Here is a 144,179-nt window from a genome sequence, read left to right as displayed (position 1 = left end):
ATTTGGTTTAAATTAGTACTATATTACAAATATCTGTTTAATGCCAATAAATGTGATTTTACTGCTTCTTTTTACTTTATGACTGCATAGAATTCTATTACTTTAGTAAATTAGGTACACCTGGCTGGCTCATTCAGTTGAATGTCTGCCTTTGGCTCAGGTCATGATATCTAGGTCCCCAGATCGAGTCTCATATAGGGCTCCATGCTCAGCAGGGAGCCTGGTTCTCCCTCTGTGCCTCTCCCCTTGCTCGTTCTCTCTCTCTCGGTCACTGTGTCTTTCTCACACTCTATCTTTCTCTCTCAAATAAATAGCTCTAAAAAAAAAGAATTCTCTTACTTTAGTAAATTATTATTCAGCTTTTTATTTTTGACTATTCAGATTGGTTCTAATTTATTTCATTATAACACATATATGCTATGCTGTTATGAAAACTCTTATAGTTGAATATTCTCACCCCTCATTAATTATGGTCTTCAAATGCATTTTCAGCACTTCAAAATGTATATGTAAAAATATACATTATTAAATATACATTATATTTTTATATATATTTTGAAGCTTTTCTTTTTAAAATTTTACTTATTTTTTTGAGAGAGTGAGAGAACAAGCACAGAGGGAGAGGAAGAAGCAGACTCCATGCTGAGCAGGCATCCCAATGTGGGGCTCTAACCCAGGACCTGGAGATCATGACCTGAGCCAAAGGCAGACACTTAAAGGACTGAGCCACCCAGGTGTCCCCATTTTGAAGCTTAAAATACATAATACAAATTGGAAGATTTTACAAAATTGGACTCAAATGAATGATGAGTATATGAGTGGCCTTTTGAAATATATCTATAAAGTGTTCACTGATTTTTAAAATACCTTTGAATTTGATAGGTGAAATACTACATATTGTTGTAATTTTTTTTTTTTTTAATGACAAGTGAGGTTGTCCATATATTCATGGGTGCCTTTGTTTGGGAAAGTACAGCAGAGATTTCCTCACTCGTATATATGTATCTTGGTGATAATAATGACAGCTGTTTTTTACTGAGCACATACTGTGTTTTAGGTACTATGCTAAGTAGTTTATAGGCACTATCTGATTTTTTGTTTCTTTTCAAATTTTTATTTAAGTTCTAATTAGTTAACATATAGTGTAATATTGGTTTCAGGAGAATTGAGTGACTCATCACTTATATATAACACCCAGGGCTTATCCTAACAAATGCTCTCCTTAATACCCATCACCCATATAGCCCTTCCCTCACCCACCTCCCTCTATCAATCCTTAGTTTGTTCTCTATGATTGAGTCTCTTATGGTTTGCTTCTCTCTTTCTCTCTTTTCCCCCGTTCCAATATATTCATCTGCTTTGTTTCTTAAATTCTACCTATAAATGAACTCATATGGTATTTGTCTTTCTCTGACTGACTTATTTCACTTAGCATAATACACTCTAGCTGCATACATGTTGTTGCAAATGGCAAGATTTCATACTTTTTGATGGCTGAGTAATATTCCATTGTATATCTACACCACATCTTCTTTATCAATTCATCAGTCAATGGGCACTCTGTCTCTTTCCATAGTTTGGTTATTGTTGATAATGATGCTATAAACATTGGGGCCATGTACCTCTTTGAAGCCTTTGAAGCTCTATTTTTGTATCCTTTATGTAAATACCTAGTAATGAAATTGCTAGGTTATAGGGTAGTTCTATTTTTAATAGATACTATCTTATTTAATTTCAACAACAAGCCTACTAGTTACCTTCTGTTATTATTGCCAATTACAGACAAGAATACTAAAGTTTGGAGAGGTGAAGTCCATTGGCCAATATCACAAAGCCATTGAAGTGCTGAATAATTGTGGATTATGTACCTTACTTAATAAGGATCATAATATTCAATCCACCTCAATTGTCTGAAATAAATATATGGAGCATGCACTATGGAACCAGTGTTTCTAGGTAATTATTAAGACTGTGACAAGGAGGGGCACCTGGGAGGCTCAGTTGTTGGGTGTCTATCTTCAGCTCAGGTCATGATCCCAGGGACCTGGGATCGAGCCCCACCCACATCGGGCTCCCTGCTCCACCGGAAGCCTGCTTCTCCCTCTCCTACTCCCCTGCTTGTGTTCTCTCTCTCTCTATCTCTTTCTCTGTCAAATAAATAAATAAAAATCTTTAAAGAAAAAAAAAAAGACTGCAGCAAGGAGTTTGAATTCAAATTTCAGGTCCCCATCATATTCATAGAGACACAACCTCAGAAAAATATCAAGCAATGACTACTACCATATTTCTTCTGTCATAAGCTATATATAATTTTCAGTTTAGAGTAATGTTAATCAATCAATCAATCTATCTATCTATCTATCATCTATCTATTTTTTTAAGTAAGCTCTAGACCCAACATGGGGCTTTCTTTCATGACTCCAAAATCAAGAGTCACATGCTCCACCGAATGAGCCAGCCAGGTGCCCCTCAAAATATATTTTTTAAGATTTTATTTATTTATTTGATAGAGAGAGTGAGCACAAGCAGGGGGGGTGGCAGGCAGGAGAGGGAGAAGCAGGCTCCCCACATAGCAAGGGAAACCAGATGTGGAACTCGATCCCAGGACTCCGGGATCATGACCTGAGTAATGAAGGCAGTGGCTTAACGCACTGAGCCACCTAGGCGCCCCTCAAAATATTTTTTAAATACAATCAATCAAGGGCGCCTGGGTGGCTCAGTTGGTTAAGCGACTGCCTTCGGCTCAGGTCATGATCCTGGAGTCCCGGGAACGAGTCCCGTATCAGGCTCCCAGCTCCATGGGGAGTCTGCTTCTCCCTCTGACCTTCTCCTCGCTCATGCTCTCTCTCACTGTCTCTCTCTCAAATAAATAAATAAAATGTTTTTAAAAAAATAAAAAAATAAATACAATCAATCAAATATTCCTGATTTGGGGGAGCGCCTGGGTGGCTCAGTGGGTTAAGCCTCTGCCTTCAGCTCAGGTCATGATATCAGGGTCCTGGGATGAGCCCTGCATGGGGCTCCCTGCTCAGCGGGAAGCCTAGCTTCCTCCTCTCCCTCTGCCTGCCTTTCTGCCTTCTTGTGATCTTTCTCTCTCTGTCAATAAATAAATAAAATCCTAAAAAAATATATTCCTGATTTGGTATACAAAGTACATCAGAGTACCTATATACCAGATGTCTAGTAGCTCTCATTGTACAGCTCTGCTTAGCATATCTTATAGCACTGGGACATTTTGGAACTTTTCAGCTTTCAAAACTGAAATTAAAGAAGAAATGAACTTAAGGTACCCTTATTACTAATCTTTGAGATAATGCTGAGGGAAGAACTCACCATTAATCTTTTGATGATTAGTACTTGTTTTTTAATTGTCAAAAAATTAATTATTTGGGCTCCTGGGTAGCTCAGTAGGTTGGGCATCTGCCCTTGGCTCAGGTCACAACCCCAGAGTCCTAAGGTCCTAGGCTCCAGTCCCGAGTTGGGATCCCTGCTCAGTGAGGAGTCTGCTACTCCCTCTGCCCCTCCCTCCCATGCTCTCTCTCACTCTCTCTCTCAAAGAAATAAAATCTTTAAACAAAAATTAATTTTGTATATAGCAGGGAAAAAAACAAAAAAATCCCGTGCTTTAATGGAGTTAACATTCTTACTAGGGAGATGGAACGGGAGAAAGATGTTGCAAATAGAAATTATTTCAGGTTAAAGGGGTTGTGAAGAAGAAAGGAGGGCAAAGTCACAGAAAATGCCAGAAGACTAATGGATGGGAATAGTGCTATTTTTAATACAAGGATCTGGGAAGTCCCCTCTGACATGCTGACATTTGTACAGGACTTAAATGAAGTGATGGAACAAGACTTGCAGTTATTTTGGGAAAGAGCATTTCAGGCAGAGAGAAAAGCAGGTGCAAAGGACCTTGGGCAGAAGGAAAATAGCTAATGTAGCCAGAATGGAGTGAAAAGAGGTAGAAGATGAGTTTAGAGGGAAGTAGGGTGGGGCTGAGTACAAGGGGCCCGGTGTAAAGGGCCAGATTGGCCCCTTTTGATTATTTTGATTGACATTGACTATCCCTGGGGGTTTAGAGCCCAGGAGTTATGCATTCTGAGCCATAATCTTACTGCTCTATAAGGAACAGACTGTAGGCAACAAGAACGGAGGTAGGGAGGCCAGCTCAGAGGTGGTTGTACTTGCCCAGCTATGCAAGTATGGTAGTTTAGACTAGAATGGTATAAGCATAGGTGACAAAAAAGGTCAGATTTGGGTTGTTTATAGAGGTAAGGCTGCCAAAATCTGAGAATGATTTGCATGTGAAATGTGGAGACAAGATAGCAGTTAAAGTGGCCTAAATATACAGGGCCTTGTCTTGTTGCATTTATTCATGTTTATTCTTTTATAGATTTATTTATCCAGTATGTCTGCAGGCTGACAGAATGCAAATAAATATGCTGGATGCTGGAAAGGCTAAGGCAAGAAAACCTTTCCATCTAGCATATTATTTTATTTTTAAAAGTATTTTATTTATTTATTTGACAGAGAGAGAGGTGGCAAGAGAGGGAATACAAGCACAGGGAGTGGGAGAGGGAGGAAGCAGGCTTTCCCCTCAACAAGGAGTCCGATACAGGGCTTGATCCCAGGACCCTGGGATCATGACCTGAGCTGAAGGCAGACGCTTAACTATTGAGCCACCCAGGCACCCCTTTACTGTTATTTCATATCAAAAGTAGTACAGTTATTTTAAAAATTTTAGAACTACAGAGAGAAAGAGGTAGGAAAAACAGCTTACTCATTGTCCCACTATCCAATCCTCGCTATGGATAGACGGTAGATTTCCTTCCAGTTACTTTTTTTTTTAAGAATTTATTTACTGGGGTGCCTGGGTGGCTCAGTGGGTTAAAGCCTCTGCCTTGGGCTCAGGTCATGATCCCAGGATCCTGGGATCGAGCCCTACATCGGGTTCTCTGCTTGGTGGGGAGCCTGCTTCCCCACGTGCCTCTCTGCCTCCTTGTGATCTCTGTCTGTCAGATAAATAAATAAATAAATCTCTTTAAAAAAAGGAATTTATTTATTTGACAGAGAGAGAGAGAGCACAAGCAGTGGGAGTAGCAGAGGGAGAGGAGAAGCAGGGCTCCCTGCTAAGCAGAGAGCCTGATGTGGGGCTTGATTCCAGGACCCTGAGATCATAACCTGAGCCTAAGGCAGAGGCTTAACCCACTGAGCCACCCAGGCATGCCTCCAGTTACTTTTTTAATGCTTAGATTACTTTTATTTAAAAAAAAAAACACAAAAAACTTCTTTGTACTACTATAAATACATTTTTATATCCTGTCTTATTCATTTGACATTTTTCCAACCAGTTTTCACAAAAAATACTTCTTTTAAAAAAAAGATTTTAACTTATTTGACAGAGAGAAACACAGCAAGACAGGGAACACAGGCAGGGGGAGTGGGAAATGGAGAAGCAGGCTTCCCGCTGAGCAGGACCCTGGGATCATGACCTGAGCGGAAGACAGATACTGAACAAGTGAGCCACCCTGGCCCCCTCAAAATACTTTTTTTTTTAAATAAAAATAATGTTCTGTGGAACTTATTTGGGTATCAATATGGTTTATATTTGACTATTGTTAACCATCAGGATTTAACTAGGTTAATTTAGCAAGTGAAGTTATTGTTTTCATCCTCCCTTAGCACCCACATTCACTGAGCACACTTTCCCAAAGAGTGGACGTGTGTTTGCAGAAGTCTCCATGCTAGATTTTCCTTAACTATTCACCCATTATTTTAAGTTTCCTCAATTCTATCTTGGTGCAGCATTTGTTCCCACCAAGGCTTTCCAATTTCTTAGTTTTTCACTTTTAGTATGTTGGTAAGTCATCATACATGCATATGAACTGTAATCTTCATCTTCATCTCCTTTATTAAAAAGGCAATACCTAATTGCTTTTAAAAAAGAATCTTATAAAATAGACAAGGAAAAGGAGATACAAATATTGTAGTCCAAGGAACAACGGTAACTCCTGGAATATACCATTCTGTATCTTTTTTTAAATGTATATGTATGTGTATACGCCCCTTGCATTCCATCTGCACTTATCTGTATTGTCATTAGCAGTGAGGAAAAGCCAATTTTTCATCTTGGGAAAAAAATAAAAGCTGCCTCCTTGGACTGAAGTTTCATATCCTTATGGTGTTTTTCTCAAAGGGATTTCAGAAGCCTTATCTATTCTGTTCAGGGAACAAAAAATACAAAGTGAGGGAAGGTTGATCCTGGATGTAAAAGAAAATGGAAAAAATAAGTCAAGGTCGAAGAAGAACAGGTTCAGAGGCCCTGGATCCTCAGCTGCTGTTGCTTCTCATTTTGCACCTGGCCTCACGCCGAACCCAAGTGCTTGCCCTTGACTTCCCTCCTCCACCCTGCCCTTGAGGAGACACGCATTAAGATATAAGCTTAAACTTCCGCTCTCTTGTGCTAACCCTACGATGCACATGATCATGACATTCCAGCTGGTACCAAGTGATTTCTTAGGAGTTCCAGTGATTGGCACTGCCTTACGGGACTTCCTTGTTTGGTAACATTGGTGCCTCAGTAAAAGATAGAAGAAATCTCTTGCCATAGGGATACACAATTGAAACAGTTTAATGATGTTTAATGTTCCACAGAGTAATGAATATATGTGTGGCCTGTATGCTTGATATTTATTTATTCTATTTTATAAAATAGATATCCTATTTTTAACAGTCCCACTTGTGCTGATAAAACATGAACTTTGGGGCGCCTGGGTGGCTCAGTTGTTAAGTGTCTGCCGGGGGTCTTGGGATCAAGCTCTGCATATGGCTCCCCACTCGGCAGGAAGCCTGCTTCTCCCTCTCCTACCCACCCTGCTTGTGTTCCCTCTCCAGCTATCTCTCTCTCTCTGTCAAATAAATAAATAAAAGCTTAAAAAACAAGAACAGGGGCACCTGGGTGGCTCGATGGGTTAGGCCTCTGCCTTCAGCTTGGGTTGTGATCCCCGAACCCCGCATCTGGCTCTCAGCTCAGCAGGGAGCCTGCTTCTCTTCCCCCCACCCCACCCCTGCTTCTGCCTGCCTCTCTGCCTACTTATGATCTCTGTCTGTCAAATAAATAAATAAAATCTTTAAAAACAAAAACAAAAACAAACAAAAAAACCCATGAACTTTAACAGCAGATAAACTTGAATTTCCTGACTTTGCCACTTACTAGTTGTAAGAACTTCACCAAGGATTTTAATTCTCCAAGCTTCAATTTCCTTAGACAAAATGAGCTGATAATATCTAACTAAAAAGTTAAGTCTTGGGGCACCTGGGTGGCTCAGTGGGTTAAGCCTCTGCCTTCAGCTTAGGTCATGATCCCAGGGTCCTGGGATAGAGCCCTGCATCAGGCTCTCTGCTCAGCGGGGAGCCTGCTCCACTCTCTCTCTCTGCCTGCCTCTCTGCCTACTTGTGATCTCTGTCAAATAAATAAATAAAATCTTAAAAAAAAGAAAAGTCTTAAATGCAAAAATATATTCAAAAAGAGGAATATATGGCCAGGCAGATAGTTTCTTAAACCTGTATTTCTTATCATAGCCAGAATGGTGTCTCATGTGTTTGCTGCAACTGAAGAAAATCGATGAGCACGTGTAAACATGTGTTCAATTCCTTGCCAGCATAGGCATCTGAGAATTTTTGCAAGGGAGAGAGAAAGCTCCTTGGTCTTTTAATGTTGCAAAATGGTGTCCAACACTGCCATTTATTTATCCCATGTTAAGGAGTCTACTTGGGTGGATGTCAAAGAGAAGAAAGGGATTAAGAATTTGAAAGAGTGGCCAGTAGGAATTTTCCAGCATGCTGCTATAGGGCCTGCCCTACTGAATCGACAGCAAAGATAATGGAACTTCACATTAGCCATCAACTTTAGAGAATCTTGATATAAATCTGAATTAAGCAGAGAATTTAGAAAGAAAAGAGAAGAGTAATAATTGCTCTGCCAGGTCCTAGAAAGAATTTAGGACTCAAAAGGAGAGTCATGCATATAGCATTGAATGAATATGAAGATCTAAGTGTTGGTCAGCATTTTTTTTTTATGATGAGTTAACAATGATGGGTTTTCCTTAATGATGGGTTTACAGTAAGAATAATATTTCTGGAACAAGGTAATCTGAAAGTTTTCTCTTTATTTCCTATTTTACCTCTTCTCACTGAAAGAGTAGTTTCATTCTCACACCACCAGCAAAATTCAGGGCACTGGATGGCTTGTCTTTTCTGTAGATAGGAAAGAGAAAAAATGAAGTGTTTTTATAAAGAAGACCATCCCCCTGCCTAAAAATATCTATTTCTGAAATTCTTTCAGAATCTCCTTATTAAATACTTATCAGGGCACCTGGGTGGCTCAGTCACTGAGTGTGTGCCTTCGGCTCAGGTCATGATCCCTGGGTCCTGGAATCAAGCCCCACATCAGGTTCCCTGCTCAGCCGGAGGTCTGCTTCTCCCTCTTCCACTCCCCCTCTCTCACTGTGTCTCTCTCTGTCAAATGATTAAATAAAAATCTTTAAAAAAAATAAACACTTATTATAGTGCCTGTACATATTAATTGTTCAATATATGTTGGCTATTTCTAATATCATTATAATACACATTACATATTGTTATTACTTTATCTCTACAATTTTGTAGTCCTGAAAGGGATAGTACTTTAAGATATTTTAGACATTATTCTGCTCAAAACCCTCCAGTGGCTTCTCATCTCCCTCAGAATAAAAAGAAATGTTTTTTGCTGTGATTGCCAAGGTTCTATAACATCTGATCTGCAGCCTGATGCTGGGTCTCATCTCTGCCCCTCTTTCCCTTATTCATTCCACACTAGCCAGGCTGGCCTGCTTGTCAGACCTTATATCAGAGGTACACTCCCACCTCAGGGCCTTTGCATTTGCTCTTCCTGAGCCTGAAAGCTGATTTCTCCCTACCTCACACTTTTTATGTCTCTGCGCAGATGTCATTTTTTCGGTGAGACCAATCTTGAGTGCCCTATTTAAAATTGCAATGTCTGCATATACACCAGCCACTTGAATTCCCTATCTCCTTTCCTGGCTTTATTCTTCATAGTGTGTATCATAATCCAACATAGTGTGTGTGTGTGTGTGTGTGTACATTTATATGTAAATCAATTTATTGATCTATCTATTTCTTGCTATTTCCCTCCACTAGAATATAAGCTCAATAAGGGCAGATATATTATTTTATTGCTGATGCTTTAGCCCATAATAGCTGTACAATAAATATTTGCTAAATGAATAAATGAATCATATACATTGCCATTTGTCATGGAAGATCTAAGAAAATATTTTAACAAACGTACAGTCGTGAATGGAAGCATGAGAATCAGACGGACCATACTCAAGGAGGTGAAGGACATGGAATGGACAGCCCTTCTTTTTTTTTTTTTTTTAAGATTTTGTTTTTAAGTAATCTCTATACCCAGTGTGGGGCTCAAACCCACAACCCTGAGATCAAGAGTTGCTTGCTCCACTGACTGAGCCTGCCACAAGGCCTGAGAATGGGCAGTCTTGGAATCAGAAGATAAACCTGTCTATGTGATCATTTTGCAGAATGCTAAACCTCTTTAGTGGGCCAGAAATAAGGCGGCGTTAATCCAGGCAACTGAGGAAAACCCAACCCTCATTTCAGAAATTCCACTGCTGTATGGAAACCTTTTTGTGGCCATTTCTCAATTACATTAATAGAGCTCTCCTTTTCCTCTAAGGGTACTAAAACCAAAAAAAAGAAAAAAAAAGTACTTCAAGGGCCTAGAAGGGAATGACTGACTAAATATAGCCACATTGTACTGTAAAAAATAAAGACGGCCAAAAGAAGTCTGCCAAAATAAAAAGCCTGTCAAGAAGGCACACATTATGTTCCTGGTTTCAACTTCGAGATAGGAAAGTTTAAGAAATTGTTTAAGGTTAACAATTGCTTCTTTTACATATAATAATCAGGAATTTTCAATGATCTGGTATTTGGCTCATCCTTTCAAAGCGTAACCTGGATATTTAAAGGCAGGGACTACGTGACTCAAGGCAAAAATATATTGTATCACACTGGAAGCTCTGTACGCCTTCCCAGCTGCCACGAGAACATTTGTCATGTAGTGACAGCATTCTCACTTCTGAGAGCACGAACAGCCTCCAACCAGTACTGTGGCCTCTGCTACAGTTTCTGGGTCTTCGAGAAATCAATTTTCAATAACCTTTTCAGAGCAGAACCACATAAGGAAGGTCTTGAGTCCCCTCCTACCTTTTCACACCATGCCAAAGAGAAGTATATAACCAGAAGAGATGACATTTCAGTGATAGGCAGTTTGGGGCCAGAGGTGTGGTGAAACCCAACACTTGTTCAGGCCTGGACAGTCTCACAAGTCTGGGATTAAACATCAGCTTTGGATGCCAACTAAAGCAGAGTCATCAAAAACGTGTTCTAGAAACTTTTGATTATAGCTCTCTCTTTCTTGGCATGGGGAAGTTGGACAGGAAGCAGTGATGGAGGGCAATTCTATTATAGAGGATGGTGGTCTTTTTTTCAGAGAGGCTTTGGGGAAGGAAAATTAAATATAAACAAAAAGGGGGTATGAAGGAGGGAAGCAGACACTAGGTTCACTCATAAGGGAATACAATGTGGGCTTAAGCAAGCAGAAGCCAAATGATATGCGAAATTTTGGTGTATGAGGTAATAATACCCTTCCACGTGGTTAGCGTCAGATAATCATGGAAACAGTGGTCCTCAAAGTGTTCCTGGACAAGCAGCATCAGTGAAACTGGTTTCAGATGTAAATTCTCAGACCTTTCCCAGACTTACTGGATCAGAAGCTCTGCTGGTGGAGAGTTTAACAAGCCCTCCAGGTGATGCCAATGGCACCCTGAAGTTTGAGCACCACGGGGTCTCGTGCCCTCGGGCACTCATTCTCCAACATTTAATGGGCGTCAGGAACCTGCTGGCAGGTCATAACTGCCAGTGTCCTGCAAAGAATCGGTTCTTCATCTATTATGGTGGACTCGTGGAGGACAGGAAGGGAGGGAAGGGGGAGCATCGTCACGTAAATGGAAGTAGCAGAACTACTCAACTTCCATCACTCTCTCTTACTTTTTTAATTGTTTTATTATACTCAAATTTACAGAACAAAAACTAATCTCTAGGGATGCCGGGGTGGCTCAGTTGGTTAGGCGGCTGCCTTCGGCTCAGGTCATGATCCCAGGGTCCTGGGATCAAGCAAGTTCCGTGTCGGGCTCCTTGCTCAGCTGGGAGACTGCTTCTCTCTCTTCCTCTGCCTGCTGCTCCCCTGCTTGTGCTCTCTGTCAAATAAGTAAATAAAATCTTAAAAAAAAAACCCAAACCCTAATCTCTAATACCCTTCACATTGTAAGAAATAAATATACATAACATTTTACTGAGTCGAAGTCAGTATATACATACTAGGTTGTGATACAATCTTTATTTTTATTTTATTTTTTGTATATTTATGCTTTAGCTTTATTAAATTGTTCGAGGCTTTTTTTTTTTTAAAGATTTTATTTATTTGTCAGAGAGAGAGAGCACAAGCAGGTGGAGTGGGAGGCAGAGCAGGCAGAGGGAGAAGCAGGCTCCTAGCTGAGCAAGGACCCCAAGCAAGTCTTATCCCAGGGCCCTGGGATCATGACCTGAGCCGAAGGCAGATGCTTAACCGACTGAGCCACCCAGGTGTCCCAAATTATTTGAGGCTGTTGGGTTTTTTTCTCTCTTTTTTTTCCCACTTGGTTTATGTGCCCAATTCCATGTATCAGTTTAACCCATATGCTTGCTATATTTATGCCTTGCAATCTTTCTTTGAGCACAAAGCCTTTACAGTGGCTTACAAATATTAAACAATTAACTCTGACATTTATGACAAGTAGTGGCAATAGCATTTGAACCTCCCACAGAAGACAGCAGTTAGTGCTACAGAGGGCTAAATTCAGCTCAAATAACAAAGAAACAAAGAATCAGCCCCAGTTCTGTAAAGTCAACAATCACATGAAGTAATTTAAGGAAATTAACAAGGACCACAGTGAGAAGCACCTCAGAGCTTAAGTGATTGGGAATATGCAGTAAATAAGTGATCAGAATGGGAAAGCTCCCTGGAGAAAACTAAGTTTTGGATGGGCTCTGAGAGGAAGTGATGGATACAGATTGGCAGAGACTGGGAAAGCTATTCCAGGTTTAAAGAATGGCCTTTCCAGGGGCCCACAGAGAGGAACTAGCAAGTCATGTGCTGGGTGCTATCTGCCAATTAACTTGGCTCAAGAAGAAGGTCATGTTAGGGAATAACAAAAGATGAGGTTGGGGAGTTGACAGTGAGCCCAGAATGCTAAGCTAAGAGATATGGTAACCAGTAAACAGGGACTCGATAGATTCACAAATGAGGCAGAGATGTGATAAAAGCAATTTTGACAAAAGTTGACATCTAAAATGAGCATCAATATAGAAGTAAAATCCATGAGTTATACTGTTGGCAATATAAGCCATTTAAAGCAAGAATCACTGTGCATAAGATAATATAATAATAATTTGCACTATTAGCCTTTCTCCTGTTGTTTGTATACTTAATGTGCTTTCACAGCTCCCTGTCCTATTTCCTCCAGCATCACCGCGTAAAATAGTTCTATTGTAAATGTGTGCCAGAAAGAATAGCCTTGGACTGATACCCTGAACTCGATCATGCAAAAGTAGTTCAAGTTTTCCCAAACCAATCTCAATACTGTATATCTGAAATACATTTCTGAAGCCGCTCCACCTGCCCTGAGCTGCAAAACCTTTGATGTTCAGCCTCAGTCAAACCAGGGCAGCCCTTGCTCCCCAGAACCTTTGTGTACGCTGTCAGCTTCATTGAACGCAATTGCATCTCTACTCAACATTTCACGGCCTTCAATTGGAGTAGAAACAAAGCTGAAAATAGCTCTTAAAAATCTTAATCTTTTAGATATGCCAAGTGTATTCAAGAAAAGCGAAAATGTGATGTTACACTGTCTGGTTCTAGCATGAACTTCTATTTTTAAAAATTTTAATATTCTACATATATAAGAAGCAATCTGTAATTGAGCTGTAATTGTTCACTCGGGGGTCCACATAACTCCAGGATACTCTGGTGAATTTCAATCAAAAGCAGAGCGGATGGATAACAAATCGGTGTGGGAATTTTGCCAAGGCTTGATAGCCTCGGGAGGAATGATTTCCAAGTGATACTTTTTCAAACCCATTAAGGAGCTAGGCAGAGCAAAGTACTGAAAAGTGGAACCCATAGATTCAGTTCCAAGTGTTTAAATAGCAGGACTAACTTTTTGGCCAAAATTATATTAAGTATTGAGAAATGAGGTCTGGGGTTTGAGAGAGCAAGTTATTGGAATGGTGAGAAAAAAAAGGGTAATACTTCCTACCTGATGTAAACCGAAGAAAATCACCAGGCAGATTCTTTGATAGCAGATGCTTATCATTCTTACACTTCCTTCTCTGTTCCCATTGTTCCAGTACCTGTAGTATTCCTAAGGGCCTATCAGCCTTGGTGGGGTCAAGAAATATATGCATTTGCCTTAAATAACAAACCCTCCAAACTGAGGAAGGAGAGAGGGAGAAAAAGGAGTGAAGCAAAGAAAAGGAAGAAGAGGAGAGGAAGGGCAGTGTAATAATTTAATTGTATGAAGAAGTCTTTTTTTAAATTTTATTTATTTATTTGACAGAGAGAGAGATCACAAGTAGGCAGAGAGGCAGGCAGAGAGAGGGGGAAGCGGGCTCCCCACTGAGCAGAGAGCCCGTCTCAGGGCTCGATCCCAGGACCCTGGGATCATGACCTGAGCCCAAGGCAGAGGCTTAATCCACTGAGCCACCCAGGCATGCCTATGAAGAAGTCTTAATTGGGAAATAGGAATAAACTCTTCCCAGGCTTCATTTTCTAAATTCTTTTCAGAGTGTGAACATTGAACTACACTTGTGTGTGATTCAGCATTTAAAGATTCACTTGGGGGGGTGCCTGGGTGGCTTAGTGGGTTAAAGCCTCTGCCTTCTGCTCAGGTTGTCGTCCCATGAGCCTTCAGCTCAGCCCGCAACGGTCTCTCTGCTCGATGGGGACCCTGCTTCCTCCTCTCTCTCTCTCTCTGCCTGCCTCTCTGCCTGCTTGTGATCTCTGTCTGTCAAATAAATTAAAAATAAATAAATAAATATAGATTCACTTGATCTCAGGGTTGTGAGTTCGAGCCCCACAACTGGGTGTAGACATAACTTAAAAAAAAAAAAGATTCACTTGTCATAGGACACGACCTTCTCATACAACACTGTCCACCAGAAAGAATAGGGACTGCTTCTAGTAATGGGAAAATTGGCTCTGTTGAACTTAAAAAATTAATTTTTCTAATGAGGCTTATTCCTGGGGGATTCTTTTTTCCCTGGATAAATTTGACAATTAGCGGTGTTTTCCTAGTGTTGGCTTTAGCACCTAACTGCAGCATCTGGGACAATTCCATTAGGCCTGTGACTTTGGGTAAGTGATTGAGTAACTCAGGGCTTCTGCTTCTCGTCTGTAACATAAGGAATATTTACCTGATGATGCTTGGAATGATTATTCCAAATGCAGCCCTCCTTTCTCAGACCTACCTATCCCTGCTTCAGAAAGAATCTGAACTTTTAGAACCATCAATAAACGTTTAACCTGTTGAAACTATTCTACATTCAAGGGATTTTTAGTTCTTATATTACAGAAATTAAAGAAGTTTCTAAATTAATTACTTATATAGATTTAAGACTGTGAGTTTTTCTTTTTCTTTTTTTTTTTTAAAGATTTTATTTATTTGAGAGACAGAGAGAGAGAGAATGAGTGGGGAGAGAGCACCCCTCCTTTACTGATTCTTAATGGAAACTGTGTTTTGGGGTGCCTGGGTGGCTTAGTAGGTTAAGCATCTGCCTTCTGCTCCAGGCATGGTCCTAGGGTCCTGAGATCAAACCCAGCTGGCTCTCCCTGCTCAGTGAGGAGTCTGCTTCCCTTCCCCTCTGCCGCTCCTCCTGCTTATGCTCCCGCTTCCTACCTCCTTCAAATAAACAAATAACATTAAAAAAAAAAAAAAACGGAACCTGTTTTATAAGGGAAAATAAAATAAAATAAAGTAACAAAAATGAGGAATTTATACAAAGAACTAGAAAAGAAACTGAAGACTGAAAATATAAGAATGAGAAAAGAAGAATGAATAGAAAAAATTAGGTCAAAGAAATGTGCAAAATTTGTCAAAAAAAGGAAGATTACTTATGTTTGCTTATAGGTCAGTCAATAAGCATTTTTTGTTGTTCTTTCACTGTGCACTCCAAAATGATATTTATTACCTTGAGACCTGAAAATTCTTTAAAAATTAAGAAATAGGGGCATCTGGGTAACTCAAGCAGTTGTGTCTGATCCCTAATTTCAATTTAGGTCATGATCTGAGGGTCATGAGAGGGAGCCTTGCATAAGTTTCTGTACTGGGTGTGGAGCCTGCTTAAGATTCTCTCTCGGGGCGCCCGGGTGGCTCAGTGGGTTAAGCCTCTGTTTTTGGCTCAGGTCATGATCTCAGGGTCCTAGGATCAGGCCTGCTGTGGGCTCTCTGCTCAGCGGGGAGCTCGCTTCCCCCTCTCTCTCTGCCTGCCTCTCTGCCTACTTGTGATCTCTCTCTGTCAAATAAATATTTTTTTTTAAAGATTTTATCCGTTCACTTGACAGAGAGAGAAACAGCAAGAGAGGAAACGAAACACAAGCAGGGAGAGTGGGAAAGTGAGAAGCAGGCTTCTGGCTGAGCAGGAAGCCCAATGTAGGGTTGGATCCCAGGATCCTGGGATCATCATCCAAGCCAAAGGCAGTCACCCAAGGACTGAGCCACCCAGGAGCCCCATAAATAAAAATCTAAAAAAAAAAAAAAAAAAGATTCTCTCTCTCCCTCGCCCATCACCCCTCCCCCACCTAAAATAATTCAAAAGTAAATTTCACAAGTACCATGGCATAGAAAGCTCACTTTTCTTGGGTACCTAGGTGGCTCGGTTTGTTAAGCATCTGACTTTAGCTCCGGTCATGATCCCAGACTCCAGGGATGGAGGCCCGAGTCAGGCTCCTTACCCTGCAGAGGGGTCTGTTTCTCCCTCTGCCCCTCCCCCCACTTGTCCTCTCAATCTCTTGTGCTCTCTCTCAAATAAATAAAATCTTTTTTTAAAAAAGCTTATTTTTATCATATTCCTTCTTCAAAGATTATTCTATCATTTATATAAACAACAGTTAATATCTATTAAGTTATTGGTAATTGCAATATAAAGTAATATCTTTAATATAGATAAAATGTCTTTGAAAAGAATTGGGATTCAATTTTGATTCTTATAGTAATGACCAAGTGTAAAGCCCTTGCTACATGCCAGAGTGCTCCATGCTAAGGCACAAAAAGGTAAAATAACTTACCAAAAGTAGTTAGCTAGTAAGTGGTAGGATAGGGTTTTGAGTCCAGAATCAGAAACATTATGAAATACTCCCTATATATCCTACCAAGGTTGCTGTCTATGATGGGCAATATTCAGTAGAACCCAGGTCTACAGTTAATATGCTTCCATATGATTTCATAGATGTTGGCCTCACAAATTAAACCAATGGAGAAAGATGTCTAAATTGGTTAAAATCTGATTTAAAGGGCGCCTGGGTGGCTCAGTGGTTTAAGCCGCTGCCTTCGGCTCAGGTCGTGATCTCGGGGTCCTGGGATCGAGTCCCACATCGGGCTCTCTGCTCAGCGGGGAGCCTGCTTCCCTCCGTCTCTCTGCCTGCCTCTCTGTCTACTTGTGATCTCTCTCTGTCAAATAAATAAATAAAATCTTTTAAAAAAAATCTGATTTAAAGAATAAATGAAAAGAATTACATTCTTGGGGCACCTGGGTGGCTCAGTGGGTTAAGGCCTCTGCCTTTGGCTCAGGTCATGATCCCAGGGTCCTAGAATAGAGTCCCGCATCGGGCTCTCTGCTCAGCAGGGAGCCTGCTTCCTCTCCTCTCTCTGCCTGCCTCTCTGCCTACTTGTGAACTTTGTCAAATAAATAAATAAAAAATCTAAAAGAAAAAAAAAAAGGATTACATTCTCTATTTTGGCATATATTTCTTGGCAGTACTTCAAGATGGACTGGGTGCAAGAAAATGTCACTAAATAGGAATAATTTGAAGTTAATATTATATGTAAATGAATATTTCTTCAGCAATAAAAATAGTTTATTCTTTTATAATTAAAATAAACTTAATCTATAATCTTTTATCTTTTTTAAGGGTGGACAACACAATGATTTATTTAATATATATATTGTGAAATGAGAGCCAAATCAAGTTTTTGTGTTTTTTTTTAAGATTTTATTTATTTATTTGAGAGCGAAAGAGCAGAGAGCATAAGCGAGGAGGGGGGAGGGGGAGGGGAGCAAAGGGAGTGGGAGAAGTAGACCTCCTACTGAGCAGGGAGCCTGATACAGGATTGGATCCCGGATGCCAAGAGATCATGACCCCAGCCGAAGGCAGATGCTTCCGACTGAGCCACCCAGGCGCCCCAACCACACTCAAGTTAGTTAACACATCCATCACCTCACAACAGTTACCAGTTTTTAATTTTTCTTCCCTTTTTTGTGGTGAGAACACTGAGGATTTACTTTTATGCCACATTTCAAGTACACAATATAGTATTATTTTTTTAAAGATTTATTTATTTTAGAGAGAGAGAGAAAATGCATGAGTGGGATGAAGGGGGAGGGGCAGAGGGAGGGGAATCTCAAGCAGACTCTGCGCTGAGTATATAGTGTAAGGGTCTGATTTCATTCTTTTGTGTGTATCTGTCCAGTTTTCCCAACACCATTTATTGAAATGATTATACTTTACCCATTATGTATTATTGGTGCCCTTGTAAAAAATTAGTTGACTATGTGCATGGGTTTATTTCTGGACTGTCTATTCTGTTCCATTGGTCTGTGTGTTTGTTATTATGCCAGTAACATGTTTGCTTTTTTTTTTTTTTAATACTATAGCTTTGTAATATAGTTTGACAAATCAGGGAGTATAATGCCTCTAGCTTTGTTCTTTTTTTTTTTTTCTTTTTCTCTTAGCTTTGTTCTTTCTTAGGATTGCTCTGGCTTTGTGTTCCCATACAAATTTTATGCTTTTTTTTTTTCCTATTTCTGTGAAAAATGCCATTGGAATTTTGATAGGGACTGCAATGAATCTATAGATTGGTTTGGGTAGTAAGGACATTTTAACAATTTTAATTCTTCCAATTCATAAATATAAGGCATCTTTCCATTTATTTGTGTCTTCTTTGTTTTCTTTCATCAATGTGTTATAATTTCCAGTATATAAATCTTTCAGCAACTTGGTTAAATATCTTCTGAAATATTTAATTTACTTTTTTAAAAATAAATTCTACTGCCAATGGGGGATTTGAACTCACAAACTTGAGATCAAGATTTGCATGCTCTACTGACTGAGCCAGCCAGGAACCCCATGTTTTATTCTTTTTGATGCTATTGTAAATGAAAGTTATGAATAGTTCATTGTTACTGAACAGAAATGCAATTGACTTTTGTGTGTTGATTTTTTTATCCTTCAACTTTACTGAATTCATTTAAGAGTTTTAACAGTTTTCGGAGGAGTGTGGAGTGCTTTTTATATATAAGAGCATGGCACCTTCAAACAGATAATTTTTAAGATTTATTTATGTATTCGACAGAGAGGGAGGACAAGCAGGGGGAGCAGCAGGCAGAGGGAGAGGGAGAAGCAGACTCCCCACTAAGCACATAGCCTGATGTGGGTAACGTGGGGCTTGATCCTAAGACCCTGGGACCCTGAACATGAGCTGAAGATGGATACTTGACTGAGCCACCCAGGTGCCTTGATAATTTTATTTCTTTCTTTTCTATTTGGATGCATTTTAGTTCTTTTTGTTGCCTGATTGCTTTAACTAGGACTCCCAGTATATATAGAAGTGGTAAGGGTAGATACCTTTTTCTTGTTCCTCATCTTAAAGGAAAAACTTTTAGCTTTTCACTGAGTATGTTGTTAGCAATGGGCTTGTCATACAAAGTGTTTATTATGTCGATATATATTTCTTCTGTACCTAATTTGTTGAGAGTGTTATCATTAAAGATGTTGAATTGCCAAACACTTCTGCATTTATTGAGATGACCAACATATTCTTTTTCTTTTTTTTTTTTAAGATTTTTAATTTTATTTATTTGACAGAGAGAGAGAGAGATCACAAGTAGGCAGAGAGGCAGGCAGAGGGGGAGGGGGAAGCAGGCTCCCTGCTGAGCAGAGAGCCCGATTTGGGGCTTGATCCCAGGACCCTGAAATCATGACATGAGCAGAAGGCAGAGGCTTAATCCACTGAACCACCGAAACGCCCCAAACATATTCTTTTTTGATGGTTTCTATGCACCAGGCACTTATCGAGGCACTGCTGAGACCTGGTTTGAAATCCCAGTTCTGTGGCATCTGGAGGGCTCAGTTGGTTGACCATCTGCCTTTGGCTCAGGGCATGATCTTGGGGTCCTGGGATGGAGCCCTGAGTTGGGTTTCCTGTTCAGTGGAGAGTCTGCTTCTCTCTCTTTATCTCCTCCCTCTGCCCCTCACCCACCCCAATTCATATACTCTCGCTCTCTCAAATAAGATCTTAAAAAAAAAAAAAAAGAAATTCCAGTTTTGCCATTTACTAGCTGTGTGGTCTTGGACAAGTTTCTTAATCTCTCTGATCCTCAGTTTCTTCATCTATAAAATGTATCTATCTCATAGGATTGTTATAAGAAAGTATGACTTAGGGGCACCTGGGTGGCTCAGTCAGTTGAGTGACTGCTTTTGGCTCAGGTCATGATCCTGGAGTCCTGGGATTGAGTCCCACTTTGGGCTCCCTGCTCAGTGGGGAGTCTACTTCTTCCTTTGACTCTCCACCCTCTCGTGCTCTCTCGCATTCTCTCTCTCTCTAATAACTAAATAAAATCTTAAAAAAAAAAAAAGGAAGTATGACTTGAGAAATTTATAGTGCTTGCTATAGTGCTTGGCACAGTAAACACCTGTATTAGTTTTTAGTATTAATTAATACAGAGACATATAAATTAAATGTGAAAATCTACACCCCAGCCCACTCTGCAGATATAACTAGTTAATATTTTGGTTTACATTTGTCCATATTTTTTGTATACATATACAAATTTTATATCTGTATGTATGTATACACTTGTTTTATATAAGTGAAATCATTCTACTCTTCAACTTGCTTTTTCACCTAACTATACTTGTTTTACAGTCAGAAAGAAATGGTACCCACTATGTATTACATAGGATTAAATACACTATGGGGGGTGCCTGGCTGGCTCAGTCAATGGAACATGCAACTCTTGATCTCAGGGTTGTGAGTTCAAGCCCCATACTGGTTGTAGAGATTCCTTAAAAGTAAAATCTTTAAAAATATACACTTGGGGTGCCTGGGTGGCTCAGTTGGTTAAGTGTCTGTCTTCAGCTCAGGTCATGATCTTAGGGTTTTGGGTTTGAGGTCTGTGTCCAGATTCCTGCTCAGCGGAAACCTACTTCTCCCTCTCCATCTGCTCTACCCCCACCCCCTGCTCACATTCTCTTTCTTTCTCAAATAAAATAAATAAGATCTTTAAAGAATAAAATAAAATAAAATAAAATAAAATACACTATAGGTTAGGTCTCTCCTCCCACACACTCAAAATCAAATATGGATAGGGAGATGAACTTCAGGCCACCTAGAAAATCAAAGTGGATAGTTTTTGGTTAGAGAGGGTAAATATGTAATAGAGAATATGGTCCATTGTTAAACTGAAAAATCTATTTATTCATTGACACTGAGGTCAGCTTTTCTCCTTTAAAAGTAATCTAAGAGAATTTGAAATATGATATATTAAAGCTGAGACCAATGCCAGCATCATCCAAACCAAAATATGTCCATAGAAGCAGAGAACAGTCTTGAGAATTTGAATCTTGAGTAGGATCAATGGGGAATTCAAGTCCATACTATGATATGATCAGACGTTTGCAGACAGCTTATTCTTAGAAAGTCAGTTTTTAAAAAAAAAAATTTTTTTTAAGATTTTATTTTTACTTATTTGACACAGAGAGAGAGAGATCACAAGTAGGCAGAGAGGCAGGCAGAGAGAGGGGAAGCAGGCTCCCTGCCAAGCAGAGAGCCCGATGTGGGGCTCGATCCCAGGACTCTGAGATCACAACCTGAGCTGAAGGCAGAGCTTAACCCACTGAGCCACCGAGGCGCCCCTTAAATTATTTTTTACTATTTTTTAAAAAGTAAGCTCTGGGGCACCTGGGTGGCTCAGTGCGTTAAAGCCTCTGCCTTTGGCTCGGGTCGTGATCCCGGGGTCCTGGGATTGGGCCCCACATCGGGCTCTCTGCTTGTGGGGGAGCCTGCTTCCCCCTCTCTCTCTGCCTGCCTTTCTGCCTACTTGTGATCTCTCTCTGTCAAATAAATAAATAAAAATCTTAAAAAAATAAAATAAAAAGTAAGCTCTATGCCCAATGTGGAATTTGAACTCACAACCCTGAGAGCAAGAGGCACATGCTCCACTGACTGAGCCAGCCAGGCGCTCCAGGAGGCAGTGTTTTTTATCAGCCCACCAAAACACTAAACCCACAATTGGAAAGAAACAGCACGTATGAGTATTTATTATGCTGGCATGGATAGAGAGCAACAGCTCAGGTGGTGCTCAGAGGCATGACAGGTGTATTCAGAACATGAAAAATTTATACTGCCTTAAAAATGTCTAATGTTTTCCTACCTTCCAGATTCTCCTATTTCATTCTGAAGATGGAAGATAAGGTTCTATAAAGTGGTAGGAGAGGGACATGCCCATATTACTTCAGTGTAAGACACATATGTCAACCCCTCAGCTCTTCAGACATCCTTGTGATGAAAGCAATCCTCTTGGAGTACCACCACACGACTTCAGCTTGCTCCTGAGAGACCTACCACCTGAGAGAGAAGATGATCCGGCGTCCAGTGGCAAACCAACTGAATGGGATTTGATTAGTCTCCCTAGAGACTCTTGACCTCTCTGAGGTCCAGCCCACATATTTGCCTTTGGCTCTGGTCTAGTCAGTCATGGTCGTGGTAGCAAGGTAGTTTCTTGTCATGCAGGCCAAAAACCATATCAACTTTACAGGAGAGGAAAAAAAAAGTGCTTTCAGAATGATTTAGCAGGCTCTCAGGACACGTAGGTGACGCAGCTGGTTAAGCCTACAATTCCCGGTTTCAGGTCAGGTCGTGATCTAGGGTCCTGAGATGGAGCCCCACCTCAGGCTGTCCACTCAGCAGGGAGTCTGCTTGAGATTCTCTCCATCTACCCCTGCCCCTCTCCTCATTCCTGTTCTCTCTCAAATAAACAAACAAATCTTTAAAAAAAAAAAAAAGAGAACAGTATTTAGCAGGTTTTTAGGAATTCATGGACCCCCTCTTTTGTATCCACCCCTTATCTGTCATGAACACTTCTAGGAATTTTTTTTTAAAGATTTATTTATTTATTTTAGAGAGAGATTGAGAGCATGAGTGGGAGGGGCAGAGGGAGAAGAGGGAGCACCGATCCTGATGTAGGCCCGCGCCCAGGACTCTGAGATGGTGACCTGAGCTGAATTCAAGAGTTGGTTGCTCAATCGACTGTGCCACCCTGGTGCCTCAACACTTCTAGGAATTTGGCCTAAATACACACATAAAATAATAATAAATTAGAAAACCAAATGTCAAGCAATAATGAGTTGACTAATAGGTTATAGCAGGGAGCTAACCTGGCTGGCTCAAGTCAGTAAAATATGTGACTCTTGATCTCAGGACTGTAAGTTTGAGCCCCATGTTGTGGGTAGAGATTATTTAAAAATAAAATAAAATAAATCTTAAGCTATAGTAGATAATATAATGGTGTACCGAGTAGCTATTCAAAATAATGATGCTATTATTGAAAGATTCACAACTGACCGACTACCATATACCAAGAATGTGCTAGATGGTACATACTACTACTATCTATATATTCAGATTAAAAACCTGCCTTGGATGGGCATCTGGCTGGCTCAGTCGGAAGAACATGCAACTCTTTTTTTTTTTTTTAAAGATTTTATTTTTTTTTTATTTATTATCTTGACAGAGAGAGAGAGAGAGATCACAAGTAGGCAGAGAGGCAGGCAGAGAGAGAGAGGAGGAAGCAGGCTTCATGCTGAGCAGAGAGCCCGATGCAGGGCTCGATCCCAGGACCCTGGGATCATGACCTGAGCCGAAGGCAGCGGCTTAACCCACTGAGCCACCCAGGCGCCCCAAGAACATGCAACTCTTGATCTTGGGGTTGTAAGTCTGAGCCTCTTGTTGGGTGTAGACATTACTTAAAAATAAAACTCTTAGAAAAAAAATAAAAATTAAAAAAATCAGACAAGATAGTATCTATTGACAGAAAAATCTTTACAGTATATTCTTCAGTAAACATGGGAAGTTATGAAACAATGTAATAATATGTAAAAAATTTTGGTCACGACTGGGCTCAGTCGGTTATGTGTCTGCCTTTGGCTCAGGTCATGGTCTCAGGGTCTTGGGATGGAGCCCCATATCGGGCACCCCGCTCAGCTTCTCCCTTTCCCCACCCACCTCTCCCCTGTCCCCCACTTGTTCTCTCTCAAATAAGTAAATAAAACTTAAAAAAAAATCGATGACTTCTTTTTCCTTTTTGTTCTCATATATCTTTCTGTTTTTTTCCTTAGTGAATTTGTGTTATTTATGTAACTCAAATATAAAAATAGGGGAAGAATTTTTTTTCTTAGAAAATTTTTCTTTAAATTTTGTTAATTAGGCCCAACACGGGGCTCAAACCCATGACCCTGAGATTAAGACCCAAGCCAAGACCAAAAGTCATATGCCCAACTGAGACATTCAGATGTCCCTCCATTTTTAAGTAGGCTCCATACCCAACCTGGAGGCTTTAACTCATAACCTCAACGTAAGGCCTGGCTGGCTTTCGGTAGAGCATTTGACTGTTGATCTCAAGGTTGTGAGTTCAAACCCCATGTAGGGTATAGAGATTACTTAAATAAATTTCAATTTTAAAAATATAAAAATTTAAAGTTTTGGGGTTTCTGGCTGCCTTTATGGCTTTTTATTTTCTTTTCTTTTAAAATCTAGTGACAGGGCAAATAGAGTTGGTTTCCTTAGTAATAGCTGCTAAAGCTCCCAAACATTCTTTTCTTTTTGTTTTTTCCATTACTTTCTTTTAAAACTGTTTGGATTTCCTGAGTAATAGATATGCATACTAATTACAGTCTGATTTTATTCTAGGGAGCTTGAAAATCATGACTGTGAAAATGGCCTGATTCACAGTTTAAACCAACAATTTTAATAGTTTAAATCAACAATTTTAAGTGGGTTACCACTCACTCCTAGAATTTTCAGACCATTTTCAACACTGTAATTTAATTTCAAGGGCCAATGTCTTATTGCACAGTTGTCAACAAGGGTTCTCAAATTAAATGTGAGGATTGTATTTGAAGGATTCTTCAATTTCTCTTCATATTTTTAAAATTGAATAAAATTCATGTTTATTAAAATATGCAAACAGGGGTGCCCGGGTGGCTCAGTTAGTTAACAAGGCTAACTCTTTGTTTCCGCTGGGGTCATGATCTCAGGGTCCCAGGATGGGACCCCCAGAGTCGGGGCTTCATGCTTAGTACAAAGTCTGTTGGCCCTCTCCCTCTGCTGTGCCCAACCCCCTCCTTCCCTCACTGATCACAGGCACTGTCTCTCAAATAAACAAAATCTTAAAAAAAAAAATGCAAACAGGACACAAAGACATAAAATAAAAAAGGCTGTCTTCACTTCAATTCTTCACCAAAGGGATCAGTTATCAATTTTCTGTGTATTATTTAAAATGTGTTTAGGGGCACCTGTGTGGCTCAGTCGGTTAAGCAGCCACCTTTGCCTTGGGTCATGATTCCAGAGCCCTGGGACTGAGGCCTGCGTTTGGCTCCATGCTCAGCAGAGAGCCGGCTTCTCCCTCTCTCTCTGCCTGTCTCTCTGCCTACTTGTGCTATCTCTCTGTCAAAGAAATAAAAACCTTAAAAACAAAGTGTGTTTAATGTATGTAACAGCACACATATGATACATGCTTCTGTAAAGTGGACACATTAATGTATTTACCAGATGGGCTCATAATTTATTAGTGACTTGTAACATCTTTCATCCACTTCAATCTTAAGCTTTGCAGAGCACTCAATTGCATAAATGTATGCCAATGTAAAGAACTAGTTTCTTTCTGATGATTTAGAATTTTTCCTGGAATGAGCAAACCAATGACACAAAAGAACATCTAAACATTTGATTCTATTTATGTAAAATACAGTATCAGGTGAAACTAATCTATGCCTCCTCCCTTTCCAGAAGGAGTAAGAGTGACTGGAAGAGGGCTCCTAGGGTGCTTATGTTTCTTGATTTGGGTGCTGTTTATCTACGAGTTCCTTTTGTAAAATTTCATTGCTCTTTACTAAACTTCAAAGTACAGTTTGTTTTTTTTAAGAAATCTTCACCATTCCATTTTTTTTTTTAATTTTAAAGATTATTGGCTTTTTTTAGAGAGAGACAGATGGAGAGACAGAGCATGAAAGTGAGAGCAAAGGGAGGGACAGAGGGAGAGGGATAAGCAGACTCCTTGCTGAGTGGGGAGCCTGACATGGGGCTCAATCTCAGGACCCTGAGATCATGACCAGAGTTGAAGGCAGTCCCTTAATTGAATCACCTAGGCGCCCCCAAAGTTCAGTTTTCTATTCATGCTATACTATTTAAGAAGTTGACAAGGTAGTTGTTCGTGCAATTGCTATTTATAGGACATAAACACTGGTGCTTTATGCAACATCAAGTGATTAGTTAGGTTACTTTAACTGAATTTTAGCTGTGCTTTTGCATATTTAAATGACTAAATATAGAACTGTTGCAAATATATGACTAAGAAATATAACCTTATACTCCCAGAGTATTGCTCCGGCATCACAGCTTCGACAGCACAGCTACGGGGGGAAACCCAAGTCCGTCCTTGTATTTGGCCTCTTGCTAGTATCTGATTATAGTTTCTGTTTGTCCGACAATTTGTTGGACACATTCACGAAGAACCCCACCACCATATACATACTAAAAAGTTTACAATTACCATCCTCACCCTAGCAGCCCACCTCCTGAAAATTCCACTCTCATCCTTTTTTTTTTTTTTTTTTTTTTAATTAACTGCTGTGTTTGGTCACCTAGCCTAAAATATTGTAAATAGATTTCACTCTTCCATTTCCTCCAACATTTTTATCTGATCAGTCACCAGGGATTGTCAGCTCTTCCTCTGACCCTGGCCTTGCATTCACAGCATCTTTTTTAATTTCACTGAATTCTGTTTCTTCATGACTGAAGTATTCTAGTCGCTTTTAACCTTGATTCACTGATACCTGTGTCTTCTTTTTTCCTTCCAATAGCTGACATATTGATGCTTTTATTTTTTTTTTCAATATTTATTTATTTGACAGACAGAGGTCACAAGTAGGCAGAGAGGCAGGCAGAGAGACAGAGAAGGAAGCAGGCTCCCTGCTGAGCAGAGAGCCCGATGTGGGGCTCAATCCCAGCACCCTGGGATCATGACCTGAGCTGAAGGCAGAGGCTTAACCCACTGAGCCACCCAGGCGCCCCCTGATGCTTTTTTTAAATTGTTTTTGTTTGTTTGTTTTTTAGATTGATATTTTCTGTTATCTTTCCCTTATTTAAAATCTACAGTTGCTATAGGGCAATCTGACACTCAAAAAATTTCTACAGATGGAATCTTATCAACCTATCCCATTCTTTACGTTCTCCCATTTTCTTTTTACCAATTTTCTTCAGCTGCTGAGATTTTTTTGCTGTGTCCCAAACACACCAGCAAGTTCCTCCTTTAGTATTTTTACACCTGCTGTCTTCTTAACTCTACTGATATAAAAGAATTAGTAGGTTAGATGGTAACAAAGGTCAGCTAACGACCTATGCCCTTTTTATTTTATTTTATTTTATTTATTTATTTTTTAAAAAGATTTTATTTATTTATTTGACAGAGAGAAATCACAAGCAGGCAGAGAGGCAGGCAGAGAGAGAGGAGGAAGCAGGCTCCCTGTTGAGCAGAGAGCCCGATGTGAGGCTCGATCCCAGGACCCTGAGATCACGACCCGAGCCGAAGGCAGCGGCCTAACCCACTGAGCCACCCAGGCGCCCCTTATTTTTTTTTTTTTAAAGATTTTATTTATTTATTTGACAGAGAGAGATCACAAGTAGGCAGAGAGGCAGGCAGAGAGAGAGGAGGAAGCAGGCTCCCTGCTGAGCAGAGAGCCTGATGCGGGGGCTCCATCCCAGGACCCCAGGATCATGACCTGAGCCGAAAGCAGAGGCTTTAACCCACTGAACCACCCAGGTGCCCCTGACCTTTGCCCTTTTTAAGAATGAATCCCAAACCTGTAGTCCTAGTGAGTATAATTGGTTGATGCAAGAATGCACTTGATTTAAGCTTTGTGATCAGAGTCTGTCTCCTCAGGAAAATGGGAATTTTAAACTGAGAGTCCATGAGCCTGAGGAACACAGTTGGGGAATCAACAGGAAACTGAAGTAGCCTCTCTAAAAAGTCCTGTCAGGAAACCCATAGTTGCCTGGGCTCCTGGACTTCATGAGGCTTATTATTCATACACTTCCTAAGATTTCACAAGTCTCTCACATATTTACAATAATTTTTTCCTTTGCTTAATCTAGTGGAGTTAGTTTCTATTTCTTTCAACCAAAGAATGGTAAATAAAAGGGGCAAGGGTGCCTGACTGGCTCAGTTAGTAGATAGAGCATGCGACTCTGGATCTTGGGGTCATGAGTTCAAGCACCATATTGGGCACAGAGTCTCCTTAAAAAGAAACAAAAAAGTAAATAATACAATTTCTCACTTGGTCTTGAACACTCATTCTTTTTTCTGTTACTTTTTCCTGTCTTGCATACTTCTTCTGTAAACATGTTGCTGGATCCCACACGGACCTATCCTTACCCGGATAGGTGAAGAACTGAACTGGCCTGAACTGGGCAAGTTATAGCACAGCACAAAAGCTCTGTCGTTTTGAGTCCTGCGCATGCCTGAGAAGTAGCATGAGAACTGTTGAGCTAAGTATGCAGGACCAGGGATACCTATAAATGAATGATTTGGAACTAACTGGGATAGTGGCCTTCTCAGATAATATGACTGGAGACAAATGGGTGCCCCTCTCATCTGGTATTAAGTAAGCACCTAGAACGCTGATTCAACTCTAAGAAAAAGGGAGAGAACTCTAAATTGACATGTTAAAAATCTTGTGGGATGTGGGGGCACCTGCGTGGCTCAGTCATTAAATGGCTGCCTTTGGCCCGGGTTGTGATCCCGGGGTTCTGGAATCGAGCCCCGCATCAGGTTCCGTGCTCAGCAGGAAGCCTGTTTCTCCCTCTCATACTCCCCCTGCTTGTGTTCCCTCTCTCATTGTGTCTCTGTCAAATAAATAAATAAAAATCTTATAAAAAAAAAAAAAGAACTTTGTGGGATGTGAGGCTTGAAATAGAGATTAAGTTGAATTTTAAGAAAATAAAGTTGTATTTCTTGCACACCTTAGTTTGTGGACTATACTGTAACACAAATAATGGGTTTTGTAATAATTAAGTACTATAAGATATTCATTATTATTACTTTGGGTTATACATCATTTGACCACATCCATTGGCAACATCTAATTTATCAACCATATAATGAATTTGCTAGTTAACCCATAGCATATCAATTTTTTTTTAAAAGATTTTATTTATTTATTTGACAGACGGAGATTACAAGTAGGCAGAGAAGCAGTCAGAGAGTGAGGAGGAAGCCGGCTCCTTGCTGAGCAAAGAGCCAGATGCAGGGCTCGATTCCAGGACCCTGGGATCATGACCTGAGCCGAAGGCAGAGGCTTTAACTCACTGAGCCACCCAGGCGCCCCTAGAATATCAATTTTAATATATCCATCCAATTTTTGTATATATCACTTAATTTGAAATGAGGATTAGGCAGGTGTGTGTCTGAATGGTTATTTTGTAAGTAATTCCATGAAAAGTTCTTCAAAAATAGGGGGAAAAACCCCCTTAAATTCTGACATTTTTAAAGCTGTATGCCCAATTGGGGCATAAACTCACAATCCTGAGATGTAGAGTCACATGTTCTATGAGGCACCCCTGACAATTTTTCTTTTAAAGATTTGAGAGAGATAGAGACAGAGCACAAGTGGGAGTGGCAAGGGAAACTCGAGCAGTCTTGACACCAACGTGGGGCTTGAATTCATGACCCTGGGATCCGGACCTGAGGCAAAATCAAGACTCAGGGCGCCTGTGTGGCTCAGTTGGTTGGGCAACTGCCTTTGGCTCAGGTCATGATCCTGGAGTCCTGGATCGAGTCCCCAGTTGGGCTCCCTGCTCAGCAGGGAGTCTGCTTCTCTGCCTGACCCTCCCCCTTCTCATGGTCTCTTGCTCCTTCTCTCTCAAATAAATACAATCTTTAAAAAAAAACAAAACAAAAACTCAAGAGTCAGCTGCTTAACTGAGTCACCCAAGTGCCCCTCCCCCACCCGCTGACATTATTTATTTATTCAAAAGATTTTATTTACTTGAGAGAGAGAGAGAGACATGGAGCGCATAAGCAAGGAAGAGGGGCATAGGGAGAGGGAGAAGTAGGTACCCAGGAACCCCTGACAATTTTTATTGAGTTACATCACTAGAGACTTAAGGAAATATAAATTTAGATCTATTCCAATCAAAAGATAACAAAGCTGGGGCGCCTGGGTGGCTCAGTGGGTTGGGCCGCTGCCTTCGGCTCAGGTCATGATCCCAGGTCCTGGGTTCGAGCCCCACGTTGGGCTTTCTGCTCGGCGGGGAGCCTGCTTCCTCCTCTCTCTCTGCCTGCCTCTCTGCCTACTTGTGATTTCTCTCTGTCAAATAAATAAATAAAATCTTTAAAAAAAAAAAAAAAGATAACAAAGCTTATAAAATGCATTCAAGAAATAAAACAGCTCTTGCTTTCCTGCTATCAGCTATGTATTTTTGTAGAGCTATAAAAGTTTTGATATGGGGTGCCTGGGTGGCTCAGTCATTAAGCGTCTGCCTTCCGCACCCCGCATTGGGCTCCCTGCTCCTCGGAAGCCTGATTCTCCCTCTCCCACTGCCGGCCCCCGCGCTCATACCCCCGGCCTTTGGTCCCTCTCTCGCTCTTTGTCAAATAAATAAATAAAACCTTTAAAAAATAATAAAATAAAAGTTTTGATATTCTCAGTTGAGGGGGACCTGGATGGCTCAGTCGGTTAAGCATCTGCCTTTGGCTCAGGTCATGATACCAAGGTCCCAGGATGGATCTAAGCCCTGCACTGGGCTCCCTGCTCAGCGGGGAGCCTGCTGCTTCCCCCACTTGTGCTATCTTGTGTGCTCAAACAAATAAAATCTTAAAAAAAAAATATTCTCGGGGCGCCTGGGTGGCTCAGTGGGTTAAGCCGCTGCCTTCGGCTCGGGTCATGATCTCGGGGTCCTGGGATTGAGTCCCGCATCGGGCTCTCTGCTCAGCAGGAAGCCTGCTTCCCTCTCTCTCTCTGCCTGCCTCTCTACTTGTGATCTCTGTCAAATAAATAAATAAAATCTTTAAAAAAAAATATTCTCAATTGATTCTTTCAGTAACAGTGAGTATTAGTTATTACTGTAAATACCATCATTGATTTCAGTTGCACTGTGGTTCCTCCAAGTCAGTGCTATCCAACTGACTATGTGAGCCACGCAATTTCAATTTTTCTAGTAGCCACATTAAAGGTAAAACAAAAAAACGCAAGTGAAATTAATTTTAATACTATATTTTAACCTAATAAATAAAAAATATTATTTCAACATGCTATTCAGTATGAAAGCATTATCATTATTTTTCAGTAAGCTCTATGCCTGCGGCACCTGGCTGGCTCAGTGGTAGCACATGAGACTCTTGATTCTCATGAGTTCAAGCCCCATGTTATATGGAGAGCTTTTTTTTAAAAGTAAACTCTATGCCCAACGTGGGGCTTCAGCTCATGACGCCAAGATCAAGAGTCACATGTTCTACAGACAAAGCCAGCCAGGAGCTCCCCAAACACAATTTTTTAAAGAAAAGATATATTTATTTTAGAGACAGTGTGTGCATGCACATATGGGGAGCAGGGGCTGAGGGAGAGAAGAGAGAGAATCTCAAGCAGGCTGTCTGCTGAGCATGGAGCCAAACGCAGGGTTCGATCTCATGACCCTGATCATGACCTGAGCTGAAATCAAGAGCCAGATGCTCAACCAACTGAGCCACCCAGGTGCCCAAGACACTTTTAAGACCAAGCCCTGGTTAGGCAAGATAAAGCAATTCTAAAACCTTTCAGTAGTTAGAATATAGTTATGATATAGCTTCAAGCACTGTTACAGAAGTGTTTCCTATAATGGTTGCAAAATCACGGGGTGACAGACAACATTTAGAAATCCCTGTTCTAATTCTTGTCCTTGAAGTACTTATTTCAATGACGATCTAGTCTGTAAATACAAATCATGACTCCAGGTTTTGAATGATCTCAGACCTGGACTTCTGTGGTAACCTATATGAATGTTAGCTTTTTGTTTTGTTTTGTCATGTATGGTGTGCAGACTGTATGAATGACAACCTTGATTGTGATATCTTTAAATAAGTCAACAGACACATGGGGAATAAGTAAAAATGATAATGTGGACTCTTTCCTAGTGTAACTCCTTCCTATTTTTTATCCTAACTGCTCGTTATATTGTAAACTTCCCAAGGTATTTAAAAAATAAAATGTGTGATTTATTTTTTAAAGAAAGTATTACTTTAGTTGAGGTTGTATTTGGCTGCAAACAAATTCACTTGTGCTAATTCAAGATTGATTCCTATTAATATGTCAATCTTCTGGGCATCAGAGAATAAGAAATGAAGACAGGACTCACAGGCCCCAGACTGGGAAGTAATTTTCTGTTAAAAGCAAATTAAAAGGGGCTGCCTGGGTGGCTCAGTGGGTTAAGCCTCTACCGTCGGCTCAGGTCCTGATCTCAGGGTTCTGGGATCAAGTCCCACATCGGGCTCTCTGCTAGGCAGGGAGCCTGCCTCCTCCTCTCTTTCTCTACTTGTGATCTCTCTCTTTGTCAAATAAATAAAATCTTTAAAAAAAAAAAAGCAAATTAAAAGATACAGCTCTGTAAAAATAGAAAATATTTACATAACGACTGTATTATAAACCAAGTTGAAAGGTAAGTGTTTGAATGGAAGAAAATATTTACAAGCATATGTTAACTTAAAAAGTTTGGCAGATAAGTTATTAAGAAAAAACTATCCATCCTATAAAATCTATGAGAAGCAATTTGCTAAGTATATATATATATATATATTTATAGTTAACACACGTGAAAAGTATTCAGTCTCAGAGTGATCAGGGAAATGAATATGAAGGTAGCAATGAGATACATTTTCACCTCTCAGAACAGCAAAAATGAAAGACTTAAAAAAAAGACAGATTAGAACCTGTATTTTTCTCTTAAAGTAAACTCTACGCCCAACATGGGACTCCAACTCACGACCCTGAAGTCACGAGTTGCATGCCCTACTGATTGAGTCAGCCTGGCACCCCACATTCTGTATTAATGAGTCTAGGGGCGCCTGGGTGGCTCAGACAGCTGAGTGTCTGCCTTAGGCTCAGGTCATGATCTCAGAGTCCTGGGATCAAGTCCCACACATCGGGCTTCCTGCTTAGTGGGGAGTCTGCTCCTCCCTTTCCCCTTGCTACTCTCTGTTTCTCATGCTTTCTCTGTCAAATAAGAAAAAATAATAATAAAAAAGGCTTTGGTACAAAAAAAGGAAAATGTAATTATTGGTGATGAAAATTTATATACCATTTTGGACTATTTCAGACCTACTATATAAAAGATAACTTTTGGAGTACCTGGGTGGCTCGATTGGTTAAGTGTCTGCCTTCAGCTGGCATAGTGATCCCAGAGTTCTGGGATCAAGTCCCACATCAGGTAACTTTTTTTTTTTTTTTTTAATTTTAAGTAGGCTCCATGCCCAATGTGGGACTTGAACTTATGACTATGAAATTAAGAGTCATATGCTCTATGAACTGAGCCAGCCAGGTGTCCTTAAGAGATATCTGCCCCAGCAATTCCTATTCCAGAAATCTATCCTGCGGATACACTCACACACATTAACAAAGGAGAACATGATATTCACTGCAGCATTGCTCTTAGTAGTAAAAAACGGGAGACAACTATAAATTCACAGAAATCATGGCTATGTAAACTAGTCTATCACTACCATAAGATACAAAACATTGGCTGGAATGAATAAAATAAGGAATAAAGGAAGGAAGGCAGGAGGGCCGCGAAGAGAGGAGGTATAGTAGTTAAATGTGTGGTCTTTAGAGTAAGAGAAACTGAGCTTAAATCTCAGACTAGCTAGGTATTACAACCTTTGATAAGTGCTTTAGGTTCAACAACTAGTAACAACAGACAATGGCCAACAAGCTAGCGGTATTGATTTAATGCAAGGTGATTAAATAAAATTAAGTTTTGCAGTTAAAAAGCAAATCCTACTGAAATGCACAAAGACAGGGACCTAAGCAGGCACTTAAAAAAAAGGAATGTGAGTAGAATCATCATCAAGTATAGAAAGAAAAGCATTCCTCATGCAAGGAAATCATAACATCCGCCCTTGGGGAACACCTGAAACATACATTCAGTTCAACTCAACTAAACAGTATCTATTAAGCAATTAATATGTGCTATGTGTTAGATAAAAAGGAAATTCACTTACCCAAAAGACCAAAGGTTCACAAAAACCTTGGAAGGTCATTCAAAATTGTGACTTCCCTTTCAAGAACTATCCCAGGTCATCTGGCGCTACTTGTCACATCATTTACATTGTATCATAATTACGTTGGCTTGTCTGTCTTCCCCAACGCTGTATACTCCTCAAGGGCAGAGCACCTTACCTTTTCATTTTATCTCTAAAGTCTACAGTGTCAGTGTCTAATATGTACTAGGGGCTACATAAATATTCCTTTAATTAAATGAATTAAAGAATAAACAAAGATAAACAAACAAATGGGAGTGTCTCCTCCTTCCCCTTTTCTGTTTGTCCTAAGGAGTTACCTAACAAAGTATGTAACTTTACTTATTTTTGTTTACTGTCTCTATCTACTGTTGGATTATAAGGCCCATGCATGAAAATTTATCTGATTTGCTTCACTAGTATCTCCCAAGTGCTAAAACTGGCCAAAGATAGTTGCTGAATGAGCACTTATATTGTTTTAAAAACTGCCATGGGGAAAATTTCTGAAATTTTGATAACCTTTCCAAAGTCATCTAAAGAGAGTCCTCACTGCTATCAACTGAATCCTTGAAACAGACATCTAACTTCTAATTATTCTGAAACATCTGAAGCATATTTGGTCATAATCCTCATAATAAACTTTAGCAACTATTTACAGATCTTTCTTTTCCTCCATTAGACTGTGTCTGTTAGATTTCTTTTATGAAGAAAAAAAGGAGTCAGTGGCAACTTGCTAGAATTTTTACTCGTGAGGCGAACGTGATAACCACTACACTAGGGAAACGAAACTAGCTAGAATTTTTACTCGTGATAAGCTATTGTCACCCCTACTTTTGAGGCAGCCAATCTCCTCAAATCCTTGGCCCATAGAAGTAGTTTCCTGACTTCTGGTCTTCCACAATGCATAGAAAGGGCACCAAAATTAAGCCTACTTCTGGACAAAGCTGATGGAACTACAAATGGTTTATAGCCCAAGGAAATACACACCTTGGCTGTCTAGAGTATGTTTTTGATATTCTGATAAGGGATTAAGATGCCAGTCATGAAAGACCCTGTAGGTTCAGTTCTAAGAAGGCCTTAAATATGCTAGGTCTGAGATTTTTCTGAATAAAATGATAGAGAGTTCCGTTACGCCTAAGGTGATTCTTAGAAGATTTCTTCCTCGCCGTGTTCACAGTATCTGGTATTTTGGTTAGAGAAAATCAAATGTTTAACTTCATTTATGAGAAACAAACTCAATACTTTTAAAGTTTAACATTTTAATTGGAAACAGTTGATATGGCCCATTCAGTGGAAGCTCAGATAAGGAAAGTACAATAAACAGAATGAAATATCACACAGAAGTCTGTATAAATCAACATGAAAAAATACTTGAAAAGGAAAAAGCAAATTACAAAATAAGAAGTACAGTGTGTACACTGTCAAATATTTTTTTTCTAAACTATGTAGTAATATTTTTGCAAATATTATTGTTTTTGTAATATAAAAACAAAATTAATACTAATGTTAAAAACATATTTACTGAATCACTTTGAGGTTGATTTGTATAAATAATTTCAGCAAATAAAATGTTTAATGAAAAACTGTGGTATACAATGTACTTGTCCAAAGAAAAAGTCTTACAAGTTAAAGAACAAAGGTGTTTCTTCTAATTAACATAGGATTCAGAAAAACACTATTTATTACTACCAAAATAAAATGGATTTACTACGAAAAGTTCAAGTATCCAATGAAATCTTAAGAGTTGACTCAAAACTGTTTCTCAGTCATATTCAGAAAACCTTATATGTTTACTTGCTTGTTGAGTCTTTGCAAGTCTAATCTTTTCAGCTTTGGTGATTAACTGTGGAGAAAGAAATTAGAAATTATAAGGTATTGGATACACAAAACAAAAAGATAATTATGAGTAAAAGATTTCACAACTATCAGTTTGAATAAAATTGTTTTAAAAGAGGGAAAGTAGACAAATGAGATAAATTAAGCTTAGCCCAAATCAATCACAGAGAGAAATGTTTAGGATTGTGGTTTATTAAGTATAATAGATTCTATTTTTATTTTTTTATTTTTTATTTTTTATTTTTTTAAAGATTTTTATTTATTTATTTGACAGAGAGAGATCACAAGAGACGGAGAGGCAGGCAGAGAGAGAGAGAGAGAGAGAGGGAAGCAGGCTCCCTGCTGAGCAGAGAGCCCGATGCGGGACTCGATCCCAGGACCCTGAGATCATGACCTGAGCCGAAGGCAGCGGCTTTAACCCACTGAGCCACCCAGGCACCCCAAGTATAATAGATTTTAAATCTTAGAATTACTAAAACATTCCCACTTTCCTTCCATATCACTGAGAATTAAAGCCTCTGCCTTCAGCTCAGGTCATGATCCCAGGGTTCTGGGATCGAGCCCCGCATCGGGCTCTCTGCTCGGCATGGAGCCTGCTTCCTCCTCTCTCTGCCTGCCTCTCTGCCAACTTGTGATCTGGGTCTGTCAAATAAATAAATAAAATCTTAAAAACAAACAAAAAAAAACCCCCAAACAAAACAAACAAACAAAATAACCCAGCCACTCCATGCTGGCAAATTTTAAGCTTTTAGGCCTGGAGGAAAAGGCAGCTCAGAGAAGCCTGTCTAAAGTTTGGTCAGAAAGAGTGTCTTTGGAGCACCTGGCTGGCTCAGTGGGTTAAAGCCTCTGCCTTCAGCTCAGGTCATGATCCCAGGGTCCTGGGATAGAGCTCCACATCTGGCTCTCTGCTCAGCAGGGAGCCTGCTCCCCACCCCCCTGCACTGCCCCCCCTACCCCGCCTGCCTCTCTGCCTGTGATCTCTGTTTGTCAAATAAATAAAAATCTTAAAAAAAGTACTTATTATTATACCCTTACATAAATACTTTAATATTTTATTTTCATTAAAAAAATTTTTTTTTTAATATTTTACTTATTTATTTGACAGACAGAGATCACCAGTAGGCAGACAGAGGGGAGGCTTCCCGCTGAGCAGAGAGAAGGATGCGGGGCTGGATCCCAGGACCCTGAGATCATGACCTGAGCTGAAGGCAGAGGCTTTAACCCACTGAGCCACCCAGGTGCCCCTCATTTTTAAAATTTTTAAAGGTTTTATTATTTATTTATTTATTTGAGAGAGAGAGAGAGAGAGAGCGAGCGCACATGAGACAGAACAAGAGAGAGGGGAGGTTCAGAGGGAGAAGCAGACTCCCTGCTGGGCAGGGAGCCCATGCGGGACTTGATCAGGGACTCCAGGATCATGACCTGAGCTAAAGGCAATCCCTTAACCAATTGAGTCACCGAGGCACCCAAAAAAAGATTTTATTTTTAAGCAATTTCTCCAATCTTAAAATAAAAATATAGATTCTAGTTAAGTACTCACTAGAGTTTCATTCAAGTGTTTGGTGACTGTGGTCACTGATAGGAAGTCACTTTAATTTATTGAATTTTTTAGCTGATTAAACTAAGAGCCTATTCATCTGAGAAGTGAGTCAAAATGTAAGTTATTTATAACTCTGTTCACAGATTTAGTGAATTCTGTCTTTACCTGCTGAATATCTGACCACTGAGAATTTGTATAGAAAAGACCTTGGTGATAAAAACATTTCAAATATGCTTTACAAGATAAAGACAAATGAGAAAAGATTCACTCTGTCTCTGGTAGCTGTTATCTAATTTTACTAATGTGCTCAGAGTGATAGGAAAGACTACAAAGGCTTGGTTTAGAGAATGAGTGAGACCCTATCTGGCACATATTTCCGTCATCTTAGTGATCTTTTGTGAGAACCCACATTTGATTTTTACATGAAAAATACCATATGTAAAAACTAACTTCTTCCTTCACCTACTCCTGTTTTTGTCTTTTAATTTTGTATAAACTGATTGGGGCTTAGGAAACTTTCCCCAGTCTCCCCTGCATCATAGGCTGAAAATTAAGAAGCAGAATTTGTTACCATTGCTTTTCTTTAATTCAATTTTGGACCAAGTAATGCAACATTACTGTGGAAATGTAAAGCTGTCATATGAGAAAAGTACTAATGTCATACTTTTGGCTGCTAAATTTTTTAAAAAATATTTAACTTCCTTTAATAAGGTGCTTACTCGCAGTATTCTTCCTTCTCTTCAAGGCTTCCGCAGTTTCTGCTGCCTGTGCCTGGAAAGCTGTGCCTTTGAAGTCTCCTGCTTGATTGTTCCACTTTCCTAAGGTTTGTGTTAATGTCACTTTCAGAGAACTTCCCAGACAACCTCACCTGATGGAAAGCTATCTCATGATAACCATTTAATCTGATTATTCTACACAGCACCTGTCATCACCTGACCTAAACTGGTCATATGTAAAGTTCACGAAACCAGGGCATTTTGCTACTGTTGGCTCTATCTCCAGTTCCTAGAACAGTGGGCAACAAAAATGAGCAACCAAAAAATATTAATTAAATGAATTATCAAAAAAGTCAATTGACATACTAATTGTTTTCTCTGAAAGTCCTGTACAATACTCACTTTGTGTAGTACCTTATTTTCAAGTTGTGATAGAAGCCAACTAGCTACTTTCATAGTTTCAACTAGGATCCTGTACTATTTATGAAACAAATCATGCTAAGAAAAAGTTTGGTGGTACAACAGATAAATGAGATCAGAAAACAACTTTCCAACAGAGTAACAGAGCTACACATTATGTTCCAACCCAATTTATAAAACTCCCTGGTCAGTGTTTATTTCCTCGCCTTGAATTTAGTTTATGGAGGTCAGGCTTCTCAAGGAAACAAAATGACTAATTATTACTTTTAAAAACATATACAACTTAAATGAAACTTCACACCAATTAGAAGGATAACTATTATTTAACAAACTGATTTCATTTTAGTGAGCTCTGGATCAATGATTTTAACATTTAAATAATCTCAAGCAGGCTTTGAAATTAACACCTCATAGACCTGAAAGAGTCTCAGGGACTGGGTGTGGGGGGGTGGGAGAGAGACAAGGCCTTCCCACCTCTCAGCAAATTCAGTCTGTATTCATGTAAACAGAATTAACAAAGACCATTAGGATACCTCCTCCCTAATAATCTTATCTTCCAGTGAATCCTAGGCATGCAAGGCTGATGAAAAAGCACTAGATTTTTATTTAATAAAACAAAGAGAATTAGAATCCTAAATCAACAAACCTAAAATACAGGAAGTATGATGTTAAGTGCTAATGATTCATAGAAGAATGCATAACTTTTCATATTTTTATCTCATAATAGGCATTTTAAAATTTTGGTAATAGTTATTAGTTTTTATGTGTCCTAATTTGTCCTAAGTACTTACAGATGTACTAATCTTTACACATATAATAATTTCTTTTATTTATTGGTTTTAAAAAAGATTTTATTGATTTATTTGTCAGATAGAGAGAGAGTCAGATAGAGAGCATGCATGCACAAGCAGGCAGAGGCAGAGAGAGAATCAGGCTCCCCACTGAGCAAGGAGCCTTATGTGGGACTTGATCCCAGGACCCTGGGATCATGACCTGAGCTAAAGGCAGCAGCTTAACGGACTGAGCCACCCAGACATCCCCTAATAATTTGTTTTAAAAGAATAAACCTGATAGCTCACAAGCAACAGTAGTATGATAAATTACTGTTATTTAAAACAAAATTACCGAGAGTTTTGCTTCAAATTATTTAATGTATTTAAGTTTGCTTCACTTCTTGAGTATTTTAGAGAAAAATGAATAAAGCTTATCATTGCTATAGCAAACCCTATGCATAAAGTTTCCCAATATTATTTGTGGAGGATCATAACTTTAAAAACTACACTCCCGCGCCTCCTGGGCGTCTCACTGGGTTAAAGCCTCTGCCTTCAGCTCAGGTCATGATTCCAGGGTCCTGGGATGGAGCCCCACATCAGGATCTCTGCTCGGCAGGGAGCCTGCTTCCCCCTCCCTCTCTCTGCCTGAGTCTCTGCCTACCTGTGATTTCTGTCAAATATATAAATAAAATCTTTAAAAAAAAAAACACCAAAAAAACCCCCAAAACCCTACACTCTCAAATACATTGTGTTTTACCATCAAGACAATCTTTAAATAATAATTTACAACTAAACTACAACACAGCAGCTAGAAATATTGTTTAAATTAAATTGCCACCACTGTTACAATAAAGAAAGGAAAACAAGAAGACTCTAAATTATGTACCCTTATGGGTAAAATAACTTAAATTTCATGTATTTCAAAGTCCAGAAAAACAAGTATTCTCTCACAATCTAAAATGCTGTAAATATCATATAAATCATTATTGTGTCTAGCAAAACCAAAGTTATTTTAAGGCTACACTTTCAGAGAACATTCAACTGAATGTTGAACTTAGGCTACCGAAAAATGACAATGACAACAAAAACCAAAAAAATGAATTACCTTTTCAGTGCCTCTTTTCTTTTCACGAGGCTGATTAAGTTTTGCCTGTCTATCTACCAAAATCTTCTGCCAATACCTCTGCTCATGGTCACCTTAAAAACAAACAAAAACAATCATCACTGATATATATGAAGAAACATATTCAAGGCATTAATCACATTTCGGTAAAAAAACTGTAGTTGTCTGATTATATTTAATACCACTTTATGCAAATTAGAGTATGAAAATTAAACCAATTTTCCTAGGAAACTAAGAAAATATAATACAATCACCCTTCAATAAGAATTACTTAAAAAGAAGGTTCTATGAGTTTTTACCAGAAAGGATCTCGAGGTTCCAGCAGTGTTTCTTTTTAATTTCTGTATATGCGTTTATTACAGCTTGAGCATCCTGAGGAGTTTTAAATCTAGCATGGCACTCTGTATCCCCTTCTAGCAAATCAACATAAACAACTTCTGAGATTGCTGCCAATGTATCCTGCATTAGAATTTAGAAAGACTTTAAATAAATAATAAAAATGTTTCACAATAACCCTAAAATTATTCCCATGGTTGTGCCAGAATGTAGTATATAAGTCAGCCATATACAATTTAAAATGAGTAACTATCCTACATTAAACATTTCTTCTAAAATATATACAAATATTTTCTTTTAATGATTTTTTATTTTTAACTAATCTCTACTCGCATGGGGCTTGAACTCAAATCCCTAAGATCAACAGTCGTACACTCCACTGACTGAGCCAGCCAGGCACCGGTAAAACACACATAGATACTCTTAAAAAGTGATTTGAACAAAATTGGGAACTCTAATCATAACTTTCTTTTAACTAAGCACAATCCTAAAATATTACTAGAATGGAAACACTGCATAAGGACAACATATTTGTAGAGAAGAGTATCAGGTAATTTCTGCCAATCCCCAAACAAAAAGAGGTTCCAAGTCTTGGTGTAGTTACAATAATGAATAGAATCAAAAAACAAAAAATCCACAATGGATTGGTGGACAAGGTGTTTACATTCATCTGTACAAAATCACTCATGACCTAAAATGTATGAAATAAACATTCAACTTTTTTGAATTCACGAAAAAAAACTTTCCTGGGAACCCACAAAAATCCTAGGTTCTGGAGCAGATCTATGGTAATATAGCTCAAAAGCTCATACTTTCTGATAAAATACCCACCAGGTCTCCTCTGAACTAGTAGTCAGGCAGCAAGGAATAGTTCTATCTATAATGCCTGCTGTGAGGGCAAATTAACAAGATTCCTGCATTTCTAATCATTTTTTCCCCCAGCATGTTCTGAGGTGTAAACAATGCAATTATGCAGGAATGTTACATAAGTCTTCATTCATCAACTTCCATTCAGAAAGCTAAAGAAATTACTGGAGGTTCCCAGCTTAAAAAGAAGTGTTTTACCCATCTGGCTTCCTTTCCTTTTGACACAAATTTCAAGCCACAAGGAATTTAGATTATTTTCATATATTCGCTTTTAAAGTCTGAATTACAGAAAAACCAGAGCAGTATGTGAAAATATTATTTGATCATAAAATTAGAAAAGTTTATTAGTTAATAATAAAGAATAAGCAGTAAAAACCTAAAAAAAGCCAGGGACTAAGTCTTAACTCATCCCTACTATTAGCATACTGCCCAACAAAATAGGCACATAATAAATGATTGCTAATTTAATGAAAAAATAAGATAACTGGAGAGAAAAATACTTGCCAATTCTTCCAATTTCCCTATATACTTTAGTACTCAATTTAAACAGAACACAAGACAAATAACTGGTATCAAGTTGATGAAATCTGAATGTGTTAAGTGGTAATAATAAGTTCTGTAACTGATTTATCAGATAGATTACTATAATTACTATACTTCAATTACTATAATTCAAAAGGTATTTAGGATATATACATTATAACTTTGGCTAATCTCTGGACTAAAAACCCTTCTTTAAAAGACAAATTAGCCTGGTAATCACAAGGGCAAGTCAAACAGCAGTAACCACCATGTAACTCAGTTTTTGTTCCAGGAAAATATCAGCAACTGCTAACCTGTTTTTATGATTTTGATGATAATAAATGAAGAATGTTTGATATACTTACTATTTAGATAATAGAAAGGTCTTCGATGAATATAAAGTCTATTACAATTATTCCAAATAGCAAACTTTGCCTAATTTTACTTTTAAATTTTTTCAACTTGACTAGCCACAGCATCATTTACATCCTCAATTTTTAACCCTTCTGACCTGAAATTCTATATTGCTACCATACTCTGAATTCAAGTTGGTAATACCAACTTGGGATTTGCCAAATCCCTCATCAATATGGTAAACAGAAACTAAATTTATGTGTTAGTGATAAGGATGTTACAGGATAGAAACAGGATTCCAGATAAAAGAGTGTTCACAAGATAATTACAGTGAGCAACCTCATTTATGCAAGTTAAAAACTCTGACTGGTAAGAATCTATGTAAAATGTAAACATACTACAGGATGATGCATGTCAGTGTAACAATTTCAAATATATCTGCTATGCCAAAGGATATTTTACACAGAATTTGTCAATAAGAAAAAAATATTGTGTTGGTACAGAAAGGTTTTCAAAAATAAAATACAGAAATAAAAAAAGACTGCAGAGCAGTAGATATAATAATTTGTAAATTACATAAAACTTTGCATATGTATGCAAAATTTTTGTAGCTTTTCAATATATTTTCACTCTCCTGTAACTGTTTCACATTTTAAAACAGCACAGACTGAAAATAATAACAACATTAAAAAAAATAAAATTAACAAACATTCTTTCTCCAGAAAAATCCTGCATTTCTCCCAGGAAAAAATTTCAATTTCCAAGAAGACTAATAGACAAAAAGAGTTTATGTTACGTTAAAAATAAGCATGTTAACTCTTTTATATGAAAATAGTTCTGACTTTTTTTAGATCACAAAATTGTTCAGAACCTACTGAAAGCTAAGAGCTCTAATGAAAATAAATTACAAACTCTTTAGTTTGCTGCAAAAATCAAATAATAGCAGATGATTAGAAGTTCAAAATAATTTCAGATGAACTGTAATGTTGAACAAATCTTTAAAAGGTTTGGCAGGAAGTATTTTCTAAAACCCTTTTTCTCTGAAAACAGACAATGTCCCCTAAAGAAATAATATTATGACAGCATCTTACTATTTTTATTCTTTTAAGTTATAATGTCCACAGTAAGGATTGCTCATTCAACTACACAATAGTCAACCATTAAGGGCATCAAGAAAAATAAGCACAAAGTGCAGTTCCATAGAAAGATGTTTCAACTGTACTCATTGCAAATCTAATCCACTGAAGAGTTTCAATTTCAGACTTCAGATTTTGCCTCAACTCAAACACAAGAGTTACTGTGGAATCAAATCCTACAAGTATTATTTTGCATAGGAATAAATTCTATTTTGATTTGCTTTGTTTTCTATAATGCAAAACATTTTCACACGGGTAAATTTTAAAGAGGAAAGAACAGCAACTACCCTTGACACACAAAAGCATTACCCTGACTTGTTTCCTGCCAGGTAGAGGCTCAGTGCTAATGATCTTCACAATCACGCCACTCACAAACTGTGGTCCTGCTGCATTAACCTTTTCCTGAGGACAACCCTCTTCACTGTTTGCTGTTGATTTGAAAAGGAAAGACCAGAAATAAGTCTCTTACACTTAACTGAATACTTAGTATGCCCACCTGAAAACAACGATTTCTTAGGCTGATTTAAATAATTTAAATTTACCTAATTTAAATTTAACTGTGAAGTAATTAGGGTAATTGCCATACTGCTTATTGCAGATTACCATGAAATAAAATACCAAAACTTTTATCACTCTAATTGCAAAGTATTTTAGAGAAACACTTGTAAAACCTTAAACAAACAAACAAAAAACCCGCCCCCTTTCCCTTACCTGAATAAAGTACTTTACTTAATAAAGAAATAAAAAGAGAACATGTAAAATAATCTATAAACATTAGGATTAAAATGTGAAAATTTGTATTTTCAACTTACCAGAATTCAAAATATACCTTAATATATTAGGATAAAATTGCAGATGAGAAATTACAATTTTTGTTGCTACAAACTAGCTCCATTCATAAACTAGGTACACATTACTAAATCTGATTAAGAATGCAAATTTAAATCATTAAGAAAGGTTTTTAGTCATCTCTACACCCAATGTAGGTCTCAAACACATGACCCTGAGATCAAGAGTGGCATGCTCTTGTGGGCCAGCCAGGGGCCCCGAAAAAACAGATTTTATAACAACCACTTCAAATATTCTTATGAAAAGCTTAAACAGCACATTTGGACACGACAAATCAGTAATTGTTTTTAATAATTACCATTGTATATTTAAGTTTTAAAAAATTAAGATTTAGCCTATAATAAATCAGAATTAGTATGTTAGTATATAAATACAATATAATGCTACAAAAACTATCATAGCGCTGGTTTACTTTTTTCATTTTTTATCTCAGATGTAGTAGGTACTCCGTTTGTTTCCATTTTTGACTCCAACTTTATCTGGGATATCGTTTTTTTTAAGGAAGCCATGCTGGCCTTTTGCAGTGCTAAATACTCTTTTTTCAAATCCATCCATTCGCTCCTGTAATGAAAAGAATGGACTTCTGAAGTAGTGAACAGACATGAGCAAGTAAAAATACCTAAATATATATTCACAGTGTCTTTTAACCACTCCTAACTTTTCCTTCTTTAAACATACATTCAAATTACTTCTTGAGTTCCAAGTGATCTAGGAAATATGAAAAGGGGAGTTTCCCCTGATCCAACATTCAGATTAAATGTTTTAAATTTGGCGATTTTAATTCTTGAATATGCTTTAAGTGTTTTTATGAAAATAAAAGCTTTGAATTAATTAAATAGCAACAATTTGTCATCTCTGAGGGAATAATGGCTGATTATAATTTAAAGATTATTTGTTAAATTGGTTCTTATGTGAGAGATAACATTCCTTAGTATTTACTTGAATCAAAAGGAATTTCTAAGAAGAAAAAAACACCCCATGGAAGCATTTTATTTATTTACATACATTTAACATGTAGATGTTTCTTCAAACAGCTAGAGCTCCTCCAGATAGAAACACAATGCCTCTCCAGGCTCCACAGGAGCACTCATTGTTACTCTAATCTATGCCATCAAACAAGTAGATAGGGGATTTTTTTTTTTTTAAAGAGGAGGATATCTCGTGGTAATGGTCTTAGCAGTTATTATTGACATCTGTATACTTCAAAAAAAAAAAAAAAAGTATCCAGACCCACCCAGGATCATACATTCCCTGAGAGCTGATACATTAGAATAACAAAAACCTCTTGTAATGATTCTCTGAGATAAAAAGGCAAAAGGAATTCAGCAGTTAAGAATAGTATAAATACAAGTGCCTGAAGTCCTTGCCTTTTAACCTTCAAGAGGATAGGTACGGTCGGAGTACAAGCCTGGAAAATTACGAAAAACTTTTTTCTCAAAAGGTATAGTATTTTTACATTTTTTTTTTTTTACCTTAGCTTTTATTCCTTCATTGAATTGGACTCCCTTTAACTTTAACATGGAAATACTTTCTTTTGTTTTTAAAATAGTAAGTGCTTCCATGTTTTAGTAGAAGTGAACCCAAATTATTCCTCCGAGTGTAAAAACGGCAAGTTGGTTACTTTATAGAGCCCAAGGGGATTCCCCTCTGCTTTAACATGGGGGTACCTGCTGTGTAAAACAAAAAGTAAGTGCTTCCATGTTTCAGTGGAGGTGTCTCTAAATGGACACAATTTTATTTTAAAACTTACTTTACAGGTTCAGGATTCAATTTTTTTCAAGACTGGGCTCCCCACCACTTAAACGTGGATGTACTTGCTTTGAGACTCAAAAAGTAAGTGCTTCCATGTTTTAGTGATGGTAAGTCTTACTTTTGCATTTTTAGAAGTATTTAGGGGAAACCTCATGGACTTGACTATATCTGTGGGTATATTTAAACTGTTTAAGCCTGTTAAGGAACACCCTCTACTTTAACATGGAGGCACTTGCTGTGACATGGTAAAAATAAGTGCTTCCATGTTTTAGTGTGGTGGTTCCTTTTTAATCCTCAATTAAGTTGAATCTAATCTGCAGATCTTGGCTACGTGCCATGACTGTTGCTAATATGCAACTCTGTTCAATATAAATTGGAATTGCACTTTAGCAATGGTGATGGAGAGGGTCAATTTTCAACAGAAATGTAATCTCCTTACTTTGAAAGGACTCTTAATGGTATAACCTCTTCTCCCATTTTGTGCCTCTCTTTATGTTTCTTCTTATGCTTCCTTTTTGCTTTTAAAAGGGATCCATCTTTTACATCTCCAGTATCCTTTTCCTCTTCAGTAGAGACTTCCATGTCTTAAAATACCAAAAAAAAACAGACATAAGTTGTAAGTTTAAGAAAACAACTTTTCTGTCATTTACACCTTATGGTTTCTGGTACCTTTGTTCTCTTTGGAAATTTCTGTATCTTTTTTAATGTTGTCTTTCTGATTTGTTTTCTTTACTTTTGGCTTGGGAGTTGGGTATTCTGTTTCAGAGATACTTCTCTTCCTCTTCCCTGTTCTGACTACAGGTAAGCCGGAAACTTCCTGTCTTTCCCGTTTTTTCTTTTTTTTTGAGGGCGGCTTTTGAGGTTCAGTTGTTTCTACTTCTGATCCCTCAGACGTTGTCCTAGATCTTTTCGTTTTACTGTCGCTCTCCTTAGTTGTGTCCGTATTTGACTCTTTGGTCTGCATATTGTCTTCCTTCTTCATTCGGCCTTTCTTCTTCTTCTTCTTTTTCTTTTCTTCTGTAATAATAAAATCATTACTTTTCATTTTTCTACAAGTACATTTACTTAAATATTTTAAATTTAATTACCTGATACACTAAGCCCAGGAATTGGCTTGTTTTTTACTGTCTTAGGAAATACACCCGGTTTTCTTGGTGCTTCTTCTGGTGGGTTGTTAAGAAACTGAAAAATCAATACATTAAAACCATTTTAATTTTGGTACTATTAGAAAACTATTTAAAACAACTGCTAATTTTTTTTGCCTTTCTTTTTTAGGTTCTGGACCTACCTCAATAGCTTTTGCTGCTTGTTCTTTTGTTTCAAATTCCACAAAGGCAAATCCCTTTGGATCTCCAGTAGATTTGTAATGTGGTATGCTTATATAAACAACATTGCCACATTTCCCAAATACTCTTTCAATCCAACTGTGATTAACATTTTTGGGAAGTAATTCCTGTAGTAAATTAGGAGCAATATTAAATACAAATACTGTCTTGAGGTAAATAAATTTTTTTACTCATAATTTAAAAATGTTTTTGTTTGTCATTTGTGATCGCTAGCTTTGAGCTTTTTTTAAAATGGCTTACTTACCACATACACAGTCCGTTCATCCTCATCCTTTGGTCGTTCACCCAGTGGCTTTTTTCTCCTTATTCTGGTGCCTTCTAAGTCCAACTTTGAAAGGAGGTTAATAATAAACTAATTTATTGATAAAGTAAGTAACAATTTTTAACTTACCTCTACAACAGATGAACTATTCTTACCTCTACAACAGATGAACTTTTTAGTGCTCTGGCTATTAACTTTCCATCTGTCGTCAATTTTTTCATTTTGTTGAAAGACACGAGGAGTGATATGTCAACATCTAACAAAAGTTAACAATGTAAATATAAATAAAAGCTAAACTGCGGGTCAAATGCATTTATATAATTAAAACTGCCTCTCTGTGTATAATGCTTTTTGGATTTGGACTCAAAATGCCTTGTTTGAATTAAACTTTTTGACCTAGCAGTGTCAGGCGCTATACACCTGGGCTTGCCAGGAGCTCCACAAAAATTTAGAAGAAATTACTGTTTACCGGTAAACTGACTTTATTTTCACGTGGAAATATAAAATATAAAATGATGGGACTATGTCAGTACCACACTGTATTACAATATCATTTTAGGTAACTGTATACAGTGAAGGCAAGTAAACTTACAACCATCTCTGGACTTTTCTATTTGCTCTCGAAGAAATCTATCCTTGTGAAGATTTGCATCTCCAAACCAGAAGTCCACTTGCTTAGCAATATCTGCAAGCACTTGCTTAACTCGTGACCGTTTCTTTTTTTCTACTTCTTTTTTCTTTTCAGTACTTTCTTCCATTGATTTCTCTTGATTTCCACTTTCGGTTTCCATTCCTGTTAATTGAAAGAAGAAAAGGCAAATATTTTAAGTCCCAAGTGATAATTCATATTAGCATTTAATTTGAGGTCTCAACAAAGTTGGCTGACTGAGGACAAAGTCTGGGGTAACACTTCCAATTACCTGTGGAAATTTTCATGGCCTTGTGTTTTCTAAATTTTTTGATCTTTAGTCTCTTACCTATTTGCTTTTCATTGGCCTTTGTTTTTACTTTTGAAATAATTTTTAACCTCGTACATCATAAATCATAGCTTTATTGTTTAATGCACTTTATACTGCAGGACCAGATTATCTTCACTGGGTATAAAATCTACTCCTTTCTCACCAAATTAGTTTTTTTTAAGTCAGTAAGTCAAAGTATAAGATTAAGAGATCAGACATTCTCCATCTCTGCAAACTAAAAAAGGTGTTGTATTTTAAAATACACAATCTCCAGGGTCCCCGGTGGCTCTAAGCGCACGAGCAGGGGGGAGGGGCAGAGGGAGAAGATGGCTCTCCATTTAGCAGGAAGCCTGATGTATCAAGACCTGAGTAGAAGACAGATGCTTAAAGGAGCCCCCAAGTCCCAAAGTTTTATTTTCAAGTAAACTGTACTCAAAGTGCGCCTTGTATTTACAACAACCCCAAGATCAAGTCCCACACTCTACTGAGGCAGCCAGGTGCTCCTTAATTTAATTTCTGTTTACTAGAAGCAGAATGCAACTGGTAAGCTACAGGGTTGGCTTTTTCTTCCCTTTCTAATGTTTTATTTCCTGGACCGCAATTCCCAAGCCCTTCCTTCCTTGAGTCACTTTGCACGCCTCTTTGTTCCCTCAGCTCCTGCCATACTGGTCTCTGCCTTTTTCTAAAATTTGGCTCGCCTATCTTCAACTGAGGGCTTCTGGATTTGCTGTTTTCACTTTCGCCTAAATAACATGGCTCACTCCTTCACTTGCTGACATCTTATTCAGGTGTGTCACCTCAATGAAGTCTCCTACCATAGCCATATTTAAAACTGCAAATTTTCAGACAAATTTGCCTTATTTTTTTCCCATTGCACTTACCTTTTAACATTATTATACAATTTTATTCTTTTTCCTTCCTAGAATTTAGTATTAATGAAATCAGGTTTCTGTTTTGTTTACTGATGCATTCCCATTCCCTGGCACAGAAGTCACTCAAAAATTTATTGAATAATTGTGTCATCTTCATTGCATTGCTAGAGGTACATACACAAAAATAAGCAAATGAGTAAGGCTTAACATAGGGCGTGGGATGGTGCAGGCCTGTCTACGAAAAACACCTAAACATGGTTTTCCTATACCGTATTTCCCAGGCTCCCATGATATGGTATTCTTGGACACAGGAGGGTTAAGATGTACAGGGATTGTTTTTTCCGACTCTTTTGTTGCACCCAGGTGGGAGCCACTCTTAGTTGGTATGCAGGCCTTGGGCCTATGCCACAAGAATGACACTGGAGATAGGTGGGAAACAGGGGCTAAGGCTTTTACATATCAAGGTGACCTAAAACACTTGGGCCCTTATCACACATGCTGTTATAGGTAAAGGGGGAAAAAGTAGATGTAGATTAATTGCGAAGTTTGGGTAAGTGCTGGGTCTGGGACTCCAGATGAGATGAAGATACCGTCCCTATTATCTCTTCTGTCTTGTATCCTCCTTCTTCTGCCTGTTTTTTTTTTTTCTTTTTAAAGATTTTATTTATTTGTCATATTCATCAGAGAGAGAGAGTGCGCGCACATACATGCAGGGAGAACGGGCAGGCAGAAGTAGAAGCAGCCTCTCAGCTGAGCAAGGAGCCTGATGTGGAACTTGATTCCAGGACTCTGGGATCATGACCAGAGCAGAAGGCTGTCCCTGCACCCACTGAACCACCCAGGGGTCCCTGCCTTGTATCTTTCTTTAACATTCAATATACATAATATCAAAGCCTATTTGTATCTGTTACCCTGTCAGTCAGAATCAGTTACTCCAGCAGCAACCCTGCAGAGATTAACAGAAATAGAAAATGTTTCAAAGCGACATCCAGTTAAGAGAGTACAAAGCCATTAATGCATTTTACTTCAAATTTTCAACTAAACATGCATTGTCACCAAAATCAACCAAGGAGTATTTTGGCACTTTTAAAACAGGCTGCAGTAGATTAAACCAAGTGCCATTTTTGAAAATATGCAAATAAAGACGTATTTATTGAGATGCATATAAAATGGAGCTACTCGTCTGAATTAATCACTCAAAAAAACAATTAGGTGTCATTTAGTGCTGAATAACCACATTCCTCACCCCATAATCTCCCTTTAACCCATCCTGTCAGGCTTCCCTTTCTAACATTCTAGGGAAACTGAAAACAGTGATCTCCACTGACTACTGGACCTCTCAGCAGCAACTGCAGTTAAACTCTCTCCTTGAAAACATTTTCATTTGGCTTCCAGGAGAGTTCCTCTCCTTCTCAATTTCCTTTTCTGGACCATTCTACTTTGCTCTACCCTAATAAGCTCCCCACAATTGCATTCAGTCCTGGGCTCCCTTCTTATCACCACAAATATCTTTTCTGAGAGTCTCCGGCTTTAAGCTCCTCAGCTACATGCTGATGTTTCATGAATCTGTATTTCCCAGTGCTGACTTCTCCCATTAGCTAGAAGTGGAATTCCATTCCAATACTCAATTGTCCATTTGACATCTCCACTTATTTACCTTAAATATTTCTTTTATAAGAAAATGACAAAATTGAACTCTCAAATTTTAACAAACCTATTTTTGCCTTGTTGTCCCCATCTTAGAACACACCAATCACAATATTGCTGAGCCAAAAATTCTGAAATCCTTTTCCTCATATGCCACAACAAATCCAGGAGCACTTTTGTTAGCTCTACCTTTATAAAATATATTCTGAATAAGAATATTTTTTATTTCTTTTATTACAACCTCTTGGTCCACACTATTATTGTGTCTTGCCTGAACTACTGCAAGAACAGTGTAACTTGTGCTTGTGTCTACTCTTCTTCCATTATCATCAATTCTCCAGATAGTAGTCAGAATAATCATTAAATATGTAAATCAGGGCATGTCAATCTCTGGGACAAAATCCTTCAAAGGTTTCTTATCATACTCAAAATCCAAGTCCTTACTCTGGCCTATTCGGCACTATTCGATCTGGCCTTACAATTCTTCCCAACAGGCTCACTCTAACTATGATATACCATTCCTTAAACATGCTAAGGCCATTCCCATTTGAAGGCCTTCGCTCTCGCTGTTCTCTTTACCCTCTCGACTACATCTGTAGGGATTACTTCTCTGTTCATTCAGGTCTCTATAAATGTCATTTTCTCAAAGAGGCCTTTCTTTCACTCAATCTAAAACATTTCTGCCCTGACAATTTTAACTCTACCCATTCCTATCACCACTTTGTATCCTTGTATCCTACCTGTAATTACAATTTTACTGTCTAACACACTAGAATGCAAAAACCATGAAGGGAAGTACTTTAGCTTGATCACAACCAAAACATTTGTTAAATAATGTATTTAAAAGGATCTCATACTGCAAAGTGTTATGCATTTCAAGTTTTTTTTTTTGAGATTTTATATTTTAATTTGAGAGAGAGAAAGAGTGCACAATTAGGGGGGAGGGGCAGAGAGAGAAGCAGACTCCCTGCTGAGCCCTTGGCCCCACATGGGGCTTGTTCCCAGATGGAGGTTCACGACCTGAGCAGAAGGCTGACCATCTGAGCCACCTAGACACCCTAGCATTTCAAGTTCTTTCGAAAGACGTAGATTTATAAATAAAATAAAATGGAAGCTACAAGTTATCAATACAGCAAGATCCAGTGCTAACTTTTCCTTTTGCAAAAACTCCAAATCGTAAAGGACAGAATACCAGCTTTCCAATTCCTTTCCTTGTTAGAACCACCATCTAAGGAAATAGAGGCTGGAACTGCAAAAGTGCAGAAAGTAAAAATTTTCCTCAAATCAGATTTTTTCATCATTCTCATCTCAGAGACTTTCCTTCATACCCTCACCTAAGGATTATTTTTGTGACTTGGAAAATTAAGTTCTAAAACTCCTGCCTAGTGTACCTAACAAGTTTGCAATTGGTGATTTTAAGAAATATATTCTGTAGCTAATCAAATATACCTTCATACATATACAAGAGGAAGATACTGATTAACACAAAGCAACAAGATATGGCACAATTTAACTTTCCAATGCAAAGGCTGTGGGGGGTGGGGGGGGTCAGGAAGTTACTTTTGTTAGTCAAGATCCTCTAAGTCTACTTTCTCACACTCTTGACAAAATGTAACATTATTACCATTTTATCATTTATCAATCTGTCACTAAGTCCTACCAATTCAACTTCTGGAATGGCTTTTATCTCCTTCCAATATTTTCCACGACTGTCACTATAATATGGGAATAGTTTATAAACACTTCTAGAGGTCGTTTATCCTTCTCATAAGCTGTGTAACTTGTCTAAAACACAGATCTAATTTTATGATTTTAATGTTAAAACTTCAAGATTAAAAATTCCTCAGCGCCTATTTATAACATAATCTGTAAGTCTAAAAAACAGAATAAGGACATCTAACTGGCTTTTAAGCAGGGGCCTTATTTTTTATTTATTTATTTTCTAAAGATCTTATTTATTTATTTGACAGCTCACAAGTGGAAGAGCAGCAGGGGGTGGGGAGAAGCAGGCTCCCGGGCTCTCCGCTGAGCAGAGAGCCCAAAGCCAGCCCTATCCTAGGACCTGAGCTGAAGGCACAGAGTCAACCCACTGAGCCACCCAGGCGTCCCTAAACAGAGGCTTTAAAGAAACAATAAAAGTACTGTGTAAAAATGCCAGTTACTTTACATGTATTGTTTTAAATCCTCACAATTACAATTAGGTTTGTCTTCCAACTTTTTTTTTTTTTTTTTTTTTACAGAGACTTAAAGATTAAGTGAACTGGACAAAACTAGCTGGGTTAAAAACAAGCTCAGGTAAGCAAACAAACTCTGGTAAGTTTGACTCCCTCATATTTGCCTACCTTTTAGTAGAACCTTTTACAGCCTGTCATGATGCATTCTATGTTCTGACTCAGATATTCTTAACCTAAAGTCCATGGAATTTTGGGTGAGTTTCAAACATTCCTGTGAATTCTGTAAAACTATTAAAAGATAATTTTAAACAAAGGCATTTAAATATAAATTGATTTAAAATGAATACATGTCAGATATTTTATTTAAGTAATCAGGGAACTAGTTTAAGTGTTGCAAACTGGTTTGGGGATGGGGTGCTTAGCTTGCTCAGTCAGTAGAACATGAGACTCAGTCCCAGGGCGGTGAGTTCAAGACCCAAAATGGGTGTGAGGCCTAGTTAAAATAAATAATTAATAATTAAAAAAAAATTCCATTAAAAAACTATCAACAACACTGGAAGAAATTCGTTAATAGGTGCAAAACTGGTTAGAGCAATAACTGCAAAATTAATTAATTAATTAATTAATTAATTGCAAGACTACTTTCCATTATAATCATTTCCCACAATTTACACAAATGTAAAGTAACTCAAAGACAATGAAAGAGATAACCTGGAAGAGTGAGCTATACAAGATATCCAGTATTTCCTTTTTTGGCCGTTTCAAGGTGTTTCACAATTTCCCAACGAAATTACATGTAAAATGTCTTGACATGTGTATGCACTTTCCTGGGAAGCTCATCTACAGCCTTCATCATTTTTAGAGGAAATGATGTGTCAAAAACGTTAAGTCATTGTTCTAGTCATGGCTGACCATTCAACGGTACCAGAACACCCTTGCCTGTGTGCCTTTGCTTTTTTGAATTAGTCTTGTCTTTCTTGCCTTAAAAACCCCTATTCAATTTTCAAGGCCCACGTGAAATAGCATCTTACATGGAGCTTTCCATGTCTCCCCTAACTTGTCTCCTTATCCATTTTCGCTCAGGCACGTTTTTGGGGGCGCTCAGTACCCTCCACTTGACACTTAAAATTTGTTAGCTCCCTTCCGTACCTGGATTTTCGATTCTCTGATGACAAAAACTAGAATCCTGAAAAAGACAATGACTAACTGTAAAACAAGTCCTCACATTCGCTATCTTTTGGCCGCCAAGGCTCAGATCAACGAAGGCAATTTCACCCTGGCCTGTGGCCGACCTGGGCACCCATCCTTTCCCAAAGGGGCCGCCAAAAGCCGGGCGGGCCCCCAATCTCCCATCGCCGGACAATACGCGCCCCCAACCTCTGAAAACTGGAATTACAAGGGCTGCCAAAGGACTTCTGCGCGTGCGCAAAAAGAACTAGGCTAAGCAAATTGAGGGTTTGTGGGAGGGGACGAAGTAAAAAGGGACGAAAGATGACAGAATGAACTGGGTTAAAAAGGGCTCAGAGGAACTGAAACCTCAGTCAACCTTTGGGACACTATCTACGGTCTACTTGAAACTTACTCGGTTCAATTCCCAAAATACGGGGCCGGTGATTCCGTCCTTCACCTTTGTCGCCTCCAGATCCTTATAGTCCTGATTTCCGCGTCATAGGGTGAGCGACACCGTTCTCCGGTACGCCTTGGAAAAGACGAGCGCGGAGACTGTGCGTCCGTCGTTGACGTCACAGGCGTGAGCTGGCGCAGAGGGCGGTGCGTCGGATTACCCGACTGGCCAAAGAGGCTGGCAGACAATGAAAAGTTTGATTGGCGGTTTGAAAACGCCAGTTCTGGTGGGCGGGCTGAGAGGTGGGTCCTGATCTGGTGTAGTCCCGGTTTAATGACGTCAGAGACTTTCGCCGGGGAAATTCGAAAGTGGATTTTATGGACAGGTGAAGTTAGTTGTTTCCCTCGGGTGAAGGTGGTTAGGGAAAGGGATTTGAGCTAGAGGCGGCGTCGCAATTTAGGGCAAACGGTTGAAAGAATCTATTCCGGCGGAAGCGGACCGTTGCTGGTGCTTATGGAACCAGGTTTGGATAGTGACAGTCACAGCCTGCTCGGAATCTCTGTTAAATTGTGCTCTCGTCTTTACCGCTTTTCCCAGCCTCTGCGTTGTAGTTCCAGCGTAAGTGTAAAGACCAGAGAGGGTTTTCGTTTTTGTATTTAGGACTGACAGAGGGTTAAGTCTCTGTGCCATTTGGTTACATATTATCATCGTAATTATTTCGGCAAATGAAATGTGGGCTTGTCTTATTTTGGATGAATGGCTTCTTAACGGGATCTTGGGTTGGAGAATCTGGAACTTTTAAATCTATGAACCGTTTAGAGATTCTAAAGGTCCTCCTGCTTGTTCCCAAACAAAAAGAGCAAAAACATCTCGTAGTTAAAAGGAAGAATGGCTCATATATTATTGAGAACACCGAATTTTATATATGAATGTATAAAGCAACGTAAGGACGTATGGGAATATATATGTTGGGGGGGTATGTGTGCATATTTGTGGTTATATAATTACCAGATCATCTGAGGTCTCCATACTGCCTTAAAAACTTTGTACATTAAACTTTCACATGTTGGAGGTGGGTCAGCAACACTTGATGTGGCTAGATGAAGACTTTCAGAAATTTTTTAAATATTTGCACTTTACTTAAATATGTCATTTGTTAGCTAATGCCGTTTTTCCTATTTAATGTAAAAAAAAAAGGGGGCTGTTGACTCTACTTCGAATGTAGGAAATTAGGCCTCTTCTAAATATTTAAAAATGAAGTTAGCCTTTTTTTAAAAGCCAGTCTTTGTTTTGTTATAATCTAATTTACCACTTATGAGGGTATGGATCTTCACAGTTCCTTTTAAATTGTTAAGTTCTGAAGTATTATCTCTAGTTTAGGAAAACAATGGGGAATTTATCTTGCAGTTCCTAAATAGATTATAAGTAAACTTAAATTAGTAAACACTGGATTACTCATCTGTATTTTGTGGTGATAATATTTACTCTTCAGGATTCTGAGATTGACAAATATGTATATAATATAGTCCAATTTTTCCCTGACATACTAGGTACTCAATAAATAGTCATGTCATATTTGTGAGTAGGAGCACCAGAATTTAGACTACTTAGTTTTAAAAAGTTCTCATTCATCTTCTTTTTTTTTTAAAAAAAGAAAACTCTATGCCCTTCATGGAGCTTGAACTCATGGCGTGGAAATCAAGAGTTGCATGCTCTGCAGACTGAGCCAGCCAGGGGCCTCTAGGCTACTTAGTTTGAATTCTGAATCTGCCATTTACTTATTTTGTGTTCTTGAGCAAATTACTTACTATTATGTACCTTAGTTTCCTTTCTTGTAAAATAAATGTAAAAAATAGTATCTATACCATAAAATTGTGAGCATTTAAAGCATGTTAAGTGTCCAACATAAAGTTACACTGAATAAATGATAACTCTTATTAAAGAGATCTCCTATCAATAACTGCCCCATGCCAAGCACTGTGCTTACACTATGTAATCTCATATAGATGTAAAATGTCCAACACATTCAGTGTTGGGAGCAAGTTGCTCTAAAAGCAGTAGTGAATGATGTATTTCTCTGGACCTTTGTTATTTTCTTGGCATTCATTAGGCATTTAGTAATTCCTTTGGGCTTGAGTAGAGGGATATGGGAGTTTTATCTCTGGAAGGCAGTGCCTCTCTCTTTAGGCCTGTGTCCTGTCCTGTGAACTATGTTATGGGTCAAGTATTCATATCTCATTTGCCTAATCTTTTATCTCTCCTATCTCAGCAACCAGTGCAATCTTTGTAAAACACAAGTCAGGTTATGTAATCTTATTCTTAAAACTGTACCCTTCGCACTTTTATAGAATAAAGTTCATACAGCTCAGCATAGCATAGAAGATCCTCTGACTCTAAAATTAATACTCATTTTTTTCAGTCTTCTCTCTCACTGTTCACTGTCTTTTTTTTTTTTTAAGATTTATTTATTTATTTGACAGAGATCACAAGTAGACAGAGAGGCAGGCAGAGAGAGAGAGAGAGCGAGAAAGAGAGAGGGAAGCAGGCTCCCTGCTGAGCCTGATGTGGGACTCGATCCCAGAACTCTGGGATCATGACCTGAGCCGAAGGCAGTGGCTTAACCCACTGAGCCACCCAGGCACCCCTCACTGTTCACTGTCTTAAATAGACCCCTTAATTGTACTGAGTTCCTTGGTCATGCCTTGCTCTGTCTTTTACAGGCGCTTGTATATATTGATTCTTGTTTGGAAATACATTCCTGGCATCTTCTTTCAGTTATGGTTATTTCAGCTTATAGCTTAAATATTTATGTTCTCCGGAAACCTTATTTGATGCCATAGACCCAGTTGGGTGCCCCTGCTGTGCTTATTTCTGACATGTTTTATTGCAATTACTGTTTATCAACCTGCTGTCCTGGAAATTCCTTGGTTAGAAATAGTATTTGTTCATTTTAATACCTCAACCCAATAATGTCTGGCAAATACTAAAGCAAGTACTAAATAAATACATGTAATTTATAAATAATATGTATGTGGTTTATCTTATATGTATGAAGAGGGAATTGAATCCAGAATTGCAAATAATAGTTTTATTTAATCATCCTAGGTCTTTAGCCCTGTGTTCTCAGACTTGAGCATGTATCCCTATCACCTGCAGGGCATGTTAAAACAAAGCACTGGGTCCAACCTCAGACCTTCTGATTTAAAAGGTCAAGGGTAGGACCCACAAGCTTGAATTTCTAACTACTTACCAGGTGATGCTGATGCTGTTGGTCCAGGGATCATACCTTTGGAACCACTCCTTTAGAAAAAAAGATTTTTCTTTGGCATCTCTATTTACTTCTTCAATTTGCCATCAGTAATTTTAGATTTCCAAATTTGCCCACAGTAACAGTTTTATCCAGTAGCATAGGATAAATACAGTCCTTATTGTAGTGATAGTGAAAAGATTATTCCTTACAGAAGAAATTTGTGTATTAGATCCTGGATACTGTGATTTTCTTGACTTTAAGATATAAAAGGGAACATTAAGAACATAAGGGGGCCATCTTGTGGTGGCCATAGCAATTCAGAAAATGGAAAGTTGAAGCTCTGTATAAGAAACTCAAATGTTGGGGGAAGAGGGATCATTTTCTGATCCATGTTATGGCACTTGGAAAAAAACTTAGCATACTATGAATTATTTTATACATTTTACTTGGCTTTCTTTTTACTTGGAAAATTCTTTTTCCACCAGGTGGGATCACTCTTTTATTTTGTAATTAGTATCAGATGATTTGGTAATCACATAGCCTTAGAACTCTTAGATTTCTGTGTCAAGAGTTTGTGAGAAACAGTCATATTTGATACTCTTTTCATCAGGGTTGAATATTCTTTGTCTATTTTCATTTTAGGTTTATAAATAATTGAATAAGCACCATTATTTTTTGGACCTGACTGGTGTATAATTTCAGAAGAAATAATGGAAAACCAGGAATTTGTTGTGAGTCTTACAGTTTTCACTATTTCCTTTTTTCTTTTTTTTTTAAGTCTCCTATTTTTAAATTTTTTTAAGATTTTATTTTCAAGTAATCTCTATACCCACTGTGGGGCTTGAACTCACAACCCTGAGATAAAGAGTTGCATACTCCACTGACTGAGCCCCCCAGGCAGGCTCCCCACTATTTCCTTTTTTCTTTCTTCCTTCCACATTTCACAAATGTCTTGCTGGGGTTGACAGATTTAACAAAAAACAAAAAACCCCCAAACCTAAAAGCAGGACACTTAGGTAAATTTGAATATCAGAAAAACAGTGAATAATTTTTTTTGGTATAAATATGTATGTCTCAAATATAGCCCTCTATTTTTCTGGCAATTTTATCTCTTGTCTACTACTCACGGTAGTTATATAAAAATCCTTGTAAGCTCTTTGTTGTGATCAGGAAATAATTTCTTCTGAAGAAGTGCCATGCCTCTTCTATCTAGATCAGTGATTCTTTTTTTTTTTAGAGATTTTTATTTATTTATGTGACAGACAGAGATCACAAGTAGGCAGAAAGGCAGGCAGAGAGAGAGGAAGAAGCAGGCTCCCTGCCAAGCAGAGAGCCCGATGGAATCATGACCCGAGCCGAAGGCAGATGCTTTAACCCACTAAGCCACCCAGGCACCCTAGATCAGTGATTCTTAAACTGTTTGGTCTTAGGATGCTATTATACCTCTTAACAATTATTGAGGAGGGGCGCCTGGGTGGCTCAGTGGGTTAAAGCCTCTGCCTTCGGCTCAGGTCATGATCCCAGGGTCCTGGGATTGAGCCGCACATTGGACTCTGCTCAGGCAGGTGCCTGCTTCCTCCTCTCTCTGCCTACTTGTGATCTCTGTCAAATAAATAAATAAAATCTTTAAAAAAAAAATTATTGAGGCGCCCAGAGAATTTCTGATTATGGGGCTTATACCTCTTGCTATCTTTCATATGGGAAGTTGTAACAGAAATTTTAAAAATATTTATTAATTCATTAAAAAAACCCATTACATTTAACATAAATTACTTTTTAAAAATGGAAATAGGTATATTTTCCAAAACAACAACAGAAAAAAACACATTGAAAAGAGTAGCATTGCTATACATTTTTTTTGCAAGTCCCCTTAGCATTTGATTTAATAGACCACTAGATTCTCAGATCTGCCTCTGCACTTAGTCTGAAATTGAATTTCGCAACATTACACATACATAACCCTGGGAGACCACTATGCATGTCTGAAGAAATAAGAGTGAAAAGGCAAATAACATCATGGAAGCAGTTTTGATTTCAAGAACCCTGAAAAAGTCTTGGGAACCTCTAAGAATCACTGGACTACATTTTGAGCACAGATCATGACTTCTGTGTAACCCAACAAATTTTTTCCTTGCCACTGACGACTGAAAAGCTCAAAATGATTTCTGTTGTTCAGTTAACTTTTCAGTTTTCTCCTTAGATTTTACTTCTTTCTCCCGTGCCTTGCCTTTTACTACCGAGTTTCTTTTTTTAAAATTGATTTTTTTTTTTTGAATTTAAAATAACCATAAACTCTATGCCCACTATGGAGCTTGAACTCAAAACCCTGAGATCAGAGTCACATGCTTTACCAACTGAGTGGGGCAGGATCCTTAATGTTTTGTTTTTATCGTTATGGTATCTTTTACTTCAATAAAGGATGTCTAAATATTTTTTATATGTAGGAAGGGTATAAGAATATGCAACATTTAATACATGTAAGTAGAAACCATTTCTTTTGTCCTTTTGGAAATAAGGTACTGTATACTCATCAAAAGATGAAGAAGTCAAAAGTATGGCAAGATGGAATTCTGAAGATCACTCACTTAGGAAACAAAGTAAGTACAAAGCAGTTGACTCAAAAGCTAGATTCTTGCCTTTTGATTGAATATTAAGAAGACTCTGTAGATGGTAAAATGTTGGCTATGTCCATAAGCTGATATAATATGAAAACAGAAGTTGTCAAATAATTGCCACATTACGGTGATTAATTTGTACATTTTAAAAGTTCAGTAAATAGTATGTACTTTGTTTTGATTTTTAAAATTTGAAATGGATTTTCTGTAAAACTTTTTAGGCATTTTGAAACATTTTTATCTTTGTAGGAAATAAGAGTTTAATGGTACAAAAAACCTTTTAAAATATATTTCAAACACTGTAATGCTCAGAGTGAGATGGTACATATAGAGTTTGACACACCGTTTTAGGAAAGCTGTCAATTTCCAAAAATTTTGTAGAGTTCTTCTATTTTCACATTTTCTTTGAATCTTACTTTGGTTATGATATGATCCTATCAGTCTTGGAGAATTATTTACCTGGGTGATCTTTCACTTTACTAGATATGGCGATCCTTCTTTATGTGCTTTTTTTCTCATCTCAAGTATGTCCATCTGCCGAATTGTAATTTTCTCTTACTAGTTCTTATGACCTTATGCAACACGCTTGGCTGCTCCATTCTTCATAACAATTCTTTGTTTGACTTCTGTGACACCACATTTTTCTGAGGTTGCTTACTGATATCTCAGTATTTTCTGTGGGCTCATTCTCTTCTCCAACCTTGAAGTTTTCTTTAGAACTCAGCCATATATGTACTTACACAGAAATATATAAAGAAATGTAAATCTTTCTTTTTTAATCTTTTCTTTTTAAAGATTTTATTTATTTTTTTTTTTTGAGAGAGAGTGAGAGACAGCACGAGGTTGGGGAGTAGACAGAGAGGGAGAAGCAGACCCCCAACTGAGCAGGAGCCTGGTCTATCCCAGGACCTCGGATCATGATCTGAGCCAAACACAAATGCTTAACTCACTGAGCCACTCAGATCCCCAAATCTCTCTTTCTATGTGTGTGTGTGTGTGTGTGTGTGTTTGTGAAGAGAGAGGGGAAAAAAGAAATTCTAGGGAATTGGGTCATGTGATTGTGGAGGCTAACAAGTGCCAAGATCTGTGGTTGGTAAGATGGAGACCCAACAAAGCCAATTGTGTAGTTTCAGTATAAATGATGGGAGGTTTGAGACTCAGGAAGAGGCACTGTTTCTGATTGAATCAAAAGGCAGGAGAATACTTATGTCCCAGCTTAGGGACAGTCAGGCAGGAGGAGTTTTCTCTTACTCAGTCCTTAGACTGATTGGATAAGGCCCACCCACTTAGGGAGAGCAATCTGCTCCATTTGCTTATTATTTTTATTGAGGTATAATTGACATTTAATATAATATTAGTTTCAAGTATACAACATAATGACTTGATATTTGTATACATTGCAAAATGATCCCAGTAGGTGTAGTCACCATCTGTCACCATACATAGTTAATAATATTTTTTTCTTTTATTTTTTGTAATAAGGACTTTTAAGATTTACTCTTTTTTTTTTTTTTTAAAGATTTTATTTATTTATTTGACAGACAGAGATCACAAGTAGGCAGAGAGGCAGGCAGAGAGAGAGAGAGAAGATGAAGCAGGCTCTCTGCGGAGCAGACAGCCCGATGCGGGGCTCGATCCCAGGACCCTGGGATCATGACCTGGGCCAAAGGCAGAGGCCTTAACCCACTGAGCCACCGAGGCGCCCCTTAAGATTTACTCTTAGCAGCTTTTAAATATGCAACGCAGTGGGGCGCTTGGATTGCTCAGTCAGTTGAACAGCTGCCTTTGGCTTGGGTCATGATCCCAGGGTCCTGGGATCGAGTCCTGCGTCGGGCTCCCTGCTCAGTAGGGAGCCCACTTCTCCATCTTCCTCTGCCTGCTGCTCCCCCTACTTGTGCATGCTCTCTCTCTGTCAAATAAATAAGTAAAGTCTTTAAGAAAATATGCAATACAGTATTATTAATTATGGTCATCATGCTATACATTGTTTTATAACTAGAGTTTTGTATCTTTTGACTTCCTTCATCTATTTAGGACCCCCCCCCCCAGTGCCACTCTCCCCCAGATCAATTTTTTTATAAAGCTTAAATTGGGGGCGCCTGGGTGGCTCAGTGGTTAAAGCCTCTGCCTTTGGCTCAGGTCATGATCTCAGGGTCCTGGGATCGAGTCCCGCATCGGGCTCTCTGCTCAGCAGGGAGCCTGCCTCCTCCTCCTGTCTCTCTCTGCCTGCCTCTCTGCCTACTTGTGATCTGTCTGTCAAATAAATTAAAAAAAAAAAAATCTTTAAAAAAAAAAAGCTTAAATTGTCATCTGCCAGGCATGCTATAAATGTGTCAACTTAGTCTACATAACTCCACTTTTAGAGTACTATTTTTGTATATATTTTACTGAGGTTGAAACTGAGACACAGAAAGATAAAGTAGCTTGTCCACAGATCTCACAGCTAGAGAGTGGAGGAGTCATATGTGACCCTAGCCTTTTTGGTTCCAGAGCCCCTATCCTAACCAGTCTAATATAGTTTCTCTTAATACTACAGAATTGAAAGAACAACTTTATTAGCCCTACTCCTCAGCAGTTATAGATCTCCATATATATATATTTTTAAATTTTATTTTATTTAGGGATTCCTGGGTGGCTCAGTAGCTTAAGTGTTTGCCTTCAGCTTAGGTCATGATCCCAGTGTCCTGGTATCAAGCCTGGTGTTGGGCTCCTTGCCCATCAGGAAGCCTGCTTCTCCCTTTGCCTCTGCCCTTACCCCTGCTCATGCTTGCACTCTATCTCGGACAAATAAGTAAATAAGATTTTTTTTAAATTAAATTTTATTTAAATTCAATTAATTAACATAGTGTATTATTAGTTTCAGAGATAGAGTTCAGTGATTCATCAGTTACATATAACACCCAGTGCTCATTACATCACATGCCATCCTTAATGCCCATCACCCAGTTACCCCATCCCCCCACCTGCCTCCCCTCCAGCAGCCCTCAGTTTTTGTTTCCTATAGTCAGGAGTCTTTTGGGGCACCTGGGTGGCTTAGTTGGTTAAACATCTGCCTTCAGCTCAGGTCATGATCCCAGAACCCTGGGATCAATCCCCATGTCGGGTTCTCCGCTCAGCATAAAGTCTGCTTCTCCCTCTCCCTCTGCTGCTCCCCCTGCTTGTGCTCTCATTCTCTCTGTCAAATAAATAAATAAAATCTTTTTTTTTTTTTAAAGATTTTATTTATTTATTTGACACAGAGAGAGAGATCACAAGTAGGCAGAGAGGCAGGCGGGGTGGGGGGGGAAGCAGACTCCCTGCTGAGCTGGATCCCAGGATCCTGAGATCATGACCTGAGCCCAAGGCAGAGGCTTCACCCACTGAGCCACCCAGGAGCCCCTAAATAAATAAAATCTTCAAAAAAAATGTGTCTTATAGTTTGACTCTCTCTCTCTGATTTCATCTTATTTTATTTTTGCCTCCCTTCCCCTGTGATCCTGTGTTTTGTTTCTTAAATTCCACATGAGTGAAATCATATGATAATTGTCTTTCTCTGATGGACTTATTCCATATTCTTTTCTTACTCCATGTATCTTTCAGTGTGAAGTTATCAATAGAAGGAGCTTTTCAATGTAGAAAGGCTACTTATTTGTGAATTAACATTAAAACAGAAAAAGAAAAACTAGTTTTGCTTTAAGACTTCAAGTTCAGTTTACAAATACGATTAACTTCCATTTAACTTTCAGTGGGCTTAGTGTTCAGTCAACTTAAGTTGAACAAGCTAATACTCTTTTTAAAAAATATTTATTTGAGAGTGAGCTTGCAGAGGAAGAGAGAGAGCATGAGTTGGGGGTGGGCAGAGGGAGAGGGAGAAGTGGGCTCCCAGCTCAGCAGGGAGCCCAATGTGGCACTCAATCCCAAGACCCTGGGATCAGGACCTGAGCTGAAGGCAGACACATAGCCAACTGAACCACCCAGGTGCCCCACTCGATACTCTTTAAAAATTATTTTATTATTATTATTATTATTTATTTATTTTTTTGAGAGAGCGAGAGAGAGAGCGCGTGTGAGCATGAGTGGATCAGAGGGAGAGGGAGAGGGAGTGAGACTCCCAAGCAGGCTGCACACCCAGTGCAGAGCTTGATGCAGGGCCCCTATCACGACCCTGAGATCATGAACCGACCCAAAAGCAAAAGTCAGGTGTTCAACTGACCGAGCCATCCGGTTTCCCCAAGCTAGATACTTTTAATAATCCATCTATCAACAAACATAAAATTTTAAATATTTTAAATTTATAAATTTATTTGATTTTTTAAAAAAGATTTTATTTATTTATTTGACAGACAGAGATCACAAATAGGCAGAGAGGCAGGCAGAGAGAGAAGGGGAAGCAGGCTCCCCGCTGAGCAGAGAGCTCAATGTGGGACTCGATCCCAGGACCCTGGGATCATGACCTGAGCAGAAGGCAGTGGCTTTAACCCACTGAGCCACCCAGGCGCCCTATTTGATTTTTTTTTTCAAAGATTTTATTTTTAAATAATCTTCATTCACAATATGGGGCTTGAACTGACAACCCTGAGATCAAGAGTCAAATGCTCCTACCAAACCAGCCAGGTGCTACCATGCCCCCTCCTTATTATTTATTTATTTTTAAGATTTTATTTATTTGACAGAGAGACACAGCGAGAGAGAAAGCACAAGGCGGGGGAGTGGGAGAGGGAAAAGCAGGCTTCCCACCAAGCAGGGAACCTGATGGGGAGCTCAATCTCAGGACCCTAGGATCATGACCTGAGCCGAAAGCAGATGTTTAAAGACTGAGCCACCCAGATGCTCCTGTCCCCTCCTTTAAAATAATCTCTACATCCAACTTGGGGCTTGAACTCACAACTCCAGGATCAAGAGTTGCATGTTGTATTGACTGAGCCAGACAGCTGCCTCAAAGTTTCTTTCTTTAGCATTTTAGTTTCCCTAACAAAAACCTCCCAATTAAATCCTTCTAAGATTTTTTAAAAGATTTATTTGTTTATTATATATACATGTATATATAGAGAGAGTGTATGCACTTGTGCAAATGAGGCAAGGGACAGGAGAGAGAAAATCTGAGGCAGACCTTGCCGTGAGTGCAGAGTCCAACTCAGGACATGATCCCATGACCTTGAGATCATGACCTGAGCCAAAATGAGGAGTTGGATTCCTAGCCAAATGAGGTACCCAGGCACCCCAACATTAAGATTTTGAGTTCCATTTTTAACTCAATGAATTTGCAGTGTAATTGGAACATCTAAGTAATTGGCTCCAGAGACCTGGAACTCAGGAAAGTTCTGGGCTACTAATACTGTTTGGGAGTGTGTGGCATTTAGATGATATTTGAAGCTTCTGGAGTGGATTCACACATTTATTTCTTTAACAGATGTTTTTTGAACACTTGTTAGGAGTTACACACTGTTCTAGGGGATACAGAGGAAACAACATGTGAACCCCAATATTTTGACTTCGTAGAAATATCATGGAGGTTACAAACCAGTAAACTAAATGAATATGTTTGTCTAGTGGGTTAGGCAGACAACAAGGAGTAGAGTGAGCAAGGATGAAAATGGAGATCAGGGGGATTATGTAGGCCTTATTGGTCATTGTAAGAGCTTTTGTTCTTATTCTTTGGGAGCTGTGGAGACATTGGGAGGATTTGAGCAGAAGTATGATATGGTCTGGTTTGTGTAGATGATATCACTCAAGAATGGAGTATAGAGGGGTGCCTGGGTGGCTCAGTCCATCAAGCATCCAACTCTTGATCCTACCTCAGGTCTCACTCTCAGGTTTGTGAGTTTAAGTCCTGCTTTGGGCTCCACACTTAGTGTGGAGCCTACTCAAAAGACAAAAATGGAGAATATAGAATATAAAGAATAGAGGGGAAAAGATAGAGCCTTTGTAAACACTAATCTTTTAAATAGCTATATTGAGATATAATTCCCATGGTTTTCGGTTCACCCCTTTAAAGTATTCAGTTCATTTTTTCTTTGTATATTCACAGAATTTTGCAACCATTACTACAACATAATTTTAGAACATTTGTAACCCCCAAAAGAAATCCTATACCTGGTAATGGTTATGACTTGGTATCCACCTCCCAGCCCTAAGCAACTACTAGACCACTTACTGTCTCAATAGATTTGCCTATTCTGGACTTCTCACATGAATGGAATTGTACAATATGTGGTCTTTCATTGGATGACTTCTTTCATTTAGCATGTTTTCAAGGTTCATCCGTGTTGAAGCATGCTTCAATACTTTATTCCTTTTATTGCTCAGTAATAGTCTATTGTGTGGATATATCACATTTTATCCATTCTTCAATTGATAAACATTTGAGTTGTTTCCTCTTTTTGGCTGTTATGACTAATGCTGCTATGAACATTTGTGTGCAAGTTTTTGTGAAGACGTAGGTTTTCATTTCTCTGCATATGTAGAGTGGAGTGGACTTGCTGGATCACATGGCATCTCTCTCTTTATCTTTTTAAGCAACTGCCAAACTATTCTTCGAAGTGATGGAAACAGCAATATTTAAGGGACTAGTGGAGAAACTGCTATAAAAAATGGCTAAGTACACAGGGAGAAAACCAGAAAATTATAATTACCTTAACTTCCTTTTTCTCCCTTATAGCTTCCATTCAACAAATTTTATTCCTTATGCTTTATACAAGTCTCTTATCCCAATGCCGATGACTTATTTCAAGCACTGATCATCTCCCTTTATCCTCCATGCCACATCTTTTTTTTTTTTTTAAGATTTTATTTATTAATTTGAGAGAGAGAGAGAGAGTGCGTGTGCACACACAGAGGGAGAAGCAGACTCCCTGCTGAGCAGAGAGCCCAGCTCTGGGCTCCATCCCAGGGCCCTGGGATTATGACCTGAGCCAAAGGTAGATGCTTAACCAGCTGAGCCACTCAGGCACCCCTTTTACTCATCTTGTTTCCTGTTTTGCCCTCTCAGGCATTCCAATTCTGTTTTCTTCCTAGTTCCATTCCAGGATCCTCCTGGTAGAGATTAAGTTCATGAATTTCTGATGCATATACCTTTGCTGTCTTCCACTGACTGAAGAGTTGCTTAGGAAATATTTGAAATAGATGTACTTTCTAACGCAAAACAAAGAGGGTAATTCTTTCATTTTAAGATTTACTTATATAACCATGTTTGATTTGCTATTGAAGATGTTTAAGAAAAGCAGAAATATATATTTTTTAACATTTATTTTGTTTTGATAGGCAATTTTATATGATGACAAAGGAGAATGTTTGGAGAGTATATTTCTTAAGTGCCTTGAGGTATTTTAATGTTTCTATCTTATTTTTAAGTTACTTAAATCTCTGTATTTAACTTAAAAAAAAATCTTTACTTCCTTTATGAATATTGTTAAAGAGTATAGTCATGGTATTAATGGTATTAATTATAGCTAGCACTTCTTTAACATTTATTATTAGCCATCTCTGTGGTAAAAACTTTTAGATACTGTTTCATTTAATCTTTAGGCAACTCGTGATTTTTTTTTTTTTTTTTTTAGATTAGGAGTACGATACTGAAAGGTTCAGTTACTTGCCCATATTCATAGAGTTGCAGTGGTAGGGCTGGGATCTGGACCCCAGAAACTGACTCTGTAACCTAATTGTATTACATGGTCTCGATAGGCTGAGAATTATAATGGGTAATATTTTCAGAAATTATTCCTATATATAATATTTTCTCAAATATTCTGTTTTTCCTTTTGGAGAAAGAAAAGGAACTAAAGGCATATTTTAGTGTAAAGAATAAGGATATTAAAGTTTGGTCATTCTGGGTTCATATCCCACTTTTAGATGCTTCCTAGCTAACTAGCTTCTCTTGTGTCTAAATTCTGTACTGTAAAACATAGACCATAAGATAGACTTTACTGTGTTGGTCTAAAAATTAGAAATAATTTATGTAAACTGCAGTTTAATAAGGTCATTCTAAAAGTGTTAAAGTGGATATTCTTATCATTGTGTTGATTTTGGCCACGGTGTTAAATTTTTAAAAAAAATTTTTGTGGCATTAATAGTGGTTGTGGTATTTCCGTATTTACCAAAAGAGTCTATAAAAAGCACTATCTTAGTAGATGGTTAATTGGGTCTAACTACTGTTGTTATTATTTCATTTTAAATTATTTCATTAGAAAAGACTAAGCATATTATCTGTGATAATACACAGATTTTGTGTATCACCAACTAGGCTGATAATCTTTTTTTTTTTTTAAGATTTTATTTATTTGAGAGAGAGAGAAAGAGTGAGCAGGAGAGAGAGAGACCATGAGCAGTGGGGAGAGGCACAGGGAGATGCAGATTCCTCACTAAGGAAGGGAGCCTGATGTTGGGCTCCATTCTAGGACCCTGGGATCATGACCTGAGTCAAAGGCAGACACTCAACTGACTGAGCCACCCAGGCTACCTGATAGCTCTAATTTCGCTATATTATCATCCTTTTTTATGCTTATTGATAGTTAACTAGTCTAGAATAATAAATGAAGATTTAACTATTGATTCATAAGTTTAATAACTGTTTGTTATCTTTTGTGTCTTGCTAGTGCTAATGACCTACTAGAACACATGAACAAATAATTAGATGTATGTGATTTTAAATTTATTTTTTAAAATTTATTCTTTTAAAATTTAGGTGAAGCCTGGAGATGACCTAGAAAGTGATCGATACTTAATCACAGTTGAGGAGGTTAAAGTTGCTGGAAACATAGCTGTTAAACAGGATGTCATTAAGGAAGCATCAGAGTTAAATCCAAGGAGATTAATATCCTCTGGCCGGTCCCTTGGATGTCAGCCTGCTGGTTTAAAAAGAAAGTTTACTGTAAGTTTCTCTGTTGAAATAATAAATCAGTAAAATTTCTAATATTATTTCAAGAAGTAGTGAATTTGAAATTATTGTACTCTATCATTAAATTGGTATTTCATAATAAATGTTTAGGTAGTGAGGAAGTAAACCCTAATTAGAAAAATCTTAATACAAATGAGTATTTACATTTTAATCTTGCAAATTTTATATCTTTATTACTTTATCTTGCAAAATAGACACATTCCTTTTTCTTTTCTTTCCTTTTCTCCCCCCCCCCCTTTTTTTTTTAAAGCCAGTCCATTTCAAAGTTTCTTTATAGATAACGGAACAGCTAATAATTGTTTTAATATTTTTAGGGTTTTCGAGGACCACGTCCAGTGCCAAAGAAAATGATTATTACAGAAAATGGTGAATCCGCAGAGTCACTTGAGGCTAAGAAACCTAGCCCTATTTTTCTTTCTCCCTTCTATAGCACACCTCCTTTGTTTTCTACTGCTGGCAAGAAAGATATAAATAATATGCCAAGAGACCCTGAGAACAGTGTCACTTACAAAAACAGAGAGACAAATGGCTTACATTTTTCTTCGGTTGTCTCTACTCCATCCTTCAAGAATAACCCAGAAATGAAATGTGAAGAAAATTATTTTTGCTCTCCTGTCTATTCTGTAAATAAGCATTCAGATTCTGCACTGACCAGTGAGATCTTAAAAAAAGATGGTTTGACATCTCACTGTTTAGGAGTTTCACAAAACATCAGAAGCAAAGCACAGATATTAGCTCTTCTGAAGTCCAAATCAATTGGTACATTTGAAGAACTAAATTCTGGGACTACAGAACATCTTCCTCAGATACAACTACAAGGAAGTGTAAACATCCCTATTAAACCAAAGTGCATAGTTGAACAAGAAGAGTGTGCTGAGCCAAAGAGCACAGACAGTTTACACCACCAGCATCAATCAGAAAATACCATGAGAAATAAAAGCCGATGGGCCATGTATTTATCCTCCCAGAGCTCACCTGTACATTCTTCTACTGAAGATGGAAATAGTATAGAAAGGAAACCGAAGGCCCAGGGAGACCATACAAATTTAGATTTTAAAGATCTTTTGGCACAAGAGAGGATACAGGTCTCTGAAACATGTGCTGAAAAGGGTAAAAAGTATAATGAAGTCAAGCCAGTAGATGATAGTGATCAGTCATTGGATCAGGAAGTGAAATTGGAAATTCCTTCATTCTGTAAAAGCAACAGCTTACCAGTTACTTGTAGCAGTGTGGGGTGTGATGGCTTATTATCAGAATATGACATTAAAAATAATAATAAAATACCTGTTAGTCAAAATGACAAGATGTGTTCAAAAGTATCAACTCTCAGTAGAGAAAATGCTCAGGAGGTAAAGAAGTATGAACGGCCAATGTCATTCCTGCCAGAATCTGAACATCTGCAAACTGAGTGTTCTATAGCTAACAATTCTAGGATCTCTGATGACTTTACCAACGTGCTTTCTAAAAGTAATACTGATAATGGAAATCATAACAGTATTCCTGAACCTATGAGTAATGTAACACAGTCACTTGTGGAGGTGAGTTTTAACCTGAACAATTTTGAAACCAGCGACACTGAGGAGGAATCACAGGAAGACAACAAAATTTCCCAGTATTCAGAGGGTTGGGTAAAGGAAACTTTGGTTAATGACAGCAGTTCAAGTGTTCAGAAGAGATGTGAAGATACAAGCTGTAAGAAAGTTGGCAGTGAACATTTGTCTTTCTTAACATCAATTGGGGATAAACCTACAGAGACATTTCCTATTAAAGAGACTCTGCTGTCAGAGTTTTGTGATAAAGCTTGTGTAGGTGTTGACAGAGGACCTTGGAAAACTGGAAACGTTAGAAAAGAAATAGAAGAGTGTAGTGATATCTTAAGCAGTTTTGACTCATCTTTAGAGGGGACTGATGATGTATCTATAGATAATAATGAAAATGCTAATAAATGTATTCAAAAAGTCAGAATTAACTATGATATTGCTTCACTACATAGTAAATCTAAAGATATAAGCTCAAATTTACATATTCCTTGTTTAAACATAGCCACTGATCACACTCCTAAAAACAGCCCATTCTCAGAACAGGCTGAGCCTCAGCCTTTTATTATGGGAAGTAACTTAGACAAAAATGATGAATGGCTTTTACTCTCAACGTTGAGCAGCGACATCAGTATCCAAGAATTAAATGTTAATCATAATCACTCTGAAGAATGTGTTGCTCTTGATAAATCAAGTACCCAAGTTTCTAACTCTTTGTTTTACCCTCTGGGAAAAAAGCATCCTATTTCCAAAGACACGGAAGCATATATTCCTGAATCTGAAGATTTGCGAAGGATTAGAAGTTTAGACCATGACCATGTTGAAGTAGAAACTGATGGAGAAAGCAAACAATATTGTAATAGTCCTAGAAATCCTTTGGAACTCTCTGGATTAGTAAATAACATTTCCATTTTAAAGTCATTGTCTGAACACACTACGGCTTTAGAAGGCTTGGAAATACTGAAAAAGAAAAGTACTACCTTTAAACAACAAGGAACTCTGAGCCAGATGACTGATGAGCCAGATAACAATCCTGAAGGTTAGATTGACATGTTTGTTTTGGATTGTTTTCTGTATAGCTCAGAGGTTGGAAAGTATTTGCTTTGGAGGCTACATTAAAGAATTACATAGTAAATTTTTTTTTTTTTTTTTTTTTTTTAAGAGAAAAAGAGTGTGCCTGAGAAAGAGTGTGAGCAGGGGAAGGGGCAGAGGAAGAAGGAGAGAGAATCTTAAGCAGGTTACATGCCTAGCACAGAGCCTGATGGAGGGCTTGATCTCATGACCCTGAGGTCATGACTTGAACCAAAGATGTTTCGCCTACTGAGCCACCCAGGTGCCTAAGAATTAGATAGTTGCAAAAAGAAACACAGGTATGACATATTGGCAATATGTGTACTTGGTAAATTTAAATAGGCAATATGTGTACTTGGTAAAATCAATTCTAATAGAGGATAAAATGGTGAAAAGTAAATCACCTTTCTAGTATAGTCCCTCAGTCCACTCCTAAGAATTAGCTAGTTTCCTTCCAGGGTATCCTTCTGGAAATAAACATATATAGGCACATATAAGCAAGTCTGTGTGTAAATATCCATTCCTATCATACATTTTTTAAAAAGATTTTATTTATTTGACAGAGATCACAAGTAGGCAGAGAGGCAGATGGGTGGGGGGGAAGCGGGCTCCCCGCTGGGCAGAGAGCCCGATGTGGGGCTCGATTCCAGGACCCCGGGATCATGACCTGAGCCGAAGGCAGAGGGTTTAACCCACTGAGCCACCCAGGTGCCCCCCATCAGACATTTTTGAACATGTGTTAGGAGATACTTTTTAAAAAATAGTCATTAGGGGGTGCCTGGGTGGCTCAGTGGGTTGGGCCGTTGCCTTCGGCTCAGGTCATGATCTCAGGGTCCTGGGATCGAGTCCCACATCGGGCTCTCTGCTCGGCGGGAAGCCTGCTTCCCTCTCTCTCTCTCTCTGCCTTCCTCTCCGTCTGCTTGTGATCTCTCTCTGTCAAATAAATAAATAAAATCTTTAAAAAAAAAAAAAAGTCATTAGTTCATATTGATCTCTAATTCCAGTTCTTAACCACTGGGTTCTTCCTGTCTTCCTCAATTTCACGATTGTATTTCTTTACTACCGAAATGAGAAAGGGCCCTGGTTCCCAACAACATTAGTATGTTTACTTCCTTAATTCTATAATACACATCAAATGGCTTCCAAATTTTTACACTAATATTACTACTAACAAAAAACCTTTACACATGTGTAAAGTTCAAAAATCCTTTTTTTTTTTTTTTTCTTTTTTTAAGATTTTATTTGAGGGGCACCTGGGTGGCTCAGTGGGTTGAGCCGCTGCCTTCGGCTCAGGTCATGATCCCAGGTCCTGGGTTCGAGCCCCGCATCGGGCTTTCTGCTCAGCAGGGAGCCTGCTTCCTCCTCTCTCTCTGCCTGCTTCTCTGCCTACTTGTGATTTCTCTCTGTCAAATAAATAAATAAAAAATCTTAAAAAAAAAAAAAAGATTTTATTTGAGAGAGAGTAAGAAAGAGCCTTAATGGTGGGGAGGGGAGAGTGAGAAGCAGACTCCCAACTGAGCATGAAGCCCAGTGTGGGACCCCATCCCAGGATCCCAAGATCATGACCTGAGCTGAAGGCAGATGCCTAACTGAGGTACCCAGACACCCCTCTTTTGGTTTGTTTTTGCAATATATCCTACTGAAAATACATAGAGTATTAAGTTCAAAAGTTACTTGGGTGGGACATCTGGGTGGCTCAGTTGGTTGAGCATCCAGCTCTTGGTTTTGACTCAGATCATGCTCTCAGGGTGGTGGAATTGAGCCTCACATGCAGTTCTGTGCTCGGTGGGGAGTCTGAGGTTCCTTCTCTGCCCCTCCCCTGCTCATGTACATATACAGGTGCACTCTCTCTCTCTCTCAAATAAATATCTTTAAAAAGTTACTTGGGTTATTCTCTTTAGTGTGGTTATGTTATAATTTGATGTAAATATAGTTAAATTCACTGTTTATATTCAGTATGAGGACTTTTTTGCCCATCCTTGTTGATTAATTTTTATTTCTGATTATGTAAAATATTAATCTAGTTCAGGAATCAAAGCTGTATAAAAACATAAACTCATACGCCTTCCTTGTGCCTTTCATCCTGTTCTTACCTACCTGCTAGACAGAGCCAATATGTCATACCTGTGTTTCTTTTTGCAAAAAGAAATACTCCGTATTTACATTCTTGTTCCCTCCCTATTCAACAAAAGATAGTATACTCTATATATTATTTAGCACCTTCTTTTCACTTAATATATCCTGAAGTTTGCTTCATATCAATTCATAGGACACATCCTCATTTTTGTTTATATCTGTGTAATATTCCACTGTGTGGATGAACCATCATTATGCAACCTGTCTCCAATACTTTGCTATTATAAATGATGTGATATTACGTGTGTGTGTGTGTGTGTGTGTGTGTATGCATATTGTTTGAGGTGTGTCTTCAGGACAAATTCCTAGCAGCAGGGTTGCTGGGTAAATGTGTGACTTTATTAGAAACTTCAAAATTCCCTCCATGTCTTATCCCCACCAGTAATATATGAGAGTGCTTGTTTCTCCACAGTCTTGCCAGTGTGTTGCCAAGCTTTGGAATTTTTGCTAATCTGATAAATGAGAAATGGCATTTCAGTGTATTTAAATTTGTATTTCTCTTACTATAAGTGAAATTTAACATCTTTTCATATGTTTAAGCAACATTTGTACATCTTTTTTCATGAACTGTCTTACCTTTTTGTCCAGATGTTTAATGGCTGTTGGTATTTTTATTCTCATTGATTTTTAAGAGTTTTTTTTCTTAATATATTGGGGATAGTAACCCTTTATTGGTGATGTGTGTTGCAGATACTCTATTTTGTATGTCACTGGTCTTTTGACTTTGCTTATGGTATGTTGCCAATAGCATTTTTTAAAAAAGAAAACCAATATAGAACATTAGTAAATATCAATATTAGACACATATAAATGTGAATGAACAATGTACTTGGAGATACTCAAAAGTTAAAACTGAATTCTTTTTTTAAAAAATTGAATTCATATTTAAATATCTCAAGGGATTCCAGAGAAAGATAAGTTTAATGGCAATTGATAGTTTATTTTCTAAAAAATTTAAAAGGAAAAAAATTTTCATGAAAAATAAGTAGGGGCAGATAAAATTATGTAATATATAAGGATATAGATTCCTATTATTGGAGGTATAGGAATTATAGAATTTAGTTTTAGGAAATCTTTTTTCTCATCAAGTTGGAAAGAGGATTATGGTTGAGTCTCATTATTTGCAGTAGTTATGTTCTATTGAATCAGCACAAACACAGGGCACCTGGGTGGCTCAGCTGGTTAGGCAATTGCCTTTGGCTTAGGTCATGATTCCAGGGTTCTGGGATCAAGCCCCACATTGTGTTCCTTGCTCAGTAGGGAGCCTGCTTCTCCTTCTGCCTGCTATTGCATCTGCTTATGCTCCATGTCTCTGTCAAATAAATAAATAAAATATTGAAGCAACACAAACACTGAATTAGTGAAAAATGCGTCATTGTTTTTAGGGGTATTTTCCATCAAACCTGGTCAGAACATTTTTATCAATTGATCAAGATCTTGTTTTTATGAGTGTTTCTATTTAAAGGCATTAATTAATGTTGATCTGTTAACATTGAACTCATGGTGAACTATGCAATGAGTGATTCTTGGAAAAAGCTTCACTTAACACATGTTTTCTCCGTAAAGGACATCACAGCCTTCTTGCACTTAGGAACACTAGACAGTATGCTTAGGGAACATTTGAAATAGCAAAGTCACTTACAAGAAGCCCCAAAGTGTAAAAAATGTACTAAATAGACCACAAAAAGGATACTTGTTCATAGTGTGAGAGCTCAAGGAGGCAGAGTATCACCTTGTTCTACCTCAGCTGGGAATGTATGTCAGGCAACTCATTTTTTGTAGCTCTGGATGTCCACAAATAACCTCAAAAACACAGGGTACTGATTTCGGGGTTCCAAATAAATTTTAGTAAGTAGGTAGGATCTGTGAGTAATGAGGATTGACTATTTGTTTTCTGATATAATTTCTCTGGAAAGGAATAAGCTGGTTTTCTTGAGACATTGAGAAACTTGAATCTATTTATTGGAATATAACAATTGACTTCATGAAGTAAGAATCGGTTTTACCACCAATTTAGGATATGTGAAAGTGTTATGATTTTTTTCCGGTAGATTGAAGTTTTTGTGGGATGATTGAATATATCTTAGAAATGTTCATTTAGAGTTTTATTCTTGAGTGAATGCAGTAAAGGAAAACACATCAATTTTCACCAAGTGCCTTTTTATTTATTTATTTCTTTTAGGATTTTATTTATTTATTTGACAGAGACAGTGAGAGAGGGAATACAAGCAGGGGGAGTGGGAGAGGGAGAAGCAGGCCTCCCGCAGAGTGGGGAACCCCATGTGCTGGGGGCTCAATCCCAGGACCCTGGGATCGTGACATGAGCTGAAGGCAGATGCTTAACGACTGAGCCACCCAGGCACCCCCAAATGCCTTTTTATTTTTTTATTTTTTTAAAGATTTTATTTATTTATTTGACAGACAGAGATCACAAGCAGGCAGAGAGGCAGGCAGAGAGAGAGGAAGGGAAGCAGGCTCCCCACTGAGCAGAGAGACCGATGAGGGCCCTGGGATCATGACCTGAGCTGAAGGCAGAGGCTTTAACCCACTGAGCCACCCAGGCGCCCCCCAAATGCCTTTTTAAAGCCTGTTTTAGAAATAGCATCAGGTTCCAAAATCCACTTAATTTAATTTCATTTAATTCTGAATTTTAACAGGAAAATAAACCAGAAATAACAATGGACTAAAAATGAAGTTTACACTAGATTTAGCTATAATTTTTTTATAGTAAAGTTTTTTTATTTAAATAATCTTTACACCCAACAAGAAGCTTGAACTCGTGACCCTGAGATTAAGAGTTGTATGCTCAGGGCACCTGGGTGTCTCAGCCTTTGGGCATCTGCCTTCTGCTCAGGTCTTGGTCCCAGGGTCCTGGGATCCAGCCCCGCATTGGGCTTCCTGCTCAGCAGGAAACCTGCTTATCCCTCTCACAATGCCCTTGCTCGAGTTCCCTCTCTCGCTGTGTTTCTCTCTGTCAAATAAAATCTTTAAAAAAAAAAAAAAAAAAGTTGCATGCTCCCCCAACTGAGCCAGCCAAGTGCCTCTGATTATCTTTTTTACAATAATAGTCAATCTTTCTTTCTAATAATCACTTTAAAATTATAGTCTTCTTGGAGACTTTAGAAGAAATTGAAATGATTGAATATGTACCTTTTTCTTTAAGGAAAAAAAAAATCCCATTTTTAAACAGATACTCAGGTGGTATGGCCTAGCCATCTTCTCCTCTTTTCTATTCTGCAGACTTGCCAACTCTCCTGTTGGCAGGAGACTCTTTATATGTGTTAGGACTTTTGTCTGAACATCTTTACCTCTGGCATAGCTGGTAGCTTTTTCGTGTATTCAGATCTCAATTTAAATGTCCCTTCGCGTGAGAGATCTTTCCAATCATCCTATCTAACATTATTCTCTGTCATATCAACCTTTGTTATGAAGCCCTTTTGTATCATAATCTGAATTTATCTTTTTTTTTTTTTTTTAATCATCTGTGGTCTTCCTTTTTTAAGAAACTACTGTTTCCCCAGTGCCTGGCACAATGTACTTAGAAGATAATTGAAGGTTTTTTTCTCAAACCAAAGTCAAATGCATTTAAGATAGACTCAAAATAGCATTAAGTGCTTTTTTTTCATCTATGTTTGCACATAGCAGCAGTGTAATGGTCTTGGCTTTATTCTAACAGTTAATATTTCATTTTTAGCATTTTTTAGTACAGGTTGTTGGCTATTGCATTGGTATTTTTCAATTAATTTGAAAAAAGAAAAAAGGAAGCATTTCTACTATTAAGAAGTAACCAGAAAATTTTCTTTCTTGAATTAAAAAAAATCAACATTTTCTTATTTCTTACTTTTTTTTTTTTTAAGATTTTTTAAAAAGATTTTGTTTATTTGACATAGAGAGAGCACAAGCAGGGGGAGGGGCAGAGGGAGAGGGAGAAGCAGGCTCCCTGCTGAGCAGGGAGCCTGATGTGGGGCTCAACCCCAGGACCTGCAATCATGACCTGAGTCAAAGGTGAATGCTTAACTGCCTGAGCCACGCAGGCAGCCCTTTTTCTTGAATTTTTATCTTGAAAATGTTTGACTACACATACACTACATAGATATACAGAGAGAATAGTCAGTGAATCCTGAAATATCCAAAGTCAAGATTCAACAATTATCAAGAATACCTCATCTTCAAGTTTAAGTTGTATTCCTGCTTTCATTCAGTTTTATAAGTAAGGGTTTTTTTTTTTTTTTTTTTTTTTTTTTTTTTTAAGATTTTATTTATTTATTTGTCATAGAGAAGCGAGAGTGAGCACAGGCAGAGGCAGAGGGAAAAGCAGGCTCCCTGCCAAGCAAGGAGCCCGATGTGGGACTCGATCCCAGGACTCTGGGATCATGACCTGAGCCGAAGGCAGCTGCTTAACCAACTGAGCCACCCAGGCGTCCCAGTAAGGGTTGTTTTTTTAAAAAAGATGTTATTTATTTATTTGACAGAGAGAGACACAGCGAAAGAGGGAACACAGGCAGGAGGACTTGGAAAGGAAAAGCAGGCTTCCTGCTGAGCAGGGAGCCTGATTGGGGCTCGATCCCAGGACGCTGTGATCATGACCTCAGCCAAAGGCAGATGCCCAATGTCTGAGCCACTGGATTTTTTTTTTTTTTAAGATTTTGTTATTTTTAAGTAACCTCTGTAACCAGTGTGGGGCTTAAACCTACAACCCTGAGATCAGTCACATGCTACACTGACTGAGCCAGCCAGGGTCCCCTAGAAATAAGTTTTTAAAAAGTTTAAAACACTATATATGAGATGAATAAAATAATTTTATTTTATGTGTTATAGCTAGGAAACCATTGACTGCAGGAGTTTTACAAGCTTTACCAAAGTTGCCTCATCGGAACCAGGATTCTCAACAGGTACATTTTTTCCCTATATTATTTTATTTTGATATAGAATGTTCTGTATTGTTCTTTATGATGAGAATGCAGTAATATATAGGGTCCCAAGATATCTTACCTCATGCCCGCCCCCAACTTGTATCTCAGTAATTATTTTCATTATATCCTTGGGGGGAAAAGAGTTTAGCAGTTCCATTTATTAAGTAGTGAGTAGTATTAAACAACTTAGTAAGTAAGTATTATGTCCTACTAATTTAGTAAGCTTTTTATTTTTATTTTTTTCCCGTTTAATTGGTATTGTTGACATATAATGTTTTATCGGTTTAAGGTGTACAACATAATGATTTAACATATGTATATATTGTGAATATATATGATTACTGTAATCCCTTTATTTTATCTTATTTTACTTTTTAAGTAGGCTCTTCGCCCAGCTCAGAACCCAGTGTGGGGTTTGAGCTCATGATCCTGAGGTCAAGACCTGAGCTGAGGTCAAGAGCTGAGCTGAGATCAAGTGTTGGTACTTAACTGACTGAGCCACCCAGGGGCAGTCCCTCATTCCACTTTTTTTTTTTTTTTTAAAGTGGGCTCCACCCTGCACAGAGCCCAATGTAAGCATTTTACTTTTAAATAAACACAATTGCTAATGGAATGTATGCACTTGTTGGGCATTGCACAACTTCTCAAACCTTAGAATAGATTAGTTTTCTTGTTCACATTGATTTTTTTCATGATAATTGATTTTTATCATAGCAGTTTCTGAAAACTCAACTTTACAAAGATAAAATGTCATTGAAAGAGATGGCGTAAGATCTGATGTTGAACTGAACTACCTTGAGTTAACAGTTCATTCGATCAACAGATGCCAATTGATAACTGTATTTCCCTTTAAATTTATTTAAATTTTAAAATTTTTATAATTTTTTAAAAGATTTCATTTGAGAGACAGAGCTAGAGCGACCTAGAGAGAGCATGAATGGTGTGGAGGGGCAGAGGAAGAGGAAGAAGCGTACTCCGCGCTAAGCAGGGAGCCTGAAGCAGGGCTTGATGCAAGATCCTGGGATCATGCCCTGAGCTGAAGGCAGACCCTTAACCACCTGAGCCACCAGGCATCCCAATTTTTATAATTTTTAAAAGATTTTATTTATTTATGTGAGAGACAGAGAGAGGGAGAGAGAGAGAGATAGAGAGAAAATGCACACAAGCCAGGGGAAGAACAGAGGGGGAAAGAGAGGGAGAGAGAGAGAATCTTTTAAGCAGACTCTGTTGAGTGCAAAGCCCATTGAAGGGCTCAGTCTCCCAACCTTGAGATCATGACCTGAGCCAAAACCAAGAGTTGGATGCTCAACCCACTGAGCCATCCAGACACCCCGTCCCTTAAATTTAAAACATTTTGTGCAGCCCCTGTTGAGTTCACTGTGGTACTCCAAAGTACCTTGTTGAGCAATTTAGGAACCATGGTAATACTATAAAAATTATGGTACTAATTAGAATACATTGATATTCTAGAATAAATCCCCTAAATTAGTGTTTCTTCTTGGGGATGTTTAACATATTTGGAGGGATATTCATTATATGGCACTGCTCTTTCTAAAAGACATGTTTGAAACAAAAGAAAGTGAAATGTTTCCTTTGCCCCCATTTTGTATCTTACTCTATTTTCCATGTTACTGTTTTTTTTCTCCTTTTTTAAATACAGAAAAAATGAAGATAAATAAAACTCACCCTATCACTGATAGGTAATTATTATTAATGTTTACAACATTTTAGGCCCATTTTCAAAAATATGGTTAGATTGTTGTGTGTGTAAACAGTTTTCTGTCTTTTCCCCTTAATATTTTATGTTTCTCACCTTACTAAGATACCTCTTAAATATATCTTCTACTTATTTATTTATTTAGTTAATTTTTTACCTGCTGGTTAATAAGCTTATTATTGTCTTTATCTGAAAAATCTTCACAGAAAATTGTGATTTGGTTTATTAGCTCTTAGCAGTCTGCTCCTGAGCTCTAAGGAAGCTTGCCTTCCTCTGAGCTACCCAGTTTTTCTTCTTGGGCAAGGGACATTTGGGGATGGTTCCACCTCTTCTTTTTAACTTCTTTCTTAGGCTTCTTCTAGACTGGATTGTCTCATATACCAGCATGAGCTTTCTTAACGCATCTCCGTCATGTCTGGAGTTACACTGTTGTTTTTGTATTGAGAGAGCTGTTTCTTGTAAGCATCTTCATCTTCTTCCATTAGTAATGCATATCATCTGCAATGTTCTGACCCATGATGAGCTTCTGATGTACTTCTGCATTGAATTCCTTGCTTTCTGAATCATAACTAGGAAATCATTTGGTACTGTGAGAGATAGACAAGCCTCCATTCACAGCTCCTGTGAGAACCCCAAAACTTTATTTTCAGGAGTAGTTCTGGCAAGCTCTGCATTCCGATAGCGGGTGAAAGTACCAGGTTAACCATCAGTGTTTGTCACCTCCACTTGGGCTTCAGAGATCTTGTCCACGTCAAATCTCTCGAGAAGCCTGTGGGTCAACAGCAGGCTGGTATAATATGCTGCGGCATAATTTGTCAGGCCAACCTTCACACCATACTCTGGGGTTCATGAGCTTACACTGTACAACTATCATATCTCCTTCTATGTGGGTGTGAATAATCTGACAAATGAGATCTCTTTTGGTTACACAGATTTTCATCCTGTAGTGAGGTGTGTTGTGTTTATTTTTATCCTGAATTACCAAGTGTTTCTGAGCATAATAATCAGTTTATCCTCTCGTCATCTTCGAAATTTCACTTGGTATCTCTTAAAGTAAGACTTATTCTTGACAACTTTAACAAACGCCATCCTGCAGAACAGAGACCACGTTAGCCACTCAACCACAGACCAGAAGTTTAATATCTTTTAGAGGTTACTTACCATCCCATCCTGTGGATAGTCTGTGCTTTGGATAAGCAGTGCCCTATTTTGAAGATTTAAATTATTTCTAGCATTTTGCTAGGATAAATAAAACTTCAGCAAATGTTTTTGCACATAAATTGTTGTTTACATTTTGAGTTATTTCCTTAGATTTGAGTCTCACATGTGGAATTGATGATAACTTGAAAGGCTAAGAAAAATTTTCTTTTTTCTTTTAAGATTTATTTATTTGACAGAGAGAGATCACAAGTAGGCAGAGAGGCAGGCACAGAGAGAAGGGGGAAAAAGGCACCCTGCTGATCAGAGAGCCTGATGCAGGTCTCGATCCCAGGACCCTAAGATCATGACCTGAGCCGAAGGCAGAGGCTTAACCCGCTGGGCCATCCAGGTGCCCCTAAGAACAATTTTCTTGATTTATAGTGTCAAATCTAAAAATCTTCCTCTTTTGTAGTATGAATATTTATTTCACTTCACATTCACCAGTACTAAGATATTTTCAATGCTGGGACATGTAGGTGGCTTGGTTGCTTGGACATCCAACTCTTGATTTCGGCTTGGGTTGTGATCTTGGGATCATGGGGTCAAGTCCAGCATTGGGCTCTGCTCTGTGTGAGAACTGTTTGAGATTCTCTCTCTTTTCCTCTTCCCTTCCTCTCAGTCTCACACTCTCTCTTCCTCTCTAATAAATAAGTAAATCTTTTTTTAAGATTTTATTTATTCATTTGAGAGAGAGAGAGAGAGAGCATGAGCAGGGGGAGAAACAGAGGCAGAGGGAATGGGAGAAGCAGACTCCCTGCTGAGCTAGGAGCCCAACTTGGGGCTCCATCCCAGGACCCTGGGATCATGATCCCAGCCAAAGGCAGATGCTTCATCATTTGAGCCACCCAGGTGCCCTAATAAAACTTAAAAAAAAAAAAAAAGATATTTTCAGTTTTTGCTAAGTCAGAATAATATTTAATTAATATATAGTTTTTGTTCCTTTGATTATTAGTGATAGTGTTCTTTTCTTTTTTCTTTTTATTTTTTAATTTTTATTCTTTTTTTGTTCTTCTATTTTTAATGCTAATAGAAATTTATATTTTATTTTATAACTTACTAGTACCTTTTAGTTATTCTGTTTATATTTTGTTCCTAAGATCATAAAAGAAAATGAAGTTGAACCAAGTGAACCACTTTAAAAAATTAAAAAATTTTAATTTTTAAAATATAAAGTAGCCAGAATTTATAGTTATATATATAGATATGGCATATAATTTTATATTGTCAGTTTTTTTTTTAAGATTTTATTTATTTATTTGACAGAGATCACAAGTAGGCAGAGAAGCAAGCGGGGAGAGAGAGGAGGGAAGCAGGCTCCCTGCTGAGCAGAGAGCCCGATGCGGGGTTTGATCCCAGGACCCTGGGATCATGACCTGACCTGAGCCAAAGGCAGAGCCTTTAACCCACTGAGCCACCCAGGCGCCCCTGTCAGTTTTCAATATCATTTGTAAACTTATTTAGATGAGCCTACTGCCTTGTACAAATATCCTGGTGTGGTCAGTAGGATTTGGTTAAGTAACAAATCTGTTATCACAAATAAGTTTTTTTTTTAAGATTTTATTTATTTATTTGACAGAGAGAGATCACAAGTAGGCAGAGAGGTGGGGGGGGGGGGGGGGCGGGGGGAGGGAGCAGGCTCCTGAGCAGGGAGCCGGCTCCTGAGCAGGGAGCCTGATGCGGGGCTCGATCCCAGGACCCGGAGATCATGACCTGAGCCGAAGGCAGAGGCCTAACCCACTGAGCCACCCAGGCACCCCCACAAATAAGTTTGTAAACTTGTAATCATTACTTAATCCAAGATTTGTCATTGACAATTATAGCTGTACCTGCAACTCTGTTGCCTTAAAGAAAACAAAGCAAAACAAATAAAATTCATATAGAGGTGGCTCATTTTTTATCCTTATATAATAAAATCAAATGTATAAAATAATAATGAACAACCACATTATTTAGCTTAGAAATGATCACATTCTTAATTCTTTTCTTCACTTGAAAAAATAGGGTTTAAACCTTTTCAAGGATAGTTAGCACAAAATATAAACTGCAAATAACACTGTCATTCTCCACAATGAGTTGCTATTTATTTTTATTTTTTAAAGATGTTATTTATTAGAGAGGAAGAGAGTGGGAGCATGAGCAGGGGGAGCAGCAGAAGCAGAAGCAGACTCCCCATTGATCAGGGAGACTGACTTGGGGATTGATCCCAGGACCCTGGGATCATGACCTCAGCTGAAGGCAAACACTTAGCCAACTGAGCCACCCCAGCATCCCTATGAGTTGCCATTTAAAATAAATATCATATATTTAAAAAAATCTGTTGTAATCTCATAGGAATGAAAAAGGTCTTATAATCTTTTGTAAAAAATTTTTATTTCAATCTTTTTAGCATTATAGGAGTATATTTGCATTTTTGTAATACCTTTCATACTATAACTTTCTGAAGCAACCTCTTCATGTTCATTAGTGATAGAAAAACTTTCAGCGGGCATCTTAGTGGCTTAGTGGGTTAAGCCTCTGCCTTTGGCTCAGATCATGATCCCAGGGTCCAGGGATCAAGCCCCACATCTGGCTCTCTGCTCAGTAGTAAGCCTGCTTCCCCCATCTCTTTGCCTGCCTCTCTGCCTACTTGTGATCTCTCTCTCTGTCAAATAAATAAATAAAATCTTAAAAAAAAAAAGAAGAAGAAAAAGTTTCAAAATTTAAAGTTAGGGTACTCTTTAAGAATATACTTAATGGCACTGCAATTTTATTTCTGCTAATTTAATTTCTATAATTGGCTACAAATAGCAACAGAAGAGAGGGTGCTATGTTAATTTGTTTTTTAAACTCACTGTATTTGAAAATTCTAATTCTAAAATATGAGTTGAATGTTTTCAAGAACTACTTGGTTGACAGATGTGTTAAATATATTATTAATGGAAGGTAACTATTATTTGAAGAAATGCACTACCTCTTGTCTATTGAGGAATTGTTTTCTCTATATTTTTTAAACATAAAAATTATTTCTGCTAAATTCCTTTTCAAAATCTAATTCATAGTAGAAATTATGATTATATAGTTGCTTGATGAACTAAAAATGACTAGTTGCTCTTGTCTATATCTTGTGTTTTTATGGTTGCTAGGAAATGGTCTTTTTATCTTACTTTTAATGTAGGCTTCATGCCCAAAGTGGGCTTGAACTCATGATCCTGAGATTAAGAGTCACATGCTCTACTGGGGCACCTGGGTGCCAGTCAGTTAAATGGCAGACTCTGGATTTTGGTTTAGGTTGTGATCCCAGGGTACTCTGATCAAACTCTGTGTCGGGCTCCATGCTCAGTGGGGAGCCTGCTTAAGGATTCTCTCTCTCCTCTTCCTGCCCCTCCCTTCGCTTTTGTGCTCTCTCTAAAATAAATAAATCTTAAAAAAAAAAAAAAAGAGTCACATGCTCTACTGGCTGAGCCAGCCAGGTGCTCAGATTTCATTCTTTTTTTTTTTTTTTTAAATTTTATTTATTTATTTGAGAAAGAGAGAGAGAGAGCGAGAACATGAGCGGGGTGAGGGACAGAGGGAGAAGCAGACTCCCTCCTGACTAGAGAGCCTGATGTGGGGCTCAATCCCAGGACCCCGGGATCATGACCTGAGCTGAAGGCAGACGCTTAACTAGCTGAGCCACCCATGTGCCCCTGATTCATTCTTTAAATTGATAACGCTTTTTACAACTTTTCCTCTTTTGGTTTCAAACTAATTTTTGAATTAAATAATCTGCATTAACATTAAGTATTAGGTTAGATGGGTGATTATTAGGTACGCAACAATTTTTTCTAGTGTTAAAATATTCAACTATGGGCTCCTGAGTGGTTCAGTTGGTTAAGTGTCGGCCTTCAGCTCAGGTCATGATCTCAGGCCCCAGAGCAGGCTCCCTGCTCAGTGGGGATTCTGCCGGTTCCTATCCCTCTGCCCCTCCCACCACTCGTATGCACAAGCGCACAATAATACAGTGCTCAAATAAATAAAATCTTAAAAATGATTCTCTCTTTCCTTCTGCCCCTTCCTCTTGTGTGCACGTATGTTCCCTCTCTCTCTCCAAATAAGTAAATTTAGAAAGATTTTATTTATTTATTTGACGGAGAGAGAGAGAGAGAGAGAGAGAGCGTGCACAAGCAGCGGGAGCAGCAGGCAGAGGGAGAAGGAGAAGCAGGCTCCCCAGTGAGCAAAAAGCCAGACACGGGGCTCGTGACCTGAGCCGAAGACAGACGCTTATCTGACTGAGCCACCCAGGCTCCCCTCAAAATAAATAAATTAAAAAAAATTAGGATTAGAATTTTTTATTGCTGAGTTTTAAAATTAATTAGCATAGTACCTTACCTGCTGGAGGACTCGCTTGCCAGAGGTAGCTTGTTATATGTTTGTATGTACAGAAGTAAGATTGGAATGGCAAGTGTACTTTCAAATGGCAAGCTTTAAGTTTTGGGAGTATTTTCCAATAAAACTCATGAGCGGCCTACAAAACTCTACTAGCTAACACACTTACTGATATTTTATTCTAGATCTTTTCCTTGGGAGATGGAGAGACTGCTTTTCTAGATGTTATCCCTAAACAATTAGAGAGAAAAACCTGTGACCCTAAGGTAAAATTTGTGAACAACTTTGATTTTCTAATCCACAGCCTTTTCCTGCTGTTTTTATACCACTCTCAGTTTTCATAGGCAGAAAGTTAATGAGCATAATGAATTAACCTGATTTTAGGAACAAGAAAAACTAATGACTGGTACCCCTTATTTGACTTGAGCCCTTTCTCTTTACTAGTGAACTAATAATGCGTCATGCATATATATGATGCATACCCTAGAAATTGGAAGATAAATAAGCTGTAAATAATGAATGTTTTGCAGAGAACAAAATGAAGATCTTTATAGCCTTCAACATATAGGCTGCTTTATCACTCCTACTTCTGTAAAAGTATATATAACCCAAGTTCTATCTAGTGCCATCTACTCCATATCAAAAATTTGTAGAGAAAGTAGCATATAAATACTTGGGCTTTATAAATACTGATTCTATTCCTAATACCCAACAGACCTTTAAAGGCGATCTACATAGAAGCATAGAGAATAAGGTGTCTTTTGCTTGTGGAGAATGTGTATTCTCCATCAAACAAATTAGAAATATACAGAGCCTAACAGGTGAGACTTTTTTAGTTGAACTGTGTATGTTTTAAAATTTAGAATATTTTCAACAAAAGTTCTGTATAAGGGATATTTAGATTTGATTTTCCTTTCAAATGTGTGATTTAGAATCTTCATTTTTAAATAAGTGAATATTCAGATTATTTACTATCATAATTTTGTTAATTTATCACTTAGAAATAAATTCATCCTTTATATACATTTCTTTGGTTGTATTACCAATCTTAATTTTTTCTTAAAGATTTTATTTATTTATTTGACAGAGATCACAAGTAGGCAGAGCAACAGGCAGAGAAACAGGGAGAAGCAGGCTCCCCACGGAGCAGAGAGCCTGATGTGGGCCTCGATCCCAAGACCCTGGGATCATGACCTGAGCTGAAGGCAGAGGCTCAACCCACTGAGCCACCCAGGTGCTCTAAGCAATCTTAATTTTCCACTTTCTGGGTAGATTTGTCACCCAGTGAGGAATAAAAATCCTAGAACCCCTCAAGGGGGCAGTAGAGAAAGCTATTTGAAGACTGAGAGCAGATCAGGTCTCTGAGGACATGACAGTACCTCTCTGAAGTACACGCCTGTATTGGCATCATATTCTTAGGACTTTGTTCTCAGAGCAATAGGATCAGATCTTCTGGGAGGCAGAGAGCCCACCATCCCTCTTCTGGGAAGCCTGATAGTTTACAGAATGCCTGAACAAAGGAAAATGCTTTCTGTATTTCTTTCCTTACTTCCTATTACATGTTTATTGACTGCTTCCAATATGCCAAGCATGGTGTTAAATGCAAGTGGTACCCTGATGAAACCAACAGGTCTCTCCCCTCAAGAAGTTTATAGTACAGTTAGGATATAGATGAAAAGAAACTTCATTATAGTATAATGTGGTAAGTCTATAATGGAAAGTTGTATAATGTACAAGGGACGCACAGAGAAAGGAGCAACTGTATTTTTCTGGTTTAATTAGTCCGTTATAACTATAGTTTTTGTGCTCCTTATAAACAATTCATATTTATTAATGTTGAACTTGAATTTAATTAAATCAATAACCGAATTATGTTTTACAATTAGCATGTGTTAGGATAATAGGAGTTTTTCTGGTTTTTCAGTATTATTCACTTAATAATTATTTACATTAATATTTAATAAGAAAGCTAACTTGTGATTTATTTCCTGTGTATATATACATTGTGACTGTATATCAATATGTACTTATTGCAATACTCATTTTTAATAATTTATTTGTAGCCTGTTGAGTTTCAAGGGCACCAAGTGAAAGGATCAGCTACTAGTGCTCTGATGGTCAGAGGACACAGCTCACAGCTAGAATGCGGTCAGTTTCCAGATAGTATTGAGTATGAAAACTACAGGACAGACACTTGTTTATTGACACCAAAATTGACTAGTGCTTGTATGCAGATTGATTTCTTGCAGGTAAAAATATTTTATATAGTTGCACCTTGCCAAATCATTGTCTTTATATCAATACTAAATTTTATGAAGAAATATTTAAATCTTTGAACAAATAAAAGTTATCCTTACCCCCACTTCTCTAAAGTATGACACTAAGCACCTCTCAATTGCTACCAAATAGAGTTCATAAGAGAATGATATGCATATATTCAAAACAGTGTCTGGTCAAGAGATTAATATTTTTTTTTCCAAAGATTTTATCTATTTATTTGACAGAGAGAGAGAGAGAGAGCACAGCAGGCAGAGAGGCAGGCAGAGAGAGACAGGGAACAGGCTACCCATCAAGCAGAGAGTCCAGTGCGGGGCTCGATCCCGGGACCCTGAGACCATGACAGAGCTGAAGGCAGAGGTTTAACCCACTGAGCCACCCAGGCGCCCCTATAAGATATATTTTAAGGCAAAATGACCAGGCCTACCTAAGTGTGGCAGGTTGCATATAGTAGTCTCTAAACCTCAAAAAATATTCTGTATTTCACCAAATTCCCAGGTACTATCACTGATTAAAAGAAGCACCATTATGGGGTACCTGGGTGGCTCAGTCAGTTAAGCATCTGGCTTCAGCTCAGATCATAATCCCAGAATCCTGGGATCAAATCCCTCATCCATCTCCCTGCTCAGCGGGGAGCCTTCTTCTCCCTCTGCTGCTCCCCCTACTTGTGCTCTCTCACTCTCTCTGTATCAAATAAATAAATAAAATATTTTTTTCCTTTAAAGATTTTATTTATTTATTTGACAGAGAGTACAAGTAGGCAGAGAGGCAGGCAGAGGGAGAGGGAGAAGCAGATTTCCCGCTGAGCAAGGAACCCGATGCGGGGCTTGATCCCCAGCCCGTGGGATCATAACCTGAGCCGAAGGCAGCCACTTAACCAACTGAGCCATCCAGGCACCCCAATAAATAAAACCTTAAAAATCTTAAAAAAAAATTAAAAATCTTAAAAAAAAATGAAAAAATAAAAGCACCATTATATACCACTAATAAAGAAGAGCAGTTAACATTATACTGTGCTTCATCACTTTGACTTTTTTATTAAAAACTTTTTTATTGTGGTGGGGTGCCTGGGTGGCTCAGTTGGTTAAGCATCCAACTCTTGATTTCAGCTCAGGTCTTGCTCTCAGGGTTGTGAGTTTGAGCTTCATGTTGGGCTGTGCGCTTGGTATGGAGCCTACTTAAAAACAAAAAAACTTTTATTATGGTAAAAAAAAATAATAAAATTTTTAATCTTACCTATTTTTATGTGTACAGTTAAGTCATGTGAAATATATTTACAATGTCGTGAAGCAGATCTCTAGAACTTTTTCACTTCCACTTAGATTTTTGATGTTTTGCTTGTTAAGAAGTCTTGGATTTATTTGGGTGTAGATATTTTAATGACATATCACACTGCTTTGCCTCCTTGCCCTCTGTGAACTGCAATACTTTTTTGTTTAGTAGCAAATAATAATGTTATCCTTTTGAAGATGTTTAAATGGCAAAATTACATAACAAGTAATGTTAATGCAAACTCATGCTTATGTGATTATTGTATGAACAGTATGACTAACTTGCATATGGTTTCACTTGCACAGCAATGCCAGCAGTGTTACGACTATTGCCAGTGCTATAGGGATGTAACAAGGTCATCACTATTAGGGTGCATCCTTTATCTCAGTGATGTTAAGATATAAGAAATGTGAATGTAAGCATTGATGATATATAATGTATTCTGCTTTCCCTGAATTGACTTCATAACGTACTGCTTCTGTTCTTCTGTGTCTCAAGTTATAACCACAGACTTATGTGTGTGTGTGTGTGTGTGTGTGTGAGTATGCGCGCGCATATAGGGAGGTAGATAAAGATACAGATATGTACACACACACACTTTATCTTTTTACTAAATAAACTGATGAATGGATCTCTGTTTTCTAGTTCCCAGATGAAGAAAACTTTCCAAAAGGAGGTATTGGCTTTCATATTGAAGATAATTTTCAAGTGAGAGCTGAGTCTAATAAGAACTCAATTGAAAATGACTGTAAGTAAATTCTAAGTAAAATATAACATTAAAAATTTACTTGACATTGAACAGACTGTTACATAAAAATCCATGCTTTTTTTTCTTCTCCACAGTTATTTTAGATTTCTCTCCTAAAAATTCAGAATGTTCATATCATTATTTGGATTGTAATTTTAAATCAGCAGAGAAGACTTCATGGGAAGGAAATAAGGTATAATGTAAGGAGAATTTTAATGGTTGAGAGTAAAAAATCTTGGTAATCTTGGGAAGCCTGGGTGACTTAGTCAGTGAAGTGGCCGACTCTTGATTTCGACTCAGGTCATGATCTCAGGGTCCTGGGATTGGGCCGAGTCAGGTGCCACACTTGGCTTGGCAGGGAGTCTGCTATAGAGATTCTCTCTCCTCTCCTACCACCTCTCTCCCTGCTCATGCATGCTCGCTCTCTCTTTCTCTCTCAAATAAATTAATAAATCTTTAGAAACAAATCTTGGTGGGGTGCCTGGGTGGCTCAGTGGGTTAAAGCCTCTGCCTTTGGCTCAGGTCATGATCCCAGGGTCCTGGAATCGAGCCCCGCATCGGGCTCTCTGCTCAGCGGGGAGCCTGCTTCCTCCCTTCTCTCCCTCTGCCTGCCTCTCTGCCTACTTGTGTTCTCTGTCTGTCAAATAAATAAATAAAATCTTAAAAAAAAAAATCTTGGTAATCTTAGAAGAAATGAATCCTGCACAAACTAAAAAGATAAAAATCTTATGATTTTTTTTAAGCATGATCAAGAAAGTTTACCAATAATCAACATTATTTTAGTGATAAAACATCAGTATAGTTTGTTAGAATAAATAAGAAGGGAGACATGCACATGCCATGCAGATATCTGGAGCATTCCAGGTACAAGGAATAGCAAGTGTAGAGGTTTTGAGGCAGGGGAATGCTGGCCAATTTATAGAGAACAACAAGGAGATAGCTCTGGAATGAAGGGAGGAAGGAAGGAAGGAAGGGGAGAGTGGTAGGAAGTTAGATCAAAGTGGAGGTAAGGGGCTGATCTTACAGGGGTGCTGCACAGGACATTTTCAGAACCTTCTTGTACTTTGAGAGAGTTTTGGAACCATTAGAGTTTTAATGAGAGGAAATGGTTGAACTTATGTTTAGGAAGAACTCTGTGGCCAGTTTGTAGAGAATGCACTGTGACGGTAATTCTCTGTGTAATACTCAGTAAGAATTGCCTATTATTGTTACTTTTGTTGAAGGTGCAATACAATGGAGACTGCATAGGTTTGAATGCCAACTCTGCTGCTAATAAGCCGGGTGAATTTAAACAAATTTAATTGCTTACCTACTCTTTTTCTCAGTTCTCTCAGTAGTAAAATAAGGAAAATAGGAGTACCAGTCTCATATGGTTGTGGTAGGGATCACATATATAGTGCTTAGGATATAACCTGGCACACAGTAAAAATATGTAAATATAATAAGACTATTACTATGGTGATGATTGAATGTAATTTCTCATTAGTTTGTTTCTTCTACTATACTGAAGTCCTAGAGTGTGGGGTTCATGAGTATTCATCTTCACATCCTTTTTTCCTAGCACAGCACCTGGAAACAAGTGGCTAATCAAGAAAGTATTCTAAAATTTATATATAATTTTTTATTTTTATTGTAAACTACTAAAAAAAAATACACGAATACAATCTAATATGTTTAAACCATTCAGAAGTACATAAAGTTACAAGAACATTTTCCCCCTAATTCCACCTCCATTAAAAACCAACCATTCTTTTTTTTTTACACTAACCATTCTTAACAGTTTATTATGAATTCTTCCAAACTTTTATTCTTTTATTCTATTGTTATACAAATATATATGTCAGTGTGTTTGTATATATATATATATATGTATATATACATATATATAAATAAATAATGTGGTCATATTAGGTTTTTAAGGTGATTAATTTCTGGAAGCAAAAAGAAAATTGCTTTTTGGAGAATAACATAATGAATAATATGATTATTCAGGTCTAGAATATATCAAAAGAGTTCCCTCCATTTGGAGCAATATTTTGAAATTTAGGTAAAATGTAGGTAAACCCTAGACCTGAGGACATTAGAAAGCTGTTCATTCCTTGAGTCCACAGGAAGTTTTATTTTCACAACTCCAAACCATGAGATCTGAGTTCATCTTAAGCCCCATCAACTAGAGATTCATCTTTTTTTTTTTAATTTAATTTTATTTTTTTAAATTTTTTATAAACATATAATATATTTTTATCCCCAGGGGTACAGGTCTGTGAATCGCCAGGTTTACACACTTCACAGCATTCTCCATAGCACATACCCTCCCCAATGTCCATAACCCTACCCCCCTTCTCCCAACCCCCCTCCCCCCAGCAACCCTCAGTTTGTTTTGTGAGATTAAGAGTCACTTATGGTTTGTCTCCCTCCCAATCCCATCTTGTTTCAATTATTCTTCTTCTACTCCCTTAACCCCCCATGTTGCATCTGCACTTCCTCATATCAGGGAGATCATACGATAGTTGTCTTTCTCCGATTGACTTATTTCGCTAAGCATGATACCCTCTAGTTCCATCCAGGTTGTCGCAAATGGCAAGATTTCATTTCTTTTGATGGCTGCATAGTATTCCATTGTGTATATATACCACTTCTTCTTTATCCATTCATCTGTAGATGGACATCTAGGTTCTTTCCATAGTTTGGCTATTGTGGACATTGCTGCTATAAACATTCGGGTGCACGTGCCCCTTCGGATCACTACGTTTGTATCTTTAGGGTAAATACCCAGCAGTGCAATTGCTGGGTCATAGGGTAGTTCTATTTTCAACATTTTGAGGAACCTCCATGCTGTTTTCCAGAGTGGTTGCACTAGCTTGCATTCTCACCAAAAGTGTAGGAGGGTTCCCCTTTCTCCGCATCCTCGCCAGCATCTGTCATTTCCTGATTTGTTAATTTTAGCCATTCCGACTGGTGTGAGGTGATATCTCATTGTGGTTTTGATTTGTATATCCCTGATGCCGAGTGATATGGAGCACTTTTTCATGTGTCTGTTGGCCATCTGGATGTCTTCTTTGCAGAAATGTCTGTTCATGTCTTCTGCCCATTTCTTGATTGGATTATTTGTTCTTTGGGTGTTGAGTTTGCTAAGTTCTTTATAGGCTTTGGACACTAGCCCTTTATCTGATATGTCATTTGCAAATATCTTCTCCCATTCTGTCAGTTGTCTTTTGGTTTTGTTAACTGTTTCCTTTGCTGTGCAAAAGCCTTTGATCTTGATAAAATCCCAATAGTTCATTTTTGCCCTTGCTTCCCTTGCCTTTGGCGATGTTCCTAGGAAGATGTTGCTGCAGCTGAGGTCGAAGAGGTTGCTGCCCGTGTTCTCCTCGAGGATTTTGATGGATTCCTTTCTCACATTGAGGTCCTTCATCCATTTTGAGTCTATTTTCGAGTGTGGTGTAAGGAAGTGGTCCAATTTCATTTTTCTGTATGTGGCTGTCCAATTTTCCCAACACCATTTATTGAAGAGGCTGTCTTTGTTCCATTGGACATTCTTTCCTGCTTTGTTGATGATTAGTTGACCAGAGTTGAGGGTCTATTTCTGGGCTCTCTATTCTGTTCCATTGATCTATGTGTCTGTTTTTGTGCCAGTACCATGCTGTCTTGATGATGACAGCTTTGTAATAGAGCTTGAAGTCCGGAATTGTGATGCCACCAACTTTGGCTTTCTTTTTCAATATTCCGCTGGCTATTCAAGGTCTTTTCTGGTTCCATATAAATTTGAGGATTATTTGTTCCATTTCTTTGAAAAAAATGGATGGTACTTTGATAGGAATTGCATTAAATGTGTAGATTGCTTTAGGTAGCATAGACATTTTCACAATATTTATTCTTCCAATCCAGGAGCATGGAACATTTTTCCATTTCTTTGTGTCTTCCTCAATTTCTTTCATGAGTACTTTATCGTTTTCTGAGTATAGATTCTTAGCCTCTTTGGTTAGGTTTATTCCTAGGTATCTTATAGTTTTGGGTGCAATTGTAAATGGGATGGACTCCTTAATTTCTCTTTCTTCTGTCTTGTTGTTGGTGTAGAGAAATGCAACTGATTTCTGTGCATTGATTTTATATCCTGACACTTTACTGAATTCCTGTACAAGTTCTAGGAGTTTTGGAGTGGAGTCTTTTGGGTTTTCCACATATAGTATCATATCATCTGCAAAGAGTGATAGTTTGACTTCTTCTTTGCTGATTTGGATGCCTTTAATTTCCTTTTGTTGTCTGATTGCTGAGGCTAGGACTTCTAGTACTATGTTGAATAGCAGTGGTGATAACGGACATCCCTGCCGTGTTCCTGACCTTAGCAGAAAAGCTTTCAGTTTTTCTCCATTGAGAATGATATTTGCGGTGGGTTTTTCATAGATGGCTTTGATAATATTGAGGTATGTGCCGTCTATCCCTACACTTTGAAGAGTTTTGATCAGGAAGGGATGCTGTACTTTGTCAAATGCTTTTTCAGCATCTATTGAGAGTATCATATGGTTCTTATTCTTTCTTTTATTAATGTTGTATCACATTGATTGATTTGCGGATGTTGAACCAACCTTGCAGCCCTGGAATAAATCCCACTTGGTCGTGGTGAACAATCCTTTTAATGCACTGTTGAACTCTAATAGCTAGTATTTTGGTGAGAATTTTTGCATCTGTGTTCATCAAGGATATTGGTCTGTAGTTCTCTTTTTTGATGGGATCCTTGTCTGGTTTTGGGATCAAGGTGATGCTGGCCTCATAAAATAAGTTTGGGAGTTTTCCTTCCATTTCTATTTTTTGGAACAGTTTCAGGAGAATAGGAATTAGTTCTTCTTTAAATGTTTGGTAGAATTCCCCCAGGAAGCTGTCTGGACCTGGGCTTTTGTTTGTTTGGAGATTTTCGATGACTGTTTCAATCTCCTTACTGGTTATGGGTCTGTTCAGGCTTTCTATTTTTTCCTGGTTCAGTTGTGGTAGTTTATATGTCTCCAGGAATGCATCCATTTCTTCCAGATTGTCAAATTTGTTGGCGTAGAGTTGCTCATAGTATGTTCTTATAATTGTCTGTATTTCTTTGGTGTTAGTTGTGATCTCTCCTCTTTCATTCATGATTTTATTTATTTGGGTCCTTTCTCTTTTCTTTTTGATAAGTCTGGCCAGAGGTTTATCAATCTTATTAATTCTTTCAAAGAACCAGCTCCTAGTTTCGTTGATTTGTTCTATTGTTTTTTTGGTTTCTATTTCATTGATTTCTACTCTGATCTTTATGATTTCTCTTCTCCTGCTGGGTTTAGGGTTTCTTTCTTGTTCTTTCTCCAGCTCCTTTAGGTGTAGGGTTAGGTTGTGTACCTGAGACCTTTCTTGTTTCTTGAGAAAGGCTTGTACCACTATATATTTACCTCCCTCAGGACTGCCTTTGTTGTGTCCCACAGATTTTGAACCATTGTGTTTTCATTATCATTTGTTTCCATGAATTTTTTCAGTTCTTCTTTAATTTCCTGGTTGACCCATTCATTCTTTAGAAGGATGCTGTTTAGTCTCCATATATTTGGTTCTTTCCAAATTTCCTCTTGTGATTGAGTTCTAGCTTCAGAGCATTGTGGTCTGAAAATATCCAGGGAATGATCTCAATCTTTTGATACCAGTTGAGACCTGATTTAGGACCAAGCATGTAATCTATTCTGGAGAATGTTCCATGTGCACTAGAGAAGAATGTGTATTCTGTTGCTTTGGGATGAAATGTTCTGAATATATCTGTGATGTTCATCTGGTCCAGTGTGTTATTTAAGGCCTTGATTTCCTTGTTGATCTTTTGCTTGGATGATCTGTCCATTTCAGTGAGGGGAGTGTTAAAGTCCCCTACTATTATTGTATTCTTGTCGATGTGTTTCTTTGATTTTGTTATTAATTGGTTTATATAGTTGGCTGCTCCCATGTTAGGGGCATGGATATTTAAAATTGTTAGATCTTCTTGTTGGACAGATCCTTTGAGTATGATATAGTGTCCTTCCTCATCTCTTATTATAGTCTTTGGCTTAAAATCTAATTGATCTGATATAAGGACTGCCACTCCTGCTTTCTTCTGATGTCCATTAACATGGTAAATTCTTTTCCACCCCCTCACTTTACATCTGGAGGTGTCTTCAGGTTTAAAATGAGTTTCTTGTAGGCAACATATAGATGGGTTTTGTTTTTTTATCCATTCTGATACCCTGTGTCTTTTGTTTGGGGGCATTTAGCCCATTAACATTCAGGGTAATTATTGAGAGATATGAATTTAGTGCCATTGTATTGCCTGTAAGGTGACTGTTACTGTATATTGTCTCTGTTCCTTTCTGATCTACTTTTAGGGTCTCTCTTTGCTTAGAGGACCCCTTTCAATATTTCCTGTAGAGCTGGTTTGATGTTTGCAAATTCTTTCAGTTTTTGTTTGTCCTGGAAGCTTTTAATCTCTCCTTCTATTTTCAATGATAGCCTAGCTGGATATAGTATTTTTTTTTTAAAGATTTTATTTATTTATTTGACACAGAGAGAGAGAGATCACAAGTAGGCAGAGAGGCAGGCAGAGAGGAAGGGAAGCAGGCTCCCTGCTGAGCAGAGAGCCCGATGCGGGGCTTGATCCCAGGTCCCTGAGACCATGACCTGAGCTGAAGGCAGAGGCTTAACCCGCTGAGCCACCCAGGTGCCCCTGGATATAGTATTCTTGACTGCATGTGTTTCTTGTTTAGTGCTCTGAATATATCATTCCAGCTCTTTCTGGCCTGCCAGGTCTCTGGATAAGTCTGCTGCCAATCTAATATTTTTACCATTGTATGTTACAGACTTCTTTTCCCCGAGCTGCTTTCAGGATTTTCTCTTTGTCACTAAGATTTGTAAGTTTTACTATTAGGTGACGGGGTGTGGACCTATTCTTATTGATTTAAGGGGGGTTCTCTGCACCTCCTGGATTTTGATGCTTGTTCCCTTTGCCATATTGAGGAAATTCTCTCCAATAATTCTCTCCAATATACCTTCTGCTCCCCTCTCTGTTTCCTCTTCTTCTGGAATCCCAATTATTCTAATGTTGTTTCGTCTTATGGTGTCACTTATCTCTTGAATTTGCCCTCGTGGTCCAGTAGCTGTTTGTCCCTCTTTTGCTCAGCTTCTTTATTCTCTGTCATTTGGTCTTCTGTATCGCTAATTCTTTCTTCTGCCTCATTTATCCTAGCAGTCAGAGCTTCCATTTTTTATTGCACCTCATTAATAGCTTTTTTTATTTCAACTTGGTTAGATTTTAGTTCTTTTATTTCTCCAGAAAGGGCTTTTATATCTCCCGAGAGGGTTTCTCTAATATCTTCCATGCCTCTTTCGAGGCCGGCTAGAACCTTGAGAATCATCATTCTGAACTCTAGATCTGACATATTACCAATGTCTGTATTGATTAGGTCCCTAGCCTTCAGTACTGCCTCTTGTTCTTTTTTTTGTGGTGAATTTTTCCTCCTTGTCATTTTGTCCAGATAAGAGTATATGAAGGAGCAAGTAAAATACTAAAAGGGTGGCAAAGACCCCAGGAAAATATGCTTTAACCAAATCAGAAGAGATCCCAAATCGTGAGGGGGGAGAAAGGGGATAAAAAGAGGTTCAGAAAAAAAAAAGAAAGAAAGAAAAAAAAAGAAACAAAAAAAGAAAACGAATAAAAAACATATAAAAAATATATTAGATAAACTAGTTAAAAAACGTTAAAAAAAAGAAAAGGGTAAAAGTTAAAAAAAATTTAGCAGAAGAAGAGAGAAAAAAATTGAAAAAAAAATTAAATTAACTGCAAGACTAAAGAATCATGGGGATAAAGCCATGAGTTCCGTCCTTTGCTTTCTCCTCCTCTGGAATTCTGCTGCTCTCTTTGGTATTGAACCTGCACTCCTTGGTAGGTGAACTTGGTCCTGGCTGGATTTCTTGTTGATCTTCTGCGGGAGGGGCCTGTTGCAGTGATTCTCAAGTGTCTTTACCCCAGGTGGACTTACCAGGGTCCAGGCCGAGTAATCTGCTCGGGTTTGCTTTCGGGAGCTTTTATTCCGAGCGCTTTGCATAGAGTTCCAGAGGACAGGAATGAAAATGGCGGCCTGCCAGTCTCAGGCCCAGAGGAGCCGAGAGCTTGGGGCCCCATTCCTCAGTGCGCCCTCAGAGAACAGCACCCATTTACTCCTATCTCCCTGGCCTCCGGCCTCGCTCTGAGCTCACCGAGCCTGCGACTGGTTCAAGGTAACCACGAGCTGAGAGCTCACTTCTCGGCTCTGTCTCTGTAGCCGGCTTCCCCGTTCTAATACCTGCAAGCTCTGAGACACTCAGACACCCCCGATCCTTCTGTGACCCTGTGGGACCTGAGGCCACGCTGACCCCATGTGGGCTTCACCCTGGTTTAGCCTCTGGAGCGATGTCCCTCAGCGGAACAGACTTTTAAAAGTCCTGATTTTGTGCTCCGTTGCTCCGCGGCTTGCCGGGAGCTGGCCCCTCCCTCCGCGGTCTATTTTCCCGTCGCTTTGGATTCACTTCTCCGCCAGTCCTACCTTTCAGAAAGTGGTTGATTTTCTGTTTCTAGAAATGCTGTTCTTCTTCTCTTCGATCTCCCATTGGATTTGTAGGTGTTTGCAATCTTTAGATAAGCTATCTAGCTGATCTCCTGCTACCTGAAGTAGTCTCAGCCTGCTGCTTTTCCGCCATCTTGACTCCTCCTCTTCATGGTTCTAGTCTTAGCTGTATTTTCTTTTCACACTTCTTACCTTCCTATAAATCCACACTTCCTAGGAGCTAAGGATTCCAGGTGAGGAATTGCAGTACCTCGGTGGCTCTAGTGGCTCCCGCAGCATCGAGATTCATCTTTAGAACCAAATCTGCACAACCCCTATCAATCTAAATCAGAATCTGACCCATTTCAAATAAATCCAATAGTTTTTATTATTTATTTATTTATTTAAAAGATTTTATTTATTTATTTGACAGAGAGAGAGAGAGAAAGCAGAAACAGGGTGAGGGACAAAGGGAGAAGCAGGCTCTCTGGGGAGCCTAATGTGGGATTTGATCCCAGGACCGTGGGATCGTCACCTGAGCCCACGGTAGACACTTAACTGACTGAGCCACCCACTGACTGAACAAAATAAATCCAATAGTTTTTAATGTTCTGTATTTTACTTTTTATGATTATTATTGCCTTTAATGAGTTTATTCTATCCTGCCCCTTTGGGAAGAATCTTTGTCCTGCTATAACTCTACATAATGTGCTTGAAAGCATTATTTTTATAATGTAGGTTACTAGAATTCATTCAAACTATAGGGGGAAAAGTGTAATAACATTTTGTTCAGTAGTCTTGTTTTTTCTTTCTGAATAGGCAATATCAGCAGAACAAAGGAGCTCTACATTAAACCCTGTTTCTACTTTTACTTTGAACTCAAGAGATGAAGACTTTGTGATGGAATTCTCTGAGGAGTCCCTGAAAGAAAGAACTTTACCTGGTGACCTTCTCTTCCTCAACTTAGTTACTATCAAAGTGCTCTAATACCTCTCTGTGTAAAATGAAGTTTTTTATTTGAGCAATTGTTACTAAAGTAAAAGTATCTTAGGACCAGATTCTTTGTCGTATCCCTCAAGCCTTCCCTTTTTCTATTCCAGATGGCTCTTACTTCCAAATACGGTATTTCCTTCAAACTCGCAGGTTCCTTCTTACTTCTGTCATTTTCTCATTATGGACCTCTGAAATTGTCTTCTATCATTACGGTTCTTCTCACAGCTCTAACTCCAGAGCCAGGCCCCTCTATTGCCCACTCCCCTCCCAGGGGAACAGTTCATTGTCAATGTCTCATCTACACCATTGGTTGACTTTGTTCTAACCTCTTTCTTTCCTCTGATTTTCTTAGGGGTCTCTTCAACTGCTGCTTCTGCAGTTGCAGTTTCAGGTCTCTTTTTTTTTTACTCCTACGTATGAGTAAATTCCTACTTTGTGACAAGTATAGTACGTTCTGTAGGATTCTTTCCTTTAACTTTTCTTTTTCTTTCTCTTTTCTTATAATTTCACCAGCGGATCTGCACCTGATTCCAAAGCTGTGTTGGGTAAGGGGTGAAGTTGTAGGTAATTTTTTTGGTCATGAGTGGATGATACAAAAAAGAAAAACTTTGTAATGTGAATGAGTAGTTGTGTTGGAAAAGGTTTAGTGGGTATGGTTAGTAGAGAAAACAAGGTAAGGAAGAGTCAGTGTGGGAGGAGTGGGTATCCAAACAAGTGAAGTGACAATGAAACAATAGATAATTTTCATAGTTAAGCCATGGGTTTTTCTTTATTTTTTAAAATTTTTATTTTTAATTTTTTATTCAAGTATAATTAACATGTAGTATTTAATTAGCTTCAGTTGTAGAATACAATGATGCAACAATTTTATACATTTCTCAGTGCCTATTGAGATAAGTGTGTTCTTAATCTCCTTTATCTGTTTCACTCCTTCCCCCCACCCACCTCCCCTCTAGCAACTACCAGTTTATTCTCTATATTTAAGAATCTGTTTTTTGTTTATTTCTTTTTATCTTTTTTTTTTCTTAAATTCCACATATGGATGAAATCATATGGTATTCGTCTTTCTCTGACTTATTTTGCTTAGTATTATACCCTCTAGGTCCATCTATGTTGTTGCAAATGGCAAGAATTCATTCTTTTTCTTGGCCGAGTAATATTCCATTCTCTGTGTGTGTGTGTGTGTGTGTGTGTGTGTGTTTACTGCATCTTCTTTATCCATTCATCTGTGGATGGACACTGTTTCCATATCTTGGCTATTGAAAATAATGCAGTAGACATGGGGATGTATATATCTTTTCAAATTAGTGTTTTCATTTTCTTTGGGTGAATACCCAGTAGTGGAATTACTGTATTACGTGGTAATTCTATTTTTAATTTTTTGAGGAACCTCCATACTATTTTTCATTGTGGCTGCACCAACTTGCATTCTCACCAACAGTGCATTGGGTTCTTTTTCTCCACATCCTTGCCAACACTTGTTATTTCTTGTCTTTTCTTATTTTGGCCATTCTGACAGATGTAAAGTAATATCTCATTGTGGTTTTAATTTGCACTTCCCTGATGATGAGTGATGTTGAACATTTTTTCATGTGTCTGCTGGTCATCAGTATGTCTTTGGGACATGTCTATTCAGGGATATCTGGATGGCTGTCAATAAAGCAGTGGACTCTTGACTTCACCTCAGGTGATAATCTCAAGGTCCTGATATCAAGCTGAATCAGGCTCCATGCTCAGCAGGGAGTCTGTTTAAGGATCCTATCTTCTCCCACTGCCCCCCTCCCCCGCTCGTGCTTGTACACATGCTCGCGCACACTCTTTCTCTCTCTAAGATAAATAAATTTAAAAGAAAAAAGGAAAAGGTCTATTCAGATCCTTTGCCCACTTTAATGGAGTTACTTGTGGTTTTTTGGTGTTGTGTTGTAGAAGTTCTTTATGTCTTTTGGATATTTACCCCTTGTCTGATAGAGCATTTGCAAATATCTTCTTCCATTCTATAGATTGCCTTTTTCTTTTGTTGATGATTTCCTCTGCTGTCCAAAAGCTTTTTATTTTAGTATAGTCCCAGTAGTTTTTAATTTTGTTTTTGTTTCTCTTACCAGAAGAGACATATGTAGAAACATGTTTCTTGGCAAATGTCAAAGAAATTACTGCCTATGTTGTTCTTTAGGAGTTTTACGATTTTAGGTCTCACACATATGTCTTTAATCCATTTTGAGTTAATTTTTTTTAATGGTGTAAGAAAGTGATCCAGTTTTATTCTTTTACATGTAGCTGTCTGGTTTTCCCAGCACCAGTTGTTGAAGAGATTTTCCCCATTGTATAGTCTTGCCTCCTTTGTTGTAGATTAATTGACCATGTAAGCGTGGAGTTATTTCTGAACTATTATTTGCTTTCATTGATCTGTATGTCTATTTTTATGCCAATCTTTTACTCTTTAATGAAGTTTTAACTTTTCTGTCAATGTTGCTGATTGGCTTCTTAGAATTATAATTTAACATTATAGAAGAATATCATTGGCTCCCCTATTGCTGTACTACCTTCCCAAGTGATCACTATAGTTTATTTCCAACAAATAATAAGTCTGTCAAGAAGGCACATTATCATAAAATAGGAAACCATAGGATTGTCAAATAAAAACTTTAAGCTTATATATTTCCTATGTAGTATTATTCATTCACTTATTTATTCTACAAATATTTATCATTGCTTTTTACAATTTCAGGAGTATGTCTATTACTAGCACTGCTCACCGAAGGTATTCCAAAATTCAGCCAAAATCTGCCATTACATGAGTTTACCAGAGTTGAACTCTTATCACATACCAACAGATCAGAATAAAGCTAAATATCTTTGTTACCCTGAAAGTGAACATATTAATTCATGAGTGTAGTAAATATAAAGGAGGTTATAGTCGTATGGTCAGATAAATAAACCATGAACTTTAGTCTCTGGAGTAGGAATGTAAAGTTGAGAACGAACAGTTAGTTCTGGGTTTTTGTCCTGACTCTGCCAAACAGTAGTCATGTTACTTCTAGGTCTTGGTAGTCTCGTCTGTAAAATGAGTACAATAAATCCCTTCTTGGCTGTAAAGTACTCTGAAAACTTAAGTGCTATGTAAATATAATCTAGTGACTGGTGGTGGAAGGGAAGCCTTAGCTAAGGGGGAAAAGAAAAAAGAGAAGGATTGCAAGTTCATCAACCTTAAGAAAGTTTGAGTCTCTTAACTTTGAAATCTAAAATCATTAAAATTTTTATATTATGAAAGTGGAAATAAAATTACTGATTTTTTTTCAAGGCAAGTTGGTACTTCTTCTTTTTTATACAGATAGCTACTGGTTTTTAGAGCCTAGGTGGTGACTGTAATACATTTTTTATTTAATCAGCTTTTTTTTCCCCCCCAGTTATCAAAAAATCCAGTTCTCTGGAGAATAAGAACTTTCGAAGGCTTCCATTAGTAAGTAGAACCCGAGTTCCACTTATTACCTTGCCACCTGCTGAAAGGTCACCTGATTTAGATTCTGGTTCATACGTGATCAACTTTGACAGGCAAGAATCTTCTGGTCCCCCGCCCATATTCAACTTGTGTGAAGAATCAGGAGTTCTTTCTTTTAGCTTTGTGCTTGAGGACCAAAGTGAAACTTCCTTCTTTAAAGAATCTAGAGAAGTGACTCCAGGGGACATTTTACTTCTCAATAATCTATCTACTCAAAGCAAGTGGCTGAAATATCAGAACATACCCCAGTGCAACTTGACTACTCCAAACAGAGTTGATAAGAAAGTAACAGATGGCTTCTCTCCTGAGATTATTCCTGGGACGCATTTTAGTGACACAGGTGAAAGACAGAATAATACTGTGAATGAAATCTCTTTAGACTCTATGCATTTGCAAATGTTAAAAGGCATGCTCCATCAGCAGCAGCAGGATTTTAGCAGTCAAGATTTGGTTTCTAGAAAGAAAGCACTCTGTTTGAATATAAAGCAGACTTCCAAGATTGAAAATATTCAAAACATGTTAGGAGAGTCTGCCTGCTACATCTACAGTGTAACAGATTTACAGGTGAGGAAGTGTATTGATGTATCCTGGTGCATTTTTTCCAATAGTTATTGTCTGAATTTTATTTTATTTTATTTTTTTAAAAGATTATTTATTTGACAGACAGAGATCACAAGTAGGCAGAGAGGCAGGCGCGGGGGGGGGGGGGGGAAAGCAGACTCCCCGCTGAGCAGAGAGCCCAATGAGGGACTTGATCCCAGGACCCTAGGATCATGACCTGAGCTGAAGGCAGAGGCTTTAACTCACTGAGCCACCCAGGTACCCCTGTTGTCTGAATTTTAACAAAAGAATTACCAAAATCATATCGAGCAATGATTTTACTCCTGGAGCTGATGGCTTTTTTGTTTTTTCCTTTTTTGAGTTTTCCAGAACTCTAGGTATAATCATATCTTCTTTGACTTAAAATCCTTCCTAGTAATTGTGGACATTAAGTAAACTTAAATATTTGAAAGTGTCTGGTGCAGTATCTGACACATAATAACTAGTTAATAAATTATAGCTTCAACTATTTCCACTTCGATTACTGCTCTTACTGTGATTGTTCTGATTTTTCACTACGAGTTCAGTTTTGCCAATCAGGCCATAGTTAATGTAAAGTTAGATCTTATTATGTATTGATTTTGCACAATTATTGTAGTTGTAACCGGAAATTGAAACATACAGTGTTGTTCTTATTAGCAAAGTTTTTCCTAGCAAAAACTAAAAACTTATTAAGGGACAGAAACATTTATTCTTATTTATATGATTAAAATTGCCATGCATAGCCATTTTTGCTATATTCCCTGTCTCATTTAGAATTAGCAAATGATTTTCAAGAATTCTGAAAATTAAAAGAAAAATGTGTTTGTTATACATCTCTATAGAAAATAACTTTCTCATTAATAAACAGTATTTTTCTGGAGTTGTTATAATAACTTGAATTATTCAATTTCAGGAGATAAATGGCTCTGAGCTATGCTTCCCAAGTGGACAGAAAATAAAATCTGCTTATCTTCCCCAAAGGCAAATTCAAATACCAGCTGTTTTTCAGTCTCCTGCTCATTATAAGCAGATTTTTACATCTTGTCTCATAGGTATGACTTATTTTTCTATTTTATTATGATTGATTGCTGCTTAATATAAGTAGTATAGCTATAGAAAGCATAATATTTTATACTGTGAATTTTCATATTAAATTCTCTACTTGAGATTCGTTATTTTCCATATGTTTCCTCCAGTTTTCAACAGTAACTTATATGCTAGTTTAAGGTCAAATTGAGTTTCATTAAGAGGGAAATGACGGTATTATCTTTTTCAAGTTATAATTTTTCATGTTTTTTGAACTAGAGGTGTTACAAGTGGTTTTGTTAAGAAATTTTAAACATGATGCATGATAAGTTTTTTTTTTTTTTTTTAAGATTTTGTTTATTTATTTGACAGTGAGAGAGTAAGCACAAGCAGGAGGAGTGGGAAAAGGAGAAGCAGGTTTCTCTCTGAGCAGGGAGTCTGATGTGGGGCTCTATCCCAGAGTCCTCAGATCATGATCTGAGCCGAAGGCATACCTTTAACCGACTGAACCATCCAGACACCCCAGCATGATTAGTTTCGATAGTTCTTTTGTTTGTGCAAGGACAAAACTTACCTTTGAAAAAATGGATATTAGCATTAAGTTATAGATTACTCTGTTAAAAGGCTTTTTTGAATTTAGCTAACAGTGGACATGATACAAACAATTATTTTATATTTCATCTGTACTTTTTTCCTTTTTTTTTTTTTGGTAGAACATCTAAATATATTGCTGTTTGGCTTGGCACAGAGGTTACACAAAGCTCTTTCAAAAGTTGACATATCATTTTACACATCATTAAAGGGAGAGAAACTGAAAAATGTAGAAAGTAATGTGCCATTCTGCCATCATCATCAACCTGCAAAACTTGTAATGGTTAAAAAGGATGGTCCAAATAAGGTATTGTTGCCTCTTCTTGCCTATTGCCTCACCAAATACTTGTAAAAAAGTTTAGGTACCTACTGCTTTATGACAAGTTTAGTTAAAGAGCAAGTCTTGATTAGGAGCCACTTGAGGTGTTAGTAACTAACATACAGTAAATTCCCAGGAAATTTTTATTGAAAGATTATCTGTGTTCTAGGATGCAAAAGTGTGAGTTAAGATCATCCTTCACATTGCTTAGGAACTTACTACATAGTGGTGGATGGAGATAAAAGGAAATTTTGCATAATAGTGTAATTGATACAGTAGGAGGGATATGCCCAAATTATAGTTATAGCACTGAGAAAGGAATATGTCCCACCTGAGATCTTAGAGAATGCAGAGATGAGCCTGAAAGAAGTGGAAGTTGAAGTAGTTTATTATGTGATCCCCAGTATAAGTAACAGATAAGGCCTTAGGAATATAAAAGCATAGTGATTTTATTTGCATTGCTGATAATGTATTAAAGTGGGAGAAATCAAGCTAATGTTTATGTATTGTATATATATATTTAGATGTAAATTCAGTTGTCAAAAGCAAGAATTCATAAATAATGTAACTACAGAATAAAATATTACAGAATCATCAAAAGTCTTTTTTTCTTTTTAAGATAATTTGATGACATTGTTGTCATGTGTCCAGTATGTTGTGTATAAAGGTTAATTTATGGAGTAGAAAATACATCATTATCCATCATTATCTGAGTTTTATTATTTTAAAAGTATACAGTGTAAATTTTTGTGTGCATATGCACACACTTATGTGAGTGACAAAAAAGGCCAAAAAGAAATGCACAAGATATTTCTTGTAGTTCTTTCTGGTTTTCTATAGTGAACATTTTAAATTGGGAAAACAATAAATTTTGTTTTTCAAATAAGCTTATATTCTCAGAATAATGTAATTTTTTGATGAGGAGAAAATAAATGGAAAAGTAGGTGGTTTTAAATTTTAGTGTGTTGTTTAAATTGATATTAATAAAAAGATTAACTGGTATAATAAATAATTTATTAAAGTACATTAATGCCAAACAACTTTTTATATGTCTTGACAAATACAGTACAAAAACAGTAAAATACAAAATTTTTCTTCCTAAATTATAATATCTTTTTCCTCTTAGGGCCGTCTCTTTTATACCTGTGATGGACCCAAAGCTGAACAATGTAAATTTTTCAAGTGGCTTGAAGAAGTGACCCCAGGATATTTAACACAAGAAGACTCTCTACCTAGCATGGTTTTAAGTGATACAAAGAGTATTGGCCTATACTTAAGAAGTCAAAAGATACCTCTCTTTGAGGAATGCCAACTTTTGGTGAGGTACGTTTCTTGGTACCAAATAATGCCTGTAATTATATCAGAAGATAATAACCTCACATGATTGTCATCAGTTTTTTGTTGTTGTTGTTGTTTTAAGATTTATTTATTTATTTTAGAGAAAGAGTGAGACAGACAGCAAGTTGGGGGTATGGGAGAGGGAGAGGGAATCTCAAGCAGACTCCCTGCTGAGCACAGAGTCCAATGTGGGGCTTACTCCCACAACCCTGAGATCAGGACCTGAGCTGAAATCAAGAGTTGGACGCTTAACCACTGAGCCACTGAGGGGCCCTTATTGTCATCAGTTTTAAAAGAGATTGAGATAGGAAAAATATTTAAAAGTATCTAAAACCTCAGTTTTTCTAACTGTAAAATGGGAATAATTTTTTAAAGCTATTTTTGGCCCCCTCTAAACATCAAGCAGTGTCAGCAATATGAAGGTGACTGGCAGGCATGCTGTTTTTCCAAGCATTTTTTTTTTTTTTAAGATTTTATTTATTTATTTGACAGACAGAGATCACAAGTAGGCAGAAAGGCAGGCAGAGAGAGAGAGAGGAGGAAGCAGGCTCCCCGCTGAGCAGAGAGCCCGATGTGGGACTCGATCCCAGGACCCTGGGTTCATGACCTGAGCCGAAGGCAGCGGCTTAACCCACTGAGCCACCCAGGCGCCCTCCAAGCATTTTTATATACGGTCACAATCCTAAGGGAAACCCTGCTTAACAAACCACAAGAATAATTTTTATCAGTGCTGGATAATAATGGTCGTTCACAAAGCTGAACTAGGTAGTTTTGTAGGATAATAGAATGCTACGTTTTGGAAAAATGTCTTATAAAAGTAGCTATAATGAACATTTGCATGGTAATTTAATAACATCTCTGGGGGGTTTATACATGCTGTGCCCTCTTCTAGGTACTTTGCATATGTTATTTCATTTAATCATCACAATAACCTAGAAAATACATAAATCTTTTTTAAAAAGTGCTCATCACAAGGAGAACAATTTGTAAATCTGTGTGGTGATGGATGTTAACTAGACTTATTGTGGTGATCGTTTCACAATATATGCATATATTGAACCATTTTATTGTACACCTGAAACTATTATAATGTTATATGACAATTATATCTCAGTAAAAAATTTGTCCCTTAATATTTAAATTCACTTTTACTTTTTACTCATTTTTCAGAAAAGGATTTGATTTTCAAAGAAAACAGTATGGCAAACTAAAGAAGTTTACTACTGTAAATCCTGAATTTTATAGTGAACCTAAAAGCAAACTTTATCTTAAGCTGAGTCGGAAGGAAAATTCTTCAACTTATAGCAAAAGTAAGTTGATTGATCATTTTGGTGACTATGTCAGCCTTGCATCTCCATTACATAATAGCTCTGTAAATTCTTTCTATTAAAGAGGTTTTATAAAATACTGCTTAATAGTAGCATGTATTGTGAATTATTATACAATAAATTGGACCATTTCTAAAAAGCATTTTTAAAAATTTTAGTTTTTTAAAAAAACCTTACTAAAGACTCCCCAAATCTATTTAATTTTGTTTAAAAATTATACTAGCTTCTCGGCATTATGTAAGTATATATTCCTTCTGAATGAAGGAAGCATTATGTTGATTTGTTGATTGCATTCTAGCAGAAACTTCATGTTGCTGACCAATAACAAAACTATTTAAGGTAGGCTACTTTGAATAGCACTAATTTAAACCCATAAATTTTAGGTTAATATGGATTTATTTCCCATCCTTGAACATAACTACCTTTTAAAAAATGACTACAAACTTGTCCAAGGTAATTTAATTACATTTATTTCATGTTTCCCTTTTAGCATTTTCTGGATTTTTCTCTTATTAATATATATCATCAAAAACTGTTTTGAATATAGGTCTTTGTATGGTAAGCCTGCTAAGCCTTGAAAACTTGAGAATATTTTTATTACATATTCATATTTGAAAGATAGTTTTGCTACATTTCGAATTCTAGGTTATAAGTTCTTTTCATTTAATATTTGGACCTATGGAAGCAGCAATTTTATATGTTTTAACCGAGTATTAATATACTTGGTTACGTTCTTGCTGTTGAAAATCTGATGCCACTATGATTCTTACTCCTTTATATGTTATTTGCTCTTTTTGGTTGGAAGCTTTAGAATTTTAATTTTCTCTCTGACTTTTATAGTCTTATATTCCCTATAATGTGTCTACATATGAATTTTTCCATTTTCTCCTCTTGGGCACACTGTTGGCCTTTTAAATATAAAGTCTTCTATCTCTAAACTCATCCACTATATGCATTAAATATGTATAGCTTTTTGTATGTCTGTCATCTCTCCATAGGGTGTTTGTTTGTTTGTTTGTTTTAAATACTGAAGTCAGCACATCTGGGTGGCTCAGTCAGTTGTGTCCACTTTCAGCTCAGGTCATGATCCCAGGGTCCTGGGATGGAGCCCCATGTGGGGCTCCCTGCTCAGTGGGGAACCTGCTTCTCCCTCTTGCCCTTGCTTGTGTTCTCTCTATCCCTCTCTCTCTTTTTCAAATGAACAAATAAAAATCTTAAAAGAAATACTAAAGTCTTTTATCTTTTCTATTTTTTAAATTCTGGGAAATTGATTTCCATTATTTCTTCGAATAATCTTCGCTTTATTTTTATTTATCTTCTAGAACTTTTATTATTCCAATATTAGCATCTCTGACTCTCTAAACATTTCTTTTATATTGTTTGGGCTTTTGTCCTTTCTTCATTCTGGAAAATATCTTCAATATTGTCTTCTAAATTGCTTTGTTATTCCTCAAAAGTATCTATTCTGCTATTTATCCCATCGGTTATAACTTTATTTTAACTACCATGTTTTTCAGCCTAATATTTTTGTTTGTTTCTTTCTCATTATTTTCTTGGTCATAGTTTGCATTGCTACTATCATCTCTTATCTCTTATAAAAAAAAATCTCTTTTCAGGATAAATTTAAATTCTTTGTCCATCTGTTCTGGTATTTCCTTTTCTGTAGGTCTCTGTAATCCAGTATTTTTTTTTTTTTTTTGAAGTCTTTGTTCTCCTTAAATGTCTCATTATTTTGGCCTGTAAACTAATTTTCCCCTGGTGGTATCAGCTGCTCTTTCTGGCATTGCATATGGGTGAAGGCTGACCCTAGTATGGTCAGCTCCAATGAGGTTAGGGAGTTGGGTTTAGTCCCAGATCTGCCATTTACTGTCCTTGTATCTATGGATAATATATTTAACTTTTTCGGGCCTCATTCTTCCTTCATCAATAAAATGGTGATAATAATAACATCTATCTGATATTTAAAATGTCTTTTGACCCAGAATATAATATGTATTACTGTGTGGGGTTTTTGTTATTGTTGTTTTTAAGATTTTATTTTTTTAAGTCTTCTCAGTACCCAACATGGGGTTCAAACATACAACCCTAAGATCAAGAGTCACATGCTCCACCAAACCAGCCAGGTGCCCCTGGCTTATTTTTATTTTATTAAAAAAAAAAAAAATTCCCTAGGTACATGACCTGCCAATAGATTCTGGTCTATTTACCTATCCCTGGTGGCAGTAATTAGTGGGTATGCTGCCCTGTTTCTCTATCTTAAAGTCCTTCTGGCAGTCTTGTTTTAGCCAAAGACTAAATTAGCCTCAAAACAAATCCTGGAGTCAACTGCTCTAAGAGAGATAGGATTATGCCATCATCCATTAATTAATGTCCCAGCTGACCTTCAATACTCACAATTCCTCTTTGTCTCCTTGGTGGTGAGGTTGGGGTTATCCTGAGAATCTGCTGGGAAAATTCTTCTTCTTTCCCCAATCCCAGAATTCCTTTCTGTCATCTATAAAGAATCAGGAGTTTCCTGGCGTTGTAAGATTTTTATCATCCTTTCTCATTCTCTTTGTGGCTTCTGTAAGAATCTCAGGGCTCTGAAGTAGACATGCCATTCCCACTAGCTCTTTTCTAACATTGTATTGGATTTGTATTTCAAGTTTTTCCTGTCATTTCAGTGGGATATGGAGAGAAAGGAAAGGCAAACAATTTTTTTTTTTTTTTTTTTGGTCAACTATCTTGAATTGGAGATCTTTTTAAGTTATGGTGATGGTTGGATTAAATAAATATTAGCAAATAAAGAATAAATTATTTCTATGTTACCTCAGTTGGCCATTTTTTGGTTTTGTTTTTTGAGAGAGATAGAACAAGGGAAGGGCAGAGGGAGAGGAAGTGCGAGAATTTTAAGGAGGCTCCAAGCCCAGTGAAGAGCCCCAGGTGAGGCTCCATCTCACTACCCTGAGATCATGGCCTGAGCTGAAATCCAGAGTCAGATGCTTAACCGGCTGAGCCACCCAGGTGCCTGGCAAATATTTTTTTAAAAATTAGATATATAATATACTATAATAAATCAGGTTTTTCTAAAGCATAAACATTTTCTAAAACAATAGTTCTGTGGGGATATTGATAAAAGTCAATGTAAAAAAAATGGATTCTGTGGCTAAATAAATTTGGAAAATGCTGCATTAAGCAAATAACCTTAACTAAGATTTTTCAGAACCTTAAATATGCTGATATGCATTGGACTTTCCAAGATGGGAATGTAGCCCAATAAATTATCTTTTCTGATGTGGTTGAGACTCGTGGCTTGTCAGTTAATTTTCAAAGTTGGTTTAAGTTAGGGATTATAATAAATAATGCACGTGAACATTAAACATTTAAACTTAAAATATTTGAATATATTTTTATTTAATGATCTTTTGATGAAGAATTAAGGCTTTTGTTTAGACTGGGTGTTTTGATTGGTGACCTTTTTTTATCTTGTATAAGCCATACCCACAGATACACCACCCATAAAGAATTCAGAATTTTTAAACATGGAGCAAGAACTTGTGAAGAAATCTAAGTGGAGAGTGATTCAAATTTTTTCAATTTCTTTTCGAAGCTTTTACATTTGTCTCAATATATTTGAGTCAAAAGCATTTTTTCTTGTGTATTTTGTGACTTTTTAAAGTAAATCTTAAGTCTTTCTGAATTACTTAATTTTCTTAAAGCAACAATTATTTTTCTTCATATTCATAATGATTCAAATAATACCTGATTAAGTTATAATATTATAACTAATCCAACTGGTATAAATAAATTTTAGAAGAAGTAAAATTGACTCTTTGTAAGTATCAGCTCAACTGGTGGTAGAAATGATGTACAGGTATCGTGGGAAATAGCCTACTAGAGGTACTCAGTATGCCGTGGAGATGGCGTGTTATACAGAAAGAAGAACATTAATTAATCTAGAGCATCTGTTAAGTAGAAGTCTGTTAAGAGAACTTGTATTCTGTCCACAGATTGCCAACTTTATTTGAGCATGAAAACCATTACATGACAGAGCATCTTTTTAGACTCATGTTCTTCCTTGGGAAAGTCTGATATAGCTATAAAGTTGTTTTATAAAAAAGATGAGTTAGATGTTATGTTACTTTATTTACATTGTTTTTTAATATAATCATAAAATAACTTAAACATAAAAGTAATTGCATTAAAACATGAAAATAAAATGTCACTTATTCAGGTTTTAGTTTGGGTAGAATCTGGTAGATAATAGCTAATTTTGTTTTTTGAGAAATAATATGACCAACCATGTAAGAAATCCAAAGTACTTTTGAATTGAGCGTAGTTCTGAGTTCTTTAAAAAATGTTTATCTTTACAGATGATCTTTGGGTGGTATCAAAAACCCTGGACTTTGAATTAGATACTTTTATTGCATGTAGTGCTTTCTTTGGGCCATCATCTATCAATGAAGTGGAGCTTCTACCTTTGAAAGGTTATTTCCCTTCTAACTGGCCCACTAACGGTAAGTGTTATCATGCCCATGTTAATTTATATTAAAAGAAGAATGATAGACATAAGACACATTGTAAGCAAGGATGCTAACTTTGTGTGGGATTATTTGATTAAGGCCAACAAAAAGCGAGCCACCTCCGGGCACCTGGGTGGCTCAGTTGGGTAAGTGTCTGACCCTTGATTTCAGCTCAGGCCATGTTCTCAGAGTTGTCAGGGTGGGGTTCTGCACTGGGCTTGGAGCCTGCTTAAGATTCTCTCTCTCAAAAAAAAAAAAAAAAAAAAAAGATTTTCTCTCTCTCCCTCTCCCTTTGTTCCTCCCCCAGCCCTCTCCCCGGCTCATGCACACTCTCTCCAAAAAAAGAAAAAGTATCCATTTCTATTTCCTACTATTGTATGCAATGTGTTCTGGAAAATAGGTATGAAAGTTGAATACATATTTTTGCAGTTCAAGTGTCAGAGAGCTAACAATATAATAAAATCTTGAACCCTCACTTAAGTATTTTGTTGAAGTTTTTTTTTTTTTTTTTTTAAGATTCATCCATTTATTATTTGAGAGAGAGAGAGAGGTGTGGGGGGCATTGGAAAACGGAGAGAGAATCTCAAGCAGACTCCACGCTGAGCACGGAGCCCAGTGCAGAGCTTGATCTCATGACCTGGAGACCAAGACCCTCAGCTGAAACCAAGAGTTGGATACTTAACCAACTGTGCCACCCAAGCGCCCCTTAAGTTGATTTTTATATAACTGATTTTTAAAAATATAAACATTAAAAAAAATAAGAATTTTCTCAAATAATTTCTCATATCAAGTTCTGATTCTCTTGGTTTTTTAATTCTTTTGGCTTATTTTTCTAATAGGGTACATTTAGTAAACACATCATTTTTTTTACATTGAAAAGGTCTTTTAGATTTTGTAGGGATTTTGCTAGCAGTGGAACAGGAAGGTATGATTTTTGAGAAATTTTTAATAAGATAGCAGGCTACTAGCCTTATTATTATTATTTTTTAATAAAGGAAGTTTTAGTGGACTGAATCCTTGTCCAGTTCAAAGAATCTGTAGATTTCTCTATACATCCTGATCTCTGGAATAATTCCTGATGGTTCAATTTGGTCTATAATTAGAGACACAACATTTAATGATTCATTTCAAGTATTTTTTAAAAACTTTTTTAGGAAAGATTTTATTTGTGAGATTTATTTATTTATGAGAGAGCACAAGCAGTGGGAGTGGCAGGCAGAGGGAGAAGCAGGCTCCCTGCTGAGCAAGGAGCCCAATTTGGGACTACATGGGACTTAGTCCCAGGACCCTGGGATCATGACCTGAGCCAAAGGCAGATGCTTAATCAACTGAGCCACCCAGCCGTCCCTATTTCAAGTATTTTTTTTTTTTTAAAGATTTTATTTATGTGACAGACAGAGAACACAAGTAGGCAGAGAGAGAGAGGAAGGGAAGCAGGTTCCCTGCTGAGCAGACAGCCTGATGTGGGGCTTGATCCCAGGACCTGACACCATGACCTGAGCTGAAGGCAGAGGCTTAACCCATTGAGCCACCCAGGCACCCCCCCTATTTTAAGTATTTTGTATACATTTTTAACTTCTGATTGTTTTCAAGAACCGAAAAAGCTAGTCAACTAGCTTGAGTCCAGTAAAAGTCCAATTGTTAAATATTTGTTACTTAATTTGTCACTTTCATATGCATCTTTTCATATTTGTTGCAATTGTTCCCCCATATCAGCCTTCTGACTTTATGCTTTCTGTATTTTCCTATAAAATAGTTGAAGAAATGAAAGAAAATGTTCAGAAATTACACAAATCCTACTATACAGCACAAGATGGTGTGCTGCTTAGTTGGAACTGTCTAGCGGTGTTACCATGCACTAACTCAGAACAGTTGTTCTTGCTCATTAGCTAATGTATAGAAGGCTAAATTTGATTTAACTTATGCAATTTATGGATACCCATATAAAATGTATGAATAAGCAGTGTTATAATTTAATGGATGAAAGGACCTCCACAGGTACTTAAGGGTTTATTTTATGTCGTGTGATTAATTCAGTAGCTGAGCTCTGAGTTAAATGAACATTTGGGGAGAGGGGAGGGCAGAGGAAGAGGGAGAGAGAGAATCCTAAGCAAGCTTCACTCTCAGCACAGAGCCTGACACAGGGATAGAGCCTAGAATGTTGAGATCACAACCAGAGCTGAAATCAAGAGTCAGATGTGTAACCAATTGAGCCACCCAACTGAACGTTTTGATAGCTTTTTTATGATCCATTTTTTTAATATTAAATGTTCATTTTCTGCATTCTCTCTACAGTGGTGGTCCATGCATTGTTGGTTTGTAATGCTAGCACAGAGCTGACCACTTTGAAAAACATTCAGGACAACTTTAATCCAGCTACTCTACCTCTAACACAGTATTTGTTAACAATGTAAGTCATTATTTTACCTTTGGGTCATTGGTATTCCAAAGTGTGACTAAATGTGAATATGAAAATGCAGTCAAAGTCCAGTACATAAATTTTTACCAGTACTATTTTTATTATCTTTCAGAGACAATGAGATTACTGCTTGTCTGTAGTTAAAAATAAAAACTCATAAAATAAAAACTAATACAAATTTTTTCTGTTTGTCAAGGAGTGATATATTAAGGATCTTTTGAATGTTGATTTTTTTTATTCATTTGTATTTTTATGCCACAAATTATTAAATATCTGAAAGAATCCTTTTATAGGTTGAATTCAGTAATGTAATCGATACTAACTTTATTCTTGACATAACTTATAACTTCTAATTTTTCAAGAACCATTCCCCTTTTTAAAATATTGGAAGTGATAGTCTATTAAATTCACTAAAATGGTAGGTAAAGTCTAGTTTCTAATTTGGAATTTTATGATCTCTTGTGTGGTGTTTCATTTTTCTCACCATAATGAAGTTCTAGGTAAACAATTAAAATCCTTCTGATTCCATTATGTTATTATCTTTTTTCCTTTTTTAATATTTTTTGTTTATTTATTTGACAGAGAGAGACAGTGAGAAAGGGAACACAAGCAGGGGAAGTAGGAGAGGGTGAAGCTGGCTTCCTGATTAGCAGGGAGCCCGACGTGGGGCTCAATCCCAGGACACTGGAATCATGACCTGAGCCAAAGGCAGACACTTAATGACTGAGCCACCCAAGCATCCTATCTTCATTATTTAATCTTTTTTTTTTTTTTTTTTTTAAAGATTTTATTTATTTATTTGACAGACAGAGATCACAAGTAGGCAGAGAGGCAGGCAGAGAGAGAGGAAGGGAAGCAGGCTCCCTGCTGAGCAGAGAGCCCGATGCGGGACTCGATCCCAGGACCCTGAGATCATGACCTGAGCCGAAGGCAGCGGCTTAACCCACTGAGCCACCCAGGCGCCCCATTATTTAATCTTTGAAATGAATTCTTTCTTTATAGAAATAGAAATAAAACCAATTTATTTATTCTGGTATTACCTGAAATAGAGGCCATATTAATTATCTAAGTCAGCCTTATATAGTGGAACATGGGCTTTAAAATCAGTACACCACTTATTATCTGTGTGTGTTTTGGGGAAAAAAATTACTATTTCTGTATCTCTATTTGGGGTGGTTACTTCCTAATGTTGTTTTTAAGATTATATCCAATAATATGTAAAATGCTTAGCATAGTGCCTGCACATATTTGGTCATCAACAAATGTTAGTTCTCTTCTCTTTCCCCCACTTCAGATTGGGACATATATCCATTTGTACCTTTAAAAAAAGGTTCTCTGTGATGCATATGAAGGTTAAGCTATGAATAGGTTTATTTATTTCAAAAACCCCTAATTTTTCTTTTTATTCTTTTTTTTTTTTTTTTTGCTGCCTTTTTACTAGGTCTTCATCAACAATAGTTAGCAACAAGAGAGTCAATAAGAGAAATTTTATCCCACCAGCCTTCTCAAGCATCAACACAAAATTTGAACTTCTCAGCCTAGAAGCAACATTGAAGTTAGCTAGTGAATTAATTCAGGCACACAATTTAAATAAGGATCAAGCTACAGCTTTAATTCAGATAGCTCAAATGATGGCATCCCACGAAAATGTTGAAGAAGTGAAGGAACTGCAAATCCATACCCTCCCTATCACGATCATACATGGTAAGAAGCAAGGAAGATAATAGTTCTAGTAAATATACTGTTATATAAGCTTTTGTAACTTAGTCTGTTTGTAATTTCCTAGTCAGACAAGATTCCAGAAAAACTCTACATAGATTATTTTGAATCTGAACCTACTTTAGTAAACTATTAGTTGAGAGCAGAAGTGACCACCCTGAAAGGGATAATAGGCAGCATATCTGATGAGTTAGTAGCATTATACTCTCATTATTTACAGCATCCAGATGTGATCTAGGTATCTACGTGTTGTACTGTCAGAGTGAACTTCAACTCTGAGCAGCAAAGCCTTTTCTTAATTCCTAGTCAGCTCACTCTTTCATCCTCCCCCAGCAGCTATTCCAAACCTTCATTCTTTTTTTTTAAAGATTTTATTTATTTATTTGACATTTTATTTATTTATTATTTTTTTAAAGATTTTGTTTATTTGACAGAGATCACAAGTAGGCCGAGAGGCAGGCAGAGAGAGAGGAGGGAAGCAGGCTCCCCACTGAGCAGAGAGCCCGATGCGGGCCTCGATCCCAGATCATGACCTGAGCTGAAGGCAGAGGCTTTAACCCACTGAGCCACCCAGGTGCCCCCCAAACCTTCATTCTTATATGAAGAATATAAGGGGCATCCTCCTTGCCCCTGCCCCACTCTCTTCTGAAACTGATCTTTCCTCTAAAACAGGAAACGGAGCTTATAACAGAAACTCCTCTGAATATCCTGCTCTCCTTCTCCAGTTTACCTAAGTTTGAATCTATTTTTAACCTCGTTTGGTTCTGTCCCAGTAAGGGAGCTTTACTTTCCCCCTCTTAGAACTAATCATTCTATCCAGATTCTGTCACCCCTTTAGCTCATTTCCTCTCACAGACCACTGAGCTATTTTTTGCTACTTTGAGGATTTGCATCACATCCACCCTGTTGACCAAGCTAGATATCTGGGAGTCATCCTTGATTACTCTTTCTCCCTAGATGAAGTGCCTCTCTTAATCCTCCTCCTACTCTTTGTTTATCTTCCCTCATCATATCAGTTACTGAGATGTTTCCCTTCTAGTGTCTACCTTCTTTCATATCAGTTTTCTTCTCTCCAGACCACTAGCATCCCCTTAAGCCCAGCCTTCATATAGCCTACTGGTAAGAGGGTGGGCTCTTGAGCTAGAATCCTGGATTTATATCCTGGCTGTTTTATTTATTAGCTGTATGATCTTAGGCACGTTACTTATCTTTTTAATTTCTTTCCTTGTAACATGGAGTTGATAATAGCGTCTGTCTCTTAGGATTGGAAGATTAAATGACTTAACTGATTAGTAAAGGGCTTAGGCACTCAGGAAAGAGAGGCACTCAGGGAAGTTAGCATGTATTAAAGTATTGTAACAATATTGTAGCAATTATTGTCATACAGCTTTCTAATTGATCTACCTTTAGTTTTACCTTTTGTAATTACTTTCACTCAAGTAGTTTTTACAAAATGCAATCTGCCTAAGTCAGTTCTATTGCTTGAAATCCTTCAGGGACTGTCCCTGGCCTACAAGACAAAATGAACTTTTTAGCCATAGCGTGCAGAACTCTTGTGATTTATCCTCCTGCCTATTTTGTCAGCCTCATCTCTTGCCTATTTGCGATGGCCTGTATAGAAATAGGTAGCATCTACATACTTTGTCATGCTTTTGCCTAGAATGACCTTTCTTTAAGCAGTCTGGATATCTTATGCAGAAAGAGTTAGTTCTGCTCTTCTTATTTTTAGGAAACATTCCCATCTCCACCAAAGCGGAAAGAAATGTTCTTTTATACATACCATAAATTTTTAAATGGCAAAAGAAGAAATGTTCTTTTTTACTTACTCTACTTTATCATTGTTCCTTTACTTTGTCTAGGGTCTCATTAAATATGGAGGTCTTTGGTTATCTATCTACTTATCCCCTCTGCTAAGCACATAGTGGTAACTCAATGAATGTTTTTTGAACAAATTAATTTAAACAAAGGAGAGAGGAAGGCAGATGGATGAAATGTTTCTTGTGCTTTCAGAAATTTATTTATAGTATTGCCTTTATTTTTTTCTCCTTCCTTCAAAATAATTAGGTGTTTTTGGAGCAGGAAAGAGCTATTTGCTGGCAGTGGTGATTTTATTTCTTGTACAGCTGTTTGAAAAGAGTGAAGTTCCTACAGTTGGAAATGCAAGACCATGGAAACTTCTCATTTCTTCTTCCACTAATGTAGCTGTGGACAGAGTACTTCTTGGGTACGTATGACTAGTATATTTAAATAGCTAATTGGGGTGCCTGAGTGGCTCAGTGGGTTAAGGCCTCTGTCTTCGGCAGAGATCCCAGGGTCCTGGGATTGAGCCCCGAGTCGGGCTCTGCTCACTGGGGAGCCTGCTTCCTCCATTCTCTCTCTGCCTGCCTCTCTGCCTGCTTGTGATCTCTGTCTGTCAAATGAATAAATAAAATCTTTAAAAAAATAAATAGCTAATATTTTATTATTTTATTCTATTTTAAATTTTTAAAAGTTTTATTTATTTAAGTAACTCTGCCTCTAGCGTGGGGCTCGAACTCAGGACGCCAAGATCAAGAGTCACTTGCTCCTCTGACTGAGCCAACCAGGAGGCCCTAAGTAGTTAATATTTTAGGTTATTGTTGAGAGAGACAATCCATCATGGGCCCTGAGTGTCCATGCATATTTTTGCTGGGCATGTCAAAAATTCAAGGCCTTAGTCTCTGACTGAGAGAGCATCAATGAAAGAGTAATAAACTAACTTACTAGGTTATAAATATGATAAAATCAAATACCAAACCTGACCATGTTTGCACAAGGACAGGATACTCACTAAAAATTAAGCTTGGTCATGTAGGGCTAAAGAGTGTATTGTTGAGGGAGGCAATCTGCCCTGGGACCCTGAGCATCCCTTCTGGGTTGTTAAGGATGCAAAGCCCTGACCATGATTACCCAAGACATTTCTCAGTGTTATGTTTGCAGCAAGCAGCCTTGATTGACAAGGTGGTGTCTCCCTCCAAGACAAAGAGCAGGTTTGCTTACTGATTGTTATAAGAAGAGTGGCTCTCCGAGTTCAGTGTTTCTTTTCTGCCGCTCAACACAATGCACGTGCAAGGATCTATCTGGACCTTCTGTGTCTTTCCACTGGACTTAGGGACCAAGGGAAACCAGTGCCTATTTGTGGTTGCTTATGCTGTTACCAGTGCCATGAATAAAAGTCATTTGTTCCTGACTCAAGAACCTTGGAAGTGGGCTAAAATTGCCGAACCAACTTATAGGTCATTCTTTTTTTTTTTTTTTTTAAAGATTTTATTTATTTATTTGACAGACAGAGATCACAAGTAGGCAGAGAGGCAGGCAGAGAGAGAGGAAGGGAAGCAGGCTCCCTGCTGAGCAGAGAGCCCGATGCCGGACTCGATCCCAGGACCCTGAGATCATGACCTGAGCCGAAGGCAGCGGCTTAACCCACTGAGCCACCCAGGCGCCCCCTTATAGGTCATTCTTAAATGCCTGTCTGTATGAACCTATAATAGTAAAACAGCTGATCAGTTTAGTCAAATTAATTTTTAATTTTAGTAATAGGGATCTAAGGAAGACAATCATAATCTGTCTTGCAGGTATAAAATTTTTGTCATTGTATAAAATTTTATTGAAAATGCAAAGACAGGAGCACTGTGTGGCTCAATTAAGCAGTTAAGTATCTGATTCTTAATTTTGGCTTAGGTCATGATCTCAGGGTCATGAGATCAAGCCCTGTCTTGGGCTCTGCCCTCAATGTAGAATCTGCTTGTTCTTCTCCCTCCTTCTGCCCTCTCCCCAATCACGCATCCTCTCTCTCACTTTCTCTTTCTCTCTAAAATAAATACAATACTTAAAAAAATTTTTTTTAAATGCAAAGAAAATATTACATATTTTACCAATATCCCAATAACATATTGACATAATTTTGACATAAATGACAAAGTTTGATTAGAAGAAAGAACTCATTTTAAAATGTGTAGGCTTTTTAAAAATTAACTTTTATAATTACATAAATGAATGCTTAAGGTGGAAAATATGCAGACTATACAGATAATATATTTCTTTACAGATTTTTAAGGCATACGCATATACTCATTTATTTTCCATACTTAGCATTCAACATAATGTAGTATTTTGTGTCCTGTTTTTTTCACATAAAGATAAAGTATTGGGGCGCCTGGGTAGCCCAGTTGGTTAAATGTCTGTCCCTTGGTTTCAGCTCACTGTTGTGGGATCCAACCCCACATGGGACTCTGTGCTCAGTGCAGAGTCTGCTTCAGATTCTTTCTCCCTCTCCCTCTGCCCCTCCTCTGCTCTCACATGCTCTTGCTCACTCTCTAAAATGAATAAATAAAATCTTTTAAAAAAGATTATTTATGTTATTGCATCTTTTTAGAAAAAACAATTTTTCTCAACTTTGTCATATTCAATGCAATGATATGCTTACACTTTAATTAAGCAATTTTTAAAAAGTTTTATTTAAGTATTCTACATCTAACATGGGGCTTGAACTCAGGACCCCGAGATCAAGAGTCCCACATTTTTCCGACTAAGCCAGCCAGGCACTCCTAATCAAGCAATTTTTGATCCGTAAACTTTTTTTAGATTTTTGCCATTATAAATAACATTGCAGTAAAGATCCTTAGATATTAATCTGTCTCCATTTCTGATTCTTTCCTTAAAGAAAAGTCTCAGGCCTAGAATAAAAGATGTAAACTTTATTTTTTTAAGATTTATTGATTTATTTGAGAGAGTGAGAGAGAGCACACACATGTTGCATGCAGGGGGGTGAGGGAGCAGCAGAGGAAGAAGAAGAGAATGAATTTTAAGCAGGCTCCACACTGAGCAAGGAGTGAGGAGCCTGATGTGGGGCTCAATCCCATGACCCTGAGATCATAACCTGAGCTGAAATCAACAGTCAGCACTTAACTGACTGAGTCACCCAAGTGCCCCTAATTTTTTTTTTTTTTTTCTAAATCTCACAACCCTGAGATCAAGAGTTGCTTGCTTACTGACTGAGACAGCCAGGCACCCCAAGATGTAAATATTTTCTAAGCTTCCTAATTTATTTTTCAAAATTGTCCTTCAGAAAGGATCTGCCAGTGTACAGTCTTCTAAGTAATCTAAAACAGAGACTGAATACATTTCTTGATTCAAGACAAAGAGGAGTTACTTGGGGGCTAAACAGGAAAAAGCTTTAGACTACTCAACTTGAGATGAAAATTTAACTGTAGTCTGTTAGAAAAGTTAGAAAAATCATAAAGTTAGAATGAAGAAGGAAGGTAAGTACTGAATATTAAAACATTTAGGAGAAATTCTCCAATGTTTAAGCCTCTGATAAGGACCTGAGAAATATGGATCTATAATTAGGATATACACCTCAACTGCATATAGGCTAGACTCACACATTAAAATAACATTTAGCAATACATTTGGACAATGTACTCTGACAGTAATGGACAGGATGGGACAAAGAGTTTCTTGAGAAGAAATAAAATGTACTTTTTTTTTTTTTAAGATTTTATGTATTTTAGAAAGAGAACGTGTGAGGTGGCGGGGGAGCAGAGGGAGAGGAACAGACAGACTTTAGCTAAGTGCAGAGCCCGAGGTGAGGCTCATCTCTTAACCTTGAGATCATGACCTGAGCCCAAAGCAAGAGGATGCTTAACTGACAGAGTGAACGAGGTGCCCTCAAAAAACATACTTTTTACCCTATTTTAGTGGTATGATGAGGATACTGCATACTCTATTATCACAGAATTAACATAAAATTGCATTGAAAAAATGTAATCTATGTTGTGAGACTGAAAAGTGGCTGACTGTCTCCAAGATGAGGACTATGAAATATGCAGAAGTTGCAATTTATCCATGTATTGACATTAAACAAACTGCTTCCAAATTATTTAGGAAAACTATGTGTGGAAAGCTATAGTTTATTTAGCTTTCTAGCACTTTAAATTCCCATTTGAGGTGACAGAAGATGTTGTAGAGAACTGGATATTCATTGAGATCCCTACTCTGTTGCTAGCCTAGAGCCAGAGCTCTAAGATAAATGAGACGGAAAGGTAAGTGAGAGTGGCTTCTTCACAAAGCCCTAATTGGGGATGATGTATGTAGAAGAATGATCATAGCTTTCGAAGGTAGACAGACTTGCCTAGGCTGAATCATGGCTGACTCTACTTATCAGCTCTGTGGCCTCAGCAAAATACCTCATCTTTGGAGTTCTCATCTATAGAATGAGTACTATCATGCAGAGCTGTAATGAGTATTAAATGAGATAATGTATGTAAAAATAGGCACGCATTCCTAATAAATGCTGATGCTAAGTATATGGTAGCTATTTTCCATATTATTATGTCAGAGACAGTTTTATTTGTGATAAATACTAACATCAGTATTTTAGAAACATTTAATGAACCTTCAGTATAATTTAAAAATTCTTTATAAAATGCATTATATAAAAAAGTTTTTAGCTACATTGCATTTACTGCATTTAGGCACATCAGGTTGAATTCTGTAACTAAAATACACTGTTACACAAAAATAATTTTAATAACACAAATATTAGGTGAAACTTTGCTTTATAAATTCTTCTAAATAATCAGAATCTATTTTATCTTGTTTTCTTTCAAGGCTTCTCAGTCTTGGCTTTGAAAAGTTTGTCAGAGTTGGGAGTATCAGGAAGATTGCCAAGCCAGTTTTACCTTATAGGTAAGAACACGGATTTTCAAAAGTCAGAGTTCTCAAAAAGTATAATAATTTTATATAATTTTAAATTTGGTTTTTGAAGAAGAGTGGAGAAAGCTTTATCTTTTTGTTGTTGTTGTTGTTAACTTAGAAAATCTCTATTTTACTTTTTTCTAATGTTGTGAAAACGGGATAAAGAGGGGTATTCCTAACCCCTGAAACAAATAATACATTATATGTTAATTTAAAAAAAAGAGAGGGGTATTCTTTTATGTAATTCTTTTTTTAGTTTGCATGCTGGTTCAGAAAGTGAAAATGAACAACTGAAAGAACTACATGCATTAATGAAAGAAGACTTGACTCCTCTGGAAAGGGTCTATGTCAGAAAAAGTATTGAACAGCATAAACTGGGGACCAATAAAACCCTGCTGAAGCAGGTAAGTTTGTTTCTTAATTTGTATATACTACTCAGAATTCTTTTATTCCTGTGAATGAAGAATATTTCCTTTAAATAAAACAAATGACTGTGATAGTTTAGAGTCAAATAAAAGGTGTGTATATGTCTATCCAGCGCATGTTTTATCTTATTGCAAAACATTCTTCAAATTTGTGAACAGATCCAACCATGAATGAGTTATCCTTTCTCTTTCTTTGTATTTGTATATCTTTTTATAAGCTCAAAGAGGAAAGAGAAGAGATGGGAATAGATTTCCTGGCAAGTTAAACGAAACTTGGGTTTTTTCTAGGTGAAATGGGGAAGGAAAAGAAGGTCTGACCCTGTGCAAAATTTGTCAAATTTGTCTTTAATGACTTGTCTTTAATGCCTTTAATGCCTTCCTAGAAAGCCAACCCTTTCAGGTTTTGTCTATATCTGAGAATCTAGGAGGTTCATATACTTTCTTCTAAGTTTTAGAACCCAAGACTGGACACACAGGATCTCAAGCTGTAACAAGTAGCCACAGCCCTTTATCACCTTCTGATCTGGGCAGCTTCCTTCAGCTGGTAGCTGATGAGAAAGAAGTCAGTCAGTAGCCTCCTACTAGTGAAAGGAGAGCATGAGGAAAAGAAAGAAAAAGGGAAGAAAAGAGGGTTGTTGACTTCTTGGACCATGTAGACATTGGTTACTTTCTGCAAAAGATTCAGAAAAATCAGCATACTTGGGTCCCCATATTGTGTAGCTATTTCAGTAGTAATGCTGCTTAACAAACAAAATCTCAATACTTTAAGATAACAAAATTATGACTCTAAAGGTCAGTTGGCAAGGCCCAGCTTGAGGCTTTGGTTCAGATCTCTTATTCTGAGAACAATTGCCCATGGTATGATGGTCTTCTTCTGACAGATGGCAGAAGTTCAAGAAGGAAGCCTAGATCACACAAATACATTTAAAACTTCTGTTCATGTCATGTCTGCTAATATTCCATTTGCTGCAACAAGTCATATGGCCAAGCCTAACATTTAGTGGGACAGGGAAATAACTCCCCCTATTTCTCTGGTGAGAAGCACTGCAAAGTCACATGGTAAAGGGTGTGGATATGTAAAACTCTCACAGGGAGGGAGGGAGAAATTGCAAATAATAATCAATCTACAAGTTTTGGTTATAGAAGTCCTCAGAAGACTTCAGACTAGCTTTCTGTTATTTTGAGTTATAGAGTTAACTACTTCCTTTTCCCCAGCTAAATCCAGAAGGGCTTATTTTGACTGGGTTCAAGTCATGCAAATTAGTCATTTATGTAAATTATCATTTTACTCGCTTATCCAACATAATATTGATATGTAAGAATAATTGCTAATGATTTCTTTGATAATTTTCTTTTTTCTTTGATAATTTTCTATGTGAAAGCCCAGATACCATAGTCTATTGCTCATTGGTATTATCTGTTTACAAATGAAAACTCTTTTATTTGTTTATTTTTAAAGATTTATGTATTTTACTTTATTTTTTTAAGAGATTTTATTTATTTATTTGACAGGCAGAGATCACACGTAGGCAGAGAGGCAGGCAGAGAGGGAGAAGTAGGCTCCCCGCTGAGCAGAGAGTCCGAGGCGGGGCTTGATCCCAGGACCCTGAGATCATGACCTGAGCCGAAGGCAGAGGCTTTAACCCATTGAGCCACCCAGGCGCCCCAAGATTTATGTATTTTAAAGAGAGAGTGCATACATGTCTGCATGCACACACGTGTGAGGGGAGGGGCAGAGGGAGAGAGTCTTTAAGCAGACTCCCTGCAGAGTTTGGAGCTTGATACAGGGCTCGATATTATGACCCATGAGATCATGACCTGTGCTGAAACCAAGTGTCAGATGTACAACTGACTGAGCCACCCAGGTGCCCCAGTGAAAACTCTTTTAAAGGAAACATTTTTTTAAAAGTTTTGTCTAACAGGGGCACCTGAGTGGCTCAGTGCATTAAAGCCTCTGCCTTCAGCTCAGGTCATGATCCCAGGGTCCTGGGATTGAACCTCGCATCGGCCTCTCTGCTCAGCAGGGAGCCTGCTTCCCCCCGCTCTCCAATCTGCCTACCTCTCTGCCTACTTGTGATTTCTGTCTGTCAAATAAATAAATAAAATCTTAAAAAAAAAAAAAAAACTTTTGTCTAGCAAATTTCCAAGCTCCAATTAGGCGTTCAGAGCTAATACATTTCTAAAGTGACGTGTCTTTACAATAAAATTAAATTTTAAAAATGCTTCATAGTTAATTGCTATTTTCTAGATCAGTAATAAAATTTCTTCTGTGATTAGACTCTTAGCAATATAACAAATTAAAGATACAAATCATATAATATTTTATTTTATTTATTTTTTAAGATTTTATTTATTTATTTGACAGACAGAGATCACAAGCAGGCAGAGAGGCAGGCAGAGAGAGAGGGGGAAGCAGGCTCCCCGCTGAGCAGAGAGCCTGATGTGGGGCTTGATCCCAGGGCTCTGGGATCATGACCCGAGCCGAAGGCAGAGGCTTTAACCCACTGAGCCACCCAGGCGCCCCAAATCATATAATATTTTAAAGAAACCTTAGTTCTTTAGGTTTTTGTACTAGATATTTCTTTAAAAAAAATTGCTTCCCGGTTCACAACTTTCAGGTTCTTAGTCTAAGGTTGTCTTTATCAGGTATAGTTTCCAGAAATTAAATAATGAATGATATTTGAAAGTGATAACATGAGCAGTGTATATTGCTACAGTGGTGTCTTCTGCTGGATCTTATTAAAAGAGCTGACTATTTAAAAAGTATGGAGTTTCTAACATAAATGTGGCTTTGTGATTTTGTTTTTGTTTTTAACAAAAGGAAAATCTAACTGACAGGGCTATAATATGTAATAAATGTTGTTAATGTATATAATATTTCTTGTTTTATGGGATCTTTGGTGGTAGTATTTAATTTGTAAAGCATATTTTTGTCAGTCACGTTTGTTGACAAAAAATATGGTCCATTTTTGTGGACTGCCCTTGCTACCAAGAAGTGGAATTATAGAGGTGCCTGGGTGGCTCAGTCCTTAAGTGTCTGCCTTCCGCTCAGGTCATCATCCCAGGATCCTAGGATTGATCCCTGCATTGGGCTCCCTGCTCAGCGGGAAGCCTGCTTCTCCCTTTTCCCACTCCCCCTGCTTGTGTTCCCTCTCTCACTATCTCTCTCCCTGTCAAATAAATAAATAAAATCTTTAAGAAAAAAAAAAAAGGAAATGGAATTATTCTCCAGATTGTTAAGAGAGAAAAAAATTATATATGCATGTGTGTATGTGTGTATGAGTGAGTATGTGTGTGTGTGTGTGTATGTAGCTATTAGACTACAGGGGCAATTGAGCACATCTAATCAGAAAATTCAGTGATTTTCCTTTTGTTTATATTTAGTTCCAGAGATTAAATGTTAGCTTTTTAAAATCAGGCTTTTTGCCTTGAGAATAATGGTATTCTGCTATAATATTTGAGAATTATAAAATTCAAATATGCTTACAGACCACAATTACAATTTAATTTACTGTTGTTTAGAAATAGTTAGACATTTTTACTTTCTAAAATAAGTCAAAATCCTAGCATGCTTGAAGGTTAAGCAAGGTATAGTTCATTAGCGTGTTCAGTGCTCTTTGTGGAGAACTTTGGCCTGTGTTGATAATAATAATGGATGTTGTGTTTATTCAGCTTCATCTAGAAGGATGAAATATGTATGTCATCCTTAATATTTTTAAAATCCTTGATAATATAATACCTTCCTTGTGAATATCAAAGTGTGCCTTTTTATTTGTTCTTATTAAGGGACTTGTGGCTTAAGTAGCCTTTGTTCTGTGATTTCCATTTCCTATGTGGGAATAATAAAAATGTGGAGGTAAAGTGACTTGTGATTCTTGATTGCCAGTAATTAAATTAGGACAGCTCATTTCTGATTTTAGCTTTACAAGTTCTTTGGTAAATACATTATCTTATTTCCTAAAAAGTTGTTAATTAATAATATTCTTGTTGTAATAAAGGTACGAGTAGTTGGAGTTACCTGTGCAGCCTGCCCATTCCCGTGCATGAATGATCTTAAATTTCCTGTAGTTGTGCTGGATGAGTGTAGTCAAATAACTGAACCGGCCTCTCTCCTTCCTATTGCAAGGTAACCTAAACATTTCTTTTCTGAAAAACACAGATATCACAATTATTTCAAATAATTTCTCACTTCAAAGTCTTACCAAACTTGTGTGAAAATTCTTAGTAATTTAGGTACTAAACTCATTTAAAAGAATGCAGAAGATAATTTGGGGGGGATTTGGTTAATGTGTCAAGATTTTGTTAGATCACAGTTGAGGCATTTGGATCACATAATTCTTTTTTTGAAGTTTTAACTTTACTCCAGTTAGTTAACATACAGTGTAATATTAGTTTCAGTGTACAATATAGTGATTCAGCACTTCCGTACAATACCCTGTGCTCATCGCAAATGCCTCCTTAATCCCCATCACCTGTTTAGCCCTCTCCCCCCAACACCCCCGCAACCAGCCTCCCCTCTGGTAACCATTGGTTTGTGCTCTATAATGAAAAGTCTGTTTCTTGATTTGTCTCTTTCTTATTTTTTCCCTTTGTTTGTTTTATTTCTTAAATTCCACATATGAATGAAATCATATGGTATTCGTCTTTCTCTGATTGACTTACTTTTCTTAGCATTGTACTCTCTAGCCCATCTATATCGTTGCAAATGGCAAGATTGCATTTTTTTTTTATGGCTGAATGATACTCTGTTGTATATGTAGATACCACTTATTTATCCATTCCTCAGTTGATGGACATTTGGACAGCTTCCATATCTTGGCTATTATAAATAATGCTGCTATAAACATAAGGGTGCATTATCCCTTTGAATTAGTGTTTTTGTATTCTTTGAGTACATACCCAGTAGTGCAATTGCTAGATTGTAGGGTAGTTCTGTTGTTAATTTTTTGAGGAACCTCCACAGTTTTCCATAGTGGCTGTACTAGTTTGTATTCCCACCCACAGTACAAGAGGGTTCTTCTTTCTCCACATTCTCACCAGTCCCACTGTTTCTTACATTGATTTTAACCATTCTAACAGGTATGAGGTGGTATCTCATTATAGTTTTGATTTGTATTTCCCTGGTGATCAATCACATAATTTTTTTTTTTTTAAATTTATTTATTTGAGAGAGGAGGGGGGTGCCTGGGTGGCTCAGTCGTTAAGCATATGCCTTTGGCTCAGGTCATGATCCCAGGGTCCTGGGATGGAACCCTGCATGGGGCTCCCTGCTTGGCGGGAAGCCTGCTTCTCCCTCTCCCACTCACCCTGCTTGTGTTCCTGCTGTCACTGTGTCTCTCTCTGTCAAACAAACAAATAAATAAAATCAATCTTAAAAAAAGGAGAAAGAGAGAACATAAGTGGGGGTAGGGGAAAGAGAGGAAGTGAGCAGATTCTCCGTTAAGCACAGAGCCTGACACAGGGCTTGATATGGATGAGGACCTGAGCCGAAATCAAGAGTGAGACACTTTTCCAACTGAGCCACCCTGGCACCCCAGATTACATAATTTTTAAAGCCTTGATAGCTCTCATGCTAGGATTCTACGAGGACTTTGCAGATTTCCCAGCTAGATTAAAGGTTCCATTTTAGTCCTACTTTGAGAACCTAAGCTATTGAAGAATGTCCTTCAGTAACTTACTTTGTTAAAATTCCAGGATTTAGGTTCTGAAAATTATATTATGAAAGGATATAAAGTATATAAAGAAAAATAAGTTTAAAATTTGTGTACTAAAATTTAGAAGACTATGACATCTTCTAAGCTGTATCAGCTAATTGAAACATTATGCTTTTAAAAGATTTCTAATTGAGGGATCCTAAAGGTGATGGCGAAAGTGCTAAACTTGGACCCAGTAGACCTGAGTTCTAGTCCTTGCTCTATCCCTGGTTAATGAGGGAGCAGGGTACCAATTAGTATGTTTTCCCTGGGACTTGGGAGGTCCTTCATCGTAGGAATTTTAGTTTAAACTGGGAAGTCCTGAGCAAACCAGGATAAGTTGGTCACCCTACTCAGGAGCCAGGAATGGAGGAACAGTAAGGCGTTGCATGGAGGATAGAGGAGTAATACTTTGGAGCACCTACTGTATATTAAACACATTATATACTTTACTAAGTCCTTACAACAGTTTTGCAAGGTATTAACACATCTGGTTACCAGTGAGAATACTGAAGCTTGGAGAAGTTGAATAACTTGTGTCCATAGAATATAATATAATAGAGCTGAGATTTGGATATAGACTTTTCTACAAAAACCAGACATTTTCCCATGATATCCTACCTCTATTTAGAAAGACATTTAGCCCCAGGAGCCTAATTTACTTCATCTCTAAAACAAGAGTTTAAGCCAAATGACTTTTAAGAAAGCCTCTGAGTTTACAGAATTTAAAAGTCATTGTTTCTCAAAATGTGTTCTACAAAATGCTAATTCCATGCAGAGGCAGGCAGACATTTAGCGAGTTTTTTTTTTTTAAGATTTATTTCTTTATTTATTCGTCAGACAGAGATCACAAGTAGGCAGAGAGGCAGGAAGAGAGAGAGAGAGGAGGAAGCAGGCTTCCCTCTGAGCAGAGAGCCTGATGCGGGGCTCCATCCCAGAACCCTAGGATCATGACCTGAGCTGAAGGCAGAGGCTTTAACCCATGGAGCCACCCAGCCACCCCATTTAGGGAGTTTTATGTGGAAAAAAGTTGTAAAGGATTTTTAACTGAATAGCTTCAAATCCTTTTAATACATTTATTAGCATTATCAAGCCTTGTTAGTTACCAGAACTTCTTCTTTTTTTTTTTTTTTAAGATTTTTTTATTTTCAAGTAATCTCTGTATCCAGTATGGGGCTTGAACTCAAAACCCTGAGATCAAGAGTCACATATTCTACTGACTGAGCAAGCTAGGTACCCCAGTTCCTAGAACTCTTTGTGATATTCCAGTTCTTTGAAATACTTTGAAATACATGTTAGAAAATAGTGCAATAAGGGGCATGTGGGCAGCACAGTTGGTTAAGTCTCTGACTCTTGGTTTGGGCCTAAGGTCATTATCTCTGGGTCATGAGATAGAGCCCCGTTGAGCCTCATTGGGCTCTGGGCTCAATGAGGAGTCTGCTTAAGTTTCTCCCACTCTCTCCCTCTGCCTCTGCTCCCCCACCCCTGCCCTTTCTCTCTCTCTCAGATGAATTAATCTTAAAAAAAAAAAAATAGTGCAGTAAGTGATATCAATGCATCCTTTTTTGTTGTTGCTCAGATTAACTTTTGGAATTCTGTTTTTAGGTTTGCATGTGAAAAGCTGATTCTTGTTGGAGATCCCAAACAGCTTCCTCCTACTATTCAGGGTTCTGATGCAGCTCATGAAAATGGATTGGAACAAACTCTTTTTGATCGGCTTTGCTTAATGGTACTACTGCTGAATTCATACAAAATTATAATTTATTGATTATACACTGTATAGATTGAAAGATAATGAAAATATTAGAACTACCCCCATGCCCTAAAATAATTTTAACTGTAATTGTTTAGAAAGTACCCCTCTTAAAGATAAGTAGAACCCTGTAATTTAAGTGCCCTTTTATAAAATTAATCTTTTCCCCATGTACTTTAGTAGTGGGTAGTAAATGCATTGCTTTTGCTCTAAAATTTAAAAAACTCTATAATGTCTCTATTATCCCTGTCCCCTATTGTAGAGTCATTGCAGAGTGCTGCTTCACATTTAAAAGAATTTTTAAAATTAATTATTAATATATTTTAAATTGAGGTAACATTCACATAATATAAAATTAACCATTTTAAACTAAATAAGTCAGTGATATTTAGTACATTCACAATACTGTGTAATGACCTCTCTCTAGTTTCAACATATTTTTATTACCCCAAGATAAAATCCCACACTCCTTAAACAATTACTGTCCATTTCCTCCTTCTTCCAGCCCTGGCAACCACCAGTCCGTTTTTAGTCTACATAGATTTATCTCTTCAGGGGATTTTATATCATACAGTCTTACAACTTTCATATCCTATAACTTGGAATCTATACGATATGTGACCTTTTGTGCCTGGCTTCTGTCACTTAGCACAGTGTTGTTGAGGTTCATCCACACTGTAGAGTATGTCCGTACTATATTACATTTTTTTAAAAGTACATTCATAACGTAGTGCAGCCATTGCCCTGCTCATTTCCAGAACTTTTTCATTATCCCAAAAGAAACTTTGTACCCATTATTTAATATGCTTCTTTCCTGAGCTGATAACCTCTATTCTACTTTCTTTCTCTATGAATTTGCTACTCTGGGTGCTTTATATAAGTAGAATCATACAATATTTGTCCTTTTGTGTTTGGCTTATTTACTTAGCATAATACATTCAAGGTTCATCCATGTTGTGGTATGTGTCAGAATTTCATTCTTTGTTAAGGCCAAATAACATTCCATTGTGTATAATACCACATTTTATTTATTCACTCATCTATGGATGGATACGTGGGTTGTTTCTATCTTTCAGCTACTGTGAATAATGGTGCTATGAACATTGGTATATAAATACCTGTTCAAGTCTTTGCTTTCAGTTCTTTTGATTATGTACCCAAAAGTGCTACTACTGGGTCATACAATAATTTTATGGCTTTTTAAAATCCATTCTTTTTTTTATTTTTAAGTTTTTACTCAAATTCCAGTTAGTTAAAATACACATGTACTGGATAGTAATTCCCCACTTCCATACAACACCAAGTACTTCTCACAAGTGCCCTCCTTACTCCCCACCACCTATTTAACACATCCCACTATCCACCTCCCCTCTAATAGCCATCAGTTTGTTCTCTGTAGTTGAATCTGTTTCTTGGTTTGCCTCTATCTCTTTCCCCTTTGCTTGTTTTGTTACCTAAATTCCACATATGAGTGAAATCAAATGGTATTTGTCTTTCTCTGACTTATTTTGCTTAGCATTATACTCTCTAGCTCCATCCATGTCATTGTAAATGGGAAGATTCCATTCTTTTTTTTTGTGGCTGAGTAATAATATTCCATTGTATATGTGTGTGTGTGTGTGTGTGTGTGTGTGTGTGTATCTCTATATACCTATATATACCTATATCACATTTTCTTTTTCCATTCATCAGTCAGTCGACACCTGTGCTATTTCCATAGTTTGGTTATTGTAGATAATGCTGCTGTAAACATCAAGGTGCATGTATGCCTTTGAATTAGTGTTTTTGTATTTTTGTATTTTGTATTTGTATTTTATTTGTATTATATTTGTATTTTGTATTTGTATTTTATTGTATTATATTTGTATTTTGTATTGTATTGAAGTGCAAATACCCTGGATCACATAGTAGTTCTATTTTTAAATTTTGAGGAATGTCCATACAGTGTTTCAGGGTGGCTGCATCGGTTTGCATTCCCAGTGTAAGAAGGTTCTCCATTCTCCACATCCTTGATAATTTTGTGTTTAACTTTTTGAGGAACTGCCAAACTGTTTTCCATATCAGCTATACTATTTACATTCCCAACAGGAATTTCTTAATAAAATGTTCCAGTTTCTCTACTTCTTCACCAATATTTGTTTTTTTGTTTTATATTTTTGGGGCTTTTTAAATAATAGCTCTCCTAATAGATGTGAAGAAGGTCTCTCATTGTGGTTTCCCTAATGAATAAGGACATTAAGCATTTTTGCATGTGCTTATCTTTGGAAAAATGTTTATTGAAATATTTTGCCCAATTTTGAATTGGGATGTTTGGTTTTTTGATGTTGAGTTGTATATGTTCTTTATATTTTCTGGATATTAAACCCTTATTTTCAAATACTTTCTTCCATTCTTAGGTAGTCTTTGTTTTCTTGACTCACACCCTCTCTCTCTCTCTCTCTCTCTCTCTCTCTCTCTCTCTATATATATATATATATATATATATTTTTTTTTTTTTTTTTTTTTTTTTGGCGAGTGAGAACTTGCATGAGCAAGTCAGTGGGGGCTAGGCAGAGGGACAGAGAATCTTAACTAGGCTCCAGGCCAGTGTGGAGTTTGACATGGGGTGCAATCTCATGACCCTGAGATCATAACCTGACCCAAAATCAAGAGGTGGATGCTTAACCAACTGAGCCATCCAAGTGCCCCTTGACAGTCCTTAGATGCACAAAAGTTCGTAATTTTGATGAAGTCCAATTTATCTATTTTTTCCTTATGTCACTTATGATTTTGGTGTCATAGCCATGAAATTGTTGCCCAGTCCAGTGTCATACTGATGTCCCCCAATGTTTTCTTCTAAGAATGTTACAGTTTTGGCTCTTACATGTAATTCTTTGGTCCATTTTGAGTTAATTTTTTATATGGTATATAAGGTACAGATCAACTTTTTTCTTTTCCTTGCAGATATCCTGTTTTCCCAGCACCATTTGTTGAAAAAACTGTCCTTTCCCCTTTGAATGGTTTTGGCATCCTTGTTAAAAATCAGTTGACTTTGTGTGGGTTTATTTCTAAATCGTCCATTCTATTTGATTGGTGCATATGATTTAATTACTTTTTTATGGCTGAATAAGATTCCATTGTATGTATATACCATAATTTGCATACCTATTCATTATTACTATTGTTTTGATGCAATAATCTAAATCAAGCTATTTTAAAAGCAGAAGATTAAAAGAGTACCCAAAAGAGTTATAGAAAATCTGTTGTCAAAAGAAAAATGTTATCATTGTTGCTAGTTTATTATTAATTAATTAATTTTTCATTGTTGCTAGTTTATTCTTTTTCAAAGATTTTATTGATTTATTTGAGAGAGAGAGAGAGAGAGCGAGCATGCACAAGCTGGGGCAGGGTCAGGGGAAGAGGGGGAAGCAGACCCCCTGATGTGGGACGCTATCCCAGAACCCCAGGATCATGACCTGAGCTGGAGGCAGACACTTCAGCAACTGAGCCTCCCAAGCATCCCTATTCTTGCTAGTTTAAATTGCATTTAGGGGGTTATTTTGCTGTTTGAACTTCCAGTAATCTGTACTTTCTTAGCAGAGGAGAAAAACTGAAATGAAGCTAGAAATAATTAAATCTCAAATAAATATTTCTTTACCCATAAGAGATAGTTTTTCTAAAAGATCCTCTAACAGATTTTAGACAGATGGATTAATTTCTTTGGTCTAAACGGTAGAGATACTAGTGCTCTCATGCTTTACCCCCCTTTTCTTATCCCTTCCCATGTTCCTATCTTTGTTAGTTATTACATCATTATTCTTTTTGTTTTACAATCATAATTTGTACAATTATTTAGAATCAGTTCTATATTTTAAAAATTCAGTACTTTTTCATTCATCTGGGTGCCTTGGACTTCATCATCATTTTTTTTTTCCAGAATGGCTCATAGATGCCTACTTTTCTGAGATCTTTGTTTCAAATGTCTATTTCCTTTAAATGTAAATGGCACCTTGGCTTATTGAAATGTTGCTATTACTGTGAATTTTGGGGCCAGCCTGATTATTTTCCCCTTGTAATGATTTATATTTTCTACCTGGGTGCAAGAACTATTTTTATAACCTTAAAGTTGATAAACTTACTACAGTATATCTTAGTGTGGAGCTTTCGGTAACTAATCACTCTGTAATATAAGTTATCTCAAAGTGGAAATTCTTTTCATTCTTTGTTTCAGGAAAGGTTTTTGTTCCACCTGTTGAATTCCCTGTCAGTAGCTTGTCTGTGCAGCGTGCTATAACAAAACACCATATACTGGGTGGCTTAACCAACAGATTTATTTCTCACAATTCTGGAGTTTGGGAAGGCCAAGGTCAAGGTACCTTCAGATTTGGTTCCTGATAAGAACTCTGTTCTTGGCTGTATCCTCACATGGTGGAAAGAAAGAAAACTCTGGCCTCTTCCTCTTATAAGGAGACTAATCTTATCATGAGGGCCTCATCCTCATGCTCATCTAAACCTAATTACCTTCCAAAGGCCCCACCTCTAAATACCATCACTTTGGGGTTCAGGGCTGCAACATAGGAATTGGGGTGGGGAACACATTCAGTCTAAAACAGAGAGGTTCCCCAGTTATTCTGATATTGGGTGTCTTTATCTGTCTTCCATTTATGTTACCTTAATTTCTTTTTTTTTTCCAGATTTTATTTATTTATTTGACAGAGAGAGAGAGAGACCCAGCAAGAGAGGGAACCCGTTCTTTAATGTTACCATTTAGAAATTAGTTTGTTTCTTTAGGATTGAAATTTCCCTTTTAATCTTACCTTTTCATCATCTCACCTTTGAGATTTTGTTTCACTCAATTATATTCTGATTATATTCTAAAGCTTTTATACTTGAGGAAAATTTTCTTCTGTTTCTTGGTTGTATTTTGTCTAGGCTGGGTTCTATACATATTGTTTGCATTGTCTTCCTTATTTTGTTAATTTTGGGGGAGAAGCCGTCGTATGTTTGCATAGTTGCCATTCCTACTTGATTTCTTGATGTTTGTTTTTGAGAAGCTCTCTCAGATTTGTATTCTCTATTTTTGTAGTATCCTTAAAATATGATGGTAGGGGGGCGCCTGGGTGGCTCAGTGGGTTAAAGCCTCTGCTTTCGGCTCAGGTCATGATCCCAGGGCTGCTCGGCAGGGAGCCTGCTTCCTCCTCTCTGTCTCTGCCTGCCTCTCTGCCTACCTGTGATCTCTGTCTGTCAAATGAAATGAATAAAATCTTAAAAAAAAAATATGATGGTAGGGAAGTGGAGTAGGAGTGAGACTGGAATAGAACTAAATAAGAATGTGTAATGTCTTTTTTAGCTTACATGTGCTCTCTCAATTTTAAGGTTTTATTAAATATCCTGTCCCCGTATTCACTCCACATGGTTGGAGGTATTGTTCCTTTCCCAGACGAGGACTATTCTTAGATTTCACGTATCCTCTCAGTTTGATGTTTAGTCCTCAGAGCCTTCACTTCCACTAAAAACTGCCCATTTCACTTTCTCTGTTTCATTATTATTCTTAGAAGCCATTTCTATTTTATGACTTCTAGAGGAGTTAGGAATCTTACTACACAGATGGTTCTTGACTTCAATGTTTTGACCTAACAATTTCAACTTTATGATGGTGTTAAAGTGATAAATTTAGTAGAAACTATACTTTGAATCTTGAATTTTGATCTTTTCCCAGGCTAACAATATGTGTTAAGATCCTTTCTCATGATGCTGGGCCGCAGCTCCCAATCATGATCATGAAAATAAACAACTGATACATGTAAGAACCATTCTGCACCCATACAACCATTCTGTTTTTCACTTTCAGTACAGTATTAAATTACAAGAAATATCCGACACTTCTTTATAAATCAGGCTTTGTGATAGATGATTTAGCCCAACTGTATGCTAATGTAAGTATTCTAAGCATGTTTAAGGTAGGCTAGGCTAAGCTATGATGTTCCACAGGGTAGATGTATTAAACGCATCTTGACTTATGATATTTTCAACTTATGATGGGTTTATCAGGATGTTACCCCATCATAAGTCAAGGAAGATCTGTATTGCATTTCTCCCTTCCACTTAAATTTTGTTTCTTTCTTGGTGACAGGTACCTTTTAAAGTTTATGATATTGGGATGGCTATAAACGTTTGTTGCCTGGCTACTGTATTTTTTCTTTGCTGTTGTTTTTAGTATTTTGTTATTTTAATGTTTTGTTGTCCGTTTAGATATTAGAGAATGGATTCTGCAAGGCAGTTTTATTCTACTTTCTTCAGAAGTTTCCCCATGCACTGAGTTGCAAGTTGATTTAAGTTTTGAGTTGAGTTGTACTTAATTTGTGAAGACTCAAGCTTTCAGTGGTCTTGAGCTTTTAATTGTAACTGAATTGAATTGCATAACTTTCTACCGCTTCCATAATGTCAGTGTCCAGATTCTTTTGAATCAGACCTTTCCAGTGGCTTCTTAATAATCTTAATTAAAAAATTATTTAGATTCTTAAAACATTTTTGAATAGGTAACATCGTCACATGATTTGGGATTTGAACTTAAGAGGAACCAGAAATTACAGTGAAGACTTCTACTCCTGTCCCCCAGTCACTCAGTTTCTCTTCCACAAAGCAACTGTCACCTTTGCTTGTACCCTTCTAGTGATAATTTGTCAGTGTAAGCAAATACATAAAGTATTTTCCCTCTGTTTTAACAAATGTTAGCATAGTATGCATGCTGTTATGCTCTTTGCTCTTTCACTTATTTGTTGTCGATGACTTTTAAAATATGAAGTAGATTTTTTAAAAAAGATTTTATTTATTTATTTGACAGGTATCACAAGTAGGCAGAGAGGCAGGCAGAGAGAGAGAGGAAGGGAAGCAGGCTCCCTGCTGAGCAGAGATCCTGATGCGGGGCTCGATCCCAGGACTCTGAGACCATGACCTGAGCCGAAGGCAGAGGCTTAACCCACTGAGCCACCCAGGCGCCCATGAAGTAGAATTTGAGAGGGAATTTTAAAAGGGTAAATAAAGGACTTAAAAGTGATTTATTTACAGAATAAAATGGAATAGAATTTACAAAATGGAATATATAAAACAGTTAAGGTGAATTAACTTGATCCATATAGATAGTGCTCATAAACATACTGGATATTGAGAGAAGCAAGGTGCAAAGTGTTACATAGTGTAAAACACAATTTATGTGAATTTCAAAAGCGTAACAAGTAATATGTATTAATCATAGGTATATGCCTATGTAGTAAACATATAGAACTTCCATGGGAATGCTATAAGATATTGATTCAGAAAAAAGATACCAGATATTAATGTGTGCATAATGTTAGTTTGAAGCTATTTCTGGAGAAGGTGGTAGAGGAAATGAGCTTTAGCTATATATGTCACATTTTATGTCTTAACAAAAGAGAGATCTGAAGCAACAAGGACTAAATACTAATGTCACATCTGTGTAGTACATACATGAGTATTATATTTCTTTGCTTTTCTGTGTATTTGAGCTACTTCAGAATTAATTAAAAGAAATAAAAATAATATCTACTAATCATGATAGAAAATGTAGAAACTACAGAAAACTAAAAGGTTAAAAAAAAAAAAAACAAACCAAAACTATAATAACCTAATTGCCCCTAAGAGAAAATCCTTTAAAATATTTTAGTAGTGTTCCTTCCAGCCTTTATCTTTGGGGTATATGCTTATATCAGATAAATGTATATATATAAACTATAAAAATACACATATTTGATATGTGCAAACACACGTTGGAATATCATGCAGCCATAAAAAAGGAAATCCTGCCATTTGTAACAACATGGATGTACCCTGAGAACATTATGCTAAGTGAAATCTGAGAGAGACCAGTAGTATATATCATTTATATGTAGAATCTAAAAAAGCTGACCTTGTACAAACAGAGTAGAATGATGGTTACCAGGAACTGGAAGGTAGAGAGGTAGGAAATGGGTCATGTTGGTCAAAGTGTACAAATTTCTAGTTATAGGGTTTGAATAAGTTCTAGGGATCTAATTAACAGCATGTTGATTATAGTTAATAATACTATACTACATACTTGAAAGTTGCCAAGAGAATATATGTTAAATATTCTCACCATAAAAAAAGAAATGGTATCTATGTGCTGTGATGGAGCTGTTAGCTAACACTATGGTGGTAATCAGTTTGTAATATAGGTGTATCAAGTCAACTCCTGGTACACCTTCAACTTACACAATGTTATATGTCAATTATATCACAATAAAGCTGGAAAAAAATATTTTCTTATATAGTTGAGACCATACTATATAGTTTCTATCCTAACTTTTTTAAACTTTGCATTATAATAAATCATTTCCCTGTGTTACTAACTAGCTTTGTAATCATGACTGTTGTCATAAATAAGTTTAATCACCAAATAGGTAATGTGAATATACCATAATTTAGTCATTTCTCTAACATTGTTTCTAGTTCTAAAGCATGGTCCTTTGAGCATTTTTTTTTTTAAAGTAACCTTCATGACCACCCTCAGGCTTGAAATCACAACCCCAAGATTAAGAGTAGCATGCTACACCCACGTGCCCACTGATTCAGACTCCTTCACAAATTTAGGCCCTAAATAGTACTGAGGATTGGATTTTTACTTACTATTTTTCTCCCATAAAACATACCTAGTTGGGTGCCTGCATGGCTCAGTCAGTTAAGGATTTGCCTTCCACTCAGGTCATGATCCCAGAGTCCTGAGATCAAGCCCCACATCAGGTTCCCAAGTTCGTTTCTCCCTCTGCTTCTGCCTCCCTCTCTCTTTCTCTCTCACTCTCTGTCTCTCATGAATAAATAAAATCTTAAAAAAAAATACCTTGTCTATGTGACCATTAATCCTTCCTTTTACTATGTGTTTATATTACTAGAGTGTCTTGTATTATTTAAAATGTTCAAACAGTGCTACAGAACATTTTGCAAAGAAAGAGTATGCTCCAGAGACCCCTAAAGTACATGGAATGTGTATTTTATGATACATTAACAAAATTGAAAACTTATTTGAAGATTCAAAATGAAAGATGGCTTGTACCCAAGGAGGAAAATTCATAAATGAGTTATCAACAACACTTTCTAATTTTCTTTGAAGATTCTCTTTTAATTTAGTGTCCGCCCTACTCTGCATAGATTATAAAAGCATAATGTTAGGTGCCAAACTTATTAGGTAATAATTTGAAGATTTGACATGTTTCATATTTTATAATTTTGTGGTATAATAATAGTTTGCTGTGAAAATATCTTTAGTAATTAAGAAAACTGTATTTGTAGTCTGTTTCATCATGGTTGTAATTCACTTGCTAAGAGCACAATATGGTGATACTTTTAAATTTTAAATTATTTTTTTCCTTAAGGAAAAAAATGCTTCAATTTTCTATCTTTCTGCATTTAAATTTCTTAGGGGCATAAGCCAGTTCTGTTGAGAACTCAATACCGTTGTCACCCTGTGATCAGTGCTATCTCTAATGATCTGTTTTATGAAGGAAACCTCATGAATGGCATTTCAGAAACAGAGAGGAGCCCTTTATTGGAATGGCTCCCAACCCTGTGTTTCTATAACGTTAAAGGACTGGAACAGGTAAATGACATTAATGTTAATGAGAGTCAACATGGTTTAGTTTCCTGGTTTAATTTTATTGTTGTTTATATGGTTTTCTTGGTCTTTCCATAGGCTTTCTGGGAAATATAATTTAGGATCTGTTTCTTATTCCAGATTGAAAGAGATAACAGCTTTCATAATGTGGCAGAAGCTGCTTTTACACTCAAACTGATTCAATCACTGATTGCAAGTGGAATAGCGGGCTCTATGATTGGGGTGATAACATTATACAAATCCCAGATGTACAAGGTTTGTATTACATATTATGATACTTAAATATTATAATTTTATGTTATAATATTTGATACTACATTTGTAGTGGTTTGTTTTGGTTAAAAACAATTTTGGGACTGTAGTTAACATATTAAAAAAATTCTGATTTTTATCTGGTCTGGCTTTTTTTCTGTATAATTAAATGTAAATCTAACAAGGCTTAATTAAATTCAGTTTACAGCTGTTGGGGCAAAAATGCAAATAAACAAATTAGAGGGAAGAAAATACAGTGTATGCTTTGTGTTTTGGGACAGATGGGATTCAATCTTTGTTTTCCAAAATGTTCTTTCATTATCATTTCATTTTATTAATCAAAGATAGATACCAGATATTAATGTACGCATAAGCCAATTACTTCTAACTAGTTTTTGCTTTTTTAAAAAAATATTTTTCATCTGTTTCATTATTTATCAACTCTGAATTAACATATCCAGATGAATTCCTCAGCAATAGATAAATCAACACTTTTGATTTTGTTTTCTAACTTATATTGTCCTCTCGTTATTTATGTATCATTTTAGAAACTACTAAATATTTGTGAGTCGTAAAAAAGAAAATGAAAATTATCCACTACCAGTTAAATAAAAAGGGCTGCTGTCAATAGGTTCAGGTCTTAAGTTCTTCATAGTCCCTGCCCTGAATGATCTCTTTCTTCTTTCCTCCATAGCTTTGTCATTTACTCAGTGCCATGGACTTTGACCATCCTGATATTAAAGCTGTGCAGATATCCACAGTGGATGCTTTTCAGGGAGCTGAAAAGGAGATCATTATTCTGTCCTGTGTAAGGACAAGACAAGTAGGATTCATTGATTCAGAAAAAAGAATGAATGTTGCATTGACCAGAGGAAGGAGGCATTTATTGATCGTGGGAAATTTAGCCTGTTTAAGGAAAAATCGACTCTGGGGACGTGTGATCCAACACTGTGAAGGTAAAATAAAAATATGTTTAATTCAAGCATTTTGAATTGAAACTGACTTTTGAGTTAGCGCTTAGAGTGGTTCAGATAGGAAAGCTCTGGATTTGCCACTGTGGGAGATAACTAAAAGAATAGGGGACCACTATGAAATACTGTTGTCTCATGTTTTGTATCTTTTTAAGGAAGGGAAGATGGATTACAACATGCAAGCCAGTATGAATCACAGCTGAACCATCTTCTTAAAGATTATTTTGAAAAACAAGCAGAAGAAAAACAGAAGAAAAAGAATGAAAAAGATAAATCTAAAGATAAATCTCATTCACAAAAAGACATGGTATAGATAATTTGTATTTATATGAATTCCAAATTCATTTTATACTATATAGTTTTTATATTTTTTAATTATCCTAAAACCTTGTTATCAAAAAACCTTTAAAGTATTTAAATAACATTAAATAACCACATGTAAAAAAATTGCTCTTCAAAAAAAAAACATATATTTAGATAGGCAGATGTTGAAGGTAATATAAAATCTTACTAATAAAAAGACATTTCTTTCTAAAATTATGGCTTCTGTCTGCTAAAGGAATAAATTTTATAGAGGACATGGAAAAGGCTTCCTGGGGAATACCAGTATTACTTCAAAAATAAGTAAATATCTCAACACTTGATCTTAGCCAAAAGGCCAAGAAGCAATTAAAAAAATAAATATCCCCAAAACTCATCTATTAGAACTTGGCTACACAGTTATATATCAAAACACTCCTTTCTGAACCATAGCTCTATCAGAATTTTTTTTTTAAAGATTTTATTTACTTATTTGACAGAGGGAGAGAGATCACAAGTAGGCAGAGCAGCAGGCAGAAGGGGGGAAGCAGGCTCCCCGCTGATCAGAGAGCCCGACATGGGGCTCAATTCTAGGACCCTGAGATCATCACCTGGGCCGAAGGTAGAGGCTTAACCCACTGAGCCAT

The 144,179-nt window shown here is 37.4% G+C and overlaps 2 protein-coding genes and 1 pseudogene across 6 annotated transcripts; 1 reads left to right on the top strand and 2 right to left on the bottom strand.

The window, feature by feature from the left end:
- Positions 1–35,166: 35,166 nt before the first annotated feature.
- On the bottom strand, positions 35,167–55,130 carry LARP7 (La ribonucleoprotein 7, transcriptional regulator). 5 transcript variants are annotated; one of them, XM_047718248.1, is made up of 14 exons: positions 54,994–55,122; positions 53,580–53,699; positions 48,352–48,552; positions 47,915–48,015; positions 47,742–47,825; positions 47,440–47,604; positions 47,240–47,333; positions 46,821–47,168; positions 46,591–46,735; positions 44,812–44,960; positions 43,860–43,978; positions 40,635–40,794; positions 40,318–40,409; positions 35,167–35,770 (listed from the first exon to the last, which is right to left on the bottom strand). In XM_047718248.1, the coding sequence occupies exons 3-14, from the start codon at positions 48,548–48,550 to the stop codon at positions 35,690–35,692; spliced, it is 1,737 nt and encodes a 578-aa protein (XP_047574204.1). In that variant the 5' UTR covers positions 48,551–48,552; positions 53,580–53,699; positions 54,994–55,122; the 3' UTR covers positions 35,167–35,689. The 5 variants fall into 5 exon arrangements, with proteins under 5 accessions (XP_047574204.1, XP_047574203.1, XP_047574205.1 ...); XM_047718247.1 differs by lacking the exon at positions 53,580–53,699 and having other exon boundaries at positions 54,994–55,130; XM_047718249.1 differs by lacking the exon at positions 53,580–53,699 and having other exon boundaries at positions 54,990–55,125.
- Positions 55,131–55,366: 236 nt separating this feature from the next.
- Positions 55,367–143,776, top strand: ZGRF1 (zinc finger GRF-type containing 1). Its single transcript, XM_047718245.1, has 29 exons — positions 55,367–55,593; positions 58,868–58,956; positions 60,742–60,822; positions 68,080–68,139; positions 69,500–69,685; positions 70,027–72,289; positions 79,276–79,349; positions 86,817–86,897; positions 88,695–88,880; positions 90,826–90,928; positions 91,024–91,121; positions 100,303–100,426; positions 103,881–104,536; positions 105,468–105,606; positions 106,294–106,478; positions 107,617–107,813; positions 108,999–109,138; positions 113,509–113,652; positions 115,954–116,068; positions 117,519–117,781; positions 119,861–120,020; positions 124,427–124,504; positions 124,770–124,917; positions 128,937–129,064; positions 132,237–132,360; positions 141,818–141,994; positions 142,130–142,264; positions 142,956–143,217; positions 143,388–143,776. The coding sequence occupies exons 2-29, from the start codon at positions 58,936–58,938 to the stop codon at positions 143,543–143,545; spliced, it is 6,486 nt and encodes a 2,161-aa protein (XP_047574201.1). The 5' UTR covers positions 55,367–55,593; positions 58,868–58,935; the 3' UTR covers positions 143,546–143,776.
- LOC125093299 (60S ribosomal protein L5-like) lies at positions 81,249–82,176 on the bottom strand (annotated as a pseudogene).
- Positions 143,777–144,179: the final 403 nt, after the last annotated feature.

Source organism: Lutra lutra, chromosome 2 (assembly GCF_902655055.1).
Source record: "Lutra lutra chromosome 2, mLutLut1.2, whole genome shotgun sequence".
Classification (NCBI taxonomy): domain Eukaryota; kingdom Metazoa; phylum Chordata; class Mammalia; order Carnivora; family Mustelidae; genus Lutra; species Lutra lutra.
The sequence above is the reverse complement of the archived record's forward strand: the minus strand, read 5'-3'. Positions and strand labels throughout refer to the sequence as shown.

What these genes read in the sequence shown, in the direction of transcription:
- LARP7 (XM_047718247.1), bottom strand. Translation starts at nt 48,550, where the DNA reads ATGGAAACCGAAAGTGGAAATCAAGAGAAATCAATGGAAGAAAGTACT. An exon ending in AAAGTTCATCTGTTGTAGAG is followed by an intron (nt 47,826 to 47,914) that starts GTAAGAATAGTT and finishes CTCCTTTCAAAG; the next exon opens with TTGGACTTAGAAGGCACCAG. An exon ending in AAGCAGCAAAAGCTATTGAG is followed by an intron (nt 47,334 to 47,439) that starts GTAGGTCCAGAA and finishes TTGATTTTTCAG; the next exon opens with TTTCTTAACAACCCACCAGA.
- ZGRF1 (XM_047718245.1), top strand. Translation starts at nt 58,936, where the DNA reads ATGGAAAACCAGGAATTTGTT. An exon ending in TTCTAACTGGCCCACTAACG is followed by an intron (nt 113,653 to 115,953) that starts GTAAGTGTTATC and finishes TTCTCTCTACAG; the next exon opens with TGGTGGTCCATGCATTGTTG. An exon ending in ACAAATCCCAGATGTACAAG is followed by an intron (nt 142,265 to 142,955) that starts GTTTGTATTACA and finishes TTTCCTCCATAG; the next exon opens with CTTTGTCATTTACTCAGTGC.